The 130,381-nt window shown below is 40.6% G+C and overlaps 4 protein-coding genes across 8 annotated transcripts in view; 1 reads left to right on the top strand and 3 right to left on the bottom strand.

Annotated features, from left to right (window-relative positions):
- pex1 (peroxisomal biogenesis factor 1) overlaps positions 1 to 23,501 on the bottom strand; it is an 84,688-nt gene extending 61,187 nt beyond the window's left edge. The window contains exons 1-4 of the mRNA XM_048606415.1: positions 23,249 to 23,501; positions 17,093 to 17,239; positions 12,058 to 12,141; positions 11,437 to 11,551 (exon numbers count right to left, since the gene is read on the bottom strand). Coding sequence (XP_048462372.1) covers positions 11,437 to 11,551; positions 12,058 to 12,141; positions 17,093 to 17,239; positions 23,249 to 23,353 — 451 coding nt within the window. The 5' untranslated portion in view covers positions 23,354 to 23,501. The remainder of the gene's footprint in view (positions 1 to 11,436; positions 11,552 to 12,057; positions 12,142 to 17,092; positions 17,240 to 23,248) is intronic.
- A 41-nt stretch (positions 23,502 to 23,542) lies between these two features.
- Positions 23,543 to 34,499, top strand: rbm48 (RNA binding motif protein 48). The gene is made up of 5 exons (XM_020520745.2): positions 23,543 to 23,721; positions 26,001 to 26,191; positions 27,369 to 27,514; positions 32,226 to 32,830; positions 33,553 to 34,499. The coding sequence occupies exons 1-5, from the start codon at positions 23,620 to 23,622 to the stop codon at positions 33,622 to 33,624; spliced, it is 1,116 nt and encodes a 371-aa protein (XP_020376334.1). The 5' UTR covers positions 23,543 to 23,619; the 3' UTR covers positions 33,625 to 34,499.
- Positions 34,500 to 35,730: 1,231 nt separating this feature from the next.
- Positions 35,731 to 65,552, bottom strand: efcab1 (EF-hand calcium binding domain 1). Of its 4 annotated transcripts, none has more exons than XM_020520743.2 (6): positions 65,338 to 65,548; positions 48,421 to 48,576; positions 43,245 to 43,349; positions 42,994 to 43,145; positions 40,481 to 40,585; positions 35,731 to 37,226 (listed from the first exon to the last, which is right to left on the bottom strand). In XM_020520743.2, the coding sequence occupies exons 1-6, from the start codon at positions 65,417 to 65,419 to the stop codon at positions 37,176 to 37,178; spliced, it is 651 nt and encodes a 216-aa protein (XP_020376332.1). In that variant the 5' UTR covers positions 65,420 to 65,548; the 3' UTR covers positions 35,731 to 37,175. The 4 variants fall into 4 exon arrangements, with proteins under 4 accessions (XP_020376332.1, XP_048462365.1, XP_048462357.1 ...); XM_048606408.1 differs by lacking the exon at positions 65,338 to 65,548 and adding an exon at positions 60,631 to 60,993; XM_048606400.1 differs by lacking the exon at positions 40,481 to 40,585 and having other exon boundaries at positions 65,338 to 65,552.
- Positions 65,553 to 71,437: 5,885 nt separating this feature from the next.
- On the bottom strand, positions 71,438 to 114,666 carry LOC109920689 (progranulin-like). 2 transcript variants are annotated; one of them, XM_048606368.1, is made up of 6 exons: positions 114,332 to 114,666; positions 100,136 to 100,276; positions 85,277 to 85,528; positions 82,110 to 82,349; positions 78,761 to 79,018; positions 71,438 to 71,955 (listed from the first exon to the last, which is right to left on the bottom strand). In XM_048606368.1, exons 2-6 carry the CDS (start codon positions 100,274 to 100,276, stop codon positions 71,809 to 71,811), a joined length of 1,038 nt encoding a protein of 345 aa, XP_048462325.1. In that variant the 5' UTR covers positions 114,332 to 114,666; the 3' UTR covers positions 71,438 to 71,808. The 2 variants fall into 2 exon arrangements, with proteins under 2 accessions (XP_048462325.1, XP_048462331.1); XM_048606374.1 differs by lacking the exon at positions 114,332 to 114,666 and adding an exon at positions 108,341 to 109,432.
- Between the last annotated feature and the right edge of the window lie 15,715 nt (positions 114,667 to 130,381).

The following is a 130,381-nucleotide window of genomic DNA, read 5'->3' as shown; positions in this document are numbered from 1 at the left end:
CTGATGCTGCTTGGCCTGCTATGTTCATCCAGCTCTACACCTTGTTATCTCAGATTATCCAGCATCTGCAGTTCCTACTATCTCAGGTCTATATCTTATTGTTCTGTTGTACAGCTCTTTGTAACATTCTTTACGTAGGTCCACCAGCTCTTGACCATGTCTTCTTTCTGTGCAATTGTGCCCTATTCCAAGACATTTATGTACTCCTGCCCATTCCTAAGCCCCCAGCTCCTGGAAAAATAACTGCTGTCTCCGATTTTAAGCCCAAGACTTACTTCTAATTCACTCCCAGAAATCAACGCATGAATAAAAGCACAGACACAAACACAGAGAAACACATACCAGCATACGAATTAAGAACAAGAATAGGTTATTCAGGCCCTCGAGCCTGCTTCACCATTTAATAAAACAATGGCTGATTGGGCAGTAACTTGGAATCTGCATTCCTGTTGAACATTTTACCCCCTCGATTAACAAGAATTTACCTACTCCTGCCTTAAAAACATTCAAGGACTCTGCTTCAGGAAGAGAGTTCCAAAGACTCAATCTTCAGAAAAAAAAATTCACTTTATCTGTGATAAATGGATAACCCCTGATTTATAAACTGTGACACCTAGTTCTAGAATATCCCACAAAAGAATACATTCACACCACATCAACCCTACCAAGACCCCCTCAGGATCTAATGCGTTTCCATCAAGTCACCTCATTCTCTTCTAAACTAAGCAGATAATAGCCGACTGTGCAAACTTCCTCTCATTCCTAGTATTAATCTGGTAAACCTTCTCTAAATTGCCTCCAAAGTATTTACATCCTTCCTTAAACAGGATGCATGGTACTCCAGGTGCAAGCTCACTAATGTCCTGTATAACCGATGCATAACTATCCTGCTGTTGTATTCAAGCACCATCATGATAAGTGATAACCTTATCATAACACCGTAAGACATAGCAGCAGATGTAGGTCATTTGGCCCATTGAGTCTGCTCTGCTATTTAATGAAATCATAGTTGGTTTGATAATCCTCAAATCAGTTTACTGCCGTTTCCCCCATAGTTCTCAATTCCCTTCCTGATTTAAAAAAAATCTGTCATCCCAGTCTTGAATATGTTAAATGACTCAGCTTCTACAGCATACTTTTGTGAATAATTCCACAAATTCACTACCCTCAAAGACGACATTCCTTATTAGTGTCTTAAATGGGTGACACATCACTGAGATTATGCCCTCTGGTGCTGCAATGGTAAATAACCCCTCAATATCTACCTTGTCAAGCTTCCCAAAAATCTATGTTTCAACAGGTCACCTCATATTTTCATTGCAGTTTAGAAAAGTAAGATTCATAAAAACTCTACCTCTAGTCAAAAAAAAAATCCCTCCATACCCAGGGTCAACCTAGTGATTTTTCTTCTGAACAGTAAGTATATCTTGCCTCAGATGAAGGACCCAAATTGTTCATAGCACTTAGCGATCTGACTAGTGCCTGGTAAAGTTTTTGCAAGACTTCCATTTTTATCTCCACTCCCTTTTAAACAACATTATATTTGTCTGCACTATTTCCGGAACTTGGATGCTAGCATTTTGTGATTCATGCATAAGGACTCGGGTCTCACTAGGCTGCGTATTTCTGCAGTCTTTCTTCACTTAAATAATATTAGTTTTCTCTATTCTTCGTTCTCAAATGCGCAACCTCTCCTTTACCCACATTCTACTCAACTTGCAAGTTTCTGCCCCCACATTTACATCACGCTGTAGACTATGTCATGCTCACCACTTGTTTTCCTCCTTTTTGTCATTTGCAAACTTGGCTATAATACATTCACTTCTATCATCCGATTAATATTTATTGTAAATAATTGCAGCCCTAACACTGATATTTGTGTCACTCCACCAGGTGCAGGTTATTATCGTGAAAAATGGCCCCTTTTCACAATTTACTTTCCTACCTATCTTTGTGTCATCAACAAGTTTGGCAACTATACCTTGATCAAAATCATTTATATAAATTAACAAGTTAAAATCACAGTACCAATTTTGAATCATAGGGTTAGCTACTTAGATGATATAGCTTCTAGCAATTTGCAGTCAGACTCTTATTATACCAAATGATTATAACTACATCAGTTTTAAACATGCAAAATTCTAAGCTGCTCATTAACTTTTCCAAACTGAACAGTACAAGGTGACTAAAAGATTTCTAAAGTGAACTGTGTGCATATTTCTAAGAATATTTAGTAAAGTTCGGATGCCAAATATTTCATTGGACTGAGAACTAGCATACAGGACAAATTTTGCAGATAATTGCATTTCCCATGCATCAGACTCCCTCCCTCTGCTGACTTCTGATTTTCCAGCTTAATTTAATCTTTACTGGATAAGTGAACCTACAGATTTGTTAACATTTCCTTGTAGATCATTTTAAAAGTATTGTCTAAATTTATATATTCCTTCTTTTTCACTTTGAAGGCAATGTAGTAATTAGCTGCAAATGCATTGCAGTAAATCCCGTTTACAATTGACTCAGTTAACACTATTGTGTTTTAACATTTAAAAGAGTTATCACCAATTTTATTAATAATGCTGAGAGTTTCAGTTTAATAATGTTTGCTACAGACTTGCATCACCTGCCTGCTCTCAATACATTGTCCCCATGCTACCGCTTCTGTGCTCAGTCACCCCGGCTTTCTTCTGGGTCCTATCTCTGCCATTGGTCCTCCTTCCCCATTCTGTTTGCTCCCATTTCTACCTCCATTCTGAATTTTAAAGTCTCCAGTGAATGTTTTCTCCTGGCTGTCATTGTATACTTGAGCTAAAGTACTGGGCTCCACCTTGTGGCAGAAATTAATCAATTTAGGGAGTCCTGCTTGCACTGACCAACATCTGCTACTAGATGGAGTCTGGTCACATACAATTTCATGAGAGTTAAATTTTAACACGTATTTATAGTAATTACATCTGTATTGCAATTTTTCTATGTTTCAAACTTATTTTATTTGTAATTAGCTTATTTTTGATTGTAGGTATTTTGGAATGCACACTATTTCAATGTCATTTATTAAAGTTTTTTCTATTGAGAATGATCCTCAAGTACCTAATTGTACAGTATTTATTTTATGTTTGGTGATGTTCTTTACTTTGTAAGTTACTGAGCTAGGAGTATACAGCACTAAAATACTTACGGTACAGTATTTTAACCTGTACAGTTTTTTTTAAGCAAAAACTGTCTGCAGGAACCTAACATTGGCTTTAAAAATCACTTCCTCTGCTCCTCAAAGTTGTTTCATCTAAACCTACAATTCTCAAGAACAGGGCCACAACCTTAAGTGAAAACATACTGTATTAAACAAGATTAAAAAGGCCAAATTCTCCTTTTTGATAAATATCTATCCACCTTCTAAGTTCTTTACCACATGCCATACTGGATTATATTTGAAACAAAACATGCAATTTTGTAGAATTATATAATGGCTACAGCACAGGAGATCATTTGGCTATCATATCCAGGCAATGTCATTCTTTCAATTTTTCCCCATAGTCATGCAATTATTTTTCAGACTAATGTATTTTTCAGATGGTGGAAAGCCACCAATAAATACGCCTCAACCTCATTACAACTACTAACCAAATTCAGTATGAAAAGCATGTTCCAGTCGAGGCAGAACCATTGCTTTATAAAGGTTCACAAAAACCCGTTTGCTTTTGTACTTTATATATAAAGTCCAGAATCCTTGTTATTAACCACTTTCTCAACAGTACTGTCAGATTCAACAATTTGTGCATTTGTCTCTCTATTGCTGAACCTTCCTTATAATTATATCTTCCCTCTCCAGCACTGTTATATTCTCTGAAATCAATGCTTTTAACTTTCATCCTTTCTCTCCTTCACTAGAACATAGAACATAGAACATAGAACATAGAACATAGAACATAGAACATAGAACATAGAACATAGAACATAGAACATAGAACATAGAACATAGAACATAACAGCGCAGTACAGGCCCTTCGGCCCTCGATGTTGCGCCGACCTGTGAAACCAATCTGAAGCCCATCTAACCTAAACTATTCCATTATCATCCATATGTTTATCCAATGACCATTTAAATGCCCTTAAAGTGGGCGAGTCTACTATTTTTGCAGGCAGGGCATTCCACGCCCTTACTACTCTCCGAGTAAAGAACCTACCTCTGACATCTGTCCTATATCTATCACCCCTCAATTTAAAGCTATGTCCCCTCGTGCTAGCCATCACCATCTGAGGAAAAAGGCTCCCACTGTCCACCCTATCTAATCCTCTGATGATCTTGTATGTCTCTATCAAGTCACCTCTTAACCTTCTTCTCTCTAACGAAAACAGCCTCAAAACCCTCAGCCTTTCCTCATAAGACCTTCCCTCCATACCAGGCAACATCCTGGTAAATCTCCTCTGCACCCTTTCCAATGCTTCCACATCCTTGCTATAATGCGGTGACCAGAACTGTACGCAATACTCCAAGTGCGGCCGCACCAGAGTTTTGTACAGCTGCAACATGACCTCATGGCTCCGAAACTCAATCCCTCTACCAATAAAACCTAACATACTGTACGCCTTCTTAACAACGCTATCAACCTGGGTGGCAACTTTCAGTGATCTATGCACATGGACACCGAGATCTTTCTGCTCATCCACACTACCAAGAATCTTACCATTAGCCCAGTACTCTGTATTCCTGTTACTCCTTCCAAAGTGAATCACCTCACACTTTTCCGCATTAAACGCCATTTGCCACCTCTCAGCCCAGCTCTGCAGCTTATCTATGTCCCTCTGTAACCTACAACATCCTTCTGCACTATCCACAACTCCACAGACTTTGGTGTCATCCGCAAATTTACTATCCCATCCTTCTACGCCCTCATCCAGGTCATTTATAAAAATGACAAACAGCAGTGGCCCCAAAACAGATCCTTGAGGTACACCACTAGTAACTGAACTCCAGGATGAACATTTCCCATCAACCACCACCCTCTGTCTTCTTACAGCTAGCCAATTTCTGATCCAAACCGCTAAATCACCCTCAATCCCATGCCTCCGTATTTTCTGCAATAGCCTACCATGGGGAACCTTATCAAACGCTTTACTGAAATCCAAATACACCACATCAACCGCTTTACCCTCATCCACCTGTTTGGTCACCTTCTCAAAGAACTCAATAAGGTTTGTGAGGCACAATTCACCCTTCACAAAACCGTGTTGACTATCCCTAATCAAATTATTCCTTTCCAGATGATTATAAATCCTATCTCTTATAATCCTTTCCAACACTTTACCCACAACCGAAGTAAGGCTCACTGGTCTATAATTACCAGGGTTGTCTCTACTCCCCTTCTTGAACAAGGGGACAACATTTGCTAGTCTCCAGTCTTCTGGCACTATTCCTGAAGACAATGACGACAAAGATCAAAGCCAAAGGCTCTGCAATCTCCTCTCTAGCTTCCCAGAGAATCCTAAGATAAATCCCATCCGGCCCAGGGGACTTATCTATTTTCACACCTTCCAGAATTGCTAACACCTCCTCCTTATGAACCTCAATCCCGTCTAGTTTAATAGACTGTATCTCAGTATTCTCCTCGACTACATTGTCTTTTTCCTGCGTGAATACTGACGAAAAATATTCATTTAGCACCTCTCCTATCTCTTCGGACTCCACGCACAACTTCCCACTACTGTCCTTGACCGGCCCCAATCTTACTCTAGTCATTCTTTTATTCCTGACATACCTATAGAAAGCTTTAGGGTTTTCCTTGATCCTACCTGCTAAAGACTTCTCATGTCCCCTCCTGGCTCTTCTTAGCTCTCTATTTAGGTCCTTCCTGGCTAACTTGTAACTCTCAAGCACCCTCACTGAGCCTTCACGCCTCATCTCTACATAAGCCTCCTTCTTCCTCTTGACAAGAAATTCAACTTCTTTAGCAAACCACGGTTCCCTCGCTCGACCACTTCCTCCCTGCCTGACAGGTACATACTTCTCAAGGACACGCAGTAGCTGTTCCTTGAACAAGCTCCACATTTCAATTGTGCCCAGCCCCTGCAGTTTCCTTCTCCATCCTATGCATCCTAAATCTTGCCTCATAGTTGCCTTTCCCCCAGCTATAACTCTTGCCCTGCTTTATATACCGATCCCTTTCCATCGCTAAAGTAAACGTAACCAAATTGTGGTCACTATCACCAAAGTGCTCTCCTACCTCCAAATCTAACACCTGGCCTGGTTCATTACCCAGTACCAAATCCAATGTGGCCTCGCCTCTTGTTGGCCTATCTACATACTGTGTCCTGAAACCCTCCTGCACACATTGGACAAAAACTGACCCATCTGAAGTACTCGATGTACTATCGTACTTGAACACTTTGTATCCACGAGTATTTAATATCCAATCCTACTCTTTTCACACTACATCCCACACTTTCACATAAATGCACAGCAAACCTAATTTAGGCATAATTGTATATCCACTTACATTGTACCATGCAGTACCTTGCTATTACTTACTCCAGTGGTATCTGTCACTGCTAATAGTTTTGAGAGAAAAAAACAAGATGTACATAGTTACCTTATAGTTCCCATCTCCCTCCTTGCCAAGTTGGTTTCAATTCTTCCCAAGTAATCAATTACAGAAAGACATTAGTGCTTGGTAAAAAGAGTTTCAAAGTAGTCATTTAATATTTCAGCCATGCCCTCTGCCTTCATCTAATACTCCAAACATGCCCTCTGCTTTCATGCATAAATCTCCTTCTTGGTTCCCAATCAACTTCACAAGTTGCTTAGGTCTGGGAAAGACTCACTGGATCTGAAACATTAACTCTGATTTCTCTCCATAGATGCTGCCAGACCTGCTGAGCTTTTCCAGAAATTTGTGTTTTTGGTTCTCAACTTCACTACTATTGTTTACCACATTTTGCTATTTATAAATAATTTAAATCAACCTGTTCAGGAATGTTATGACATATGTCTGGGGCAGGTGAGACTTCTTTATCCTCTATTCATCTGTGAGATGTGGGCATCGCTGGTTGGCCGGCATTTCTTGCCCAACCTTAGTTGCCCTTGAGAAGGTGGTGGGGAGCTGCCTTCTTAAACTACTGCAGTCCACCTTCTGTGGGTTGACCCACAATGCTCTTAGGGAGGGAATTTCAGGATTTTGACACCGCGACAGTGAAGGAACGTTGATATATTTCCAAGTCAGGGTGGTGAGTGACTTGGAGGTTCCCATATGTCTGATGCCCTTGTGCTTCTAGATGGAAGTGGTCGTGGGTTTGGAAGGTGCTGTCTAAGGATCTTTGGTGAATTTCTGCAGTGCATCTTGTAGGTAGTACACACTGATGCTACTGAGCATCGGTGGTGGAGGGAGTGGATGCTTGTGGACATAGTGTCAATCAAGCGGGTTGCTTTGTCCTGGACGGTGTCAAGCTTCTTGAGTGTTGTTGGGGCTGCACTCATCCAGGCAAGTGGGGAGTATTCCATCACACTCCTGACTTGTGCCTTGTAGATGGTGGACAGGCTTTGAGGAGTCAGGAGGTGAGTTACTTGTCACAGTGTTCCTAGCTTCTGGCCTGCTGTTTTAGCCACTGTGTTTATGTGGGGAGTCCAGTTGAGTTTCTGGTCAATGGTAACCCCCAGGATGTTGATTGTCAGGGGATTCAGTGATGGTAACACCATTGAATGTCGAGGGCTGGTGGTTAGATTGTCTCTGAAAGGTGATGGTCATAGCCTGGCGTTTGTGTGGCGCAAATGTCACTTGCCACTTGTCAGCCCAAGCCTGGATATTGTCCAGATCTTCCTGCACGTGAACACGGACTGCTTCAGTGTTTGAGGAGTCACGAATGGTGCTGAATATTGTGCAATCATTGGCGGGAAGGTCACTGATGAAGAAGCTGAAGATTGTTGCGTCTAGGATACTACTCTGAGGAACTCCTGCAGAGATGTCCTGGAGCTGAGATGATTGACCTCCAACAACCACGACCATCTTCCCATGTGTCAGGTATGACTCCAACCACTGGAGAGTTTGCTCCCTGATACCCACTGATTCTAGTTTTGTTCGGGCTCCTTGATGCCACACTCGGTCAATGCAGCCTTGATATTAAGGGCTGTCACTCTCACCTCACCTCTGGAATTCATCTCTTTTGTCCATGTTTGAACCAAGGCTGTAATGAAATCAGGAACTGAGTGGCCCTGGCGGAACCCAAACTGGGCATCACTGAGCAGGTTATTGCTGAGCAGGTGCTGCCTGATAGCACTGTTGATGACACCTTCCGTCACTTTACTGATGATCGAAAGTAGACTGATGGGGCGGTAATCGACCAGATTGGATTTGTCCTGCTTTGTGTCTTCAGGACATACTTGGGCAATTTTCCACATTATCATCAGGTAGATACCAGTGTTGTAACCGTACTGGAACAGCTTGGCTGGGGGTGCAGCAAGTTCTGGAGCATAGGTCATTAGTACTATTGCCGGAATGTTGTCAGGGCCCGTAGCCTTTGCAGTATCCAGTGTCTCCAACTGTTTCTTAATATCACGTGGAGTAAATCGAATTGGCTGAAGACTGGTATCTGTAATGCTGGGGACCACTGGAGGAGGCTAACACGGATCATCCACTCAGTACTTCTGGCTGAAGATTGCTGCAAATGCTTCAGCCTTATCTTTTGCACTGGCGTGCTGGGCTCTTCCATCACTGAGAATGGCGATATTTGTGGAGCCTCCTCCTCCAGTGAGCTGTTTAATTGTCTACCACCATTCACAACTGGATGTGGCAGGATTGTAGAGCTTAGATCTGGTGTGTTGGTGGTGAGATCACTTAGCTCCGTCTATCACTTGCTGCTTTCACTGTTTGGCGTGCAAGTAGTCCTGTTTGGTGGCTTCACCAGGTTGATACCTCATCTTCAGATATGCCTGGTGCTGCTCCTGGCATGCCCTCCTGCACTCTCCATTGAGCCAGGGTTGATCCCCCGGCTTGATGGTAATGGTTGACTGGGGGATATGCCAGGCCATGACGTTACAGATTACGCTGGAGTGCAATTCTGCTGCCGCTGATGGGCCCACAGCGCCTCATGGATGCCCACTCGAGTTGCCAGATCTGTGCGAAGTCTGTACCATTTAGCACGGTGATAGTGCCACACAACACAATGGAGGTTATTCTCAATGTGAAGGCAGGACTTCATCTCCACAAGGACTGTGCAATGGTCACTCTTACCAATACTGTCATGGACAATGCAACTGCAGCTGGCAGATTAGTAAGGATGAGGTCAAGTATGTTTTTCCCTCACCACTTGCCGCAGACCAGCTCAATCAGTAGTACTGCTGCTGAGCCACTCTTGGTGGTGGACATTGAAATCTCCTACCCAGGAGTACATTTTGTGCCCTTGCTATCCTCAGTGCTTCCTCTAAGTGTTGTTCAACATTGAGGAGTACTGATTCATCAGCTCAGGGAGGACAGTATGTGGTAATCAGCAGGAGGTTTCCTTGCCCATGTTTAACTTGAAGCCATGAGACTTCATGGGGTCCAGAGTCAATGTTGAGGACTCCTAGAGCAACACCCTCCCGACTGTATACCACTGTGTCGCCACTTCTGCTGGGCCTGATCTGCCAGTGGGACAGGATGTATCGAGGGATGGTGATGGTGGCGTCTGGGACATTGTCTGTATGATTCTCAGCGTATGACTATGTCAGGCTATTGCTTAACTAGCCTGTGAGACCATAAGACATAGAAGCAGAAATAAGGCCATTCAGCCCATCGGGACTGCTCCGCGATTCAATCATGGCTGATAAGTTCCTCAACCCCATTCTCTCGTTTTCTCCCCGTATCCCTTGATCCTCTTGGTAATCAAGAACCTATCTATGTCAGTCTTAAATGTACTCAAATGACCTGGCCTCCACAGCCTTCTGGTGGCAGTGAATTCCATAGATTCACCATTCTCCTTATCTCCATTCAAAAAGGTATTCCCTTTAACCTAAGGCTGTGCCCTCGGGTCCCAGTCTCTCCTACCAATGGAAGCTTCTTACCAACATCCACTCCGTCCAGGCCATTCAGTATTCTGTAAGTTTCAATTAGATTCCCCCTCATCCTTCTAAACTCCAATGAGTATAGTCCCAGAGTCCTCAAATGCTCCTACATTAAGCTTCTCATTCCTGGGACCATTCTCGTGAATCTCCTCTGAAACCGCTCCAGGGCCAGTACATCCGTCCTGAGATACGGGGCCCAAAACTGCACATAATACTCTAAATATGGCCTGATGAGGGCCTTACAAAGCCTCAGTAGTACATCCCTGCTTTTATATTCAAGTCGTCTCAAAATAAATGCCAACATTGCATGTGCCTTCCTGACTACTAACTCAACCTGCAAGTTTACCTTGAGAGAATCCTGGACTAGAATACCCAAATCTCTTTGCACTTCAGAGAACTCCCAAGTCTCTCCCATTGGGAGACAGCTCTCCCAATTTTGGCACTAATCCCCAGATGTTAGTGAGGAGGACTTTGCAGGTTCGACAGAGCTGTTTCTGCCATTGTCTTTTACAGTCACTAGGTCGATGCCAGGTGATCCGTCCAGTTTCATTTCTTTGACTTCAGCCCAGACTTTCTGACCAAGAGGCATGAACTTTACCACTGAACCCCAAATCCTATTTATATACCTACAGAAAACTTCTAGTTTCTTATTATGTTGTTTTTTTTATTTGTTCATGGGATGCAAGTTGCACTGGTTAGGCCAGCAGTTATTGCCCATTCCTAATTGCCCAGAGGGAGGCAAGAGTCAAGCACATTGTTGGGAGTCTGGAGTCACTTGTAGGTGGCTAGATGAGGCAAGAGTGGCAGATTTACAACAACTGACGATAATTATGCAGTCGCCATTAGCCTAACGTTTTCTTCCAAAATTTTCTTTTCATTACAATTTCACCATCTGCCACGGTGGGATTTAAACTCATGTCCTCAGGATGAACATTAGATTGGGGCTCTTGTTTACTAGTTCAGTCACATTACCACAATGCCGCCGCTACCACCACAAAATCTGCCCACAGGATCTCATCCTTCTACCAACCTATTTTGTCAGTATCAACGGACTCTGGTTGTTCACTATTTCTCCCCTCAGTGATTCACAGCCAGTGACATCTTGGGCTAAGCACCAGGGAAGCAATATGCCATAAAAACAGAAAGAACTGCAGATGCTTTAAATCAGAAACTAAAACCGAAATTGCTCAGCAGGTCTGGCAGCATCTATGAAGAGAAATCAGAGTTAACATTTCAGGTCCAGAACTGGAAATATGCCATCCTTGATTCACAGCAGTGGACTGATCTCTTGGTTTTGAAATTGTGGTATTGGGACTGCTGTCAAAATAATGACTACTTAATTGTTTGCATTAATACAAATATTGAAGCAACACCATTATTCATTGATTCACATTCAACTTACTTACCAACTTCAACATATATCACAGTACGTTTCTCGATCCATATTGGAAATATTCCTCCAGGATAAACTATTCTGATCTGATCCATAATATATCTTTCAAGTGATGTACTATGAAGCTCCTACAAAAATTACACAAGATTTGTCCAGGATTATCATCTGTATTGTACTTGACTGTTATCAGCCAGCATAAAAGTTCAAAAAAAACATTCTATTTTGTAAACAGTACCAATGCCAATATGAAGGTAAAGTGAAGGTCATCAGCAAACTAAAAGTAATAAAAGTGAAACGTTAACTCAGTTTTCACTCTAGACTCAGTAAAGAATAAAGTTGGGCATCTGAATTTTCATAATGCATTCATTTGAACAAACAGAAGTACTAGCATTACAATGAAACACCCGTCCTTCCAGTGATGGCTATTTACATCTGAATATTGAGTACATTCATATCAAAGATCGATACTAAAATATCTGAAATTTTAATAATCTCAACTGGAGAAAATGATTATGTATCTCAAGTTTATTCCCCATATTTCAAATGAAAGATGTAATATTTCATACTTATCTTTAAAAACTACACATTATTGGATTATACTTAGTTAATAGCAGTAAAGAAAATAATAAATTACCAGTATTTCCCAGTCGCCAGGTGAAAGAGGTTCCACAACAGCTTGTTGACAGGATGAGACTTGTGCACAGGGCCTGAGAAATACCTGATTCACATAAATCAAAAATGAATTAATTGTTTCACCACAAAACTAAAAGCACAATGTTTTTATGAAGAATTCCATGTACAGACCAGCAAACATCACAGAATGTTAAACAAGAAATGAGAAAACAAGATCAGCAGCTTGAAGGCAACTTTTAACGACCAGGAAGGAAATCAACAAAGCTTTGGTTAGTATGAGGGAGAACACATGAAAGTGGGAGCATACTGGCTGAAGCAACTAATGACAATCATGATTTGAAGGGAGCAAACAATAATTAGATGAATGTTACAGAAACAAAGAGTGTCTGTACTTAATGGCTAAAATAGATGCCAAAATTGGGAAGAGGAGTGGAGAAGAGGTCATGAAAGATCTAAGCATTTCAGTGAATTTTTTTTAAACCATTCACGGGATGACGGCATTGTTGGCTAGGCAGTATTTATTGCCCATCCCTAATTGCCCAGAGGGCAGTTCGACACGGTGGGTCTGGAGTTACATGTAGGCCAGACCAGGTAAGGATGGCAGTGTCCTTCCCTAGAGGACATTTGTGAACATGGGTTTTTCCTAACAGTTGGCAATGGATTCACAGTCATCATTAGACTCTTAATTCCAGATGTTTATTGAATTCAAATTTCACCATCTACTGTGGCGGGATCCGAACCCGGTCCACAGAACATTATCTGGGTAACTGGATTAACAGTCTAGCGATAATACAACTAGACCGTCGCCTCCATTTAACTTCAGCGAAGTTAACAAAGACAAGGAGTCAGGATGGGCTACAATGTCCTTGTATCATTTTTTTAACCTGTGGGATTTAATTATAATATTCTGAGACAAGAGCATAGCTTAGGGTTTTGGTAGCAATCATAAAAACTAGCGGTGAAAGCAAGGAGTCTAATGATAGATTGAATGTAGGAATGAAGTTCAGCAAATCAATGTAACAATGCCATAGAAAAGAATTCATGGAGTGTGTGCAAGGTGGTTTTCTGGATCAATATGTTGAGGAACCACCTAGAGAACAAACTATCCTGAAATGGGTACTGTATAATCAGAAAGGAATAATTGGCAATCTAGTCGTGTGAGGCTACATGACTAGGAGTGCAAGCATAGACCATGATGATAGAATTCTTTAGATGGGGCATCACATAGTTCACTCTGAGAGAAAGGCCCCGAATCTAAATAAAGGAAACTTCAATGGTATGAGGTGTGAGCTGGCTACGATCAATTCAGGAATGTTACTTAAAGGGATGGTGGTGGATAGACAATGGCAAAAAGTGCATAAAGAAACTGCAACAATTGCTCATTCCTACCTGGCACAAAAACAAAACTGTAAAGATGGCCTGACCATGGCTAACAAGGAAAGTTACAGATTGTAATAGAACCAAAGAACAGGCATATAAACTGGCCAGAAATAAAAAAGCTGCAAACCTGAGGATTGGTATCAGTTACATTTCAACAAAGGAGACAAAGTGATTAAGAGGCAAAAACAAGAGTACGAGAATAAGCTTGCCCAGAACTGCTCGTAACAGCTTCTACAGGATCATGAAGTGAAAAAAATTAATGAAGACAAATGTAGCTCCCTTATGATCGGTAAAAAGGGAAGTCATAAAAGGGAACAAAGATGGCAGATGAACTAAATACATATTTTGGTCTGCCTTCACAAAGGAAGGCACAAATAACATCCTAAAAATGTTGGGGACCACATGGTCTAGACAGTGAGGAACTGAAGGAAATCAGTAGGGAAACATTGAGAAATTGATGGGATTAAAGACCAATAAATCCTTAGGGCTCACCAGCCAACATAATCCTCATTATTTAAAAAACGAGGTAGAGACACAACAGGAAATTATAGACCGGTTAGACTGACATTAGTTACAGGGAAAACACTGGAGTCCATTATAAAAGATTTAATAGCAGAGTACTTGGAAAACATTGACGGAATTTACGAAAGGGAAATCATGCTCGACAATCCTACTAGAATCTTTTTTGAGGAAGTAACCAGTCAAATTGATAAGGGTGACCCAGTGCATGTGGTTTACTTGGAATTTCAGAAGGCTTTCTATAAGAGATTAGGACGTAAAATTACAGCGCATTGAACACAGAACAGTCCGGCATGGGGACAGGTCCTTTGACCCACCATGTCTGTGACAACCATGATGCCTTTCTAAACTAATACCATTTGCCATGTCCCTCTATTCCCCGCCTGTCTAAATGTCTCTTAAACATTAGTATCATATCTGCTTCTACCACCGTCCCTGTTAATGTATTCCAGGCATTTGCCACCTTCTGTGTAAATAAACTTGCCTCGCACATCTCCTTCAAACTTTTGCTTTCTCCTTAAACCTACGCCCCCTGGTATTTGGCATTTTCACCTTAGGAAACTGACTCCAACTATCCACACGATACTTGTCTCTCGTAATTTTATATAGTTTATCAGATCAACCGTCAGCCTCTGAACTCTAGTGAAAACAATCTAAGTTTGTTGGACCTCTCCTTACAGCTAATACAGTCCAATCCAGGCAACATCCTTGCATGGGATTGGGACAGAGTATCAACATGGATAGAGAACCAGTTAGCAAACAGGAAATAGAGAGTAGGAAAAAGTGTCATTTTCCGAGTGGCAGCCAGTGACCACTGGGGTACCCCAGGGATCAGAGCTTGGACCTCAGCAGTTCACAGCATGCATTATGATTTAGTTGAAGTAAAAGTAACATCTCCAGGGGTGCAGACAATACAAAGCTAGGTAGGAGCATGAACTGTGAAGATGGTTCAGTGTGATTTGGCAAGCTGATCGGACAAATGAAGTACAACATGGATAAACGTAAGGTTAGCCACTTTGACAGCAAAGACAGGAAGGTAGATTATCTGAATTCCAATAGATTGGAAAGGGGAGATGCAACAAGATCTGGATGTTCCTGTACAACAGTCATTGTAAGTAAGCATGCAGGTGATGAAGGAGGCAAATGCTATGTTGGCTTTCAAAGCAAGAGAATTCCAGAAAGAGCAAAGATGTCTTGTGGCAAATGTTCCTGGCCTTGGCGAGACCATACCTGGAGTACTGTGTGCAGTTTTGGTCTCCTTATTTGAGGATGGATGTTCTGGCTATGGAGGGAGTGCAACAAAAATTTACCAGACTGATTTTGAGAGAACCTTGATCAGTTAGAACCATATCCAGTTTAGAAGAATGAGGGGGGATCTCATAGAAAAAAAAAAATTCTAACAGGACTAGACAGGGTAAACAAAGGAAGGACATTCCCAATGACTGGGGAGTTCAGAATCAGGGACCACAGTCTAAGAATACACAGTAGGCCATTTCGAACTAGGATGAGAAATTTCTTCACCCAGGGGCTAATGAGCATGTGGAAATCTCTAACACAGAAAGCAGTTCAGGCAAAAACATTGAAAATTTTCAAGAAGGAATTAGATCTAGTTCTTAGGGCTAAAGAGATCAAACAGACCAGAGAAAACGGAACAAGGTGCTGAGTTGCTTAATCATATTGACTGACAGAACAGGCCTGTAGGGCTGAATGGTCTAACCCTGCTCCTATTTTCTATGTTTCTATGATACAGATATTGCTCAGCCTCTAGCTTAACAGGAGATGGCAGTGATGTTGATTGCTGAAACCCAATACATTGAGACGATAGCATGGGTCACAAGATTGCTGACAAAGAAAACAAAAGCTATCTGAATGAAACAAACATTGATCCAGAACATAACTTTAGACAAACAAAACAATCAGAAATGGTGTCAAAAACATCCAAATTGAAATTGAAAGCTGATTGCATGTTTATGAGTATCAGTGAGATACAGCATGCAGATGACAAAGATAATCAACATGCAGATTTGAGTATGTCAGTAATAATGCATAGAAGAAACACTAGAAGTGACACAGAAATTTAATGGTGACAAATGAACTAGCAGTACCATGGAAGAAAGTTATAAGATAAAGTAGTTGATTTTGTCAATGGCATAAAATGTGTCCTAATATGAGCAAGTGACCCATAGAAGGTACCATTTATGACTCTGACCAATGCAATTTTGCTGATAATAGGCACAGCAGAAACCAAATTGGAGTGCTGTGAGGGAAAGATGAACTGCAGAAGTTTGGAAAATGGAAGTAATAATTGAAAACGGGCTGTTGAGAAACTGGAGGTGGCAAGAGTAGGTTTTTTGAGTAGCAGGAGGATAACAAAAGGATAGTTAGGCAGTGTCAGAGGGCAGGGATGGACTAATAGGCAAATGAGCCAAGAGAAATTGAATAATCAGATGGTGATAAAAGGACGAGTCAGTTGCACACATGATTAGGTAATAATTTTGGGAAGCACAGCAAAAGAGAAACATTGCAATTTGTTTCTGTAGCTTCAAAGTGTGAAGATGATGGGTGTATATTGGCTAATGCAGCTATGCACATTGGTCAGGATTTATTCAAAGTAAGGAAGAAAAGGATGTAAAAGAAAAATAATTTCAAAACAATTTCTACCCTCATTGATAATCGTGGAGGCTTACGCAGATTCTACCTTATAGCGTTTTACCGTGAAAAAATAATACAATTAAAGTTGGTCCTGGTAGTGGACAGTTGTACTAATTGATCACAAGGTACATTCAAATTCATGGTCCACAGGAATGAGTGCCTGGTGTATCAGTAGAATTTTGCAGGTCAGAAAACAGTCTAAAATCTGGGAGGAATAAGCACAAAATATGGAGACAAGTAAACTAATTGGGAAAATAATTAAGTCACTGTGTGGAAAATCATGGGTTGGAAGAGCGAGAGGTTAGGCATGAGGGAGCTTTAAAAAAAAAATTGATTCAGAGTGATTACAACCAGAATTAATAAGGTAAAATATTGCAAGCAAAGTGAAGGAGATATATAGTCCAAGAATTCCCAGACCTGTCTTTAACAAAGTAATTACTAAGCAGGTTTGAAAAAATGAAGTTGGAAAGTTACTGTTCACAGACCTGTTCGCCATCTTTGAGTCCAAGTTTAATTCCTAATTGTCTGTTAATCTCTACAATGTTTTCTTCTTCAAAACCAGTATATCTTCGTCCAACCCAACTTAAGAATGCTGTCTGCTGAAGACCCCAGGACAACTCAATGGCTTGGCACTGTACATAAGGAAAATATGAACAAAGCATTATAGAAGCACTGCTTTGACAGAAAACTAAACAGTACAGATGATCAATAGTTCAATCACCACAGGAGAGAAGATACAGTTGTGCAGTGCCAGAATCCCACTGAGCATGTCTTAGCATAAGTCAAACATGTTTACATCCATAAAGAATTAATCAACATCAACAACAGCCATTGTGATGAGATGGCAAAATCAAGTAATCCTTGGTACACATCCACTTTTAACAGCAGGACAGGAATACTCTCTGTAGATACAAAGGTGGCAAATAGACATTCCAAATTTTGTGGTAGCAATGATGCAGAAACAGTCCACATTTGCCTTCAATCTACTCAAATGCAAATGTTGGGAGTTCACACATATGCAGATTCATGAGAAAATCCACCAATTCTAGTCACTGTTTCTATGCTTCTCCAGTGAGTGTGCTGTTGAGACGGTTTTACAAATAAGGAGGAGGAAAAGCCATTCAGCCCCTCAAACCAGCTGTACCATTTAATGAGATCACTGCTTCTCTGATTGGAACTTAAACCCACATTTCTGCCTATGCCTGAAAACGTTTCATTCTTTGCTTAACATAAATTTATCTCAGCCTTAAGAATATTCTAAAAGTCTCTTCTTGAAAAGGTTGTGGAAGCAGTTTCAAAGACTCGCAACCCCTGAGAAAAACATTTAAACTCATGTTTAAAAGGCAACCTTTCTAAACAGTAACCCTTTATTTTAAATTCTCCAAAGGAATCATCCTATCGACATCTAACCTGTCAAAACCCCTCAAAATCTTACATGTTTAAATCACACAGCCTTTTACTCTTCTAAACTCCAGCAGACAGAAAGCTTAGTATGTACGACTTTCATGCATAAGAAAATGCACCCATTCCAGGTATTACTATGGTAAATATTCTGGAACTTCTTACAACATATTACATTCTTCCTTAAGTAAGGTGATCAATTCTGTACACATTACTCCAGATGTGGTCTCATCAGGGCCCTGTAATAACTGAAGCATAACTTCCCTACTTTTGTATTCAATTTCCTTCACAATAAATGATAAACATTCTATTAGCCTTCCTAATTACTTGATGTATCTGCAGACCAGTCTTTTGGCAATTCATGCACTAGGATACCTAGATCTCTCTGCATTTCAGAGCTTTCCAAACTTTCATTATTTAAATAACATGCTTCTTTGATATTCTTTCTGCCAAAATGAACAATTTCACATTTCCCCACATTATACTCCATATGCCATATCTTTAGCCACACACAATCAATTTGTATTTTTCCATAGAGTCATGTCCTCTTCACAACTTATTTTCCTACCTGTCTTTGCATCATCAGTGAATCTGGCAACAATTCTTTCCGCTCTTCATTTAAATAAATTATGTAAACTGTTGGGGTCTCAACACCGATCCCTGTGTCACCCGACTCATTTCCTCTTGCCAACCTGAAAAAGCTTGCTGTGTTCAATGTGAAAAAGACCCACTTAGGACTACCAGTAGACAGCTGTACACCTATCTTTCAACATGGTTTGCCAACTTTCTTCAAACTCTGCAGCAAGAGCAGTTGCTTTATCATTAAGTGGAAGATTCGAGCGCAAGGACTATAAAAGGAAATGCAACAACTACAGCAGCCCATATTTCCAACTGTTGTTGGTAAAAAAAAATTGTCCTAAGGCATTTACATTTTAAAAAGTGAAACTGCATTCAAATTGGAGACCTGGGTAAAATTTCTGTGGAAGATCTCTCAATCTTTGCCATAATTTCAGCACCATTTCTGAGATTCCTACTGAAGGTATTGCAGTGGAAGACTGAAAGGACTCCAAAAATATCCAAGCAGTGCCAATTACTGCTCTCAAGATATTTTTTAAAAACTCTTTTCAACACTAACACACCTTGGACATAGTTCTGAAAGTGTATGCCTAGATTTAAATAATTTATTTTTGACATTGTTAATTAAAACCCAAATCACCAAATAATGCAGAGTAAAGTGGATCAATTATCTTTAAGTCATTTTTATTTGCTTTTGTTTATCAATATTGTTTAAAACATCTAATTCATTTTGACATGCTCCTGAAAATACCTAATACCAATTTAAAAAGAAAGCACGTTTTTAATCAAAATTTGGTGCAAAGTGCATTTTCTAGTAACCTGTTCTTAAGAGACAAGGCTATATAATTATACAATAATATTACTTCAAAAATGCTTAACAACATATTGTTGGATTTTTCAAACTTTGATTCCTGTAACCCAAATGGTCTGTGAGGAAATCACAAGAGGCTGTGAGATCAACAACTTTTTACATTTGCAAAACTGTGTCTGTTCTCTAACCATATATCGATAGGCAAACATTTTCTGAACATCTATTACCGTTTTCTCATGTTAGCTGTCATGATTATTTGAAAGCTCAGACAAGAATTCTCCAGACAGGATCATTAAAACCACTGATATGTATGTAATGCAGCAGTAATAAATCCCAGTAACACTACTATAATGGTGTTTGATGTAACATAAATACTGAAAATGCTGGAGAAACTCAGGTCCGACAGCATCTGTGGAGACAGAAACAGAGTTAAGGTTTCAAATTCAGTACGACTCTTTCAGAACTGAAGTTCCTGAGTTGACCGAGTTAATTTCATTGACTAATTATTGATTCATCAATTTTCCAGCAGACTAAGATTATGAAATTCTGATGACCTTACAGTTTTGGACTTGTTTCAGAACAATTTAAACTTTAACAGGCGGTTTAGTATTTTACCAAAGAAGAAAGGCAACTGAATAGCCTTGCAGCAACTTCAAGGTTTTATCTCTTTCTTTTTCACTCCCAGCTTGTTCCCCACAGCCCCAAAAATTCTCTTCAGGTGCTTATCCAATTCCCTTTTGAAATTCACAACTGAGTGTGCCCCTACCACAGCCCAGCAGTGCATTCCACATTCTATGCATTTGCAGTACAAGAAATATTTATTCATTTTACCTCTGGTGCTTCTGCCAATCACCCTAAATCTGCCCCTTTGGTTTTCCACTCTTCTACCAAATGGGGACAATTTCTGTTTACTCAGTCTGGATATTTCTTGATTTTGAACACTTTCATCAAGTGTCTTCTCAACCTTCTCTTTTCCAACTTCACCAATCCATGTAAAAGGAGCCACATCTTTACCTATTCGACCAACCGGTCATAAATCTCTACACAGTTCACAATGCTTCCTATTTTTGTTGTCTACAAATTTTGAAATACAAACAAGTTTTGGTAATTAATATAGATCAAAAAAGCAGTACTGACAACTGGGGTATCCCAATATAATCCTCCTCCAGTCCATTTACCACAACTGGTTCTTGTCACTGAGCCAACTTTGTATTCAATGTTGCCAGCGTGTTTTTTATTCCAAGGGTTTCAGCTTCACTGGCACTTTGACAAAATCCTCTAGGAAGTCCATGTACGTCACATCAATCAAATTACTCTCAATAATTCTCTATGCTAACTCAAAAAAATGCAAGTTAATTTTTCTTTCATTCACAAAATGTGGGCATCACTGGGTAGATCAGCATTTACTGCCATCCTTCATGTCCTTGAAAAGGCAGTGGTGGGCTGCCTTCTCTAACCACTGAATTCCATGAAATGCAGGTAAATCTATAGTGATGAAGGGGAGGTTGTTGCACAACTTTGACCAATGACAATGAAGGAACAATGATATAGTTTCAAGTCAAGATGGTTCGTGGCTTGGAGAGAAACTTGAAGGAGCCTTGGTGAGTTACTGCAGTGCATCAGTGCCACTGTATTTCAATGTTGGAGGGAATGAATGTTGTAGATGGAGTGCCAATCAAGTGGGCTGTTATGTCTTGGATGATGTTGAGCTACACTCATGAGTATTCAACCACACTCCCAACTTGTGCCTCATACCTGGTACCAGTTTTGATGAATCAGAAGGTAAGTTCTTGCTGCAGAATTCCCTGCCTCTAACCTGCATTTGTAACCGCAGTATTTATATGGCTGGTCCTGTTGAGATTCTGGTCAAAGGTATCCTTCAATGTATTGATAGTAAAGGATTCAACTAGGGTAATGGCACTGAATGCCAAGGGGTGATGGCAGGATTCTCTCGTTGGAGATTGGCTGTTCTTCAACATTTCTGTGGCTTGCACATTACTAAACAGCCCAGCCTGAATGCTGTCCAGATCTTGCTGCATTTAGACAACGACTGGTCCAGTATGAGGCAGTTATGAATGGTGCTGACCATTGTGCAATCATCAGCAAACGTCCTCACCTCTGACCTTATGATGAAGTGAATGTCAATGATGAAGTAGCTGAAGATGTTTGGGCATAGGACAAGATCCAGAGGAACTTGGGAAGGGCTCTTGAGGCACAATGGTAGAGCCCCAACCTCTGAGCCAGTAGGCCTGGATTCAAGACCCACCAGCTCCAGAGGTTCCTCACGTACCACCCCACCAACCTCCGGATCCAACGCATCATCCTCCTGCCATCTGCAATCCGACCCCACCACCAAAGATATTTTTCCCTCCCCACCCTTATCTGCTTTCCGGAGGGACCACTCTCTCCGTGACTCCCTTGTCCGCTCCACACTCCCCTCCAGCCCCACCACACCCGGCACTTTTCCCTGCAACCGCAGGAAGTGCTACACCTGCCCCTACACCTCCCCCCCTCACTCCCATCCCAGGCCCCAAGACAACTTTCCACATCAAGCAGATGTTCACCTGCACATCTGCTAACGTGCTATACTGCATCCGCTGTTCCCGTTGTGACCTCCTCTACATCGGGGAAACCAAGCGGAAGCTTGGGGACCGCTTTGCAGAACACCTACGCTCGGTTCGCAATAAACAACTGCACCTCCCAGTCGCAAACCATTTCAACTCCCCCTCCCATTCCTCAGACGACATGTCCATCCTGGGCCTCCTGCAGTGCCACAACGATGCCACCCGAAGGTTGCAGGAACAGCAACTCATATTGCGCTTGGGAACCCTGCAGCCCAATGGTATCAATGTGGACTTCACAAGCTTCAAAATCTCCCCTCCCCCTACCACATCCCAAAACCAGCCCAGCTTGTCCCCGCCTCCCTAACCTGTCCTTCCTCCCACCTATCCCCTCCTCAAACCTCAAGCCCCACCCCCAGCTCCTACCTACTAACCTCATCCCGCCCCCTTGACCTGTCCGTCCTCCCTGGACTGACCTTTCTCCTCCCGAACTCCCCACCTACACTCACCTTTACTGGCTCCATCCCCGCCTCTTTGTCCTGTCTGTCTCCTCTCCACCTATCTTCTCCTCTATCCATCTTCTATCCGCCTCCCCCTCTCTCCCTATTTATTTCAGAACCCCCTTCCCCTCCCCCATTTCTGAAGAAGGGTCTAGGCCCGAAACGTCAGCCTCTCTGCTCCTCTGATGCTGCTTGGCCTGTTGTGTTCATCCAGCTCTACCCCTTGTTATCTCAAGCATTATTTAAACGCTGCTTTGTCGACAGTAAATGAAAGGTAAACGCAAGAAAAGCCCATTACTAAAGACTAAATATAACATAAAATATAATACAATGAGGAAGGGTCCCGACCCGAAACGTCGACTTTCCGATTGCTCTGATGCTGTGTTCCTCCAGCTCCACACTGTTGTGTCTAATACAATGTTAATACACAATATGTCACAAGTCACTGCGCATGGCGACACTAAATACAACGTTTTTAAGAGAAAAGATATGAAAGACCAGTAGCAATAGAATCCATTAAATTGTCGGCCTACTATACATATCCAAACCGTTCAATAATTGCTTTTGTTTTCCCAGAGAAGGAAATCTGCCGCCCTCACACAGCAGCCTGTATGTGGTGCCAGTCCCTCACCAACGTAGCTGACCTCTGAAATGAACATCACACTTGGACCCATCCCCGACGCCACTCTCCCAAGATAACCGGGGATGGGTAATAAATGCAGGCGTGAAATCAAAAAGACAGGGGTAGCGGGGAGAGAATAAAGGGAAGACGCCGTTGGCGACGGCCATCACCTCCTCCAGATGAAGTTGCGATGCTCGCTGGGAGGCCAGGTGCAGGAAGCAGTCCTTGATGTTGCTGAGTCTGAGTTGCACGCACACAGCACCGACAGCCAACATCCTGCCTCGCGCCGCTTACACCGTTAGCCGCAGGATTCCACAGATTCGAATTCAGACCGCATTCTCCAGTTCGAGCACCCGTCAATTTCCGTTTCCGAAAATGATCTACCGGCGCAAGGTCCTTCGATTGACGTCTGACCGGCCTATCACATCCCGAGCTCAACTGGGGGCCCAGAGGAGGCGGGACTCCATCCGAGGCCAGTGCCGAACGATCTAGTCATCGAGCGATCGGTGCTCGATTGCGATCGTCTTTTCTTCGGTTAAAGATGGCTGCTCAGGTTCCTGAGGTGTTCAAACACCATCGGCAGGAAAACGTCTGCTTCACACGACCCAAATACCGAGAGGGTCGGAGGCTGAGGGCTGTCAAAGTAAGTGCTGCTTCGGATGTAGTTTAAGGTTTGTAGAACAACCCGATCCTGTCCTGTAGCTCATTGATTGGGAGGAATGCATAAGTCTATCGTTGAATGCAATGTTATTCTCAATGAGGATACAACATGGCTGTCTGTCGGAAAGATGCGGATATTTTGGGGTTTTCTTGGATCTTGAGAAAACGTTTATCGTTTTCTTGTCGACATTGAGCGTGATCCAGATTTCCACTTTATGGTGGAAAATATTTAATAACTTACTGCTAAATTACCTAATTTCAATGGCAAAATATTGCGCTGGATTACCTCACCAGAAAGAATTCTGTCCTTCCTCAATTCTTTTCTTTATAATTATAAACAGTTCGGTTATCATCTAAACGTTAGCGGGTATAAACAGGTTATTTAATTTAACCCTGTAAACTCTAGAATATTTATGATTCTTGGCTAGAGATTCACTCTGTCGAACTGAAGTATAATTATTCTCGCAGTTCGCTTGAACGGCATTCTAATTTAAACATTGACTCCCTCCACCACAGTGACAGTATTACATACAAGATACATTACAGATGCATTCAGGTAACTTCACCCAGGTTATTTCAATAACACCTTACAAACCCATGAGTTCTACCACCTAGAAGGACAAGAGCAGCAGTTACGTGGGAAACCACCATCTATAACTTCTCCAAGCCGCACATTATGCTGACTGGGGTCCGTATGTTGGTTCCTTTACTGTTGCTATCAAAATCCTAGAACTGATTTCCTAACACTACTGCTGAAATAATTAAACCACGAGGACTGCAGCAATTTGAGAAGATAGTTCAGCATCAGTTTTTTTTCAAGGGCAGTTAGGAACGGGCAACAAATTCCTAGCCAGCAATGTTCACATGTAATGGCATATTTTAAAATTCTGCATTTTAGAATCGAATGATGGCTTCCAATTTCACCACCATTTTTCTGCCATACAGCTGATTTTGCAGACCTCCTATATTTTTCTTTGTCTTGGAAATACCGCAGTCAGTATGGCTATACATTGGATGACAATGTCATCCCTTCAAAGACCTTTAGGACTTCACTCACCCAACAGACCTGTCTCTGAACCTGAACAACAATTTGTCAATGCTGTACAGTAACATAACATTCAAGAGCAGGAGAAGTCTATCTGGCCCTTCAAAGCTGTTGTGTAATTAGTAAAATCATGGCTGATCTGATTATGGTCTCAACTTTATTATTCTGTTTGCAAACCATAACCCTTGATTCCCTTGTTTGTCAATATTCTATTCAACTCAGCCTTGGATAAGTTCAGTGAGCCATCCTCCACTGCTTTGTGGAGAAGATAATTCGTGATCTCCTTATGTTAGGAATAGAGCATAATGATGAACACGCAGAATTAAAAACAATTTATTGAATCCATATAACAATTGTAAAATAGTTGAATTAAATGCACAAATTGAGGTAAACGGATTTAAATACCATTACGGAGGTGTGGTTACAGAGTGACCAAGATTGGAAATTGAACATTTGGGATTTAAGAGGGATAGGCAAAAAGGACAAGGAGATGAGATAGCACTCTTAATAAAAGACAGGATCAGTAGACTAGTGAGAGGGAATCTTGGATAAAAGGATGAAGATGTAGAATCAGTTTGGGTAGGGTAAAAAACAGTAAGGGGCAGCACACTTTTTTTCAAGTTGTTTATAGATCACTAAACTGTACAGGTAATATTGGGCACAGTACAAATCAGGACATTACAGTTGCGTGTAATTGTGGGTAATAAAGTAATAATGGATAATTTCAGTTAACACAGAAGCTGTGTTAATCAAATCAGTACTAATGCTATGGAGGATTCCTGGAGTGTGAATGAGATGGATTTCTGGAGCAGTTATATTGAGGAGCCAACTAGAGAGCAGCCCTTGGTGTTTGTTTCCCAAACAAGGGTCTTGGGAAGTCAGAAATTAAAATAAATTTAGTATTGATAGTATTTAAAAAGTTAACTTGATTTAAGATTGATGAATTTATGAGCTTCATCCCAAAGTATTGAAGGATCATTAAACATCAGAGCAGAATTCGGCCTTTTGGCCCATCGAGTCCGCTCCAACATTCAGTCATGGCTGATGTGTTTCTCAACCCCATTCTTCTGCCTTCTCCCTGTAACCCTTGATCCCCTTAGTGGGATCACTGTGAGGAAAAACTATGGGATCTACCACTCTAAAGCAATAATATAGCGTTGATGATTTTGAAATCACTGGCTTTGTTTCCCTCACATTAATGTTTGACAATGACCTAGGTGTACACAATAAATCTGGAATCGAAGCACCTGCTAATACAGGGAGTGCCAGCTGTGGGAGTCATGAAGGAGTTGATTGAACTCTTTGCATTATATGGAACCATTGAAGAATATTCTGTATTGCATGAGTATCCAGCCGAGGAATTCACAGAAGTTTATCACATCAAATACCAAAGATTACAGAGTGCAAGGTAATGAACTAGGAATGAACTAGGATAACTTTCTCAGTTTATCTTTCATTCTTTCTTTGTACAGTAAACCTTTTACTAACTGGTGCCCTATGGGACCAGTAGTGTGCCGGTTGATCAAGAGGTCCACATAATCAGTATAAAAACACACACTAAGTAATAGAAATGTAATGGAAGAAAAAAAACACATTGCTGCTGCACTTTACATCATAAATCACTTGAATAATAATCCACTTAGCCTTAAATAAAACTTACAAGCAGAGAGCCTTCCCACGTGCACTCTCAAATGACTACTTGGGCATTGTGGAGATCCCAATAATACAATAAAATCTCAGTATTTTAGGTATATAATTTTTGCCGGTTTATCGAAAGTGCCGATTCTTAAGGTGCCAACTAAAACAAAGTTTGCTATATCTTTTTATTGGAGTTAATGAATTTTTGAAATTAACTCACGTTGGCTAGCCTCTTTATAAAGTAACAAGTTATCCGTTTTATTCTTACCACAGGGTCTGAGTCGTACAAAGTGAATTATGTTTAATATACTGTACAGTATGCTTTTTGGTTCAAAATATAAGTTGATGGTAAAGTTTGTGCGATCTTAGTCCGTGGTTCAATTTTGGATATAGTCTAAAATTCCATACACTTGAAAATTTTACAGATAAAAGTAATGGTATCGGTAAATGTCTATCAAATTTGTATAATTTTTAAAGAAATGTAGCTAGTATTCAATCTTAACAAACATAAACATAATATCTGCTAAGTAAAACCAATATCCATTTATCAGATAATTTGGAGTTACTCCTTTTCTCTGCTACTTGGTATGAATTAAGGTACAAGAGACTCAAATTTTAAAAGCTGTAGTTATTTTAACTGTATCTTTAGTTTCACTAGCAGTCTTCTCATAAGAGAGGAGTTGTAAAAGTGTGCTACTATATTATGATGTTTATTAGATTCTGCACTTCTAAAAATTCTATACCTTCAGTGGTTCCTGGCATTTCAAGAATGTTTTATTGATGTAGAAATGTTACTTCACATAATTTGGTGAAATGAATGTCACTATTTCTATGTTTTTGTCAAAGTAAAATTTAATGTAATTTTATTTTCTATAAATTTGATGTTTATTAAGTATGCTGCACTGCCCAACAACTGGATTTAACCATATATTTTCATCATTTCTCAGAATAGCAAAACGTAAACAAGATGAGCGAAGTTTTTTTGGTCGTTTGCTTCATGTGTGTTATGCCCCAGAGTTTGAATCAGTGGAGGATACCAGAGAAAAATTAAAAGAGAGGAGAAGGTACATAATGAGGTCAACAAGCAACAAAGGTTTGTTCATGGACTACCTTTTTCGTTTATGTAGCTTCCCTTCTGTCACCAAGAATAAAGCCAAAAATTGTTTGTTTCTAAATGTGAAAATGTAATTAGTCTTTTCATTTTTTTTGAACACACACGTTAATGCTTTGCTGAAGGAAGGTTAAGGTTTACACGCTTCAGGTACTCAGAACACAATTTTAACTTGTACTCAAAATAATTAAGTTTGTATCTATTTGTTTGGAAATTTTGAAGTATAATACAGCAGATGCAAAGTCTGTACACCACTCCTATACAGTAGGTTCAAATACTATATTCATGAAATAGCATTAACTGAAGAGTTAGCAGTGAAAACTAACATTTTCTGCTAGTTTCCTTTGGGGAGCAGCCAGATTTTGAAGTTCAAAGATACCAGCTATTGGTGTACAAACATCCTGCAGCAACAAGAAGTATTGAATTCAATGTTTCTTTTCACAGCATTTACAACAATGGCATTCAAGAGAGCACCCTAATAGCAGAATAATAAATTACTGTATATTTTGTACTCTAATACATTCTCTGACTTATCAAGAGCAGTACAACAGATCCAGAAGTGCATAGATGTTCTTTGGGAAGCATATGGCAAATGCATATGGTCATACCTAGAGAGGTGGAGCAGCTTTTTCCAATCATCTGACCCTGCAAAGTTTAAGAAACTGAAACCAACTGGGGAAAATATATGTGCATAAGTATAAAAAACACATAATATGAAACTTTGCATGCTCTAAAATGGATATTTGCTGTTCATATCTTGGACATCCTTGCATTGGTGTATATGTGTTAACCCCCTTCATGTCTCTTTTCTTGAGTGTTTGAATTCTTGCTGAGATACAGAACCACAGAAAACATAACACCAATGAATAGTAGAAAAACAGCTGTTTTTTTTCCAAATTGAGGAAGTTGATCATAGTTTTTAACTACCCCCTCAACATCTCCAGCTCTAATCAATGAACCTGAAATCTACCTGGTCTGCATAGTTCATCCATTATCTTAACCATCAGGAAGCTTGTACTCCAGGGGTATTCAAAACAATTATCTTACTGGGCTAGACAATAAATGTAGTGGAGACCCATGACCTGTATATAAACAGTTACGTACAAAGCACTGAAATCTGGGATTACTTCACTTTAGAATATAAAAACATTTAAGAAAGTTGATTTAAAAAGAACTGAACGAATACTTTATTAAAAAAACCGAAAGAACTGCAGATGCTGGAAATCTGAAACAAAAACAGAAATTGCTAGAAAATTTCAGCAGGACTGGCAGCATCTGTGAAGAGAAATCAGGTTTAACGATTCGGGTCCAATGACCCTTCTTGAGAATTTTACTATAATGCTTTCTGTATCCTCATATCACAACCACCTCTCCGTAATTAATTCTAACATTTGTATATTGGCATCTGAAATAAAATGCTACATCATTTTAAGTTTTACCTACTACAAAGTTCATGGCATATTAATCAGCATGCATTAAAATATTTTAGTGTTTCAAGTAATTAGTTAGTTTTGGGCTGAATTTGAAGCTTGAAGGTTATTTTTAATCATTTAGTAAAATGTTAGATTTCTTTGGTTTCTGATATATTTTCCGAATGCAATCTACTTGAGAATGTAGATAGTGAGGATGATACCAACAGGCATCAGCAGGACTTGGGCAGACACATAAACAAAATCTAAATACAGTGTGAAGTGGTTCACTTTGATACAAAGAATGAGATGAGGCAATATAAAAATAATACCATTTTAAAAGTGTTGCAGAAGCAGAGAGATGTGTGATTGGAACATATGTACATAAGGTAAGAGGACAAGTTGTTCCAATCCTAACAAATTGGATCCCAGAATGAAATCAGGCTTGATAGATTTTTTTAATTAATATGGTAATCATTCACAAATATAATCACATGAGGCTGCAGAGCTTCACTAACAACAGAGCGAATATTTATTACACAAAATCAAAAAAGAAACTATGTGGGTATACAACAGGTTGAAAAATCTTAATAGCCAGCAAAACAAAGTTTCAAACTAGTTCCAACGTGAACACCTTATTCAAATCCTGACAAATTGCACCTCTATTTTAAATATTTAGTTCATCGTGCCGTTTTGCTGCTAGCTGATGTTCATGTATTCTGATGGCTAGTTTCCTTCCTGTCTGTCCGATGTAATGTTTGTGGCAGTCATTGCATGGTATTTTGTAAACCACGTTTGTTCTGCATGTTGTGGGAATGGGGTCTTTAATCCTTGTAAGTGTTTGTTGTAGACTGGCTGTGGGCTTGTGGGCCACTATGATTCCTAGTGGTCTTAGGAGTCTTGTTAAAACCGAAAAAACTGCGGTTGCTGTAAATCAGGAACAAAAACAAGGTCTGGCAGCATCTGTGAAGGAAAAAAACAGAGTTAACGTTTCAGGTCCGGTGACCCTTCGTCAGTTCTGAGGAAGGGTCACCGGACCCGAAACGTTAACTCTGTTCTTTCCTTCACAGATGCTGTTAGACCTGATGCGCTTTTCCAGCAACTTTGTTTTTGTTAGGAGTCTTGTTGTCAGTTCCGATATGTTCCTCATGTTGGGAAGTGTGGTAAGTGTGTTAGGTCGAACTGTATCCTCCAGTTGTTGTCTGTTATGTGGGCATCTGTGGATGAAGTTGTGGGGATATCTGTTTAAAGTGACGGTCTTGTATAAGTGTTCTTTTTCTTCGCGGCATAATTCTGGAGTGTTTGCAGTGTGTTCTGGCCCGTTTAAATAGTGTCCTAATGCAGCTTTGTTTCTGGACATTAAGGTGGTTGCTGTGGAAATTGAGAATTTGATCTGTCTGGGTTGCTTTTCTGTACACTGAGGTTTGGAACTCCCAGTTTGTGAGTCATTCTGCCTTAACATCCAGAAATGGAAGTTGATTGTTAGTTTCTTCTTCCCTTGTGAATTTAATTCTTGTGAATATGCTGAGGAACATTTCGGAACTGACAACAAGACTCCTAAGACCACTAGGAATCATGGTGGCCCACAAGCCCACAGCCACTCAACAACAAACACTTACAAGGATTAAAGGCCCCATTCCCACAACATGCAGAACGAACGTGGTTTACAAAATACCATGCAACAACTGCCACAAACATTACATCGGACAGACAGGAAGGAAACTAGCCATCAGAATACATGAACACCAACTAGCAGCAAATATCTGTACATTCAGACAATGAAGGTCATCAGTTTAACTGGGACAAAGTAACCATAGTAGCCCAAGCCAAACATACACACACATAGCAATTCCTGGAGGCATGGTTCTCCACCCATACTTCAATCAACAAACATATAGAATTGGATCCCATATTTAAGCCCATACAGATCAAAACCGGAAATGACAGTACTCACCACTACGGACTGGACAGTATAAATCCCAAGCAGAGTAGAATAACATTGCTTCAGCGGAGGCTCCACTGATGATGTCACCTAGCATGGTGACAAAACGTCTGAACAAAAACAAGCCAGCTTGGCGAGCAACTCAGCAACCTCATCCACAACCCAAGCTACATATCTTTGCCAATACTTTAAATGTAAACCAACTTTGGATAGTTTGACTAAACCATTTCACATTTGTGATAACTCTGGGAATAGTGGGGCTTGATTTCCAGTGCACTACACCAATGAGTTGTCACCGTATTTATTTCTCATCTCATCACAAAGTTGAAAAGGCTATTTAAAGAGAGCTTACATAATCATTGCTTTTATAAATGGATGCATAAAATACAACAGCAAGAAATTCTGCACTGATTTTATAGAACACCGATTATGTCGCAGCTGGAATATTGGCCCCACACCTTCAAGAGGCTGCAGAGTGTATTTATTAGAGTGATACATGGGATTAAAGCCTTGACTAAAGTCAACTTACTTGGTTTAAAATTTCAACCAAAATTTGGGAGACATCTGTTCCTTAGTACATTCTCCATTGCAACACCCAACCAATCAGCATATGCATGCCAACAAATCAGCACTTTCTTTTCATGCAGTATAAATTGTTCCTTTTGAAATTTGGTATTGATGTGATTCTGTCTTGATCAGTGCAAAACAAAATAGCTTCAACGGTATGTCTCTCTTAACATCAATATATAATATATTGTTTCGAGAGTAATTAGGGGAATTGCAGACATAGGGGGATTAGTGGAGAAACTTAAGGAGGTTAATCAATGTGTAATATCATGAAGAATTTTGATAGACTAAATAAGGACAAACTGCTTCTAGTGGCAGCAAATTTGACCAGTGTAAACAGATTTAAGATATTTGGTCAGAAAATCAGAGGCATAAAAGAAAAACACAGTTCTGGTCTGAAACACATTGGCGTAAGGATCATGGAAGCAGATTCAATACAAGTTTCAAAAAGTAAAACACTTGTATAGGAAATTTTGCAAGCACTAATTACTGGGACTAATTGTACTTCGTATGTTAGGCCAAATGGTTGCCTTTTATGCCATATTACTTTATTACTTGTATATGGATAACACCATTGATCTGTGACATTAACATGCTTTAAATTAGCTGTAAGCAAGCAATTGTATTTGTGTGCCACCTTAAATCATCTCAAAGCACTTTACAGCCAATGAAGTACTTTTTGAATTGTAGACATTGTGTACTATTTGAAACAACAGCTGTATTATACTTCAAACTAAAACTTACAATTATGCTTTTTTCACATTTGTCCTTTTAGATACAGATCTATACAAAGCGGGAAAGAAAGTCATAAAACCAGTTACCTTATCAAATACTGCAAAGGAAGCATTTTCTGAAAAACCTGAGCATTGTGCAAGTTTGGAATCCAAGCAGATGAAGTGGAATACAGATTCCATATATAGTTACCCAATGCCGTTGCCACCACTTCAACCAGATAATCCAGCCGCTTCATCGACATCAAGGGTCAGACAAGAATGTCCTCAAATGTCTTCTTTTTGTGGAACATTACCGAAAGACATTGCTGTTAGTACAGAAAACCAATCATATTTTGAATCTAAATTACCTTGTTTTCACAACCAGTGTTTGGACAAATCTGGTGATTCTAAGGATTCCTGGAGTTCGGAAAGAAAAACTTGGACCCCTAATATTGGGACTTGTGTCTCCAGATTTGTTCCCAGGACTACTCTGCTGCAAGGCAGGAAGAAAATAAATCAAGAAATGAACATTCACATATGTGATGGATTTGATACTGACAGTACTACAGTGGTATTAGGACCAAAGCTTCCAGAAATGCCAAAGATGGACTTAGGGGATACTTCCTTAAATATGTCTGCTACTTTGATCAGGAATAAACTTACAGAGGTATGCATTATACAGCATTACGTCCACAATAGAATACTGGAACAAGGTAGCCAAAGATGATGAGAGACATGACATGGAATCTTCTGTTTGTGTGCACTGTGAAAACTAAATATCAAAAATGTACCCAGTCAACATATAGTACTGAGTTATGTGCAAATCTAAAATTACATTTTGTTAGTCACATTTAATTTGATTACACCTAGATTGCTCACACGTATACGCATATACAGAAAATTTCAGGCTTATTTGAACACTGAGGGTAATTATCCACATGGACTGATTGGGTTGAATAGTCTGTTTCAGTGTTATAACTTCTATATGTTTCTATATTTTAGAAACTAAATAAAAACCTTACTTTATTTTGGTTTGAAAAATTTAGTTTTCCCACCAATTCTTCAATTTTTCACAGGAAAGCAAGCATCTGGTGGCATGTAGGATTTTCATATGGGCAGATGAAGAGGAAGCTAGTGTTATCACATAGCTTTTAGGAGCTGCTGCTCCATATATCTTGGTAGATAGTTCATGACTAGAGTAGACAGGCCTGGGAACAAACTACTTGACTTTTTTTTCAAGCATGGAATTGATGCATGGTTGTATAAACCTGCAAAGGAAATTTAAAAAGAATAATTAAAAGATGTTATCTCTCAAGAGTTGTTTTTGTGACATGTTGAAAAAGGTTGATAGCTGTGTTTATAGTTAAAAGTTTTTCTTGTTTTCACTAGGTTTTGTCTTCTTCTACAAAAGAAGCTGAAGTATTACAAATAAAACCTCCAAAACAACGTCGAAGAATCTAAAGATGAGCTCCCTGAAAGATGGAAGAAAAATAATTGCTTCGCTATTATGTGCTATTTCACATAAGTACTTCACATAAAATGTATTGGTTTGATTATTGGTAGCTCTTGCTACCTAAGCAAATGTACCAATCTACTTTATGCATAAGGTGATTCCAGAAAGACAACAGCGTTAATCTGGAAGATTGCTAGTTATAATATTTAAGAGAGGAAGGTTACCCACAGACACTGGGAGATCGTTTTTCAAATAGTGCTGTGTGATCTTTAATGTCCACTAGAACAGTCAGAAGCAACCTCAATTTAATGTCACTTCAGAAGAACGGTGTCTTCCATAGAAATCCTTCAATAATGCACTAAAGTGTTGCCTTGGCTCATATATTCAAGTCTTCACACAATACTTCATTCCACCAATTGTAGTGGGAGGCCAAGCCTAGGAAATTTAGAAAGAGTAAGTTAATATGGAAAATCAAATTTGCCAGAATAGAAGTTAAATATAGATTTAGAATGATGACTATAATGAAGGACAAAGAAAAAAGGTGAAAACACACAAACATAAGACAGGTACAGAAAAGAGAGAGATGTGATTAACAATAAATAAAATTGTTCAACAATGCAAAAGCAAGTGTTGCACTTACACCGAGTGATAGACCCCTAAGAAGAGATTGCTTTCGTGAAGATGAGCACACTTTAATTTTGCATATGAATAACAATGAGCAATCAGCTGAAATTCACAGGAAAAGGCTTTTTTGATACTTTTCACCCCCTTAATATTAAATAACTTCAGAAATAAATGTACTCACCAACTTTGCTTGTTTTTACTAATTGTGTAATTTCCATAACCATTTCTGAAATAAAGATGGAACGATGACATGGTTAAATTGCTGATGGAAGAAAGGAAATTATTTAATGTCTTCAAAAATATATTATGATTTGCTTGTTCTGGGATATGATTGAGTTGGAATGATGCATTTATTCCCAATCCCTAGTTGACTTGCAAATATAGTGGTGCGCATTATTGAATGGCTGCAAACGTAGTGATACTGTTGACGTTAGATAGGGGAGTGTAGGATATCAACATGGCGCAAAAGGAGGAGTTAGGATATGTGCCTGGTTTAGGCTTATATTTGGTGGTAGCAATCACAGAAGATTTTTTTTAATGATATGTTAGCACAGTTATGTTATTTACACAGTTGTAAATATTTCATGGATTTGCAATGGCTTCGGTTATATTAGCCACACATTCTATTATTCACTATCAGCCACGAGAATGAAACAGGTATATGTCTGTTACATCGTCTGATGCTTTTTACATTGTTTTTGTTGCTTGTGGTTTTTTTAATCCTGTCTGTTTTTCTTTGAATTCTTTTGGGTGGGAAGGTATGTAGAAAACATTTGGGGTACTAATGCAAAGGACATAAAAGATAACATCACTAAATCCGTCCTTGTGTATTCCTACAATTTTTTCCTTTTTTTGAATTTATTTGAAGTTATTCCTACTTACTGTGGAGAGATTATTAACAGCAACTAATGCTGCAAAGCCAGCTGAAACATACGTAAGTCTAGATACGAGTGTTCACAGGCACCCAAAAGAGCACTAAATTTCTGTCCATCCAGTGCGATGTGATTTAGTGCAAATGATTATTAATGTTTTCAATGTATTAGTTGCTTAATCACTAGAACAACATCCACTCTGCAAATTGCTTTTCAATAAGTAATTAAAAATAAGCATAAAATAAATCATGTTCGAATTTGAGTTTTGCTTTTAGGTCGATTCCATTCCAAGTAATTTCATAGATCAATTATTTAGTACTGCTTTAAAATATGATACTGAAACTTTTTAAATAATACATTTGTTTCTAACTTAAAGGTACATTTCTTCCATTGCAGTTATTAAGATATTTCATTTACATTACAGTTAGGAACAGAAACAGTGCCTTTGTCAGTTCACCCGAGTTTTCTTTTATAGCGAATAAACTAGAAGCCTTCTTCTGGGAGCTGAGGCTTCAGACATTCCTAAGAAGTACTGTAGGTAACTGTGCACGTAGAAATTTCAATTCACAGTTATATTACCTAAAGCAGATTAACAATTAACAGATTAGACATTTAAGATATTGTGAATTTTCCTTAACTTTATTAGTTAAGTCTACAAAGAAAAGAAAATTTCACACATGCTTCCACAATAATGTAACAGACATTATAGAAAGTCAAGATATTCCCATTCTGTTGTGGATATTAGGCAGATTTAATATGGTGGGGGGTGGGTTGTGTGTATGGGAAAGCTGTATGACTGCAACTGCATCATGCACAATAATCAATGTTGTACCTTTTCAAGTACAAAAGTGAAGTACCCAAGATTCGTTATTTGGTTGTCACTTCGACAGATGCTTTAGAATGCAAAGTAGGAGAGGCATGAATACTTGTTCCCATCTCATTACATTGGGCCTGCATCTATTTGAGGTGTTGGCTGCCAATCCAATTGCAGCTTTCTGCAAGAATACTGAAGTTTTACGTTAGATGTGAAGTCTTGCCTTTACAAGTTCCCATCCTTTCTCATTAGTCCTTGGAACTGAGCATTCTCCAAGCAAAACAAAGCCAAAAATAGCTACTTTCCTCTCTATTCCTCCATTATTTCTTCCTTTTGAATCTTGTTGAACAAAATTTCAACTAAATAACTTGTGGAAACCATGATCACATATCTAAAAATTGCAGTTCCATCCAGTCAGCTACCACAAGTGTAGTAGAAACAGCAGGTGTTGTAACATAGTCTAGGTTGGATGGAGATAAAAATGATGAAATTGATCATGAGCAATAGCGGTGGCTGTCCATTTAACATTTAGTCCGATATTATTTTCCATTCATGTTAATTTCACACCCAAAATCTTTTTCACAATATACAGATCCTTGAAAACAAATTGCTAACATTCAAAATGTGTTCATTTAATATAATTGGTTTCTGCAATTACTTAATTGTACAGACAATATAGGCAAAATTGGCATTGGCAAAAGTTTACAATATTGAGGTGCATTGTCATAATCAAATTTATACATCTTTTATACATAAAATGTACATTGAGTTTTGTTAAACATATAAAAACATGAATCTTTCTATCCTCTTTAAAACTAAGACAATTTTTGAACAATCAGGAATATCCTGTGAGAATTCTACAAAATGTCTTATCAAAGGCTTTTCAAAGAGTGGTCACACCCAATGCAATTTTTCATATTTCTCCAATTTTTAAAGAAAAATTGAGATAACTGGAAATATATGTTTATTTTGCAATGTTAAATACTTATTTACTCATTGACATGTCAATGTTATATAAAAATAACAATTTGCATTTCAGAATTGTACCACTCATATTCCATGTATTTAATGCAAAGATTTGAGCTGGTGCAACAGGAAGACTTATTTTATACAGTTAATAAGCAAGAAATATACTTAGCCAAGTGCACAATGCTCGATTTAACAAATTCCTTGGTGCATGACCTATTAGTAATTAAGTTAACTAAAATGAATACAATGACAGTGGAGTCTTACAAAGTGTCAACAAAAATTAATCGTCCTTGTTTTTCTTGAAGGCCTGTTCTTCAAATGCAAGTGCACTCTACAAATAATGATAAAAAACATAATTCAAAAAGATCATTTTATCAGTTATCCCGTACCGCCATTACTGTTCATAATTGTGGCTTTCAACTTTGCACGATGCCAAGTTGTTTATGTCAGATGTAATACTGTATTCCTCAGTTAAAAGCTTCAGTTTATATTAAATGGAGTGATATATTGAACAAATCAGGAATAGGACAACACTAACAACCTTTAATACTCTTTGTGCGTTTCAGTGATTTCATTAAGCAAAAAAAATGAAACTCAACTTGTTGCCAGATTATACTATCATTCAAGCTTTATATATAATTTATTTTGTGCCAGTCACTTCAGTCTATTAACCATGTCTTTACTCATGAGGATCTGAATTATCTTGCAACTTTGTCATTGGTCCAGGACAACATTTTGTACCACTGTTTTCAATCATTAGCACCCCATACACCACCTTAAGCATTCACTTTCTCCATCAATGAGATACAATGGCAGCTTAGTGTACCATTTAAAAGATGCACTGCAGCAGCTCGCTATGCCTCCTTTGACAGCACCTTCTAAACCCATGAACTCTGCAATTCAAACATGATTAAGGTTCTTGCCAAGATTTGTAGCTCAGGTTGTGGGTGAGGTTGTTGGCTTGCTCACTGAGCCGGCTAGTCATTGTACAGACGTTTTGTCACCATGCTAGGTAACATCATCAGTGCGGCTTCTGATGAAGTGAAGTTGTTCCACTTCGATTGGAATTTATATGATCCGGTCCGTTAAGTTGGGTTGTGTCATTTCCGTTTTTTTTTTTGCGTGGGTTTGTATATGGGTCTAATTCCAAATGTTTGTTGATTGCATTACGAGTTGAAAACCAGGCCTCTAGGATTTCCCGTGCATGTCTGTGGTTGCCTTGAGCTAGGATGATCATGTCCTAGTTAAATTGATGGCCTTCATTGTCAGAATGATACGACGAACTTCCCCTCATCTCAGTGCACTCGGACAATGAAGACCATCAATTTAATTGGGACGTGACCATCCTAGATCAAGCCAACCCCAGACATGCACGGGAACTCCTAGAGGCCTGGTTTACAACCCGTAATGCAATCAACAAATATCTGGAATTGGACCCCATACACAAACCCACGCAAAAAAGAACCAGAAACGACACAACCCAACTCAACAGATCTGATCAGATCAGATAACTTCCAACCGGAGTAGAACAACATCACTTCATCGGAGGCTGCACTGATGATGTTACTTAACATAGTGACGAAAAGTCTGTACAATAACCAGCCAGCTCGACATGCAAGCCAACAACCTCATCTCAAACATGAGCTGGCAACCTGTGGAGGATGGATACTTATACAACTCTGAAACTTGATTGGTCAAATCCATTTTTCTCATTATCAATTTTTAGAATATAGTTATCAAAATCAGTTTCTAATTTTAAACAAAAGGCACATATGGGAAAAAAAATTACTTGGCAATGGATATTTTGACAGCTAGAACTTGTGAAATGTTCAGTCACAGAAATTTGAAATTGTATCAAAAACTTGCTTGGATCAAGGTCATATGTTGCAGTGTTTTGCCAAGCAAATGATGTTATGAACTAGCATGTTAATGGCTTATATATTGCTCACTAGAAATAAGGTAGGTCATTTTCAGACAGATGTGTATATCTTTAAAGAAACTAGCTGCCCATTGTGAGAATGTTTTGCTACAAAAAGAATTCATTTCAGAAAACAAAAGGATTACTGGGAATTAAATGGCTTGTATTCTCCAACTTTTAATAATATTCTATTTTTGAGAAAGGATATAACTTGAAAATATTATAATCAAATACCGTCTTTAACTGCTATTGAAACATGCACCTCTACTGCATCAGTAAAAAGTACTGCATAGAAATCCTTGAGTATGTCACTGCCATTTTGTTTCCATTTTTATTAGTATTTGAGTAACAGCATTACAGCCATTAAGATTTTGCATTTTTGACATTTTTAAAAATAACTTCCTGTCACTGAAGTTACTGCAATTCATAAGGACATCACACTACCTGCAAGTTCCTTACCAACCAACACATCATCCTGATATGGAACTATATTACCATTCCTTCACTTGTCATTTGGCAAAAATCTAGAAACTCTCTTCCAACAGGACTGTGGGTATGCCTACATAAGAACTCAGAGCAGGATTAGGCAATTCAGCCCCTTCAGCCTGCTCTGCCATTTAATACAATCGTGGCTGATCTCATCTTGGCTTCAAATCCACTTTCCTGCCTGCTCTCCATAATCCTTTAACCAGTTACTAATTAAAAATTGGTCTTTCTCCTCCTTAAATTTATTCAGCGTACTGACATTCACTGCATTCTGGGGTATGAATTCTGTAGATCATGATCTTTTTGAGAGAAATAATTTCTCCTCATCACTTTTAAATCTGCCACGCCTTAGCCTAAAACTTTGACCTGCATGCACTGCAGCTGTTGAAAAGGTAGCTCACATCACTACTTTCTCAAGAGTAATTGGAGATGGACAACCAATGTTGGCCTTGCCAGCACTGCTCATATCCCATGAATGATTAAAAAAAAGTAATATTGTAATTTTCCAAGAATCTAAAGTTTAGCATCACAATCTTGAACTTCTAGAAATAAGGTTAAATGAAGTAAGTCCACTGACTAGTTTAAATTTATTAATAAGAGTTTGCTATCTTTTAAGCTCCCTTCTATAGAAACATCACTAAAAGGGTCCAATGAACAGAGCTCCATACATGCTTTAAATAAAATTATGCAAACCTCTAAATTCCCCAACTTGGAAATTATAACAGCTACCTAACGTTATGTGGTTCATCACCAAGTGAAGGTAACCAAGAAGTAAATTGAGTCTGAGTTCTGCAAAAGCAAACTTCACAAAGTATGACAAAAGTACTCTTGATAACCCGGCAAGGAAGAAGAAGGATATATTACTGGCACAGCACAGTTCTTTACTAAGCATAATATTTATACTGGCAAAGGAAAGTTAGAATAATCCCAAAATCTGATTTTCATTTAACACTATGAACAACTATACATTCTGAAATATAATACCAAATTAGAGTTTACATTTCATTAAGTTTATACTGGCAAATGGTTATGAATGGTTGACTTATTTCTGCTGATAATCATAATCTCCATTGAATATTTTGGATATCATCTGTGACTATACCCCAAAATAAAGTTGGAAATCAAATGATTTATATTGCAACTAAATAGCATGATTTAAGTTGGACCATTAAGCAATGTACCTTTGAATCTGGTAGGCAGGATCCAAAAGCTTCCAACAAGAGATTATCAACCTTTACTGCTTTCTCAAAGTCTGCATATGAAACTTTGTTATCATGGTCATAGTCCTAGTAAAGAAAAGGACAGATTTTGCAACAATAATTAATATAGAAGTAGACCACATAGAGCAATTAGGTGGTATAATAAATTACCACACTGTCCATTCACCTTTAGCACTTGAAGCTCTCTTCCAATATGTTTCCACAATATTGGTCCTATGAAAGATTTATCTAGGTATTTAAAAGCTAGATTTAAGGTCAGCATGGACTCAAACTTTGGCACAAATGCTCTCTAAGTGAGGTTGATATAAGGATAGTTGCTGTGGAAACTGGTTATTTCAACTAGAGGACTAGGTGGTTGAAGAAAAATAATGGATGTTTCACCAGTTAACTTGCTTTGCTATTTATAGGATCTAGGAGCCATTTAGTCCATTGGGCCTGCTTCAAATGTGCTGATCGAACACTTCAATGCCCTTTTCCCATACTATCCCCAAACCCCTTTGCACCACTGGTAAGAAGAAACCCCAGCATGGAAAATTTGGGCCAAAGGGTTGGGTGTTTCCGTGCTGTATGTCTCGGACTCTACCTTAAACATATTCAAAGACTGAGCTTCCACAGCCGTCTGATAGAGAATTCCAAAGGTTCACAATCCTCTCAGTAAAAAAAAATTCTCATCTCTGTTCTAAGTGGCTTCCTCTTTATTTTTACATATGCCCTGTTCTAGCTTCCTCAACTGGGAACAGTGCCTACTAAGATGGGGCCAGAACAGGGTACAATAGATGCCTCAGGAGTGGAGTAGGTAGTTGAGGCAAATTTGATAAGACATAGCAAGAAACTCACTAAGACTTGCAGCAAAAAGCCATCCAAAAACCTGACCCAAGTTAGCAAAAAAGACATAAGATTCAGCCCGCTGTCTTTCAAACTAAATATTAAATTGAACCTCTGTCTGCTTTTTTAAGTGAATACAAAAAAATCCCAAAGAACATCCCGGACAAGCCCTGATTTCTTCCAAAACTAGAGGGCATTCGCTTAAGGTGAGAGGGGAAAGATTTAAAAGGAACCAAAGGGACAACATTTTCACGCAGAGGGTGGTGTGTGTATGGAATGAATTGCTACAGGAAGTGGTAGTCTGGTACAATTACAACATTTAAAGGCATCTGGATAGGCATATGAATAGAAGGATTTAGAGTGATATGGGCCAAATGCTGACAATTGGACTGGATTAATGTAGAATATCTAGACAGCACGGACGAATTGGACCAAAGGGTCTGCTTCCTTGCTGTACATCTCTATGACTATTTTTTTGGAAAGAGTAGGGCAGTTATTCCATGTCCTGGCCAACATTCACATCTCAATCAACTTAAATTCAGATTAACTGGTACTGTCACATTGTTGTTTTTGGGGGATCGCTGTGTGAAAATTAGTTGACCCACTTTCTACATTACAAAGTAATTGCACCTCAAAAGTACCACATTGGCTAAAAGAAATTATAAGACATCATGTAAATACTAGCCATTTTCACTTCATGCTCTCCACTGAAAGCATGGTTGGCACATCTGCATACAATGTAACATTCCCAGTATAATCTGATAGAAAAAACTACATTAGCTGCCTTTGTCCCATTATCAAAGGTCACATGGACACATCCTAATGCTTGAACAGGTGGAATAGTAATGAAAATAATTGTGCAAGTGCTTTCAGATTTTTTTTCCTTTATTCATTCATGGGATGAGGGGTGTCGCTGGCTAGGCCAGCATTTGTTGCCCATCCCTAATTGCCCAGAGGATAGTTAAGAGTCAATCACATCGTGTGGGTCAGCAGTCACATGTAGGCCAGATCAGGTAAGGATGGCAGTTTCCTTCCCTAAAGGACATTAGTGAACCAGATGAGTTTTTCTTGACAATCAACAACACATTCACAGTCATCGTTAAGATTCTTAATTCCAGATATTTATTGAATTCAAATTCGATCACCTGCCATGGTAATATTGAACCCAGGTCCCCTGCACATTATCTGGGTCTCTGAATAAACAGTCTAGCAATAATACCACTAGGCCATCGCCTCCTCCCATAATAAAGCCATAAAAAAAGGTTTTTGAAAGAACAAAATCACAATGATTCCTCTTCCTTTTCCACTTTGAGTGAAGCAAGTATTTTATCTATTTCGTGAGGTGTTCATCTTCCTCATGAGTGTTCCCTTCACGTTTTTAAAGCATATTTATAGAAAATCATTGAAGAATTGTCTCTTTAAAATGTTATATAAAATCATGAAAAGACAACACGCTTCACTGTTATCACTTTCTCATTTCTGGTTATTTTCATTCTTGTCCTAAGACTTGAGAAGGGAATGTCCCTTATTTGTGTTTCCTGACCTTAGAGAACAGCTGATAGTATATATTTTTCATCTAAAGAGTAACCTCCATGCAATATGGTTCTTTCTAAGAAAGACACGTCAGATTATTTAAGAGGTTTTCTCACCATCTTTTTCAGTGCTATCTCTACCAAGTCTTTAACTCCCTCATCAGGATCTTCTTCTGTTGGTTGTTTGATTAGGCTGCTTTTGAGCATGTGAAACATCTCCTCGCGTGAAATGAACCCATCTCCATTCAGATCAAAAACTTCAAAACAGACTGGATCAAAATAAATCAAATAACTTTAGACTGTATTAATTACCATCCAAACATGTACATGCATTTTATACAATTCAATAAATGTATATATAATCCTACATTTAATTTTTTCATCCAAAGTCCCACGGAGAATTATTGATAATCCTTCAATCCATTCCTTTAAGTTGACATAGCTATCATTGTCTTTGTCAAATACACGAAAAACTGAGGACAAAAAAAGAAAACCAAACTCACGTCAAGTATTTAATGTTTACTTAAAATTATTGAGTTTACATTGCAGGCCTGAAATGGAGAAATTTGAATTAAATAAGATCTGGAATTTAAAAATGAGCCTAAATAACAACCACGTAACTATTGTCAGTTGTCATAAAACTCTACTGCTTAACTAATGTCCTTTAGGGAAGGAAATCTATCATCCTGACCTGAAATGACGAGTATATGACTCCAGACCCACAATGTGATTGACTCTTAACTGCCCTCTGAAATGGCTTAACAAATATCTCAGTTTTTTAAAATCCCTACAAAGTCTAAACAAAGAAATAAAACCAAATGGAACACTCAGCATCAATCCAGCACCAGGAAAAGCAAGACAAATCCAACCCAACCCATTACTGCCCCATCAGTCTATTCTCAATCATTGGTAAAATGGTGGAAGGTGTCATAAACAGTGCTATCAAGCAGCACCTGCTCAGCAATAACCTCCTCGCTGATGTACAGATTGTGTCTGCCAGGGCCATTCAGCTCCTGACCTCATTACAACCTTGGTTCAAATATGGAAAAAAGAACTGAATTCCAGAGGTGAGATGAGAGTGACAGACTTTGACATTAAGATCCCATTCAACCATGTGGGGTATCAAGGAGCCCTAGCAAAACCAGAAACAATGGGAATCAGGGGGCAAACTCTTTAGTGTTTGGAGTATTATGCCACACATAGGAAGATGGTTGTGGTTGTTGGAGATCAGTCATCTCAGCTCCAGGATATCACTGCAGGAGTTCTTCAGGGAGATGTCCTCGGCCTAACCATCCTCAGCTACTTCATCAATGACTTTCCCTCCATTATAAGGACAGAAGTGGGGATGTTCGCCGATGATTGTACAATGTTTAGCACCATTCACAAGTCCTCAGATACCGAACCAGTCCATGTTCAAATGTAACAAGATCTGGACAATACCCAGGCTAGGGCTGACAAATGGCAAAGAACATTTGCGTCACACAAATGCCAGGCAATGACCATCTCCAGTAACAGACAATAATCTAACCACTGCCCCTTGACATTCAATGATGTTACCGTTACTGAATCCCCCACTAACATTCTCGGGATTACCATCAACCAGAAACTCAAGTGAACTCGCCACAGTGACTACAAGAGGCTAGGAATACTGTGGCAAGTAACTCACTTCCTGCTTCCCCAAAACCTGTGCACCCATCTACAAGGCATAAGTCATGAGTGCGATGGAATACTCCCCACTTGCCTAGATTGGTGTAGCTCCAAAAAACTCAAGAAGCTTGACACCATCAAGGACAAAGCAGCCCGTTTGACTGGAATGACATCCATAAGCATCCATTCCCTCCACCACCAACAGTAGCAGCAGTGTGAACTATCTACAAGGTGCACTGAAGAAATTCACTAAAGATCATTAGGCAGCACCTTCCAAACCCACAACCATTTCCATCTAGAAGGACAAGGGCAGCAGATACACAAGAATGGCACCATCTGCAAGTTCCGCTCAAAGCTACTCACCACCTAGACTTGGAAATATATCGCTATTCCTTCATTGTCACCAGGTCAAAATCCTGGAATTCCCTCCCTAAGTGCATTGTCAGTCAACCTACAGCACATGGACTGCAGCAATTGAAGAAGGCAGCTCACTGCCACCTTCTCAAGAGCAACTTGGGAAGGCAATAAATACTGGTCAGCCAACAGTGCCCATGTCCCACTAGTGAGTTAAAAAAACACCCAATAATGACAAATACAACCCTGTTGACCCTGAAAAGTGCTCCTAATGAATACTTGGGGATTGTACCAAAATTGGAAGAACTGTCCCGCATACTAGTCAACAACAGCCTGCCTTAGCCACATTCACAGAATTATAAATCGCAGGCCTTATCCCAGACATCATCAACACCATCCCTAGATGTCCCCTGTCCAACTGGGCAGGGCAGGACTACAAGAGGTGGTAACACAATGGTATAGAGTTGGCAAGGAATTGCCTGGGGGTTCTAAACACTAGCTCCAGACCCAATGAAATCTAATGTTATCAAGTCAAACATGGGCAAGTAAACCACCTGTTTACTTCTACCTTCGCCCTCCCCACACCCACTCTCCTTTTCCCTTTCTCAGCTTTTAAATCAGTACTCTTCTATATTGAACACTACCTGGAGGAAGCACTAAGGGTGGAAGGGGCTACCTGGTGGGGGTCTTCAATGTCCTTCACCAAGAATAGTTCAATTGTACCTCCACTGACTGAAATAGCTGAGTCTTTAAGACATCACTGCAGGACTGCGTCTGTGAGAAATGGCAAGCAAACCAACAAGAGGGGAAAATCTGCTTGACAATGTGGTTCACGAAACTACCTGCCACAAATGTGTCCATCCATGACAGCATCAGTAGAAGTGACAACTGCAGAGTCATTGTGGAGAGCAAATCCTGTCTTCACATTGGGGACACCCTCCATATTTTGTGTGACACTATCTTGAGTGAAAAATGGGACAGACTTCAAACATATCTAGTAACTCAAAATTGGGTCTCCATGAGGCACTGTGGGTTGTCAGCAGCAGCAATAGAATTATATTCAATCACAATCTGCAACCTCACGAACCAGGATATCCTTGACTCCACCATGATCTTCAAGCCAGCAGATGAACGCTGGTTCAATGAAAAGTGCAGGAGCATATGACAAGAACAGCACTGGGTAAAAATGAGGTGTCAATCTGATGAAGCTATGACACAGGATCTACTTATAAAGAAACTGCATACAATGGACAGGTCTAGGTGTTCCCATAACCAATGAATCAGATCTAACTTCTGCAGTTCTGGCACATCCAGTTGAGAATGGTGATGGGCAATTAAACAATAAACAGGAGGTTGATGCTTCACAAGCATCCACATCTTCAATGTGGGAAAGCTCAGCAAATCAGTACAAAAAACAAGGGTGGGGTATTTCTTCCACCTCCAGTCAAAGTGCCAAGTGGATAATCCATCTTGGCCTACTCTCAAGGTTCCCACTGTCACAGATGTCAGTCTTAAGATTCACTCCACGTGATATCAAGAGGCCGAATGCACTGGTAACTGCAAAGACTGTGGATTGTGAAATCATTCAAGCTATTGTCGAAAGATTTGTGCTCTAGAAATAGCCATAACCCTGTTCCAATACAGCTGCAACATTTGCATCTACCCAGCAATGTGGAAACCAGGCAAATCTTATGACAAAATGAGGGGCGAATCTAACCTGGTTAATTACCACCCTATCAGTATATTTTCGATTATCAGCAAAATGATAAAAGGACTCATCAACAGTGTTATCAAGTGGCTGCAAAGGAAGAGTGAAGTGAAAGTCGCAAATGGGATTCCTACACTTGTCAGGAGCATCTGATCTAAGAAGTGCTGAGAATTATTTGTTAAAACAAATGGACTGTTTATTGATGTGTGCATGCATATTAAGCGCTGGCTGGTCTCTGCCTCCAAATAATTATGTACCAACATTGCTCTGCTGTTTCTGGTCCCCCTCCTGACATTCACTCAAGGGGGAGATGCCAAGGGGGCTTAACTGATTCTTTTCAACTGTTATTCTTAGACTGTTGAGATAGTTATATGACTTCTGTTCAAGTTTGCTGGTATGAACCTTTAAAAATTTTTATGGCCTAAGCCTCTTTTCAGTTCTGACAACTCGAAAACTTGCCTTCCCTCTTTACTTGGATTTAATAGCAGCTACAAGCCACCCTAGGATGGGTGCACCCCACACTAAAGGTCATTTTTTGGTAGGTCACTTTTTTGTTTTAACTTTGAAGTTGGAGAGAAGCTGCTTCTATTTAAGTAGACATTCCCTTAACTTGCCTGCCAGAGCATCCTGATGTTTTCATGCTGAAATGCCTCCCATGGCCTACCCTCAGCTTCAAGACCCTATCAATCTTTCCTAATTGTATGGCCAGTCTACTCTCTGGCCATTAATTAGCCAAAATATAAAAATCACCACTGGAAATCGCCTTACACAGTTTGAGCTTTTGAGCCCCAATTCACTTGGCAGTGGACCAAAGGAAAATCTTACGCCATATCTCATTTATGAGCATATTTTTCAACTTCAGTTCATACATTTAGCCAAAAATGCAGCAAAATCTCTTTTTATCATTGGAATAGCGATGGAACTGTGAACAATATTAAAGGCAAGCTAAATGAAGATGCCTCCTCTGCCAGATAACCATGGTATGATATAAAATAATGAGTATAAAAATTCACGAACAATTCTTTAAATTTGTGTTGAAATCTTTCAAATTTAACTTCCAATGCTGCAATGTAAGTTAAGAACTATTGTAGCCACTGGCTTGTATTGAACATTTTAAAAATGTACCTAGCTTAATGCCTTTCAGCTCAAATGCTAAGAACATGCAATGTGCCTTATTGACTACCACCCAATGGCTCCAACCTCAATAATCATGAAATGCTTCGAGAGGCTGGTCATGGCCCACATCAACTCCAATCTCAGTCCAGGTGCATAACGGCCTGGTATGGCAACTGCTCTGCCCAGGGCCGTAAGAAACTACAGAAGCATAGCGCAGACCATCATGGAAGCCAACCTTCCATCCATGGACTTTATTTACACAACTCACTGCCACAGAAAGGCTGCCAACAAACATCATCAAAGACCCATTGCACCCAAGTAATGATCTGCTACAATCTCTTCCATCAGGCAGAAGATACAGAAGCCTGAACACACACACCAGCCAGTTCAGGAACAGCTTCTTCTCGGCTGTTATTAGACTGATGAATAGACTCTCTAGCCTCAAATAATGCTGATCTTACTAACGTTGATCTCGCCTAGTGCATGCGCTATGCACTGTAACCTTTATGCCTCTAAGTCCTTTTGATCTGTACATCCTTGCTTACTATGATCTGCCTGTACTGCTTGTAAACAAAGCTTTTCACTGTCCTTCGGTACACGTGACAATAAATCCATCAATCACATGCACAATTATACAAAGGCTCCACATTGCGTTGCTCAATGCATAGATTTACATTTCACGAAAAGTTATCACATCTGCAACATATTATAACTCTAACCTCTATCTGTAATCATATCATCAGTCATTCCAAATGTAGTGTGCAGAACATTTCTGAACTTGTTTCGATCCAGTCCGACTGCAATCCGCTGCTCAGGGAAAGTGGCAACAAGCGTACTGAAGACTTTCATTAAACACTGCACCTCATGTCTGTTGACTGCAATATATGGACAGAAAAAAATGCTTTTCAATTAAGATAAGAAATAGTACGTATTCATCTTATTAAAAGTACTACTGATCTTTAGCAGTAAGATTATTTAGATTTCTATGTAACTTAATTTACTAAACTGAGATTAAAAGGAAATTGCTACCTGCACCTCTTTTATTTCAAATACGTACCATTACCAGTACTTTTTGCTTCAGAATTATTGGTGAGGGATAGCCTAAAAGCAGATCTTATTGTGAAGTCTCTCTCATAAAATTTCACAAGTTCACCTTCACTGATATTACAAATGGAAGTGCACCTCATAGTCGTCCATCTCCAGTGAAAATGTCAATGGAAAGATTTTATGATGTTACACATAGAAAGTTTGTGTCAGCTATGTGATGAAGAATATTTAAGTTATTATCATTTGGGAACATGGAATTTTAAAACTGAGGCAGATGTGTGGTTTCAGTTCTGTGGAGCTAACAGATTTTTTAAGAAGTCACAAAGTCTTTTAGAATAAAGAACTAATGACACCTTCCAAGAAGGCATGTGATACAATCAAGTGACATCTGTGGTATCAGTTAATGAACCACTTAAACAGCTGAATTTACAGCAGACAGGAAAAAAGTTGATCAGAGGCTATTAGATTAGTTTCAACTTCAGTTCAGAAGAATCAAGTTTTCAGTTTAGAAGGTAATTTCACCCTAGTAGTTTTAGTTTGTAAATCCTCCATGCTGTGACAGTTTGTATGCAAGTTTTCAAGTCGTCAGAATTGAGAAGAGGTTTAGGTCATCAGAATTTTAAAAGGTTCATACCAGCAGACATGGACATCAGCAGTCTAAGAAGAACAATTGAAAACAGTTAAGTAAGAAATCAACGAGTTGAGATAAACGACATTTCTCTGGATTGAATATTTGATATTGCTGGAGAATGCACTGAAACTTTGTTTTGCTATTTACATACACCGTGTTTTTTCATTAGAGTAGTAAACTTGTTCTTTTGTTAAAGAACCTTTGCAGCCTTGTGTGAACATGTTCAGTTGTCAACCACGATAGCAACAACTGCACAAAAATACTTATGATCCATCAAACTAGGTTTCATTTTGAAATCTGACTTGTCCAGTTTTACCATTAACTAGGATGAGAACAAAGTAGGGCCTCTTCCGGCATAAGTTTTATTGAATCTATGAGAAATTTGTGTTTAAAAAACAGGTATGTGGAGGTAGTAGACATTTTAAAAAGCATTGAGTACAGTTTATTGTGATGATTAGCTTTAAAATGGCTTTGAATGTTGCTAAGGATTTTCTGTGAGTAGAAGACCTAACAGTGGATTATTTGAAATCTTTGACTGAAGCTAAACTGAAGGAGTTAGCAGATATAATGAAGGTAGAAATAAAAGCAGGATCTCATAAGAATGACACATTTAAAATGATTACTCAAATTCTGGAATAAAAAGGAGAAAAACCTGAACATATAACAGAACAGCACAGGAACAGGCCTTATGACCCACCACGTCTATGCCAACCAGGATGCCATTTTAAACTAATCCCATATGCATGCACAGGGTCCGTATCAATATATTCCCTGCCTATTCATAAGTCTAAATGCCTCTTAAACTATCGTCTTTGCTTCTACCACCTTGCCTGGCAGCTACCACCCTCTTTGTAGAAAAACTTTCCTCACACATCTCCTTTACACTTTTCCACTCTCACCTTAAATGTATGTTTCTAGTATTCCAACCTGGGAAAAAGACTCCAACTATGCACTTTATCAGTGCCTCTCATAATTTTATACACTTCTATCAGGTCGAAGCTCTAGTAATAATAAAACAAGATTGTTCAACCTCCCCTTATAGCTACAAAATCAGAAATTGCTGGAAAAACTCAGCAGGTCTGGCAGCATTTGTGAACAGAAACCATTGTTAACATTTCAGGTCCAGTGACCTTTCTTTAGAGCTGATTGTAGCTAGGAAAAGGTGGGTATATATGCGAGGGAAGGGATGGTGGAGGGGCAAAGACTAAACGATAGGAGATGGCTACAGTGCTCCAGCAAAGCTCAGCTCAACCTGAAAGAGCAACATTCATTTTCCACTTGGGAACCCTGCAACCTTCTGGAATTGATATCAAGTTCAATAATTTTAGAGCCTGAGCACCCACACACAACAGGCCTTGTCATCTCATGGGCTGCTACCACAAACAACTCATTGTCAGCTACTGTGGTCCCCATTGCTATTCATTCGTCCAGGCTGACATTTACCCATTCCTCTGTCTGCCCAATTGTTTTTCTCTCTCCAAGCTCCACATGCACCTATCGTTTATTCTTTCCCCCTCTCCCACCCCTTCCCCAGTAATAGGTACCAACCTTTTCCTAGCTACAATCAGATCTAATGAAGGGTCACTGAAGCCAAATGTTAATCTGATTTCTCTCCACAGATGCTGAGTTTTTCCAGCAAGTTCTGATTTTGTTTCGAATTTCCAGCATTCACATTCTTTGGATTTTATTTTCTCTCCTTATGGCTAATAGATTCCAATCCAAACAACATCCTGGCAAAACTTCATTTGCACCCTCTCCAAAGCCTCCACATTTGTCCTATAATGTGACCAGAACTGCACACGATACTCCAAAATTGAGATGTCACCTCTAGAAATGGCTGAGATTCCGTTAGAAATTTAAAAACTTCAGTTTGAGGAAAAAGACGAGAAACAGCAATGGAAAGAGAAAACAATGAAAAGAAAGGAGTGATGGATATTGAACTTTAAATAAAAAGCTTGAACTTCAGAGAGGGACTGAAATTAAACAGCATGACTTGAAGAGATTGAAAGCTTAGAATAAACGAAGAAAGAGGAAATAGTAGCTCAGAGGGTGATTCTGATTTCAATGAGTAGTTTGATTTAGCTAAAATTCAACATATAGTGCTTAAATATTCAGAGGACAGAGTCAAAAAATAGTTCATGTCATTGGAAAAGGCAGCTGGGAAGATGAGGTGTCTTTAATGTTAGAGATAGTAGGAACTGCAGATGCTGGAGAATCCGAGACAACAAGGTGCAGGGCTGGATGAACACAGCAGGCCAAGCAGCATCATAGGAGCAGAGAGGCTGACGTTTCGGGCCTAGACCCTTCATCAGACTGTTTTAACATGTACAGCTGGAATGTGTATACCAATTTGTCAGAAGAACAATCTGCAGACTACGTAACCTCTAAAAAATAAATTCTCAATGCTTATGAACTTGTGCCTGAACTTTATCAACTGAAGACTATAAGAAAAAAAACAGATGTTTGTGGAATTTGCAAGCATTTGCAAGAGAAACTAAGTGGTGTGAGATCAGTGGTTTTTCTCCCTTCTTAATAGATTCTAAAGGCGGATACTACCTTTGCATTACAGTTGCAGTTTTAACACCCATTTCCTTTTCCAATGCATCCTTTTCCCAGGAGTCCATTAGCATTCCTACCACTGCAATTGGTCTGATATTTAACTGGGTTTAATACGTATGGTCTCATTATCAATAAAATTTTCTTGATAACAATTTTAGGTTCTAGCCTTTCACTTTTATTATTTTATCATCCTTCTGTTGCTTCCTAAAACTAATCTTTTCCCTCTGCAGATTTTATATTCCTCCAATACCCTTGTGGATTTCCAGTGTGACCTTTTCCTGACATGTAACTTTCTGTTTGAAATATCTTGGGTATTTTCCAGAATTGCTTCCCTCAGATCTTTATACTTGCTCATCTAAATAACTTTTAATGTTTACAAGAAAACTATTTTGAAATTCTTCCATAATAATGATTTCTCTCACATTTCCCAGCACTTTTTTCTCTCAGTTAAGTGATCAAAACCACTGATCTCAGCTCCAGGAATTCTCTGCAGGAGTTCCTCAGAGTAGTGTCCTCAGCCCAAACATCTTCAGCTGCTTCATCAGTGGCCATCCCTCAATCATAAGGTCAGAAGTGGGGATGTTCGCCAATGTTTGCACAATGTTCAGCACCATTCGTGACTCCTCAGATACTGAAGCAGTCCGTGTTCAAATGCAACAAAATCTGGACAATATCTAGGCTTGGGCTGACAAGTGGTAAGTGACATTTGGGCCACATAAATGCCAGGTTATGACCATCAGCAATAAGAGACAATCTAACCACCACCCCTTGACATTCAATGGTGTTACCATCACTGAAACCCCCACTAAGGACATCCTTGGGGTTATCATTGACCGGAAACTCAACAGGACTCACCACATAAACACAGTGGCTAAAAGAGCAGGCCAGAAGCTAGGAATAATGTGGCAAGTAACTCACCTCCTGACTACTCAAAGCCTGTCCACTATCTACAAGGCACAAGTCAGGAGTGTGATGGAATACTCCCCATTTGCCTGGATGAGTGCAGCCCCAACAACACTCAAGAATCTTGACACCATACAGGACAAAGCAGCCCACTTGACTGGCATTATATCCACACGCATGCACTCCCTCCACCACCGATGCTCAGTAGCACCAGTGTGTACTATCTACAAGATGCACTGCATAAATTCACCAAAGATCCTCAGACAACACCTTCCAAACCCATGACCACTTCCATCTAGAAGGGCAAGGGCATCAGACATATGGGAACACCATCAACTCCATTTCCCCTCCAAGCCACTCACCATCCTGACTTGGAAATATCTCGCCATTCCTTCACTGTCACTGGGTCAAAATCCTGGAATTCCCTCCCTAATTGCATTGTGGGTCAACCCACAGCAGGTGGACTGCAGCAGTTCAAGGTACCAGCTCACCACCACCTTCTCAATGGCAACTAGGGATGGGCAAGAAATGCTGGCCAGACAGCGACACCCACATTCCATAAATGAATAGAAAAAACCTGATAAACGGAATCAAGGGGAGAGGATTACTTAACTAAATTGAAGAGAAATTTATAAATCAAAGCTCAGAAACTACACTTCTAAGTTTCAAGTTTCAGTAAGAAACTAATTAAAGCATGTGCGTTGGCCAAAAAGCACTTGACAAGTGCTCAAAGAACATAAAATCTAGATCAGATTAAAGATAAAAATCAAGACTCAAAATAGCGATGTTGAAGGCAAGGTATTAGTATTGTTACCTGTTTCTGGGAACCATTAAAAGTGAGGTTCACTGGAACTTATTAATGAGGATTTTATTTAAATTGATAGTTTCCCACAACCAGAAAGAAAATCAGCAAATATATCATGTTCATGTGTTAAAGTCATCCTATGACAAGAAAGGTGTATTTACAGTTCTGAAAGACAAGTGAGCAAAATTAGAATATTAGAACAATTGGAAGATGGATCAGAAATTGAAAATTCAATGTTTGTCTCACCAGTAATTAAAATAGATAATATGAAGTTGCTTTAAAAATTAGATGGAATATTATGCTATTTTCCAGAAAACAATCAACATGACTTATAAAAGTGATAGCAGACTCAGATTGATTTGTGTGAATCGGCCAGGGCAAACATTTTTAGCTCTACACCATGTTAATGTAAGGAATGTGTTACCCATAAAACAACATCCTTACAGACTCATTCCATTGATAATAATCAAGTGAGGGAAGAGATTAAGTTTGTGATGGACAATGACATTATTGAACCAAGTCATTGTAGCTGGAATTCACCTGTGTTGATGGTCCCAAAAGCAGATGGTTTGCAAGACAGTGTACCAATTATCACAAAGTCGATGTGTTAACAGGCAGATTTGTGGCCTAGTCCAAGACAGGAAGACCATATTGGGAGAATTTAATAAGCATAATTTGTCTCAAAAGTTGAATTGCTCAAAGGATATTGGAAAGTTCCAATGATTGATAGAACTAGAGAAATATCAAGCTTTGTAACAATGGATGTTACATTATCAATGTAAAGTCATGCTGCTTGGAATGAAAAATGTACCAGCAATATTGCACCGATTAATCAAAATTATTGAAAGATTATTTAAGCAATCTGGTTGTGTTCAGCCAAACCCAGGAAGAACAAGAACATTAGTTCAGCAAACTGTGTTATTGGCTACATAGAAACAATTTGGTCATATGTCTTACTGAAAGTAAATTTACTGAAACAAATGTGACTTGGGTCACACTGTGGCACAAGGCCAAGTAGCATCTAGAGAAGGAAAAATAAAGCCATCATGGATTTTCCTTATTTCCAAAACAAAACACAAAATTCTATGACATATTGGATTGAATGGATTTTATCAGATGTTTCCTTTGACAATGGTTCCTTTGACAAGTTTGTTGAAGAGACAGAAGAAATTTGAATGAACAAAAGAATGTCAGGGTGCCTTTGATAATCTAAATGTTGTGCTGTCAACCGCTCTGGTTGACAATCTCAAAAAGAAATTTTCCTCAATTCTCCTCTTAGCTTACTACCTCTTACATTAAATCTATGCCAACTGGTTATTGAAACCACTAGAACTGGAAAAAAATACCTTTCTATCCATCGTATCTATGCCCATCATAGTCTTATATGTTTGTATTATGTCCCCTTTCAATCTTCACTGCTCCAAAGAAACGAATCTCAGCCTATCCAATCTTTCCTTGTAGCTCTGACCCTGCAGCCCAGGCTGCATCCTAGTAAATCTCCTCTACATCCTCACTAATACCACACACCTTTCCTATTATGTGGTGGCTAGAACTGCACACAGTACTTCAGTTGTGACCTAACAGTGCTTTATACAGTTCCAGCATAACTTCCATACTCTAGTATTCCATGCCTCAGCTAATAAAAACAAGTGAGCATAACCTCCCTAACTCTTAAACCCTATGCCTTGGCTGTAAAAGAAAAGTATCCCATATGCTACCTTAATCACTTTATCCACCTGTCTTGCTACCAAAAGTGACTCGTGCACATGCACACCAATGTCCCTCTGATACTTAGTGCTTCCCAGGGTCCCACCATTCATCATGTATTTCCTTGCCTTGTTTGTCCTGCCCAAATGCATCACGTCACATTTATCCAGATTGAATTCAATTTACCACTGATTAGCCCATCTGAACAGCCCATCTATATCCTCCTGAAATCTAAGGCTATCCTCCTCACTACTTACCACCCCACCAATTTTTGTATTTTTTATTTTGTTGATCAATCCTCCTACATTCAAGTCTAAATTGTTTATACAAACCACAATCAGCAAAGGCCTCAACACCAACCCCTGTGGAACTGCACTGAACACAGACTTCCAGTCACAAAACACCCCTCATCTTGTGAATCCCTAGATGAGTATAAGGCCAGTAGGAGTATACTTAAGAGAAAAATCAGGAGGACAGAAAGGGGACATAAGATAGCTTTGGTAAATAGAGGTAAGGAAAATCCAAAGAGATTCCATTAGTACATTAGGGGCAAAAGAGTAACTAGGGAGAGAATAGGGCCCCTTATAGATCAACATGGCTGTCTATGTGTGGATCCACAGGAGATGGGTGAGATACTAAACGAATATTTCGCATCAGTATTTACTGTGAAGAAGGACATGGAAGCTAGGGAACTTGGAAAATAGGGTGATATCTTGAAAAGAGTGCATTTTACAGAAGAAGAGGTGCTGGAAGTATTAAAACTCAAAGATAGATAAATCCCCAATACCTGATCAGGTGTTTCCCAGGTTTTTGTGGGAAACTAGGGAAGAAATTCCTGGACCCCTTGTTGACATATTTGTATCATCAACAGAAACAGATGAGATGCCAGAAGATTGGAGGTTGGCTAATGTGTTGCCAATACTTAAGAAAGGCTGTAAGGAAAAGCCAGGGATCTATATACCAGTGAGCCTTATGTCAATGGTGGGTATGTTGTTCGAGGGGATTTTGAGGGAAAGGATTTACATGTATTTGGAAAGGCAAGGACCGATTGTGGAGAGTCAACATGGCTCTGTGTGTGGGAAATCATGTCTCATTAACTTGATTGAGTTTTTCGAAGAGATGACAAAGAAGAGTGATGAGGGCAGAGTAGTAAACGTTGTCTATGTAGACTTCAGCAAAGCATTCAACAAGGTTCTACATGGTAGACTAGTTAGTAAGGCCAGATCATGAGATCCAAGTGGACTTAGTCATTTGGATAAAAAGTTGGCTTTAACGTAGGAGACAGGAGGCGGTGGTAGAGCATTGCTTTTTGGACTGGAGGCTTGGAAACCAGCTGTGTGCCACAAGAATCAGTACTGGGTCCACTGCTTTTCATAATTTATATAAATGATTTGCATGTATATAGGAGTGAATATAGGAGGCATGGTTAGTAAGTTTGCAGAAGATACGAAAGCAGGCGGTGTAGTGGATAGCCAAAAAGGTTATCTCAGAGTATGACAGGAGTGTTGTGGAACAGACAGACCTAGGAGTACAAACATATAGTTCATTGAAAGTGGTGTCACAGGTAGACAGGGTGGTGAAGAAGGCATTTAGCGTAGGGGCGTAGATAGGGTCAGTGGCCAAGGATATTTTCCTGGGATGCAGAGTCAAAAACTAGAAGGCATAAGGTGAGAGGGGAAAGATTTAAAAAGGACCTCAGAGGTAACCTTTTCATGCAAAGGGTGGTGTGTGTATGGAACAAGCTGCCAGAGGAAGTGGTGGAGGCAGGTATAATTACAACATTTAAAAGACATCTGGATTGGTATATGAATAGGAAGGGTTTACAGGGAAATGAGCCAAATGCTGGCAAATGGGACTAGATTAATTTAGGAAATCTGGTCAGCCTGGACAAGTTGGACCAAGGGGTCTGTTTCCATATCGTACAGCTCTATGACTCTATAGCTGTTATGAAAATCATTGGATGTTTAATATAAATATATTATTACTGACAATGTGAAGTAAAAATAGCGATAAGAAATTTTGACAGAAAATAATTCAAGCACACTTTTCATTTTTTCTTTGTGGGAAAAGCTGGAATAAAAATTTCATGGCAAATCTGGAATTTTAAAATAGAGGGAGATGGATGGCTTCAGTTATGTGAAGGTAACTGAATTTTTTAATGAGGTCCAAAGGTCATTTGGGATAATGTATTTACAGTAGTCAGATTGGATAATATGACGTTACTTTAAAAATCAGAAAGGATTATTATGCTGTCTTCCAGAAAACAATCAAAACAACTTACAAAAGCTGTATAACATACTCAAATCAAACAAAACTGAACTAAAGACATAATTTCAAAGAAGACATGCATCTAGCCAAGTTCTTGGTGCTAATGTGTGAAATTTATATTGCTGAGTTTATGACATACACGTGATAAAAAGAACATATCAGCGTACATAGATTAGTTTGACTTCAGTTCAGAAAAGAATTTCAGCCTATCAGAAAGATTTTAGTTTATGACTCCTACAACCTTTGACCACTTGTGTAGAAGTTTTGAAATTATCAGAACTGAAAAGAGATTTAGACCATTAGAATTTGAAACGGCTTGTACTAGCAGAATTAGGAACAAGTCATTTAACTCTCAGCATTTCTGAGAACTGAAAAGTGTCAGTTAAGTAACAAATTAAACAGTTGCAATAGGAGTGTGTTTTTTATATATAGAATTGAGTGGCTATAAAAATAATGATAGAGAATAGTTGAAACTTGTTCTGCTGTTAATGTTAAGATCTTTCTAAACTGTCTTATAAATGTAGCTTTGTTTTTCTCCTTGTATTTTGCATAAGAAACTTGTTAAATAACCTTTACAATCTCACATGTAAATATTCAGCAACAATCCACCACGGTAACCAACTCCAAAACTCAAACCTGTAATCTATCAGGCCAGGTTTCATTCTAGTATCATTTGCCCAGTATTAACTCATCAGGGATGCTGTTACATTGTCTCTAACCAGTAACGCTCAAGTAAGATAACAATTGAGGTTCCCAAATCTCCCTCATTTCAGCGATCAAAGGCTGTGGGTAGAAAGCAGGAGTACTGAGTTGGGTGATCTGCCATGATCATTTGATCACTGTGATCACTCACTTTTCCATCTTAAAATCACAATCTAATACCATCATGTGCTGTAATTCCAGGCATCATGCAGCTTATTGTTTTATAATTAAAAATTTTATATTTTTAGTATATGGTTTTATCTTGTCTTTTGGATGTATGAAGAGCCTCACTCTACAGCATTCTCTTATTTTCCAGCAAAAATACCAGCAGAGCTTACAGACTGGGGAGGGGAAGCTGAAAGTTAAAGGAACAGAGTAAAGCAGAAACAAAAAGAATGAAAGATGAAAGGTCTTAATAATATACATTACTGTCACTAAACTGCCCTCTGTAGCCCATGTTATAATGCAACTTCTGCCATATTTTTTAAGGCAATCACTGATGGTATAGTTTGGAACTGCATATCCAACACCAATGATGCAATTATTGTCCACTCCTTTAGAACCAGTGTTCCTCAGCCAATTAAATGCAAAGGCATCTTCCTTTCTAATATTTGGTATTTCTGTGACAATACAGTTGAATACCACTTTAAATTCATACAGCTTATTAAACAAGACTAACACTTGAATTATTAACGAAAACAGTGGATGCTAGAAAACTGACATCAAAGCAGAAAATTCTATAAATGTGCAGCTGGTCTAGCAATAACTGCAGAGCGATGAATAGAATTTACAAAGTGAAGGAGTGAAGAGGTTTTAGTGAAGCATAAATACCAGATAGATTGTCTAGGCCAAACAGCCTGTTTCTATATTCTTTTCTGTGTAATAAATCATTTGTAATCTCTGTAATGGCCAATGGATGCTAGAGGAACATTTGTAGTCGGACCCCTAGAGGTCAGGGTTGGGACCCTTGTTTTTATTGGTCTATATTAATGATTTAGACTTTAGTAGTACAGAGCACAATTTCAATTGTGGATGGTCCAAAACTTGAAAGCATTGTGAGTTACAATAAGTCAGGGAGAACTGTAGAATTTACAGGGAAAATTGGTGAATTGATAGAGTGGGCAGACAAGTGGTTAAAAAAATTTCAGAGAAGATATATGAAATGTTTAATTTGGGAAGAAAGTAAATGGAGAGACAATATAAAAAAATTATATAACTCTAAAGGGGATGCAGGAGTGGGGAGTTCTGGATACATATATGCATCAGTCATTGAAGAGGGCAGGACTGATTGAAAAAGCATTTAATACAGCATACACTATCCCAGGCTTTAATAATAGGAGCACAGCATGCAACAGCAAGAAAGTATGATTAATTTGTATCAGATACTAGCTTGAGCCCAGATACACTATTACGTCCAATTATGAGCACCGCAAATTTGGGAAAAATGTGAAGGCACTGGCGAGATTGGACAGAGAATTCAGAATAGTTCCATTCATGAGAAATTTTAGTTATGAAGATAGATTGGATAGGTTGGGACTGTTTTCCTTGGAGAAAAGAAGGTTGAGGAGATTTGATCAAGATATTCAAAACTATGAGGAGTCTGGGCAGAGTAGATAAGGAGAAACTGTTCTCACTTATGAAAGGTTTAAGAACAAGTGGGCCCAGATTTAAACTAATCAACAAAAGTGATATGAGAAAAAAAAACATTGCCCTGCAATGAGTGATTAAGGTCAGGATTGCACTTCCTCAGGTGTGATGGGAGGCAAGTTCAATCAAGGCATTCAGAAGAGAATTAGGCCTACTTGAAAGGAAGTTTGAGTCATGTGGAGAAGGCAGGAAAATGGCACTAAATAAATTGGCATTTGAAGAGTCAGAAAAGAGATGAAGTGCTGAATGGCCTTCCTCTGCATTGTGACAATGCTATGATTTCGTTATCAGGGTCTTCAGGGCTCTAATGTCAGGACCAAATGAGTAACTAAGCCAGCACATGCCTGCAGCAAGCTGAGGGATTTTACTGTAGTCAGCTTCCTGAATTACTGCATCTGGGCTCACCTTCCAATTCAAGTCAGTTGGTGAGCTTCCAATGCTCCTAGCTCAATCAGAGGAACCAGCAGCTCTTCTGTCAATGAAACAAACATAGAAAATAGGAACAAGAGTAGGCCATTCAGCAAATCGAGCCTGCTCCACCATTAAATATGATCATAGCAGATCACAATAGAGTAGGACTCCTGTGCTGGAGCTCATCCACACCGACTGCTTTTCTTTTTCTATTTTTTCCCCTCTCTTGTTTTTTCTTTTCTTACTTACCTTGTCCTGAGCTTGGACGGCATCAGCAGCAGTGACAACTAGCATGTGGATCTCAAGTGTTCTTCGGGCCCAGGGCGCGGACTTCAGGCAGTCTCGAGCCAGAACAGGGGGTCTAACACGGACCTTGAGCAGGCCCAATGCGGAGGAGGAGAGTGGGCTCAGTGTGGACCTTCAGTGAGCCCCTTTTTACTTTTCTGGAGCAAGCACAGGACCTGAAATCAGTGGCTGCTACATCAGCAGAGGCGACATCAGCAAGGTAGGCCCAGTGGCAAAAGATGGTGCATGAGGATCAGCGACTTCGTTGATGGTTGGGTCTGGTGCTGGTAGCAGCAAAGCCGTGGTGGAAGGGCATCATGGTACCATTAATGAGGTGGGACCAGCAGTGACAGAAGCAACTCTGACGTCGGTTGGTGCAGTGCAAGTGGCAGCGAGGCAGTGGCAGAGGATTATCAGCCCAGCAACATAGATGGCACCTGAGGATTGGCGATTTCGGCATTGGTTGGGTCCGGTGTAGATGGTGGCAAAGCAGTGGTGGAGGGGTGATGAGCTGGGCACTCTTCAAACAAAGTCTTTTTTTTCCCCTTCTTCTTAAATTATTCAAAATGGCACCAAGCTTTTCACTGTATTTTATTGTATTCTTATGTAAAATATACAAGACAATGAAATCAAAATCAAAATCAAATCAACTCAGTACCCTGCTCCTGCTTTCTCTCCACAGCCTTTGATCCCTTTAGCCCTACAAATTATATCTCCTCGCAAATACATTTAATGTTTTGGCCTCAACTGTTTTACATAACAAAGAATTCCACAGGCTCACCACTCACTAGGTGAAGAAATTTCTTATCTCATTCCTAAATGGCCTACCCTGTATCCTTAGACTGTGACCCCTGGTTCTGGACTCCTCACTCAGTGGGAACATCTTTCCTGTGTTTACCTTGTTTAATCCTGATAGAATTTTATAGGCTTCTATGAGATACCCCCATCCTCATTCTTCTAAATTCCAATGAATATTGTCCTAACCAATCAAGTCTCTCTCTCTGTGTTAGTCCTGCCTGCCACCAATCAGTCTGGTAAATCATTGTTGCGCTCTTTCCATAGCTCGAATGTCCTTCCTCAGATAAGGACACCAAAACTGCACACAATACTCCAGGTGTAGTCTCACCAAGCCCCTATACATTGGCAACAAGACATTCCTGTTCCTGTACCCGAAACCTCTAGCAATGAAAGCCAACACATTATTTGTGTTCTTCACTGCTTGTTGCATCTGCATACTTACTTTCAGCAACTGGTCATTCGGAATTTGTTGCAGCACTCTCTTTCCCAATCAATTGCCATTTAGATACTAATTTGCCTATCAAGTGGGTCACCTCACATTATACTTCATTTGCCATGCATTTACTGACTCACTCAACTTGTCCAAAGCACAAATCACTCTGCATCCTCCTCACAGCTCACCCTACCATCTAGCTTTGTATTTTTGCAAATTTGGAGATATTGCATTTAGTTCCCTCACCTCATCTAAATCATTAATATATAATGTGAATGGGTGGAGTCCAACCACAGATACCAAATGTACCCTATTCATCATTAGATGCCTTGTTTTTCCTACTCTTTGTTTTCTGTTTGCCATCTCTATTCAGGTCAGTATACAGCCCCAATCCCATGCACTTTAATTTTACATTCTAATCTTTTATGTGGGATCCTATTGAAAACTCAAGTAAACCATATCCACTGGCTCTCTCTTAACAGCTCTACTAGCTAAATCCTTGAAAAATTCCAGTAGATTGTCAAGCATAATTTCCCCTTCATAAATCTATGTCAAGTCTGCTCATCCTATCACTGTTTTCCAATGTCTCTTTCATTAAAACTTTTACAATAGACATTAGCATCTTTCCCCACTGTCGATGTCAGGCTATAATTCCCTGTTTTCTCACTACCTCACTTTTTTAAACTGTACGGTTACATTAGCTACCCACCAAGGCAAACAGTTCTAGAGTCTATAGACTCTTGAAAGATGACCATCAATACATCCATTATTTCTCAGACCACTTTCTCAAGTATTCTGGGATGTAGATTATTAGGCCCTGGAATTTACTGACCTTTAATGCCATCAATTTCCCCACTATCATTTCCCTACTATTACTGATTTCCTTCCGTTCCTCTCACTAGATGTTCCCCAACATTTTTGGGACATTATATATTCCTTTCTGTAGATATCACTAAAATATGTATTCAATTAGTCTGCTAGCCCTTTGCTTCCCATTATAACTTACACATTTTCGTTGTAAGGGACCTACATTTGTCTTCACTAAATTTTTTTTCACAGTTCGTTTGTCTAGGGGTATGATTCTCACTTAGGATTCCGTACAGCATTGACATGCTAGAGGTCCCGGGTTCAACTCCCAGGCAAGCACAGGTTTCAAAGGGCAGCATGGTGGTTTAGTGGTTAGCACTGTTGCCTCACAGCTCCAGGGACCTAGGTTCAATTCCACCCTCAGGTGATTGTCTGTCTGGAGTTTGCACATTGTCCCTATGTCTGTGTGGGTTTCCACTGGCTGCTCTGGGTTCTTCCCAGAGTCCAAAGATATGCAGATTAGGTGGATTGGCTATGCTAAATTACCTGTGGTGACCAGGGGTATGTGGATTAGGCATAGGAAATGTGGGGTTACAGGGAAGGGGTTGTCTGGGTGGGATGCTCTTTGGAGGGAGTAGTGTGGACTTGTTGGGCCAAAAGTCCTGTTTCCACACTGTAGGGATTCTCTGAAAAGCTTTAACAATTAGTTTGAATGCTTGCATAAGCTTACTCTAATGCTCTATTTTCCCCGTTTTAATCAATCCCTTTGTCCTCCTTTGCTGAAATCTAAATTTTTCCTTTTCTTAGGTCTGCTGCTTTTTTAACCAAGTTGTGTGCCCCTTCCTTGGATCTAATACTGTCTCTAATTTCACCTTGTTAGCCACGGTCATGCTACCTTTTTTTTAATTTTTGTGCCAGACAGGAATGAACAATCATTGTAGTTTCTTCATGTACTCTTTAAATATTGCTATTGCCTATCCACCATTATCCCATTATTTAACAGCATTCCCCAATTTATCATAGCCCAACTTGTGGCTTGCACCATCGCAGTTTCCTTTATTTAGATTCAGGACCTTAATTGATGCTGATACTATGTCCATAGAATCCCTACAGTGTGGAAAGAGGCCATTCGGCCCAACAAGTCAACACCGACCCTCTGAAGAGCATCCCACCCCAAGACCCACCCACCCCCCACCCTAACCCTGCATTTCCCATGGCTAACACATCCAACCTACACATCCCTGAATACTATGGGTAATTTAGCATGACCAATCCAACTAACTTGCACATCTTTAGACTGTCAGAGAAAACCCAAGCACCTGGCGGAAACCCATGCAGACACAGGGAGAACATGTAAACTCCACACAATCACCCGTGGCTGGAATCAAACCCAAGTCCCTGGCACTGTGAGGCAGCAATGCTAACTACCGAGCCACCACACCACCCATGTCCTTCTACATCTTCATGAAAAATTCTATCATATTGTGGTTATGCTTCCCAAGGGGCCTCACACGGATAGACTGCCAATTATTCATTTCTCATTACACAATACCCAGTCTAGGATGGCCTGTTCTCTAGCTGGTTCCTCAATGTATTGATCCACAAAAGCAGCTCATATACACTTTATGAATTCCTCCTCTATGGCATTATTGTTGATTTGATTTGTCTAATCTATAAAATAGCTGCAAAGATAAGAGCACCTGGTGCAGGAAGTAATATATTTGCAGCATAAAGGGTTGGCTATCTAACAGGAAACAGAGTAGTAATAACTGGAACTTTCTTGGATTGGCAACCTGCGACTTAGCTGGGTTCTCAACCATTTACAATCTACATCAGCAATAAGGATGACGGAACTGAATGTTTGGTAGCTAAATTTACTTGTGACACCAAAATAGATAAGAAAGTAAACTGTCACAAGGAGGCAGAATGTGCACAGGGATGTACACAGGCCAAGTTCATGGGCAAAACTTTGGCAGAAAGAGTATAATGTCAATAAATGTGAATTTGTCCACTTTGGCACAGAAAAGTGGTATTATATCAAAAAGAAGAGATGCTGAAGACTTGAGTATCCTGGTATATGAATCACACAAAGTTAGGATGCAGGTGCAGCAAGGGATTTATTCAAGACCAAGTTAGAAAGATTTTTGATCGAGAAAGAAGTCCAGGAGCTATGCGTATGCAGACAAGACAAGGAGATGATCACAAACACATCAACCATGATCTTGAATAGTGGAACAGTTCGAAGAACCAAATTGTCTACTGTTCCTAATTCACTCCTAAGAGAGTGAACACTGTTACAGCAGGAATCGACAGAGCAATCTCCACAAAGAGCCCCCCAAACTTGGACAAGTAGGTCGAATTTAAAATTCGTGCTGGAAGATCCCGTTGACCGATAGAGAAAAGCTCTCTCTCGTTGGGATGGCATAGGCAGCCTCCATGGGGCAGAGGACCACACTGGCCCTTTTGAATAGCCCCGAACAGGTTGAGTCCAACAATCTCGCTGGCCTCCTCCTTGGAGCAGGAGCTCCGTCCCCCACAGCCCGGGCGCTGGGAACCCGGCCGACCTGGGGAGGAAGCCGGCTGTTTCAGCCCCTTCCGTCCAGCTCTGCATCCGCGCTTCTTTCTTCACTTACAACGCTTGGTAAGTTTGCAGAGAGTGTCAGCCAGCTGTTGGTACTGCTTCCTGCTCATGTCTAATGGCCGTATCCTAGACATTGTTGCTCCTGTTCGGCCGCCAGACCCTTACTGACTCCACCACCTTCCCGTCTCTGTCCCTCTGTCACCAACGCCACAGTTTCCTTGGTAACGCCGAGAGACGCGGCCCAATAGAAACCCGCGAAGGTGGCGGTTGCGTGCGCACCTACTGGTGACGTCAGGCAATAGCTCCCCCGCAGAGACGAGTAGGCTGTAGTCGTGCTGTGTTCACACTGGCAGAGTTTTTTCTTCTTCATTCGTGGGATGAGGGCACTTCTAGCTGGGCCAGCATTTATTGTCCATCCATAGTTGAAAGATGTTGGTGAGCTGCCTTCTTTAAACTAGTGTAAGTCATTTGGTGGATAGGACTGGGGTGTTGGCAAGTTCCAAGAGCCACACTGAACGAATGGCTATATATTTCCAAGTCAGGATGGTGAGTGGTGGAGGAGATCTTTAAGGTGGTGGCGGTGGTGTTCTCATGTATTGGTTGCCCTTGGCCTTCTAGTAATCATGGTTTGGAAAACACTGTCAAGGAGCCTTTGTGAATTTCTGCAGTGTGTCTTTAAGTAGTATACATCACTGTTCCTGAGTGTTGTTGGTGGAGGGGATTAATGTTTGTGAATATGGTGCCAAACAAGTGGGCTGCTTTGTTTTGGATGGTGTCAAGCTTCTCAAGTCTTGTTGGAACTGCATTCATCCAGGCAAGTAGAGAATATGCTGTCACACTCCCTAACTTTTGCCTTGTCAGTGGGCTTTGGGGAGTCAGGAGGTGAGTTTCTTGCTGCAGGAACCTAGCCTCAGACCTGTTCTTAAGGACACAGTAATTATATGCCGAGTCCAGTTTTGTTTCTGGTCAGTGCTAACCTCAGGATGCTGATTCAGGTATGGATTCAGCAATGGTCATGCTATTGAATGCCAAGTGGGGGTGGGGGGCGCTGACGGTTAGATTCTCTGTTGGAGATGATCAGTGGTTGGCAGTTGTGTGGTGAAAATGTCTTCTCATAACCAGTGGATCCAATGGCGATGGACATTAAAAAAATTGACAGGAGATGCAGGGTCCACAAATATTCCCATCTTCGCTGATGGGAGAGCATAGCACATCAGGGCAAAAGATAAAGCTGAAATGTTTGCATCTATCGTCATCAAAGTGGAGGATCTATCTTGGCCTCCTGAGATTTCCACCAACACAAATACCAGTCTTCACCAGTTCACTTCACTCCATTCCAATCAGGAAACTTCTAAAGGTAACAATACTCTGGCAACTGTACCAAAGACTTAAGCTCCAGAACTAGTCATGGCCCTAGTTGTGCCAGTGTAGTGACTGGCATCTACACGACAATGTGGAAATTTGCCCAGGCATGTACCAAAGCAGGAAAACCCAATCTGACCAATTACCACCCCATCAGTCTAGTCTTGATCATTAAAGTGATGGGAGCAGTCATGAACAATGCTATCAAGCAGCACTTGCAAGGGAATAGGTGCTTACTGGCATCCAGGTAGGGTTCTGCCAGGGCCTCCCAGCTCCTGGCCTTGGTACAGCGTTTCTGCAAACACTGACAAAGAGGTGAATTCCAGAGATGTGGCAAGCGTGATTGTCCTTGACATCAAGGCTGCATTTGAACAAGTGTGGCATCGAGAAACCCTAGCAAAACCGCAAATTAATAGAAATCAAGGTTGGGGTGGGGACGTGGTGGTTGAAGTGATGAGATTCTCTACTGGTTGAAGTCATACAAAGCACTAAGAAAGATGATTGTTGGAAGTTAATTTCCTCAGTCCAAGGACATCACTGTAGGTGTTCTTCAGGGTAGGGCCTCAGACTCAGCTATCTTCACCTTTTCATCAATAAGGTTCCCTCTGTCATAATGTCAGAAGTGAGGATGGTCACTGATGATAGCACAGCGTTCAGTGTCATTCACAACACCTCAGATGCTGCAGCAGTCTGTGGCCATTTGTAGCAAGACCTGGACAACATCGAGGCTGAGAATTAATAAGTGGCAAGTAATAATCACATCTTGCAAGTGCCAGGCAACAATCACTTCCAGCAAGAGAGAATCTAACCGTCAGCCATGATATTTAATGGCATTACCATCACTGAATCCCCTACTATCAACATTCTGGAGGTTACCATTGACCAGCCATAGAAATACCATGGTTGTAAGAGCAAGACAGCAGCTTGGAATCCTGGGACAAGTGACTAACTTTGTGACTTTTCAATGCTGATCCACCATCTACAAGGCCACAATTCATGAATGTGATAAAACATTCTCCATTTGCCTGGATGAATGTAGCTCCAACGACACTGAAGCAGCTTATTTGGCCCCCCAACTTAACATCCAACATTCGCTACCATCAATACTAAAGTTCAGTAGAGGCAGTGTATACCATGCACAAGATGCATTGCAGTAACTCACTATTGTTTCTCTGACAATACCTTCCAAATCCATGAACTCTACCACCTAGAGGGTCAAGTGCAGCATATAGATTCCTGGTAACACCACCGCTTGTAAGTTCTCCTACAAGGCACACACCATGCTGACTTGAAACCACGTCACAGATCTTTCACCATCACTGGGTCAAAATCCTGGAGCGCCCTTCCTGACAGCACTGTGGTGGTTCCTGCGCCTCAAAGACTGTAGTGATTCAAGATTGCCACTTTTTCCAGGGTAATTAGGGAGTGCAATAAATGTTGCCTGAGCCAGTGACCCCACATCTCATGAATGAATTAAACTGAAAGGCTTCCTGTGCTCCTTGGCCAACCTAATCCTTGCATTTCAGCAGTTTTGTTTGTCGAAGTATCACGAGGAGGGAATTTTCCTAAAGGGAAAAAAAAACTTGCTGCTATTGACTGTGTCAAATTGTTACATTTTGAAGCTCTAACATAGAAAGCAGAATGCCCAGTTTTAATGCTGCGCTGGAAAGATTGGCACAGGAATAGGCCAAACAGCTCTTTGATCACCAGTTAAATTTAATCTTGGCTGTTTCATATTTTTATTCCATCTACGCACTTTGGTTCAGTAATGTTTAATACCTTTTTACCTAAGATAGACTCAACAGCTTTTTAGGGAAAGATAGTTGCAGTCTTCCACTACTCTGCATAAAGAATCGCTTCTGATATCACTGCTGCACAGCTTAATTCGAAGGTTTTGTCAATTTTTCCTCAATTCTTTTGCCAGAAGAAATACTTTATCCACTTAATCTAATTAATAATAATCTTAAATACCTCAGTTAGATTACTTCCTAGTAATCAATAGAATGCAGGCCTAGTAACTTTAACCTTTCCTCATAATGTAATCATTTGCTAGCACATGACAGTAAAGAAATTGATAGACTGCCTAGCAACACTGGATGACAGTTTCATGTTGAAATTCCGGTATTAGAAAATTAAATGTTCGACGTGTATTTCACTATTTAAATATGTCTGATTGTCTAATTATATTTGAACAGGTGTTCCTTCCTGCACCATTACTTTGAATGAAAAACTTGCAAATGATTTCGTGGACAGGAAACTGTGTAATGTCATTGCAAACATGTATGCTCTTGGCCATTTTGAAGTAATCAAAATTGGGTGTAAACTCCATTCCAATTCCTGTAAAATCTACGTCATAGAATACGAATTTAAGAAAGCCATGTTGATTTTCAGCAACACCTTAGGCTACAGCAGAGGAATTGCTGTTATTTTTAGCACATCATTACATGAAGAAACTAATTGCAGTATAAATATACTCCATACAACCAAGATTACTTAAATGAAGAAGGATTTGAGAAAGATTTTTCAGTTAAGCTGAGAATTTAGGAAGATAATAATGTGACCTGATAACCTCTTTTAATTTTCAAAGATTGTTATGTTAAGATAAATTGTGCTAGTTTGCTTTTGCCAACTGACATGAGGGCAACAAATTTAAGATAAGCGGAAATGGAATCAGAGTTCTTTTTTTAAAATCTCAAAGAAACTTTACTACATGGAAATCTCAGTCACAAATCATTGTTTAGCAGAATTCACAGGTGGAAAATTCCTCAGAGCTGCTCCTGCTATAACTTATTGTAGTATTGGAGGTTGTGGTCAATGACAAAGCAAGAGTTCTCACAGCTGACCTTGAAACAAGTTTAGGTAAGAATTGTAGTGATCCCTCTGATAAGATTTTCACCTCTGTACTTCTGCAGTTGTACTGCAACTGATTGCGACATTCTTAATTGGGCATATTCAGTATGGAGCAGCAGTTATTAGGCTGTAAAAGTAAATAACCCAATTTAAAAGACATTCACAGCTTCTCAAGTTGGAAAGAAAGAAACTCTCAAATAAAACAACTTTTAAAGTTCCTTCCAGAGATCATATTAAAGATTGGAACATTCTGGGTGAAGATGGAAGCTAAAATATTCAGAACTATTGAAGATTAGCTTCTTAAAGTATGTTAATCATTTTGCAGTACTCATCGATTCTGCATTTCTCTGCAATGCTGTTGCCCGTCACATTAGAGCCATAGGGCTGTACAGCATGGAAACAGACCCTTCAGTCCAACTCGTCCATGCTGACCAGATATCTTAAATTAGTCCAGTCCCATTTGGCCCATATCCCTCCAAACCCTTCCAATTCATATACCCATCCAGATGCTTTTTAAATGTTGTCACTGTACCAGCCTCCACCACTTCCTCTGGCAACTCATTCCATACACCGATCACCCTCTGCGTGAAAAAGTTGCCCCTTAGGTCTGTTTTAAATCCTTTCCCCTCTCACCTTAAACCTATGCCCTCCAGTTTTGGACACACCCCAGGGAAAAGACCTTGCCTATTCACCCTATCCATGCCCCTCATGATTTTATAAACTACTATAAGGTCACCCCTCAGCCTCCAACTCTCCAGGGAAAATAGCCCCATAGTATTCAGCCTCTCCATATAGCCCAAGGTCAAGCCCTCCAATCCAGGCAACATCCTTGTAAATCTTTTTCTGAACCCTTTCAAGTTTCACTACATCCTTCCTATAGCAGGGAGACCAGAACTGCACGCAGTATTCCAAAAGTGGCCTAACCAATATCCTGCACAGCTGCAACATGACCTCCCAATTCCTATACTCAATGCACTGACCAATAAAGGCAAGTATACCAAATGCCTTCTTCACTATCCTTTCTACCTGCAACTCCACTTTCAAGGAATTATGCACCTGCACGACAAGGTCTCTTTATTCAGCAACATTCCCCAGGACCCATTAAGTGTATAAGTCCTGCCCTAATTTGCCTTTCCAAAATGCAGCACTTCATGTTTATTTAAATTAAATTCCACCTGCTCCTCAGCCCATTGGCCCATCTGATCAAGGTCCCATTGTACGCTAAGGTAACCTTCTTTGCTGTGTCACTGCACTTCCAATTTTGGTGTCATCTGCAAACCTACTAAACATACCTTCTATGTTCATTTCCAAATCACACCGGAAGTATTATTACAAATTCAGTTACACTTGTTTAAATAAGATCTTAAGTTTTTTTTATGGGATTTCAAATAGCAGCACAGGAGTGGAATGTTGAAATTTGTACTGAATTAACCTCTGCCAGCTCTAGGGGCAAAAAGGTTTGCTGTGATAACAATACAGCCTACGTCAGAACATTAAGTGACAGACAGCAACTTCAGGATTTCCATAATAATCTCGTTCTGCTCCCCAGCTCCAAAAAGAATCCTGATATTACAGTCAATTTCAGAATGTTAATGACAGGAGTGAGTACTGATACTTCATTATCAACTCTCACTCCTACAAAAAAGGTTCTGCTGCACAAAGTTACAATCTGGGAGTAGAATCAGCTCCAAGGTAACTTTTTGGTCCATGTTTCTTTAATAGTTGATTTTAAAATGCTGGGACATTAGAGGGATAGTGAGAAAACATGAGTTTAAATGGACCAATGAAGAAAAACAGTGGTGGAGATGATGGTAAGTACTTTGTGTGCTGGTACCTTGATTCTATGTCATCTCTTTCAATGGTTTTAATCTCACTTTGGTGACTTCATAATGTCATAATTTATGTACAGTATGAACATGAGTAAGAATAGATCCAGGACGTTCAAATCTCAATTTTTTTTTACTATCAACACAGTTAAATCTTCTTGCCATATTTTTGACACTTGTTTAATAGCAATTAATTAAAATACATGTGTTTGCTACTAAAACTCTATGATGATTTACTGGAGAATAAAAGCAATCATATTTGACAATATTCTCTGATACAAATTCTGGTAAAGGGACAAATCAGGTAATTTTTCAAAAGTAGCCAAGTAAAGAATGATTTCTGTAATGTGATTATTGAAAATATCAACCAAATAGAAACCAAGATACCAAAATTGGTGCTATTTCTACGCATAGCAGCAAAGCAGAATTGAAGCATGCCTTCTTTGTAATGTTAAACTTGGCGCTTTGATAGGTGCAGGACGGATTTAAAGATTTTCAGATTTTTCAGATGTTTTGCTCGAGGAGAGCTGCATCCACTTGTAAAGAGGAAAGATCTTCCTGCAGCTTCGATGTCTTATATCACAAAAGTGATATTTGGGACAGCAGTGTTGTCCATCAAAGCAGCAGTGAGCCTGAAAAGGAAATGCAGCAAACATCAATGGAACAAAATTACATTTGAGTGAAAATGTTCAAGAAAACTTATAAATTTACCAATTCTCCAATGAGTTACGTTTACAATAAATACACTCTCATGTAGTTTTGGGAATAGAAACAAAGTGATGGACAAAACTAGCAGGTCGAGCAGCAAACGTGAAGAGAAAACAGTTAACTGGCTGAATTTTTTTGGCTAAGTCTGAGTTGCGTCAAGTTTTTTTTGGAGGGTTGGTTGCCGCAAGGCCTTGTGGGTTTTCTTGTTCTATCTTACCAAACCCACCTCCTTAATTGCCTACTTATGGCATCTGTCAATTCCGATTTCTGCCCCATCCTAGCCTGCCGTTTCCAGAACAACTTGCCACTTAGCAGATATCCTGGAATTCACCAGTATCCCTTTTGCTCAGACCATCTTTAAAAGACTGTTGCATACCGGGACAAGCACCATGACTCCTGCGCATTTCTTGACATTTGCCCTGAACGTGGCAGACAGAGCGGAAATCAGTGCCATGCTTTGCAGACAGGGTCCCTAAGGTCTTGTTGGATAGGGGTGGTGCCATTGCAGAACTTCCGTTTCCTTCAGGGCCTGCCGTAGAGATCCTGCCAACTTGGTCCAAGGTTGACTCAGGTCAGTGCAGTCTCAGCTGTCTTGATAAACGCACAAAACTGCAGGAAGAAGATCAATGTGCTTCTCTCCTCCATCAGGCTAAGTGCCACCATTTTCTCTCTGATACCTCATACTCACTCTCTTCTATTGTACCCATTCCCTACTACTCTCAAAATGCCTGTGACATTTCTCCTGCTCACTCTCACCCAACACAATCCCCAACAAGACTATCTTTGTGTTGCCTACTCGCTTGCTCAGAATACTTCTCCACCTTCACCAAAAGTCAGAAATCATTGGTTATAATCCAATAGGTTTATTTGAAAACGCAAGCGTTCGGAGCCTTAGTCCTTTTTCAGGTGTTAGTGAGAGAGGTAGTATCAGATACAGAATTTATAAGCTGTTAAATCTTAAATCAGTTAGAAGGTTTTAACCGATTAATATGTATATGTAAATCCCTGAATTCCTTTCAGTCACAGTCCTGAGTGAACTAAAGGTTTTCAGTGTAAAGAAGAGGTGACATTTTAGGCCAGACAATGCATGTTAGGTGTGAGACCTTGCTTAGAGTCTGTTTGTGTTTTAGTTTGGAGTCAGACTAGTTTTATTTCGAAAGTAAGGTTTTATAAAACACCGTATTGACTGACTGTCTATACATTGTGTGTTTTTTGAACAAAATAAAATGTATCTGCAAATATAAATTCATCCCATAGATTCACGTGTGTATGCACACACAGTGAGGGGGGAAGAGAGAGTGTGCATTTGTGAGGGGGGGAGACAGTGCATGCATGGGAGGGGGGATTGTGTCTATGTGAGTGTGTAGGAGGGAGTGAGACTGTCTGCTTGCATGAGGGAGAGAGCGAGTGTGTGGCCCTCACGCGCGTACACTCTCTCTCCCCATCTCCCTCACATTCCCTCTCCCTCTCCCTCACACACACACACACGTAAATCTATGGGGTGAATTTATTTTTGCAGATACATTTTATTTTGATCAAAAAGCACACAATTTATAGACAGTCAGTCAATATGGTGTTTTATAAATTCCTACTTTAGAAATAAAACCAGTCTGACTCCAAACTAAAACACAAACAGACTCTAAACAAGGCCTCACACCTAACAAGCATTCTCTGACCTAAAATGTCATCTCTTCTTTACCCTGATAAAACCTTTAGTTCTCTCAGGAATGTGACTTGAAAGGAATTCATGGATTTACATACACATATTAATCAATCAAAACCTTCTAACTGATTAAAGATTTAACAGCATCTTAGGTTTCTTTAGTACATCCTCATCCATGGTGTGAACCTTTGATCTTTTACTTATAAATTCTGTGTTAGATACTACCTGTTTCACTAACACCTGAAGAAGGACTGAGGCTGAAAGTTTGCATTTTCAAATAAACCTGTTGGACTATAACCTGGTGTCGTGAGAGTTCTGGCCTTGTCCACCCCAGTCCAATACCGGCACCTCCACATATGACTTTCACTGAAAGTAGCTGAGCCATTGACTTTCATCTCCTGTAATACTTGCCTTGCTCTCATTTCCAGGAGGAGAATAGCCCACAATAGTGCATAAAGAGTCAAGATGGGTGGTGTGACACCCATTATTCAGCTCCTCATCCTTTCTGACTGCCCAGCACAGGGCCTGGACTAGTATCAGAGGTGGACCTTGACTTACTGTATTGAGACCTTATGAATGAATATTATCCTCTTATCTTGACTGATAACTATGACAAGCTTCTAGGCTTTGTGTCTACACTAAACAGTAATATGGTCTGGTACCACTGGCTGATGGGTAAAGAGCAAAATGCCAAGGCAAGGCAATACAAAGCAGAAATGCTGTGAACACCAGGTATGCTGAGAGAAAGTGAGCAAAATGTCGTTGCTTCAGCATTACAATGATAGTTGCCACAGACTTACATTGGTATTGAAAGACTCATTTATTGGGAATTCTAAAACCTGTATGATCGTTAATATTTCACCTAGTCACGTAGCCACAGAACACACACTGAGCAATTATCGTGTTAGGCCCCTCATGAATTTTATATGCCTCAGTGAGATTGCCACCATTCATTGTTCTAAACTCTTGGGAAAATGGACCTAGTCTAGCCATGTCAGGAACCTACATTATATTCCTTCTGAGACAATTATACCCTTCTTTTAGGTAAGACATTCAACACTGTACAGAGTACTCCACATATAATATCACCAACAACCTGTATAATTACAGCATGCCTTTTTTAAGCTAACATACAATTTGTTTCCTTATTGTTTATTGTAGTTCTATGTTAACTTCCAGTGCTTTGTGGACAAGGACACTCACATCTAACCTACCCCTTAAATATATTTTAGTGCATGGGCAAATTGTTTATGTAGGTGGGCCTTTTTCTCTTGTGTAGTGAGGCACATGTAATTTAAAGGGACTGACTTATGTGTGACCTGTGCAGGCATTACTGGGTTGCTCTGTGGCCACATAGTTCCCTAGGAACATTTTTGATTATTGATATTTCCCGGTCTTTCATCATTTAAATTTGTATTGCTTTTTTATTTTACCTACTGAAGTGGATTTTCACACTTCAAATTATTTCTACAATTATTGCTCAATCGTTTAACCTTTGTCTGTCACTTCGTAGTCTCTGTGCATTCTCACCACTTACTTTCCCACTTGACTTTATATCATCAGCAAACCTCTGTTTCTGCATCGGTGATTGATATTGATTTTAAACAACTAAGTCTTGAGCACTGATCCTTGTGAGATTTGATAGTTAAACTTTCTAATCATGAAAATGACTAATTTGTTCCTACCCTTTATTTTCTATCCATTAACCAATCCTCATCCATTCCAATATATTATCCTAATCCAAAGAGCCCTCATTTTATGCAATAACCTCTTGTGTGATTACTTGTGAATGCTTTTTGAAAATCCACATATGCAGCATCCACTGGTGGTTCTTATCTAGCTGCTGGTTATAGCCTGTAAAGGCTCTAACAGTTTTGCCAAAACAGGAGTTTCCTTCCAGAAATCTGTGTTGATTCTGCCCAATCTGAAGTGAATTGGAATATTAGGCTAGGAGGCATGTCATTAGAGATGCATCTGCAGACATTTAAAAGGATCTTTCAGTATAATCATATTAACTTCATTCCTACTATAAAGAAAAGTTCCAAGTGGAGGTCCCACTAAATGTGGTTAACGAAAGAAAGCATCAAACTTAAGGAAAAAGCATATAACTGGGCAAAGGTCCGTGGCAAGTCAGATGACTGGTCAGAATGTAAAGAAAGGCAGAGAATAATTAAAAGGTTAATTGGAGGAAGAATTTTGAGCACGAGAGGAAGCTAGCTAGAAATGGGGGAAAAAAAAATTCTATAGGTTTCCAGAAAAGAAGATTAAATTCAATACTCCTGATCCTAAAGCAGGTGACAATTGGGGGAGTTAATAGTAGATAATAAAGAAATGGTGCATGCAATAAATAAATATTTTATGTCTGTCTTGATAATAGAGAATACAAAGATACCTATAAATCAGAAGGTTGAAGGAAGAGATTAACTTGGTAAAATTTATAATCACTAGGAAAGTGGTACTGACCAAACTGATGGAGCTGTGGGTTGATAAGTCTTTGAGTACAGGTGGATTTCATCCTAGGGTCTTAAGGGTTTGACTAAGAAGTAGGAGATGCATTAGTGTTGATTTTCCAAAATTCAATTTGTTTGGTTCTGGAAACATTAGACTGGAAAGCAGCAAATATAACTCCTCTATTCCAAAAGGACAGAAGGTAGTAAACAGGAAATTTGTAGCCAGCTAAGATGATTTATGTCATGGAGAAGATGTTTGAATTGATCATAAAGATTTATAACTTGCAATAGCACTTGGAAAAACTTGAGATAACTGGGAAGAGTCAGCATGGTTTTGTAAAAGGAAAATCATATTTAACCAATTTATTGGCATTCTTTGAAGAAATATCATGTGCTGTGGACAAAAGGGAGACTATAAATGTACTGTACTTGGATTTCCAGAAGGCATTTGACAAGGTTATGCATAAAAGAATATTACATAACGTAGGCACTGACAAGTAAGAGTGACATACTAACATCGGTGCATTGATATAGGAGTTGGGAAGTCATGTTGCAGCTGTACAGGGCATTGGTTAGGCCACTTTTAGAATACCGCATTCAATTCTGGTCTCCACGCTATAGGAAGGGTGTTGTGAAATTTGAAAGGGTTCAGAAAAGAGTTACAAGCATGTTGCCAGGGTTGGGAGAAGCTGAATAGGCTGGGGCTGTTTTCCCTGGAGCGTCGGAGGCTGAGGGATGACCTTATAGAGGTTTCTAAAATCATGAGGGGCATGGATAGGGTGAATAGTCAAGGTCTTTTCCCCAGGGTAGGGCAGTCCAAAACTAGAAGGCATAGGTTTAAGGTGAGAGGGGGAAGAATTAAAAAGGACCTAAGGGGCATCTTTTTCACGCAGAGGGTGGTGTGTGTATGGAATGAGCTGCCAGATTAAGTGGTGTAGGCTGGTACAATTCCGACATTTAAAAAGCATCTCGATGAATAGGAAGGGTTAAGGGTTTGGAGGGATATGGGCTAAATGCTCGCAGGTGGAACTAGATTAATTTAGGATATCTGGTTAACATGGACAAGTTGGACCGAAGGGTCTATTTCCATGCTGTACATCTCAATGACTCTATGACTCTAAGTGCAGAAGCACCCTGTAAGTGAATCGGAGGTGTGCCATGAGGGGTTTGTAGAAGCTGGCATATATTGGATGCAGATATGGGGCGCTTGTGACTGTGCCCATGGAGTATGTCCTGAAATATTGGTGCCTAGTTTCCAACACTGAAGCTGTTCAGAGCAAACAGTGTGCTGAATTTGCCAGGTACTTGTTCTGATTTCTTTGTTGGGTTTCTCAAGATCTAGCTTGTTTGACAAGTTTAAGATGAGAGCCTGAATATTAATGAGATGAGTATTATATAGTTGTACTTTTACCACCTCATATGTTATAATTCTAGGAAGGATGTGAATGCATTGGAGAAAGTGCAGAAGCAATTTACAATTATGGTTTTGAAACTAAAGTGCTTCAGTTAGGAGGATACACTGAAGAAGTTGAGACTGTCCACCCTCAAGTGAAGAAGTCTATTTCAGTACAGATTCCAGCATCTGCAGTAATGTGCCCCTACATTATGTCTAAGAGGAGGCCTGCTGAGGTTTTCAAAATCATGAGTTGGCCTGGAAAGAACAGATAGGGGGAAAATATTCACACTTATATAAAGAACAAGAATGACAGGGTCTATGGTCAAAGTGATTTGCAGAAGAGGCAAAGGTGATATGCCAAAATCCTTTTTCACTCAGCAAGTAGTTAGGATATGGAATGCAATGCCAATGGTGGTTCAATTGAGGCATTCAAGAGGGCATTGGACGATTATTTGGATAAAAATAATGTGCAAGGCTATGGGGAAAAGCAAAAGATTGGCATTAGGTAATTATGCTTATTTGAAGAGCTAGTGCAGACGTCACGGGCCAAATGGCCGCCTTCTGCACTATAAGACCATTAAGGCATTTAAGAAGCAATAATAACGATTAAATGGTATTTTGTCACTACTTAACAAGTAACTTGCCATGCCACTTGTGAAATCTGTAAAAGATGGAATGAAATGATCTCATTGTCGACGTGGGCCTTGCTGCATTTGTTGCCCAATTCTGCCACACATAGGCCACATTGCTCAGAATCTTATAAGATTCCGTGCAATGTTTCAAGTCCAATATGATACTTCTTCAGAATTCCTGTTCCGAAGCTGCCAGATCTGCTGAGTTTCTCCAGAACTTTTAAAGATATATATATTTCATATCTCCAGTGTCCACATATTCTGTTTCTATTTGAGAAAACTGTTTTTACATTTGTGACAAGGGGGAAGATTGGTCTGCAACACATCCAAATCATTGAAAACATTTTCATGACAACAAATTGGAATTCATCTTAGACTCCTTGTATTAAGTATTTGTGACAATCATATACATGTAATACATTGATTCATAATAAGTCAGAATTTTGTATACTTTTACAAAGCAATAGCAGTTTTCTTTTGAACTGCTTTTAATCTTGTGGACACAGTCATTTGAATCTGAGGATTCATTCAAAGATAAACAAGTACTGTTTTAACAAATACACAGTCCGTGCATCAATTGTGACTTACATTATGATATGGACAGCATCCCCATTTTTTGTTCCACAACCTACAGCATGTACTTCCAGCTTTACAAACATGTGTGTCATCACAATAAACGACCGAGCCATCACTACTGAGGCTGCTTTGCAGAGCTTCTGACCAAATCATTGCAGGTTCCTTGATGAGCCATGGTATACTGGCACTATCCCGTACACAACTTAACCTCTGAAGGTCACATCTGGTGCCATAAGGACAGCAGTGGATACCATCGTTACAACAAACGGCCTATTGACAATAAAGACATAAGTAATTATTTTATTATTACAGCAGGTAACTTACACTTCCCTTTGATTACTCTTTGGAAAAACATTATGGAAAGGGAAAGGGAAAGTAAGGAAACAAGGGAAAGTAAGGAAACAAAAGAAAGCCATTTAACCCATGCTAATTCTCTGTGCATTGTAGTTTCACAACTTTATCCCATAGCCCTGCAAGTTTATTTCCTTCAAGTGTCCATCCAATTTCTGTTTGAAATTATTGATCGTATGATCATATATCATAGCCTAGTGGTATTACCACTGGACTGTTAATCCAGAGACCCAGGTAATGTTCTGGGAACCCAGGTTCGAATCCTGTCATGGTAGATGGTGGAATTTGAATTCAATAAATATGTGGAATTTAGAGTCTAATGATGGCTACAAATCCATTGTCGATTGTCGGAAAACCCATCTGATTCACTAATGTCCTTCAGGGAAGGAAACTGCCATCCTTACCTGGTCTGGCCAACACGTGACTCCAGACCCACAGTGATGTGGTTGACTCTTAATTGCCCTCTGGTCAATTAGGGCAATAAATGCTGGCTTAGCCAGTGATGCCCTCATCCCATGAACGAATAAAAAGCTTCCACAACCATTGTAGGTGGTCAGTACCATGCATTAAATAATTATAGTGCAATGGCTTGCTATCTTTGAACTGCAAAGAAATCCATTCAGATTGAATGTAGCTTGAAAGGACTCATACTAATGGCCTGGATGAGATCACCATTCTGTATCAGAATAAACCTTTGCAAATACTAGGTAAATCAGTAGTTTTCTATTTTCGTCTATCTCCAATCTCCTGCTTTTGAACCAGGAAAATTGTAAGATCTCGTTAAGAGGGAGAAGATAATGGAAAGCTAATTCCTTTCCACTGAGATTATGCACAACAGAATATAAATGTATCAACATCATTTGGATTTCAGTTTTACAGGTTGTAACCTATCCCAGGAGGAGGACAACACTGCATGACCTACAGCAGATTAAATCCGTTTGATATCTTTAGACTACCGAGTTGTCCCTTGAAACACTGGTACTCAAAACTGTCCTCAGTTCAAACATCTTCCTTTAAACTGGAACATTGGAATACTTCAATGCCATGAGTGACAAATGGAAGCCATCTGTGTAGTCATACAGACAGCACATCGCTCCACTCTAAAAATGGACAGTTTTAATTGGTTTTTCTATTCACTAATGGGATGTGGGTATCGCTGGATAAGCCAGCAATTACTTTCCGTACCTAAATTGCCGAGATAGTGGAAGTGAGCCGTCATCTCAAGCCACGACTGTCCTCCTCCTGCTGTTAAGAAGGGAATTCTCGAACTCTGTCCTAATGACAGTGAAGGAACGGCAATACAGTTTCAATTCAGGATGATGTCTGGCTTGGAGTGGAACTTGAGAGTGATGATGTTGCCATACATCCGCTGTCCTTGTCCTTCCAGTTGGTGGACGTCATGGAAGGATTAAAGGAGCCTCATTGAGTATAGCAGTGCACCTTGCAGATATACACCGCTGCCAGTGTGCCCCTGGTGGAGGAGTGAATGTTGAAGGTGGTAAATGGGGTGCCAATTAAGCAATCTATGTCCTATTAGGTGTTCAACTTCTTGAATGTTGTTGGAGCTGCACCATCCAGGCAAGTGGAGAGTATTCAATTATATTCCTGATGTGCCTTGCAGAAGAAGGTAGACATTCAGAAGTCAGGAGGGCAGTTACACACACAGATTACCCAACCTCTGGCTGCTCTTTTAGCTACAATAATTTCATGGCTGTCCTTGTTCAATTTCTCATCAATGGTAACTCTTTATATGTTAATTGTGTGTGTGTTTGGAGGTGGGGGGGAGGTGTTGGAGGATAGATTCATTAAATATGGGACCATGGAGACATTCTATCTTGTCACAGATAGCCATTGTCTTACACCTAAATAGCGAGTAAAATTCACACCACACATCAGCCCAAGTCTGAATGTTATTCAGGGCATGCTCCACATGGGCATGGACTGCTTCAATATCTGAAGAGGCATGAATGATACTGAACATCATGTAATTATCAGTGAACATCCCCACTTCTGGCCTTATGATGCAGGCATGCTCATTCATAAAGCAGCTGAAAGTGTTTCGGGGTAGGACACCAGCCTGATGATCTCCTGCAGTGATGTTTTTGGGTAGAGATGCCTGGCCTCCAACAACCACAACAATTTTTTTGTGCCAAGTATCCCTCTGACTTCCACGATGAGAAATTTTGGTGTCTAGTTTGTTCGGTGCAGTTGGCAGGATAGGAAACTGCATATTAACGAGGCAAGGTGTGCTGTTAATAACATCCCAACAAGCAATAATCATCTTTAACAGGCAACTCGCCACACCCTCCAGGAACCTCCCCTAACAGCTGGAACTTAGTTAAAAGATGCAACATGTTGCTCCCAATATCAAATAGACCTTGCTGGATGTTGTGCAATTCTGCTTCATTTCTGGCCACAGCCCATGTCATTCAAGACCCTATAAAATTCCATTGGTTAATTATTTTCTTTCCTCACAGCTTAGGTTAGTGAGTACTTGCTGCATTTTCTGTTTTTATTTCCAATTTCTAGCATCTGCAGTATTTTGCTTTTATGCAAATGCTCTTTCTTGATTTCAAAATTATACATCAGCCCAAGAGACAAAGAATCAATTAACATTCATCAAGCGTATCACAAAATTCTACCTGTGGACATTTCCTGGCAGTCTCGTAATCTGGAACTCTGTGGAACCAGGTAGAAATTATAATGCTGAAGAGGAATGTAGGGGATAAGAAAGATGTAGGGGTGTGTATTAGGGGAAATCTTCAACTAGATCACTGGCTGACTCCATAAAATTCCTCACATTGTTTATATCCTCTCAGCAAGTAATTTGTGTAACTTTAAATAAACTTCATCTACATTTAGTTAGGTACCAAGAAGGAATTTAAAGTATTTTAATACTTTACAAATATGTGTACATGTCATGTTGAATGCTCACAAGAAAGTATTGTGGAGGTGATTTAAATTTAAAGGGCAGCATTTACATTTCAGTGATACAGTTTATAACCCCCACCTGAAGTAGTGGGCAGCAACTCCAACTTCCGGTCCGTGTTTTACAACAAGTATTTCCATTCGGACAGTAATGCGTTTGATCACAACGGACTGAGCTATCACTGTTGACACTGGTGCTCAGAGCAGTTTCCATTTCAAGTGTGTTGCCTTCCATTGGAATACTGGGATATTTTACTGCTGAGGATGATGGATCTGTGTCGTCTTGTGGGCAGCACATTGACCCACCGTAACAACAGACAGTCTAAATATAAACCAAGAAATAACACTATGAACATTTTGTAAATTCAATTCAGTAGATGCATATAAGAACCATTAATTAGTGCTTAAAAATATATTTAAAACACAGAAATCGTCCTGTGATATTGCCATGTAACTACTGAAAGGGCCAGTTAATTTATAACTGAGTTGCTTATGTTGCTATGATAGTTTTTGTGCTGCCAAATTATTCCACTGCAACCCAACTCAGTTCCCTGGCTTGGAGGTCATTAAATCCACATGGGCTTCCATCAGAATTGATGGCAGCTAGAGGGGCCTCCCAGTGGAGCACAGGAAGCTTTAGTGCCGTTGTGGCAGCAGTGTCATCCAAAGAGACAGTAGGAACCTTACACAGCCAGCTGCGACCCAAAACAGAATAGTTATCACATTCTGATGAATCAGCTAACACAAAATAATTTAATGCTGTGCATTTGAGTAAAAAGATCCAATAAATATTTCTCCAAAGGCAAAATGTTCAATTTTAATCATGGTGTCATAAACCAAAACTGGGAAAAACTACAAGGTTTGTTTTCAATAGCATTGGATATAGCTGTCTCGTGCCAGTAGGAAGTTCAAAATCTATCTTATATGGTGCTTGAGTATCACATTTACAATCTTTTATACACCTGTTTTGAAATCAAGAATTTTATTTGCAAGGGTCAAAGAAAGAACCAATGACCTACAAATTTAATCAGATCCATTGAAACTGAATTAACCCAAAAGGAAACAACAATAAAATGAGCAGTGAATTAGCATAAAAATCACATAATTCCATATTGCCAATTGATTGCTCTTAATCTGTAATCCCAGAAAAGAGTAATTCATCTGATTTAGCTTTGAACAGTAGCTGTTATTCAAATGTTGTCTTTCCACTGCAGGCACATACAAAGTCTTCAATTCAGCTAAAATCTGGAATTAGAAGTGTAATGCTGACCATGAAATCATTGTCAATTTTCATTAAAACACAGCTGGTTCACTGATGTCCTTTACAGAAGTCAACCTGCCGTCTTTACCTGGTTGGTGCTAAATAGGAGCTCAGATCCACAACAACACAGCAATGTGGTTGTTATCTCATGTTGGTGAGGCCCTGACCTTCCAGATTCCCTTCTTGACAGACTTGCCACAAACCCAATTGGCTTCACACCTCCCTAGGTCCCCATCCAATCTGTCTACATGATCCTGCACCTGACCATCTTTCTCACTCCAGCCCTTGACATATGGAGGTGACCATGCCTGGTGTCAGTATGATACACTGTATCTGCCATGAAGGCAAGCTCCTGACCACAGGCAAACTTTCACTCCTGCATTACTCCATTCTCACCACATATCCCCACTTTACTGTATCCTCTCTTACAACTACAGTTGCCCCCCTCACCCCCTGTCACAACTGTAATTCTCCCAACCTGCAGTCCCCAAACCCCATGAATACATTCCCGAGTCTCTTTTCCATGATAGTGGTACCGCTTGGAACAGTATTGGAGGCTGCCTTGACTTACTATGTTGTGAACCACTTACTGATGGGAGCCTGCATGAACTTTGGTGAAGACTACATCCCAAGACTTAAGACATGGCTGCTTGTTTTCTGCACAGGTGTTTCCCACAGAAGCTGCTGGTACATGATGCAGAGGTGAGATTGATATCGTACCCTGCTGTACAGCAAGATGTATGTCCCCTTGAGTGAGGTTTCCTGACCAGCAGGGCGAACTGCCTGGTCATGTGACATGTTAGTTGGCACAACAATGCAAGGTGAGTCAAGAATGCTACGAGACTGTGGTTAGTCACTAAGTGAATGGGTACAAAGAGAAATAGCTAGATGTCCTGCGATGCAGCCTGGTCTAATTTGTAAGCTGGGTACCTTTCCTTGAACAGAAAATGTCCAAGTAATAGTCTTTCATTGCCAGTTGTTGGTGTGCTCTGCAATATAGGTCTGTCCTTCCTAAATGACCTGCAAATGGATTGGATGGATGCCAAGAGGATTCTGGTTTGTTGGCAAAGATTTGATGCAATGGTCTGTGTTCGAGGGGTGCATGCAGCTAGTGTCCATGGACTGTGTCCCAAGATGCTGTTCCCTGGTGATCAAATGGAGGCTCCTAGCAACCAGTGGCCAGCAGAAGTCACCAGCTACCCCTCTGACTTCCATGGCGAGAAATATCAGAAATTAAAAAGATCACAAACAATCAATAATCCTCTTTAACAGGCAACTTTCCACTCCCCTGCAGCAATATCTGTCAACAACCAGGACATAGTTAAAAGATGCAACAAGTTGATCCCGACTTCAAAAAGACCTCTCTGATGTCATGCAATTCTGCTACATTTCCAGTCATAGCCCATGTCATTTGGGATCCTATAAAATTCCATTGGTTATTTGTTTTCTCTCCCCTCAGCTGCCATCTGAGGTTTGGCGAGTACCTACTACATTTTCTGTTTTTATTTCCAATTTCTAGCATCTGCAGTATTTTGCTTTTATGCAACAGCTCCTTCTTGATTTCAACATTATACATCAGCCCAAGAGACAAAGAATCAATTAACATTCATCAAGCATATCACAAAATTCTACCTGTGGACATTTCCTGGCAGTCTCATAATCTGGAACTCTGTGGAACCAGGTAGAAATTATAATGCTGAAGAGGAATGTGTGGGTATGTATTAGGGGAAATCTTCAACTAGATCACTGGCTGACTCCATAAAATTCCTCACATTGTTTATATCCTCTCAGCAAGTAATTTGTGTAACTTTAAATAAACTTCATCTACATTTAGTTAGGTACCAAGAAGGAATTTAAAGTATTTTAATACTTTACAAATATGTGTACATGCCGTGTTGAGTGCTCGCAAGGTAGTATTTCTGTATTGTGGAGGTGATTTGAATTTAAAGGGCGGCATTTACATTTCAGTGATAGTCTGTAACCCCTACCAGAAATTGTGGGCAGCAACTCCAATCTCCGGTCGCTGTTCTACAACAGGTGTATCCATCCAGACAGTAATGTGTATGATCACAATAGACTACTGAGCTATCACTGTTGACATTGGTGCTCAGAGCAGTTTCCATTTCAAGTGTCTTGCTCTCCACTGAAATACTGGGATATTTCAGTGCTGAAGATGATGGATCCGTGTCATCTGTGTGATGTCTCCCACAGTGCTTGGTCCCATTAAAACACTGGACATTCTATGTATAAAATTAGGAAACCATCATTGTTAATATTTTGTAAAGCCAATTCATTAACTTATATACATTATATATATATTAGAACACAAGCTAGAGCTTATCAATCAAAACCCTAAAGTTGTCTTGTGTGACATTGCTATACTACTATTACTGTAATGAATGTCAGTCATCTTTTTTTATGGAGTAATGCCGCTGTTAAAACAGTTGACAAAAAATTTCACACTCATGCATTACACATTGCTATGATAGTTTTGTTCTGCCAAATTGCCCCACTGTCACCACTGCAACCCAACACAGTTTCCTAGATCAGGGACCAAAGCAAATTCACAAGGGTTCACAATATGAACTAAATGGAGCCTCTCAGTGTGACGGGAGATAATGGTCCTGAAGCAGGGATGTCACCTAAAGAGGTAGCAGGAGACCATAAAAGGGCAAATACATCCCAGAGTATGAAAGGGTGAAAGAATTCAATAAATATTCCACCAATCTTGATCAAATGGGTCAATGGGCTGAAAAATGGCATATGGAGTTCAATCTGGATAAATGTGAGGTATTGCATTTTGGTACAATAAACAAGGGTAGGGCTTATACAATTAATGGTAGGGCCTTGGCTAGTGTTGTAGAACAGAGGGACCTAAAGGTTCAGGTCATAATTCTTTGAAGTTTGCATCACATATAGACAGGCACTTGGCATGCTTGCCTTTATTGTTCAGTCCTTTGAGTATAGGAGTTGGTGTGTCATATTGAGGTTGTACAGGTCACTTCTGGAATATAGTGTCCAGTTCTGGTTGCCTAGTTATAGTAAGGATATTATTAAGCTGGAGAGGGTTCAGAAGTGATTTACCAGGATGTTGCCGGGTATGGAAGGTTTGAATTATAAAGAAAGGCTGGATAGGCTGGGACTTTTTTGATAGGAATGTAGGAAGTTGAGAGGTGACCTTAAAGAAGGTTATAATGAGGGGTATTGATAGAGTTAATGGTAGTTGTCTTTTTGCTAGGATGGGGGATTTCAAGACTAGGGGGCATATTTTTCAGCTGAGAATAGAGAGATTTAAAAAGACATTTGGGGCAAATTTTTTTTACACAGGTGATTCATGTGTGAAACGAACTTCCTGGTGAACTGGTGAATGTGGGTACAAAGTTTAAAAGACAACTGGATAAGTACATGAATAGAAAAGGTTTCGAAGTATATGAGGCCATGAGCAGGCAGGTGGGACTAGTTTAGTTTGGGATTATGTTCGGCATGGACTGGTTGGACCGAAGGGTCTGTTTCCGTGCTCTATGACACAATACCAAGAATGGTGAATGATTGTAACAGTACAATTAATCTAAAGATTGGAAAAAAATCTATGTGCAGTTTTCTTTTTAAACTGATATTGCTCCTCTGCCTTCCATCAGGAGTTGAAAATCTGTTGCAATGAGCCAAAAAAAACAGACCATATGTGGTATTTCAGAATATAAAACACTAAATCAAGCAACCACATATTCACAGTCTCTTATAATCCTGTTTTGAAATAAAGACATGCTGTAGCTTTGGTAAATAATCCATAAATTATGAGTAGCTGACAAAAAAAACACAATGAAAATGTTTGGATGGTGTTTCTTCAAAGGTATAGTTCTCAAAGATATGAAGTATTTTGTGGATTACGTATGTGGTTCAATATGGTTGCTGATCTAAATGGCCACTGAAAGTGTGTCTTTGTTGCAATGGGAGCTTCCAGGCCTCAGTGTTTAATCCAGGTATTTATATTTGATTTCATTATTGTATTGGTTTTAATCAGATAACAGTTTAGAAAGGATTAATACTGAAGACTGCATCAAGATCCATGCAATTTGATGATGTCCTAAGGACCTGGGTGGGGAAAGGCATCTTGAAGAAGTCAGACTTGCCCTGTCTAGATCTCTACAGTTTTTGTAACAATGTTTTATATTACCAAAGTTATTTGCACTCAATCGCTAGCATGCAATAAACTGGAAGTAACTGCACAGAGGCCGGTATCCCGTCACCAAGTCGCCCTTTATTTACATGTGCGCTGTACATGTGCAGTGACCAGCCAGTTCAAACCCAGTCCCCCTAGACAGAAGAGACTTTCTGAATTTCCTGTTTATATCTGCCAGCCAGGACTCCCTGATTGGCCCAGGTCAACAACCCTAATCAAAAATCTCAGTCAATGAGATCCACCTGGCCATGGTTCTAATCACTACAAACTTACATCTTGTTAAGACAAGAGCCTCATCTATTGGATTATGAAGACATTTAAATGTTACCACTCTAGTCACTAGAAGAAGCAGCTTGTCCAAAAAGGATGGAAACAAATTTAACTTACAGTGGCCAAGAATCTAGCTAGCTCATACAACATGGTGTCAGCAGTGGTCATTTGAAGATTGAATTTAGCTACACGTTTACAACATACTTCACTTAAAGGACAATGAATACAGTACCATCAAGCTTACTCACAAATTCTACCTATGGAAGTTTCATAGATAGTATATGCTGGAACCAGGCAGAAATTAAAATGTTGAAGCATAGATAAAGTTGTTTGCATTAGGCTGTGAGAAACCAAATTTGATCACTGTCCAACTCTACAAAATTCCTCTTCTTTTTTCTATCATCTCAGCTAATAAATTGTGAGAAAGATACCATAAATCCTGGAGTACACATTTACCTCAGTCTACTGGGCAATTCCATTTCTCCAGCCCCCAAAATCATGCTTTTTCACATACTGGGCATATAAATCAATGTTCCCTTTTAGCTGCAACATGCCAGATTTGTATTAGTAATGAGCCTCAAATTTTCATTCCACAGATGCTTTACTTACTGGTACCTAATCATCAGATGCAAGGGATTAGCCTGGTAAAATAAGCTATACTGAGAAGATTACTGGGAGTTTAAGACACAGCCATATTTTGTATTATATGTCAATGAAACTTAAAAATGTTGAACGCCGCACCCCCCAACCGCCCACCTCCCCATACCCTAACAGGCAGTTTATTTGTATACTAGGAGTTTAACTAACCTTTTCTGAAGGGGTTTTTAAGCTTCAAAGGGTATATTGAATGGCAGGTGGGCCATATGACCTACTTCTGCTCCAATTTTTTTTTGTCGTTCATATCTTGACTTCTGTGGTATGGTTACAGGAAAAGGGTCTTGAATGGGCTCACGGGGAAAGGGTCAACACCTTGGACAGGGGCTGTAGTTCTCATAGGCCTCCCCCATTCCAGATGCTTACGTCAGTGGTGGGCACATTATTGGAAAGGGCTCTGAGAGACAGGATTTATGATCACTTGGAAAGGCACAGTTTGATTCGTGATAGTCAGCATGGATTTGTGAGGGGTAGATCATGCCTCACAAACCTTATTGAATTCTTTGAAGAGGTGACCAAACACGTGGATGAAGGTGGAGCAGTGGATGTGGTATACATGGATTTAAGTAAGGCGTTTGATAAGGCTCCCCATGGTAGGCTCATGCAGAAGGTAAGGAGGCATGGGATAGGGGGAAATGTGGCAGATTGGATTCAGAATTGGCTGACCCTTAGAAGACAAAGGGTGGTAGTGGACGGAAAATATTCAACATGGTGCTCAGTTACGAGTGGTGTACCACAAGGATCTGTTCTGGGTCCTCTTCTATTTGTGATTTTTGTAACTGATTTGGATGAAGGAGTGGAAGGGTGGATTAGAAAGTTCGCGGACAATATGAAGGTGGGTCACGTTGTGGACAGTGCGGAGGGCTGTTCTAGGTTACAAAGGGACATTGATAGAATGCAGAGCTGGGCTGAGAAGTGGCAGATGGAGTTTAACCCTGAAAAGTGTGAGGTGATTCATTTTGGAAGGACAAACTTGAAAGCAGAATACAGGGTTAACGGAAAGATTCTTGGCAGTGTGGAGGAGCAGACGGATCTTGGGGCTCATGTTCACAGTTCCCTGAGAGCTGCCACCCAGGTGGATAGAGTTGTTAAGAAGGCGTATGGTGTGTTAGCTTTCATTAATAGAGGGATTGAGTTCAAGAGCCGTGAAGTTATGCTCCATCTATACAAAAGCCTGGTCGGCCACATCTGGAGTATTGTGTCCAGTTCTGGTCACCTCATTACAGGAAAGATGTGGAAGCATTAGAACAGGTGCAGAGGAGATTTACCAGGATGTTGCCTGGAATGGAGGGAAGGTCTTACGAGGAAAGGTTGAGAGAGTTACAGCTTTTCTCTTTAGAACGACGAAGGATGAGAGGTGACTTGATAGAGGCGTACAAAATGATCAGAGGTATAGATAGAGTAGACAGCCAGAGACTTTTTCCTACGGTGGAGGTAGCTTTTACGAGGGGACACAGTTTTAAAGTGAAAGGAGGTAGATATCAGGGAGGTGTCAGAGGTAGGTTCTTTACTCAGAGAGTGGTAGGGGCGTGGAATGCATTGCTGGAGAGGGTAGTGGAGTCAGCCTCATTAGGGGCATTTAAGCGGCTATTAGATAGGCATATGGATGATAGTATAAGGTAGCGGTGGAGGTTAGATAGACCTTAGGTTTAGGGTAAAAGTTTGGCACAATATCGTGGGCCGAAGGGCCTGTACAGTGCTGTACTGTTCTATGTTCTATGCTTTACAAATGAATCCCCCGAAGCCCACACGTAACACCAAGTGCGTTTGTTTGTTGTGCTCACTACACAGTGAGCACTTGCCATTGGATTAATACCAGTGGCAGTAGGGCAAGGCTTTTAAATTCTGCCCAGTGAAACCGTGTTTAAGCTACCATAAGATATGGGTACCCACTTCTGTTCTGCATACCAAACCATGTACATATATCGAGATGGCAATTACAGTAAATTCTTGAGCTGTCAGTAATGGTTCTCATTAGATGTTCAATCTCCATTTTAAAGTTTCTCAGCGCTTCTAGACATAATTTACTACGGTTCCCCATGGAGAATTCGATTGCCGGCGGAGCAGTTAATTGTGGGAAGGGACTGGTGGGTCCCAACTCCACCCCTATTAAGTTCATGGTACAAAAGCCCAATGATAGCCTTCTCATCCCATCACCAACTGAGTCTATTAAATAGGCAATTAATGGCAAGGAAGGGTTGTCATCCAACCATTGCTAGTATTAACAGGCTTGACATTTGAGAGACTCTTGTCAACAGCATAGCAAGATTTGATTGGTTGGCAGCTGTTGGTGGGTGCAATCTCTGCCCTTGGGATTTTTGATCACAGGAAGGCCCAATGCTGCATTAGTATAGCGTGTAAGAGACATGAAGTGGGACCCAAAGTGACTACACGGTTCCATATTTTAAGAGACTTCCCTCTTATTTTGACTATTTATCCTTAAGTGACACATTTAGTCACTTATTTCTAGGACAGCTTATGTAAGGCCAAGCGTAGAGCCTCACTCAAGTGATTCGATCAGGACTGCAAGTTCGAATTGGCCACGGGAGAGATGATAATGTTCTGACTCCATAAGAAAAACTGTTAAGGTTTTGGTTGCTTAAACCAGCCGTAGCAACTCCACTCCTCCTCCTCTTATGGCCATCAGCAAACCCCACACACTGCATACACACATTTAAATGTCCACTGAGTTGGTCATATTGGCCATGCCCACACTGGTTGTTTAGGTGGCTACAGGGAGACCCCTGTCATCTCCATACCACTTCTCATCTCTGAATTAAATGTCATGTTTTCCAGCTGTAGGGAGAAACTGAATAGGTTGGGGCTATTTTCCCTGGAGCATGGAGGCTGAGGGGTGACCTTGTGGATGGTTTATAAAATCATGAGGGGCATGGATAGGGTGAATAGCTGGGGTGGGGGAGTCCAAAATAAGAGGGCATAGGTTTAAGGTGAGAGAGAAAAGATTTAAAAGGGACCTAAGGGGCAACATTTTCATGCAAAGGGTGATGCATGTACGGAATGATCTGCCAGAGGAAGTGGTGGAGGCTGGTACAATTACAGCATTAAAAAGGCATCTGGATGGGTATGTGACGGGTTTAAGAGGGATATGGGCCAAATGCTGACAAATGGCACTAGATTTATCTTGGATACCTTGTCGGCATGGATGAGTTGGACCAAAGGGTCTGTTTCCATGCTGTACAGCTGTACAACTCTATAAAACACTGAAAGATTCCTCTGTGCAGGAAGAAGTAGAAAGATTCATGGTGATACAACTTGAAAAGCAAACAGAACGGGCATGCTGAATGTGAGAAATGGAAGACAATTCATTACTTTTGCATTTGAACTGTACAATGGGTTTGCTTGGGGCAATTCTGTAAATACACTGTCGTTCTACGATTAAATTTTAACGTTATATCAAGGCTGAAGCCTAATTATTGGTAATACCTTCCAAAAGTAGAATTAAAAAAAGGAAAAGAATTTAAAATCTGGAAATGTGAGATAAAACCAAATAATTATGTTTCATGTTTGTTGTTTTACAGATTGAAACATGTAGGAAAATGCTATGTTAAACTGTATATTCATTTATTTTATGTAAATAAAGCAATGTATTGCTTCAACAGATGTGTTTTAAATTAAGAAGAGTTTATTCGGACTGATAAGATGATATGCAAGATAAATGAATTCAAAGAACAGCTCAGTTCATTTCAGAATCTGATAAATGCTTGCCAAGGTTACCTGGTAAAGATAACAAAGATCACCGATACAGCGGGTAAAGGTAGGAGGAGAATATTTATTTAGGTAAAATATACTGTTAAATTTATATTCTTCATGAAAATAAGGGTATTTCTGGAACTAACTGATATTGTTCAATCTGTCAAATCAGTAGAATTCCAAAAAAAAGGTTTGAGTACAACATGTTAATAATAACATAGGGCTGAATGCTCCCAGCCCCCAAACAATGGCAAGTCAGTTGGAAAAACATGACAAGATTGGTAGTCAAGATTTTGGGATAGCTAGGAATTTTTCCAAACAAGATTTTAACCGTGAGACGAAGATCTCATGAGTGAGTGGTGAGAAGTCTGCATCAACATTTCATTATTACCTATACTTGCCTCACTTGTACACAATTTGCTATTCTCACACATGGCAGAGAAAACTAAATGGCAACAACTCCCAACAAAAATCAATGAGTAATAGCCTGGAAATGGATTTTTCAAAAGGAAGATGGAACTGTGAAAATGCGTTACAGATATAAAAGCTAATTAAACCCCTAAGTAGAAAAATAAGTGAAATATGAAGTAGAGGAACAGGAAAGCGGTGAAATCAATGTCAAAATAAAACTTCTGAAAGTCCTTAGTCTCCTGAAATCTTCTCAAAGTCTAAAATAAGCCATGTATTAGAGTCTATAATCTTTGCCTTTTTGGAACAAAAACATCATTCAAGGGCAATTAGAACAATTTGAACAGATGGTAAGACTGTGTCCATTGTATCAATATTTGAATATATTATAAAGCATACAGTGCACAGGTATAGTAGCTGACTTCACTGTTTGAGCTGCTAGTCATGAAGGATGCTGCTAACATCTTCCTTAAACGTAGGAAACTACAGTGTCAGCTTGATATGGTAGAGGAAAAACCACTTGCTGGTCTAGCTAGAAGAGTCCCATAGTCAATAAGATATATATCTCTTTTTGGCTGGATGGCTGGTGTACATCAGATTGTGCCAACAGCACAGGGTCCAATCCCCGTTCCAGCTGGAATGGATACAGGACCTATCTCATTGACCTAACTGTGATCGAGGTTACAGTGCTATAAGAATTGCGTTCAGATACAGAACTCAACACTACTCTTCTATGCATAAAGTGGAATTTAGACTTGTAATAAGGGAATTAAAAATAGCAAGTGATATTGACCTTTACAGGTTCATTTCTATTTAGAGTAACGTTCATTGTCCTGGCTAACATATTAGTGGAAGGACATCAGGTGTTGGAAGAAGTGGAACAGTAGCCTTCCTCTCTGCAAATTGACATCAGACATCTACGCTGCTGGGACAGACCACAGTTGCTTGTACAAGAGATTATGAACAGATCAATGTGATCAAGATAACTGACAAGTTAATTCCACAGAAATTGGTTGCCATAGTCCCAAGAATGACAACAATGGAGAAGTGAATGGAAATAAGAAGTGAATTAGCCAGATCTACACTGTTATTTCACATGGAGCCATGAATGTTTGGAACAGACTTTCCATGGAGTCAATCTGGGCTCTTTGCAATAATTTTATCAAAACATTGTTCAGGCACCTGTCATGAGAATCAATTAAGGGCCTTAGGCAGCGAATTAGATATTCTGTTTCTGAACTTATGGCTGGCCGTACAGCTCAAAATACATTTTCTGATATTCAATATTCTGGTTATGATTCTATGTTCTTATTTTTCTAACCATTTACAATTACAGGAACCCAAAGACGCCTGCTGGTACCTTCACAATGAAGGAACATTGTGCAATATGTTAATTATTAAGAAAGAGCTGTGACAATAATGAAAGATCTCTTTGTTAAACATAGAATAGTATTGCTTTCTTAATCCTGTCACAGGGCACAGAAGGTTAAAAGCCAGCTTGATCAACAGAAAAAATGTTGTCATTGCTTATTCGAATTAGTCCACATTCATGGTTTACTCACAACTAAAAGGGCTTTAAAAGACTGCTATTTAACTTTGGATGGTATTGGTTATTTTCTGCGAAGTATTTTAGTCTAAGATAATCAGGGTGGAGGGTGGTGGTGGGAGGGGTTGGACTTTGGCAGTCTGCACAGCAAACCACTGATCTACAATATCATGGGGATCTTCAACTTATTTTTAAGTATTGCAGCTATTGTATGCTTAATGTCAATATTACTTGCTTCCTGCATCATGATTTTTAACGTGAACAGATTTTATAGCACCAGCTATAACATGAATTTCCATGTGGGGGGTGGGTTTTTCTACTGATTGATGCTAATTTCAGAGGAACAACAATGGAAAAAATAAAATAAAATTGCTTTTACACATTTTTTCTCTATGGTTTACACAAATGTTGTGGTGCACAAAGGAGAGAAATCTCAAAATTATTGATTCTCCCTATAGTAAGTTCCTATGTCAGCACCAAACATTGCATCTTCCTGTCCCACTATTCAAACTAAATTATGCTGGACACAGAAGTTTCTGGACCCAACTGGCAGTGTACAATTCCCAGTGTATCATTCCAATTATTATCATTTCATTACAATTCGCCCACCCTTCTTAATTCACTCTGGATTGCTGTCATGGTGCTCCAACTGCTTTTAGGCTTTATTTCAATTTCTTCCTTGATTCCTGGTCCTACCCCTAATATTCCATCCCCTTTCGGCACATCTTTTCTTCCACTTCTTGCTAGTTGTTTCTTGTCAGCTGCGTTTAGGGACTTTAGGTCTGTCTGTTTCAGCGGCATGCTCTCTTCAAACCCCACTTCAGTTTCCTCTCTCTCACTCTCATTTCCCAGCTTCATTCCCATTGCTCTCACTTTGCACTCCCTGCCTTCAAGATTTGTCCTAAGGCACGCAGAACAAACAAGAATGGAAAGCTATGAAGGAAAATATAAAAGGGTAAATAGTGGACAGAAAGCAGTCTAAATGCATTTTGACCGTTTTGTGTTTGAAACTATGCAAATAAGCACAGCCATACAGGTAGACTTTACTGGATATTTACACAATTTACCACTGAATCATATAAGCTCACTTTCTATAAACCTGGAAGGAATACTTCAGATTTCTATCAATAAATATTCGTTGTTTTAATATTTCACTCTGGCTCATTGTCTCAAGTTAAAATCATATTTCACGTGGATTCTATGGAATCAGAAATACTACGTACATCTTGTTATAAAAGAAACTGGGTTAAGATTCCTATCTGGCCACAAATTTTCTTGGTCCTGTTCCCACTTTGCAACTTTGCCAGAAGCTCGTCAGAAACCCCTTAATTTCTGCAGATGGGGTTTTGGCCTCACTTTCAGTGAAGCAAGCTCACAGAACAGCAGTAGTTCCAAAGACATTCCGGACTATTGAGCTGCCATATCTTGGGCCTAAATGTGTTCATGCAGCTACGTCTCTGCAAGTGTAAAATTCTATCTTCAAATATCAAACTATCTGCTTATTCACTGGCTTAAGTGAAAGCTTTTTCTGCAAAAAAAAATGTGGGCTATTTGAAAGTGAGAACCCAAAGGTTATAAAAACAATTATTCACATCCACTGTAATCCAGAGAGATAGACTGTCAGAAAATGCTTCCTTGTCCAATTCAACTTTGTCCCTTGACCCACTGAATGTGATAACATTTCAGTGTACATTTACAGAAGAAGTTTCACTGAGTGGCCACTTTTCTGACTGTAACCGTGCCAATGATCCACAAAGCTATTTAACCATGGCAAGGGAACGTTTATAATAATTTTAACTATTCTAGTCTGATGAAAGGTAATCTGTCTGAAACATTAACACTGGTTTCTCTTCACACATGTACCTTACCTGCTGAGTATTTCCAATGTTTGTTTTTCATTTCATAACAATTGAACTTGATTGTGGCCTTATGAAGAATTCACAAGCAGATACATAAGGGGCAGCATGATGGCTCAATGGTTAGCACTGCTGCCTCACAGCTCCAGGGACCTGGGTTCGATCTCAGCCTCGGACTGTCTGTATGGAGTTTGCACATTCTCCCCATGTCTGCGTGGGTTTCCTATGGGTGCTCCGGTTTCCTCCCACAGTCCAAACATGTGCAGGTTAGGTGGATTGGGCGTTATAAATTGCCCATAGTGTTTAGGGATGTGTAGATTAGGCGGGTTACAGGGGGATGGGTCTGGGTGGGGTGCTCCGAGGGTCGGTGTGGACTTGTTGGGCCAAAGGGCCTGATTCCACACAGTAAGGATTCTGTGATACTTGCTGGTAACTGGCCTTCATCAGAGGTAAGGGAGTGAGGTTTATACTTCTTTGAACCGCAAAGAATTAGGGACAACAGTAGTGTATAAGGGACCCAAACTGTGTTTGCCCTGCACATTTCAGGGCATCTGCATGATGTCACTGAGATGCTCCCTCAATGGACAGCAATCTAGTTGACAGTCTTCTTGTCCAGTCAGGTAGAGAGAGGAGAGCAAGAGAGACAGCGAGTGCAAAAGAGCGAGTGAGAGAGCAAGAAAGAAGGGTGTCAGTGTGGGGAAAGGGAGAGGTCATCATGAGCTCCAGGTTATTGGAATGAAGGAGGAAGTGGTCCAATCTTGGGCCATTCTCCCAGCCAGAGAATTAGGCTGGGAATGTAGTTCAGGGCCTCGTGGGGAGATTGGAAGCCTTGGCAACATGAAGATCAAAGACCAAAAGAACTGCGGATGCTGTAAATCAGGGACAAAAACAAAGTTGCTGGAAAAGCACAGCAGGTCTGGCAGCATCTGTGGAGGAGAAAACAGAGTTAACATTTCGGGTCCAGTGACCTTTCCTCAGAACTGATGGTGGCTGGGAAAACTTCAGTCTATATGCAGAAAATAGGGAGGTGGGTGGGGTAGGGAGTAAACGATAGGATAGAGCCCAAAGAGAGAGAAAGACAGTTGGACAGACAAAGGAGTTGCTAATGATCAGGCTGGGAGGGTGAATAGTTGTTAATGGGGACTGTTAGTGACTAACAACAGGGGGTGTGTAGTGGCAGGCTATGTGGTAACAAGGCCTGGTGTGTGGGGTGGGGGGCTGGGACATGGGAGAGTTTTAGGCCCTAAAATTATTGAACTCAATATGGAGTCTGGAGGGCTGTAGGGTCCCCAAGCGGAAAATGAGGTGTTGTTCCTCCAGCTTGCGCTGGGCTTCACTGGAACACTGAGCAAAGACCTTGTGCAGGAAGGACAGGGAGGCAGATTCAAAGGCCTTGGATGGGGGAAGAAGGCATAACTGGAGATTTGGGAGGGAGGAGAGGATGTTTGAAATCTGGGAAAGTGAGGTCAGCAGGCTGGTGTGGAAGATTGAGGAGAGATTGGAAGGGTTATGAGGTTGAGAGGAGAATTCACTCATAGGTTTTGGATCAGCAAGGCACCCAGGATCAAGCAGGTAATTCGAAGACACATTGCTCTATACCTAGAGATAGTAGGAACTGCAGATGCTGGAGAATCTGAGATAACAAGGTGTAGAGCTGGATGAACACAGCTGACATTTCAGATTTTCTGAAGAAGGGTCTAGGCCCGAAACGTCAGCCTTCCTGCTCCTCTGATGCTGCTTGGCCGGCTGTGTTCATCCAGCTCTATACTTTGCTCTATACCTAGCAGGTTTTGCTTCAGTTTAGCTGACAAGTTTTCATAGAATCCCCATAGGGAAGAGAGGGGTCATTCGACCCATTTAGTCTGTACCAACTCTCCAAAGAGCATTCTACCCAGACCCACCATCCCATCCTATCCCCATAATCATGCATTATCCACACCTAATTCTAGACTACCCCACAGGGTAATTTAGCATGGCCAATCTACCTAACCTGCACATCTTTGGGCTGTGGGAGGAAACCAGAGCACCAGGAGGAAACCCACAGGTAGAACGTGCAAACTCCACACAGACAGTCGCCCGAGGGTGGAATCAAACCCAGGTTCCTGGTGCTGAGGCAGCAGTGCTAACCACTAAGCCACCATGCCACACAATAGATGATTTTGCTTCTCTAAATCCAACAACACTGAGGCCAACTGCATGATTACAATTAAAATTACTAATCCAACTGACACTGAAACTGAACCTAGAATCTTCCTGCTCTCTGCAAACACCAGGAGCAGGATTTTCCAGATGGCAGGTTATCCCATATTGCCACTTTTACAAAAAGCAGAATATCACCCAACAGCCAGATGCAAATAGGACTTGGTCCCACAGCAAAGAGCAAGAGGTCAATTGAACTTGTCAGTGGTTCTGTAGTCTCAGCAGCACTAGTGGCCAAGACCGGGACTACAAACAGTCCTCAGCTTCTAAAGTCCCAAAGTCCAGATGAGGAAAGTGTAGGGACATCTTATGGTTTGAAAAGAGAAGTGCATCCAAAGTGGGTAGGGTCTGAAAAGGCTACCACCCTCGACACCTCACATCAGAGACCCAAGCAGGATGATTTGTCAGGTCACTTGCCAGCCTTAAAACTGAACTTTCCACAGGAAGAGGCTGTTATGGTCAATTAAGAATCTCATTGGGTTGAGGGTAACTGAGCTGTCCTAGGCCTCATTCATTCCACATAAAATTGCACACAGATCAAAGGCAGGCGAAGGGAGCAGCAGAAATCCACCGAGGAATTTTACATGCTCTCCCAACCCATGAAGCTATTGGCAAAGATTTGTAACATTCTGCCCCAAGTTATGTGTTTATCTGTCTTTTTCCATCTAGAGATCTCAATCTATTTGGAAGTGTTGGAAATGCTTATATTTTACTAAATGGATAAAAGGTAATATGGACAATTCTGAGCATAAAACAAACTTTCTGATTCAGGAGCCAGTTTTAGAACTCATCTGATCTTCTCTTCTAATGGATCTTTATAGGGCAGTCTACTCCAGGTGAAGCTGATAAAAGGCAGAATAAAGTGATCATTTTATCAAGCACTTTTGAGTTTAAGTGTGTCCTAAATTCTATGGCTCTCATCATTCTGACTATCTTTTCCATTCCCAGTCTGAGCTCTTACACCTACCTGGCACATTAATCTGCTGTTTTAAAGGTCGTTGTAAAGTTCAGGAATTTTATCTTCTACTTCTCCTGGGTAGTCTGCAATTCCATAATTTAAGTATTATCTTTAGCAATCTCAGTCTTGACCCAATTCTCATGATTTTGTTCAAGAAAGTTTCTGATGGTGAGAAAAACAAACTGACCACTTAAATCAGAAGCAGGCAGTCAGGAAGCAAACAAAAGTGAAAACCATAAATTTGAGATTGTTTGATCACTAAATGCAATCAAAAGGTGACTGAAATTGAGACAGTTGAACTTTGCATATTGACATTTGAGTGGAAATTTGACATGTGTTTTCTTATAGTGACTTCCTCACTCTGTGAAATCATAAATTGCTGAACTGGTACATTGATTCGCTCATGACAGTATTGATGTGATACTGGTATAATTGATAAAGGGGCTGGATTCTACACTGTTCCATGGGCATTCTGAAGATGCAAAAAGCACACAAAAATCTAACCAGGGATGCCCATCACCTACCAACCTGATTCTGCCCCCACTGCAATTAAATGGGGAACAGGGAAGCCATCTAACATCCCATCTGTCCTTAGGCTTATTAGTAAGGGTCTCGTGTTTCAGTCACCACTCAGTACAATACCTGCAGTGGGAGCAGGGTCACTGTTGACAAGAAGCTTAAACTGTAAAACTGGCATCTGGCTAAAGAAGGACAACTCTCTAAGTCCCCTGGGACACTGGAGGCATCCCTCACTCCAAGTTCATTTCCCCTTAACCATCCACACCCAACTTTTTGAAACTGAATGCCCCCTGCACCCACCAACCTGTCCTCAAAAACACTTAACCCAATAGCACTGCTGAGGCTACAGAGTCACTGGTCATTCAATTAGTTGGTAGTGGTCTAAGATGCGCTTTCTGGCCAGACAGAGAGACACATTCCAGCATAAAATAGCTGCAGAACAATCATCGGTAGGCTCACCCCTATTTTTAAGCATTGGGTTCAGAGATTCATGCCCAAGCCATGCATGATTAAATTATGTTTTTCTAGCTAACATTTATTCCACACCTTTTCCACTGGGCAACAGTCATAACTACCAGATTCAAGTTTACAACACGTTGATTCATCTGGGCAAGGTCTTCCATCCGGGCACTGCACTTCAGTTGAGGCCAAGTTTGCCAGCAACAGAATTATGATTGGTGGCCACATCTGAAAGAAAAGACCATAAAGTAGTGAAGCAACATCAGGAAATTTGTTCTAGAGTTGTACTGTTAATGGAATTGAGATGTTTCTATCACAAAGTAAGTATGAATTAACCATACAATACATGTATTTCAGACTATGTTGGGATACAGATTATTTGAGCAACCTTCCCATGAGAACAGTTTTAATAAAAAGACAGATTTGCCACAAATAGATATGGAAGTATGTTACCTCTGCTAAACTGTTCATTCTCCAATTTTGGAACGTGTTAAACACTGTCAGAGGAAGTTGCACACTAAGCAGCATTATACAAGGCTGTTCTGGGATCAGTTAGCTCATTCTGCTGGACTACTGGTTTGGGAAGCTGACTGATGTTAACAGTGTAGTTTCAAATCCCACACCAGCTAAGGTTACCATACAGATCCTACCTTCCCAACCTCAGCCCTCGTCTGAGGTATGGTGACCCTCTGATCACACTCACCAACAGTCGACCATAAAATACAGGAGCAGAATTAGGCCATTCAGCCCACTGAGTCTGGTCCGCCATTTAATCACAATTGATATGTTTCTCAAACACATTCTCTTGCCTTCTCCCTGTAACGCTTGACCCCCTTTCTAATCAAGAACCTATCTATTTCTGTCTCAAATACACTCAATGATTTTGCCTCCACAGTCCTCTGTAGCAATGAGTTCCACAGATTCATCACTCTCTAGCTGAACAAATGCCTCACCTTAATTCTAAAGTCTCATCCCTTCATACTGAGGCTGTGCCTTTGAGTCCTAGTTTCTCTTACTTGTGGAAACATCTTCTCCATGTTCACTCTATCCAGGCCTCTCAGTATTCTCCAAGTTTCAATGAGATACCCCCTCATCCTTCTAAACTCCATCACATACAGACCCAGAGTCCTCAACCCTCCTCATATGACAACCCCTTCATTCCCAATATCATTCTTGTAAATCTCCTCTGGATCCCTTTCGGTATTAGCGCATCCTTCCTTAGACACAGGGCCTAAAACTGCTCACGATATTCCAAATGCAGTCTGACAGAGCCTTATACAGCCTCAGCAGTACATCTCTGCTCTTGTTTCTAGCTCTCTTAAAATTAATCCTAACATTGCATTTGCCTTCCTAAGTACCAACTGAACCTGTACGTTGACTTTAGGAGAATCCTGAACTAGGACTCGCAAGTCCCTTTGTGCTTCAGATTTCTGAAGCCTTTCACCACTTAGAAAATAGTCTAGTACTCTATTCTTCCTACCAAAGTGCACAACCTCACATTTCGCCACATTGTACTACATCTGCCACTTCTTTTCCCGCTCTTTAGGCCTGACCAAGACCATCTACAGCCTCCCTGCTTGTTCAATACTACCTGCCCGTCTACAGATCTTTGTGACGTCTGCAAACTTAGCAACAACTCCGTCAGTTCCTTTGTGCACATTGTCAATGTATAACATGAATAGTTGTGGTACCTACACTGACCCCTGAGGAACTCCACTTGTCATCTGCTGCCATCCTTTAAAATACTCCTTCTCTCCACTCTCTGCCTTCTGCCAGTCAGCCAATGCTCTATCAATGCCACTGCCTTGCCACTAACAGCATTGGCTCTTTTCGTATTTAGCAGCCTCCTGTGTGGCACCTTGTCAAAGGCCTTCTGGAAATTCAAATAGATCACATCCAGTAGCTCTCCTTTGTCTAACTGGCTCATTATCTCCTCAAATAATTCTAACAGATTTGTCAACCTCCCCTTGACAAAGCTGTGCTGACTCAAAACTATTTTACCATGGACTTCCAAGTACTCCACAATCTCATCCTAATAATGGACTCTAACATCTTACCAATGACCAAGGTCAGGCTAACCAGCCTATAGTTTCCTGTCTTTTGCCTCCCTTCCTTCTTAAACAAGGGTGTTAGATTAGCCATTCTCTAGTCTTCCGGGACCCACCCTGATTCCAGTGATTCCTGAAAGGTCATTGCCAATAGTCCTACAATCTCCTCAGCTATCTTCTTCAGAATTCTGGGGTATAGTCCATCCGATCCAGGCTATTTATCCACCTTCAGACCTTTCAACTTCCCAGTGCCTTCTCCTTAGTGATGGCCACAATATTCATCTCTGCAACCTGATTTGCTTGAAGTTCTGGATTTCTGCTGGTGTCTTCCACTTTGCATCAGTTTTCAAAGTACCTATTCAGTTCCTTCTGCCATTTCTTCATTTCCCATTACTACTTCTCCAGCACCATTTTCTAGTGGTGCAATGTCTACTCTTGTGTCTCTTACCTTTTACATATCTGAAAAAAAAAACTCTTGCAATCTTCTTTTACATTATTAACTAGCTTACCCTCACATATCATCTTCTCCCACCTATTTTTTTAAAGTTTTCCTCTGTAGGTTTTTAAAGGTTTCCCAATCTTTTTTGCTTCTCACTAATCTACACCATATTGTACGCTTTTCCTTTTGCCTTTATGCTGTCCCTGATTTCCCTTATCTGCCATGGTTGCCTCGTCCTCCCCTTAGTATGGTTCTTCTTCCTTGGGATGAATTTCTGCTGTGCCTCCTGATTTATCCTCAGAAATTCCTGTCATTGCTGCTCCACCATCTTCCCTGCAAGGCTCTCTTTCCAATCAACTCTGGCCAGCTCGTCCCTCATATATTTGGAGTTACCTTTACTCATTTGTAATACCATTACGTCTGATTCCAGCTTCTCCCTCTCAAACAGCAGGGTGAATATTATGGTCACTGACCCCTAGGGGTTCCTTTACCTTAAGCTTCCTAAACAAGTCTGCCCTTTGATCCTCCAGGACTATAGTGACTTTTCCTTTACATAGGCTGGTTTATACATGTGCATAGACTTGGGATGTATGGTAGCTGCTATTAGTAAGTATATTTGCAATGTATGTAGGATTCTTCACGAGAAAGTCCATAGGAATGTTCAGCTTCCATTAGTTGCAGAAAGGCAAGATATCAGAGAATTTATCATAAAATCAAACTAGCTTAAAGATAGTGTTTTAGCATTGAATTTCAGCAGGCAAGATACCAATTATTCTCCATAACATCACAGTCGCCATGTAATTTGTTTGGGATTCTTTTCCTAAAGTTCAAGAAATGACTGAAAGTCCCCAGTGGAAATGCAAATCCTTTGTTCTTGAATTCTGCAGTACGTAGAAAAGAGTTTAACCACTGTTCATGTCCGCAAGCAAACTCACATATTCCAGTTGCCTACTACAACATTTTTCAAACATCAGCACATCTTAGTATAGCACAACAAATGTAAAAGTCTACACTGAAATGGAACCAATTAGGATGAACCACATAGCGTGGGTGAGGAATAACCAAATTTACTACATGCACTATTCCTGCTTCTACTGCAGTTAAGGATTCAAACTTCACAAAGCTTACTTAAATGCAAGTCACCAATGTTTTCTGTTTATGCAAGAACTAGGGAGTGCAGATTTTGCTGTGTTAAATGCCACTTTTATGACAACTACTTTGAAGGCTTCAGGCTATCCTTATGCGGCAGACAGCCAACTGGCAAGCAGCTAGCACTCAATCTGAAAGCACACTCCTCAAGAGTAGCTGTACCAGAAAGCTGACTCGGGTGCAAGATTCTCATTTGCACGTTACATGGAGATCTCTCGGTCAGGCTCCTTACAGAATCAACTATTTTAACTCGCAATCAACGTAATGCTTCACTGTGTTGCTTTTCTGTTTCAGCTCTGTATCAACTATTTCACAATGCTGTTACCTTTACTGACAATTGGCAACAGCAATTTAGAAGGTGAGAGCTACAATATTTCTAATAATTCCCTTGGCATTGAATTCTTTTGGCTAATTTCAGAGAAGGAGAAGAGGAGTCAGAGGTGGCACATGAGGCAGCCTGCATTTACATTTTAGGAGCTTAAGACATAAATTCCCTATTCCTACCAGCCACGCAGGTTAGCTCGGAGGTCTATTTCAATATATTTGGAAAGATTAGCATACCGTGGCTAGGTATTTCTTAAACAATCACCGAAGGCATGGCAGTAGATCAGGCGAATCCTTGCAAAAACTCAACACAATAAATTCACAAAGGTAGCTACGCAATCTCCTGGAAACAAATCATGAAGATATTTGGAGGCCAGTGACAGTGGTTGCTAGCTTGAAATTTTAAAAATCGAGTAATTTCCAAACAACAACGATGATTCCAATCTCATAGCCAGCACCTCATAGCTGACACTTGCTTGGGTCCTCAACCTATTGCGATCTGTAAATTTTTGAATAGAGTTGGCAGCCCCTCTAAAGGCTACATGTGGAGAGCAGAGAGTTTAGAATGCATCTGGAAGGACAGAAATGTGGCAGTCCTTTACCCAATGTCAGGGAATTAAACAAAATTTTCACAGGCAAATGATTCAGATCACTAACTCCTTTTTATTAGGTGGAAATCTGGACCTGTATTTTTGAATAACATCAATACTCTCTATTTCAAATAGTTTAACTAAGTTGCCCTTGCTTTAAAATGTTTGCATTTATACTCCAATGTACAATAAATCTGGCAACATGGAGCTCAGTCTGTATTTTCAGCCCTGAAATGTTTGTCCTTTAGGATACAGGTGTTTCCTATAAATGAGTTAATATCTCACCTGCAACAAGGAAGTAATAACTTTCATCTTTTGATCAAATGACTTTAATGGATTTACAATGAATGAAATACTTTTAGAATGTAATCACTATGGTAATGTAGGAAACACAGAAGCCAATTTATACACAGCAAAGTCACATAAAAAGCAATGTGACAGTGACCAGACATACCATGTTTAGTGGTGTTGGTTAAAAGATAGTGGGAAACCTGGAGCTGGAGATCTAATGTTTTTCGTCACAAAACATGCCATGACATCTTTCGCCTCCACCTGACAGGGCGGATGCGCGTCATTAACATCACATCTGAAAAGTGATGACCACTATTTAAAGTGCCTCCACATGGCAGAAACAGGGAACATAAGAACATAAGAAATAGGAGCAGGAGTAGGCCATCCGGCCATTTCAGCCTGCTCTGCCATTCATAGAACATAGAACAGTACAGCACAGTACAGGCCCTTTGGCCCACAATGTTGTGTCAACCTATTATCCTACTCTAAGATCAAACTACCCTGCATACCCTACATTTTACTATCATCCATGTGCCTATCCAAGAGTTGCCTGAATGTCTCTAATGTATCTGACTCCACTACCACCGCCACCATGCACCCACCACTCTTTGTGTAAAGAACCTACCGCTGACATCCCCCCTATACCTTCCTCCAATCACCTTAAAATTACACCCCTTCGTAATAGTCATTTCCACCCTGGGAAAAAGTCTCTGACTATCCACTCTATCTATGCCTCCCATCATCTTGTACACCTCTCCCAAGTCACCTCTCATCCTTCTTCGCTCCAACAAGAAAAGTTCTAGCTCCCTCAACCTTTCCTCATAAGACCTGCCCTCCAGTCCAGGCACATCCTGGTAAATCTCCTCTGCACCCTCTCTAAAGCTTCCACATCCTTCCTATAATGCGGCAACCAGAACTGAACACAATATTCCAAGTGTGGTCTAACCAGGGTTTTATAGAGCTGCAGCATAACCTCGCAGCTCTTAAAGTCAATTCCCCTGCCGATGAAAGCCAACACACCATACGCCTTCTTAACAACCCTATCAACTTGGGTAGCAACTTTGAGGGATCTATGGACGTGGACTCCAAGATCTGTTCTTCCTCCACTCCAAGAATCCTGCCAATAACCCTGTATTCTGCATTCAAATTTGACCTTCCAAAATGAATCACTATAAGATCAATAAGATCATGGCTGATCTTCTTCATGGACTCAGCCCCACTTACCCGCCCACTCACCATAACCCTTAATTCCTTCACTATTCAAAGATCTATCTATCTTTGCTTTAAAAATATTCGTCAAGGTAGCCTCAACTGCTTCACTGGGCAGGGAATTCCACAGATTCACAACCCCTTGGGAGATGAGTTTTCTCCTTAGCTCGGTCCTAAATCTGCTTCCCCTTATTTTGAGGCTATGCCCCCTAGTTCAAGTTTCACCCACCAGTGGAAACATCCTCCCTGCTTCTATCTGATACATTCCCTTCATAATTTTTATACGTTCGTATAAGATCCCCCCTCATTCTTCTAAATTCCAATAAGGACAGACCCAGTCTACTCAATCACTCCTCATAGGCTAACCCTCTCAAGTCTGGAATCAACCTAGTGAAGCTCCTCTGCACCTCCTCCAGTGCCAGTACAGCCTTTCTCAAGTGGGGAGGTCAAAACTGTACACAGTACTCTATGTGTGGACTCACCAGCACCCTATCAGCTGCAGCATGACATTCCTATTTTTAAACTCCATCCCTCTAGTAATGAAGGACAGTATTCCATTTGCTTCTTAATTACCTGCTACACCTGCAGACCAACTTTTTGTGATTCATGCACAAGGACACGCAGGTCCCTCTGCACAGCAGCATGCTGCAATTTTTAACCATTTAAATAATAATCCATTTTGCTGTTATTCCTACCAAAATGGATGACCTCACATTTACCAACACTGTACTCCATCTGCCATACCCTTGCCCACTCACTTAACCTATCTATATCCCTCTGCAGATTTTCAGTGTCCTCTGCACACTTTGCTCTACCACTCATCCCAGTGTCATCTGTGAACTCTGACACACTACACCTGGTCCCCAACTCTAAATTATCTATGTAAATTGCAAACAATTTCAGTCCCTACACTGATCCCTGAGTCACACCACTAGCCACTGGTCTCCAACCAAATAAACATCCATTTATCCTCACTCTTTGCTTTCTGTTAGTTAACCAATCCTCTATCCATGCTAATACAATACTCATAAAGGCTTGCATTTTTATCTTACGCAGCAGCCTTTTTGGGTGGCACTTTGTCGAATGCCCTCTGGAAACCCAAATGCATCACATCCAACAGTTGCCTGTTGTCCACTGCACACAATGTCCTCAAAGAATTCCAGTAAATTATTTAAACATGACCTGCTTTTCATGAACCTATGCTGCGTTCGCTCAATGGGACTATTTCTATCCAGCTATATCGCTATTTCTTCTTTAATGGTAGATTCAAGCACTTTCCCACAATAGAAGTTAAGCTAATGGGCCCATAGTTACCCATCTTTTGTCTACCTCCTTTTTTAAACAGTGGCGTCACATTTGCTGTTTTCCAATCTGCCAGATCTGCCCCAGAGTCCAGTGAATTTCGGTAAATTACCATAAGCACATTTGCTATTCCCCCACCATCTCTTTTAGTACCCTGAGATGCATTCTATCAAGGCCAGGAAACTTGTCTACCTTTAGCCCCATTAGCTTGCTCAATACTAACTCTTTAGTGATAATGATCATTTCTAGGTCATTACCTACGACTAGCCTCCTTGCCATCAATTACTGGCACGTTATTTGTGTCGGCCACTGTGAAGACCGGCAAAAAATATCTGTTCAATGCCCCGGCCATTTCCACATTTTCCATTATTAAAAGAGAAGTAAAACTAAAACAACAGAATCCTGTTTCCTTCCTGCCAAGCCCTCTAAAAGTGCAGTGCTACATCTAAATTATAGCTTCAAAACTCTGCAGAATATTTCACTTTACAACATACTGGCGCAGAGTTGTGAAAACGGCTCCTGAATCAAGAATGAAATTGGACAAAATAAAGCCGGCGTAATGCCTTACCAATATAATAAATGTTCACCTGATAATATTAATAACAATGATTCCAAGTTTAAAAAATGCTAAATTGTTGATTTATGTATGAATGTTTAATTGTTCATAAATAAAGGCCAAAAAGAACTATTTCTTTCCAGATGTGTCATTATTTCAAATGCCCAGCTTTCAAAGTTTTTCTTGTTGCCTATTTAAATTTATCACCATAATTATTTTTTTAAAAAATCTGAGTAAATACATAAGCTAATGTGGATCTAATAGTATAAAATTTAAATAACTTAGGATAACCACCATTATTACTGCTTACGCTTAATGTAAACTGATCCTCAGCATGCAATTCATTTTTCAGTCAAGGTGAAATTTAAAGCATTTAATACTTACTGTGTTAGTTGTTCTCCGCTGAGGCACTGGAGTAACTAACAATTGTTCTTATGACATGCCCCTTTAGTGGATGATGGTAATATGCCAGTGATTGATTTATGAGATTGTCAGCCAATAGGATTTAAAGTTAACTCATATCAAGAGGAAGTATAATAAAATTCATGGAATTGCTTGTGTGAAAGTTTCTAAGAAGCTGTTTGATAGAGTGATGTGTATAATTAAAACAAAAACAGAACCTCAGCAGATCTGGCAGCTTCCATAGAAAGATTAACAGATAATGTTTTGAATTCAGTGACTGAATTGAGAAAAGGTGTATTTATGCTGACGACAGGGTGGGGGTGAAAGAAGTGAGACAACTAGATAGAGAAAGTATCCAGAGAGAGGGGGAGAGAGATAGAGAGTGAGAGAGCGAGACAGTGAGAAAAAGAACAGGAAACAAACAAAGAGATTGCTAAAAGTAAGCCAGGAAGAAGTGACTGCTGGATACGTGATAACAGGAACCGTGAATATTGGAAATGGATTGGCTGTTCTGGGAGCAACCCATACAGAGCAAGACCTTGAGGGAGGTGTTCACACTCTGAAATTGTTAATGTTGAGTCCTGAAGCTTGTAAGGTACTTTGGTGGTAGATGTGTTTGTTCTTCTAGCTGGTGTTAAGCTTCGCTAGAGTACTGCTGCAGGCCCAAGACAGAAAACTCATCATGGGAACATGGTGATGTGTTTAAATGTCAGGGAACTGGAAGCTCAGAAGCCCCAGATACAACTTTCAGGTTAAATAGCCTAGAATAACTGAAGTGCAAGTAAATCACTATTATATTCAATGCTTGCAATGCAGTCTCCTTTACTTTTGGGATTTAAGAAAACAACACAGACTGTGTGATTGCTTTGCCAACACCTTCTCTGCATCTGTAAAAATGATCCACAAGTTTCCAGTTGCCTACCACTTCAACACACCATGTTCTAATGACAACATTTCTTTCTCAGGCCTGCTACAGTGCTCCAGCAAAACTCAACACAAGCTGGAAAAACAAACACATCTGGTGCCTAAGGACCTTACAACCCTCAAGGCTCAGCATTGATTTTAACAATTTCAGAGTGTGAACACCTGCCATATTCGTTACTCACTTTCACACTCCAAGATCTTGCACTGTATGGGTTGCTCCCAGAACAACGAATCCATTTCCCATTATTTCATCCATTCAACAGTCACTTCTTCCCCAGCTTACAATTTCTGTGTTGCTTCCTTCTTTTAACCTTTCTGCATGCACCATCTCCATCTATTCATCTCACTGCTTCCTTCCATGCCCTGCCCCTGTCATCAGGATAAATACCACCATTTAGCAGTTGCCTCCAGATCTAGGGGTCAATCAACTCAAAACAGTAACTGTGTTTTGTCTCCACAAATGAATTATAAAGTTTAGAATAGGAAAAAGAAAGATGTGGTACCTCCAAATCAATTTGCTCATTTGTGCAGGTGAGCAACAAGTGAGTGGGTTCTCATTTCTGAACAGGTTGAGAAAAAAATATTTCCACAACAAAATATCGATTTCTGCAATTCAAGTCTGAGACCTGAATGGGGAAACTGTGCCAGCTGCCTTCTCATTACAAACTGCTGAGACCCAAAAGATAACTTTTAAATTTATTTTTTCAGATTTCCTTGTGGGCCAGGAGCCAAACCCGGGCCCTCAAAAAAGATTTAAAATGCTCCTTTCTTTCTGCCCACTACAACTGCTCTCCAAACCTTACTCCTGACATATCCAAAGTCTTGCCAACACTGGTTCAAAGTATTCCTAAAGTAATCTGATTTTCTGCCCACACTGCTGCCACTGATCACCTGACACTCTCATATTGGTCGCTAATTATTTTCCGCACAAGTGGAAGTCTAATTTCGACTGGATTGTCGCTCCCAAATACAAATTTACAGGAACACCCCAGAAAGAAAATGAACGTCACTGGTGGGGCAGGACTTCCGCCCCGCAGGCATGCGCCGTCACTGGTGGGGTAGGACTTCCGCCCCGCAGGCACAACGCGCCACGAGCAGGTCACAGAGAGACTTCCGCCTCACAGAGACTTGATGTCGCTCCCATTATATCAATTGGATTGTGCGCCAGCGCCAGAACCCCGAAGTGGCTACCGCCGGGACTGCAGGCAGGTCCATGGAAATGAGCAGGATTGCTGGCAGAAGTGAAAGGGTTGAAGGAAGAAAGGTGGGATAGACTACAGGATGGGTTTTGAAGTCACAGAGTTAAACCGCACTGATACAGACCCTTTGGTCCAACCCATCCATGCTCCTTCCTAATCATATACCCATACCCTTTTAAATGATGTAATTCTACTTGCCCCCATCACCTCCTGAGGAAGCTCATTCCATGGACGCACCATCCTCTGTGTGAAAAATTTGCTCCTCAGGTCCATTTAAAATCTCTCCCTCTCACCTTAAACCTATGCCCTCTAGTGTTGAACTCCCCTATCCTGGGGAAAAGACCTTGGCTTTTCACCTGATCCATGCCCTCATTATTTTATAAGGTCACACCTCAGCCTCTGACTCTCCAGGAAAGAAAGGCCCAGCCTATTCAGCCTCTCCCTACAACTCAAACTCTCCAAACCTGGCAACATTCTTGTAAATCTTTTCTGAACCATTTCTAGTTTCATTGCATCTTTCCCATAGCAGTGAGACCAGAAGAAAACACAATCACAAGAAACTACAGAGTCGTGAACACAGCCCAGTCTCTCAGAAACCAGCCTTCCATCCATTGACGCCATCTATACTTCCTGCTGCCTTGGAAAAGCAATCAACAAAGTCAAAGACCCCTTCCGTCCCAGTTATACTCTCTTCCACCCCCTTTCGTTAGGCAGAAGATATAGAAGTTTGAATACACGTATGAATATATTCAAGAACAGCCTCTTTCTTCCTTACGGTTATCAGACTTTTGAACAGACATCTCAAATGTTAATTATGATCTCTCTCTCTCTGCACCTTCTCTGCAGCCATAACACTGTATTCTGCAACCTGTTCTGCTACCCTGATACACTTTGTATGGCATAATATGCCTGTACAGCACAAAAAGCCACATTTTTCACTGTATCTCAATACAGGTGACAATAATAAATCAATCAATCAGAATGGAACGCAGTATTCCAAAAGCGGCCTAACCAATGTCCTGTACAGCCGCAACATGACATTCCAGCTCTTATAGTCAATGCACTGGCCAATGAAGGCAAGTGTGCCAAATGCCTTCTTCACCACTCTGTCTGCCTGCAACTCCACTTTCAAGGAACTATGCGCATGCACCCATAGGGCCCTTTGTTAGGCAACACTCGCCAGGGCCTTACCATTAACTGTATAAGTCCTGTCCTGATTTGTCTTAGTAAAATGCAACAATCTTTATTAAATTAAACTCCATCTGCCACTCCTGGGCCCATTGGCCTATCTGGTCAAGGTCCCATTGTAAGATAACCTTCTTCACTGTCCACAACACCACCAATTTTGGTTATCTGCAAACTTACTAACGATATCTCCTATATTCACATCCAAAACATTTATATAAATGATGAAAAGCAGCGGACCCAGCAATGATCCTTGCGGCAAACCGCTGGTCACAGTCTCCAGTCCAAAAAGCAACCCAGAACACCTACACTCGGTTCGCAATAAACAACTGCACCTCCCAGTCGCGAACCATTTCAACTCCCCCTCCCATTCCTCAGACGACATGTCCATCCTGGGCCTCCTGCAGTGCCACAACGATGCCACCCGAAGGTTGCAGGAACAGCAACTCATATTCCGCTTGGGAACCCTGCAGCCCAATGGTATCAATGTGGATTCCACAAGCTTCAAAATCCTCCCTCCCCCTACCGCATCCCAAAACCAGCCCAGCTCATCCCCGCCTCCCTAACCTGTTCTTCCTCCCACCTATCCCCTCCTCCCACCGCAAGCCGCACTCCCATCTCCTACCTACTAAACTCATCCCGCCCCCTTGACCTGTCCGTCCTCCCTGGACTGACCTATCTCCTCCCTACCTCCCCACCTACACTCACCTTTACTGGCTCCATCCCCACCTCTTTGACCTGTCTGTTTCCTCTCCACCTATCTTCTCCTCTATCCATCTCCTATCCGCCTCCCCCTCTCTCCCTATTTATTTCAGAATCCCCTTCCCCTCCCCCATTTCTGATGAAGGGTCTAGGCCCGAAACGTCAGCCTTCCTGCTCCTCTGTTGCTGCTTGGCCTGCTGTGTTCATCCAGCTCTACACCTTGTTATCTCCAACACCATCCTCTGTCTCCTACCTTCAAGCCAATTTTGCATCCAATTGGCTAGCTCCCCCATGATTCCATTGATCTAACCATGCTAAGCAGTCTACCATGTGGAACCTTGTCGAATACCTTACTGAGTTCATGTAGACAATGCTTACTGCTCTGCCTTCATCAATCTTCTTTGGTACTTCTTCAAAACCACTCAATAAAGTTAGTGAGACACAATTTCTTGCGCACAAAACCAAGTTGACTATCCCTAATCAGACCTTGCTTTTCCAAATGCATGTAAATCCTGTCCCTCAGAGTCCCCTCCAATAAATTAGCTACCACTGATGTCAGCCTCACCAGTCTATAATTCCCTGGCTTTCACTTACCACTTTTCTTAAGCAAAGGCACCGCATTAGCAACCTCTGGTCTTCTGGCACCTCACCCGTGGCTATCGATGATATAAAAATCTTAGCGAGGGACCCAACAATCTCTTCCCTAGCTTCCCAAAATGTTCTGGGATACACCTGATCCACCTAATGAATTTTAAGACATCCATCACCTCATATTCTGTAATTTGGATACTATTGAAGTTATTACTATTTATTTCCCCAAGTTCTTAAGCTTCCATAACCTTTTCCACAGTAAATACTGCCTCGAAATGCTTTTTTAGTATCTCATCAATCACCTGGGGTTACACATGTTGATTTTTAAAGGGCCCTATTTTATCCCTGGTTACTCTTTTGCCTTTAATGCATTTGTAGATTCTGTTTTGGATTCTCCTGGACTCTATTTGTCAAAGATTTCCCATGTCCCCTTTTTGCCCTCCTGACTTCCTTCTTAATTATACTGATACTGCCCTTATATTCCTCTAGGGATTCACTCAGTCCCAGCTATCTATACCCGACATATGCCTTCTTCTTCTTCTTGACCAGAGCCTCAATTTCTCTAGTCATCCAGCATTATCTACACCTACCAGTCTTGCCTTTCACAATAACAGGAACATACTATCTCTGAACTCTCGTTATCTCATTAAAGGCTTCCCGTTTTCCAACCATCCCTTTACCTGCAAATAGCCTCTCCCAATCAACTTTTGAAAGTTCTTGCCTAATGCCATCAAAATTGGCCTTCCTCCAAATTAGAACTTTAATTTTTAGATCAGTTCTATACTTTTCCATCACTATTTTAAAAGTATTAGAATGATGATCACTGGCCCCAAAGTGCTCCCTCATTGATACCTCAGTCATTTCCCCTGCCTTATTTCCAAAGAGAAGGTCAAGTATTTCTACTGTAGGTACATCCTCATACTGAATAAGAAAATTTTCTTGTACATGCTTAACAAATTCCTCTCCATCCAAGTGCTTAACACTATGACAGTCCCGGCCTATATTTGGATAGGTAAAATCCCCTACCGTTATAACCCAATTATTCTTCCAGATATCTGAAATCTCCTTACATATTTGCTTCTCAATTTCCTGCTGACCGTTGGGGGCCTTTAGTACAATCCCAAAAAGGTGATCATTCTATTTTTTCTGAGTTCCACCCAAATAACTTCCCTGATGTTTTCCCAGGAATATCCTTCCTAAGTATAGTTGTAATGTTATTGTTAACCAAAACGCCACTCCCCTCCTCTCTTGCCCCCCTTTCTATCCTTCCAATAGCATTTATGCCCTGCAAGATTAAACTACCATGTTTCTGTAATAGCTGTGATATCCCAATCCCATGTTTCCAACCATGCCCTGAGTTCATCTGCCTTACCTGTCAGGCCTCTTGCATTGAAATAAATGTAGTTTAATTTTTGAATTCTGAAGAATGGTCCCGACCCGAAACGTCAGCTTTTCTGTTGCTCTGTTACTGCCAGGCCTGCTGTGTTCCTCCAGCTCCACACTTTGTTATCTCTGACTCCAGCATCTGCAGTTCTTGCTATCTTTCTGCAGTTTAATTTATCAATCTTACCTCATTCTCTGCCTTGCTTTTGCCTGCCTTGAGTATTTAACTTGCTTCCCTTCTGCACTGTACCAGCCTCAGACTTCTAATTTCTTTTGATCTCTTTGGATCTCCTACCCCAGCTCTTCACTATGATCTATACTAGATCTCAATGATCCAAAAATGTGATTCCTGCCCTCTGCACCAGCTCCTCAGCCATGCATTCACCTGCCCTGTCCTCCTATTTCTACTCTCACTGGCACATGGCACCTGGAGTAATCCAGATATTACTACCATCAAGGACATACTTTTTAACCTCCTGCCTAATTTGCTATTTTCTTTCTGCAGAACCTCATCTCTTTCTCTTCCAATGTCATTGGTATCAATGTATACAACGATCTTTTGCTGGTCGCTCTCCCCTTTGAGAATATTCTGCATCCTTTCCAAGACACGGGACAGCACGGTGGCTCAGTGGTCAGCACTGCTGCCTCACAGCACCAGGGACCTGGGTTTGATTCCAGCCTCGGGCGACTGTCTGTGTGGTGTTTGCACATTCTCCCCGTGCCTGCGTGGGTTTCCTCTGGGTGCTCCGGTTTCCTCCCACATTCCAAAGATGTGCAGGTTAGGTGGATTGCCATGCTAAATTGCTTGCAGTGTTCAGGGATGTGTAGCTTAGGTGGGTTATAGGGGGATGGGAGATAACAAGGTGTAAAGCCAGATGAACACAGCAGGCCAAGCAGAATCAGAGGAGCAGGAAGGCTGACGTGGGGTGGGACGCTCCGAGGGTCGGTGTGGACTTATTGGGCCGAAAGGCCTGTTTCCACACTGTAGGGATTCTATGATCTTCTACATCCTTGAACCTGGCAAAAGGGAGGCAACACACCATTCTGATGTCTTGCCGTTGGCCGTAGAAACATCTGTCTGTGCCTCTGACTAGAGGGTCTCCTTTCACAATTGATCGTTTGGAACCTGACATACTCCTCATTATGGTACAGCTAGTCACGGTACTATCAGTGCTATATTTCCCGAGAGACCGTCACCCTTACATTTTCCAAAACAGTATACTTATTTGAGATGGGGATTGCCCCAAGAGACACCTGCACCACCTGACTACCTCACCTACCTTTCCTGGTGGTAACCAATCTAGCTGTCTATATCTGCGGTTTTTTTACCTTCCTGAAACTGCCATCCATCACACCCCTAGGTCCTGTAAATTCCTCATTGCCTCTAACTGCCATGCCAACTGATCCATGCAATCTGATAGGATTTGCAACCAAACACAATTCCTGCATAATCTCCAGGAACATTCAAATTGTCCCCAATCTCCAAATCTGCAGAAAGAACACTCTACAGAAAGCACCTTAAACAGTCTATAGATCCAGCATGTACCCAAAAAACAAACACAACACGCCTTCTCGAAAACTCAGCATTAGCACAATATAGATGGCTTGGATGGGAAGGTGCAGAGGGAGGGAGGAGTTACATCTGATGGACAAAGGGTACCGTCCAAAGACTTCCTTGCTATTTACAGTTTTCAAAAACACTTTTTATTTGCTAGGTTAACACGCCAACTGCATTATGGTGTGGGCTGGGTAATATTAAGATCAATTGAACTTTTGACGAACCACATATATATTTAAAAACAAAAATACCAAAGAACGGCAGATGCTGGAAATCATAAACAAAAGCAGAAATTGCTGGAGAAACTCAGCAGGTCTAGCAGCACCTGTGGAGAGAAAGCAGAGTTAAAGTTTAGGGTCCAGTGACCTTTCTTCAGAACGGATTTATTTAAACAGATTGGGTGGGATGCAGATTTTGGCATCTGCTCAGCCTCCATATTAAACTGGGAAATGACAGCAGGGGGGCGAAGAAGAACTGACAAATGGATGGTAGCCTAAAACTGCATGACCTTCCCCTGTCACTGCTGAAATTGCACCCTCCAAGGCCATATAATACCCAGCACCTTCAGCCAGTTACACAAAGACATAAAATCTCCCAGCTGGCCAACACCCACCTCAGGAAAAGCTGCCTTGACGGCTCAACTTTCAGGCCAGACCAGGAATGTGGGATGGACGATTGACCTCAGAAGCAGTAAATCTGTGAAGCGAAGCCCTATGTGGACAGTAGAATGGGAAAAACAGCTTGTAAGGTGTTCATGCTATGATAAAAGAGCTGCTACCCACCATCAGATAGGAGTCGGGTGAGAACCACCTGGATTCTTGTCCAACTGATGGATGATATTGAAAGAGATCATTCATAGTTTGCTTTCCATAGGCAAATGTGAAGATTGATGCTGCCCAAAAGTGCAGTATTCAACATTAATGCAGGGAAAGACTCTTGTGATGCAGTGGGAATGACCCTACCTTTGGGCCAGGAGTCCTGGTTTCAAGCCCCACTTGCTCCCACTCTGCATTGACTCAGATTTGCATAATGTCTCAGGGGATGAGTAATATAGAACCTCTGACTTTCACCTTTTATCATCTGCCAGGGGTGACTGAGATCAAATGAAACTAGATGAAAGATGATAATTACATGTCAATTAAAGGGCAACTGGGTGAACATTTGACCAGGTGTTTATGTATGGAGAATGTTGACGGCTAGTGAGGTGCAGTGGTAATGTCCCTACCTCTGACCCAGGAAGTCAAGTGTCAAGTCCCACCTGCTCTGGAATTTGTTATAATGTCTCTGAGTGGGTTGATTTAGAGAATATATATGGAGAATGTTGTGGTGTGACTTGACAAGCCACCAGAAGACTCAAGTACAGGTTGTGATAATTTATTAAAGCGTATGCATGAAGATCCAGCCTTAGCCAGTCTAAGACTGTACTTTGAAAAGTGTCCATCCTCTATGCACCTGCAATCATGCACAAACCTTCACTCAAGTTTACAACATAAAATCACATTCTAAACAGATGTCCTTGGTTTCAGTTCCTTGTTTCTGTGTATGCATAAACTAAGCATTGTTGTCATCCATGGAAGCTTCCCTTATTTCACTGATTGTGCACCCTAGGCTGTTGCCCTGTTTCTGTCATCCACTCTTTTCACTTCCTGGCTTCGTCTTTTGCCTTAGTAGCTTGATTGTGTCATTCCTTATTCTGTGTAAAGTACAACTTCTAACTTTCTGTTCTGCTTACATCTTAGTTTACTAAAAGACACTAACTGAAACTGTTTAACTCTTTCAGGGAGCAAGTAATCAGTGCTGTTGGAGTTTTGTGATGTGTGGCAACACAAGTGGATAAAGTCATAAAGAAGGCATATGGCATGCTTGCCTTCATTGGTTGAGGCATTGAGTATAAAACTTGGCAAGACATGTTGCAGCTGAACAAGACTTTGGTCAGGCCACCTTTGAAGTACTGTGCACAGCTCTGGTTGCCACACTATATGAAGTATGTGGAGACTTTGGAGAGGGTTCAGAAGAAGTTTACCTGGGTGTTGCCTGGATTGGAGCGTATTGGCTATAAGGAGAAGTTGGACAAACTTGGGTTGCTTTCACTAGAGTTTTGGAGCTGAGGGCGACATGACAGAAGTAAATAAAATTATGAAAGGCATGGATAGGGTGAGTAGTTGGAACCTCTTTCCCAGGGTGGAAAAGTCGAATACAAGGTCACATAAGTTTAAGGTAAGAGGGGGATAATTTAAAAGAGATGTGGGAGGAAAGCTTTTTATACAGAGACTAGGAGGTGCCTGGAACACTCTGCCAGGGGAGACGATAGAAGTAGATATGATAGCAAAGTTTAAGAGGTATTTAGACAGACACATGAACAGGCAGAGAATAGAGGGATATGGAGTATTTGCAGGTAGATGGGATTACTTTAGAATAGCATCGTTGTTGGTACAGACATGGTGGTCGAAAGGCTGTGTTCCTGTACTGTGCTATTCAGTGTTTCAAATATAAAAGATTACGCCTACACCATAATCCTTGTAACCACACTGTTGTGACAGGCCACTATACACTAAGGGAGAAGCTAGGGTAGCATGCGCTTGGAGCTCTACATGTTATCTAGGAGTGACAGGAATAGAGTCCAGGCCATGTTGCATTCATGCAGATACAACACAGTGTGAAGCTGGAGGAAATCAGCAGGCCAGGCAGCATCAGAGAAGCAGGAAAGTTGATGTTTCCAGTCGGGACCCTTCTTCAGAAATGGGGGAGGAGGAAGGGAGCTCAGAAAACCTTCCCGCTACCCCATTTCTGAAGTACGTTCCCGATATGAAACGTTAACTTCCCTACACCTCTGATGCTGCCTGGCGTGCTGTGTTCCCACAGCTCCACACTGTGTTATCTGTGTCTCCAGCATCAGCAGTTCTTATTATCGCTTGCATTCATGCAGCCCCTTTTTCTCACTTCACCCCACCCTGCCAACACTGGTTAGAGACCATAGTTTCTGCATGCAGACAAATAGAAGCCTTATAGGCCTTTTTAAAAAAAATTATCATACCAGAATGGCACACAGGAGGCCTATCGGTAGTGTGGTTGGATCAACAGCACCAGATCCTTATCAAAGAGGTTCATAAATTCAGGCAAATAATTTATTGAGTAGCTGGCACAACATGACAGAAGATAGTCTTTCCATGAGTATGATAGAGAATCATAGGTGCCGTGCTGGAAGAGGTTCCTCGAGCTACACTCCAGCAAAGTTTATCAGAGGAGCACAGAGGTTACTGTAGTGGTTGGCATCTGAATTCTGCCTCTGCAGTGGGACTCTTAGGCAGCATGGTAGCTCAGTGGTTAGGACTGCTGCCTCACAGCGCCAGGGACCTGGATTCAATTCCACCCTTGGGCGACTGTGTGTGGAGTTTGCACATTCTCCCCGTGTCTGCGTGGTTTTCCTCCAGGTGCTCTGGTTTCCTCCAAAGATATGCAGGTTAGGTGGATTGGCCATACTAAATTGCCCATAGTGTTCAGGGATGTGATGGCTAGGTGGGTTAAAATGGGAGATGCAGGGTTACGGGGATACAGTAGGGGTTGGGTCTGTGTGGGATGTTCTTCAGAAGGTTTGTGTGAACTTGATGAACCAAATGGCATACTTCCACACTGTAGATATTCTATAAATATAATCCTCCATACTATAGGATGTGTGTCCAGGCCACTTTTGTAGTTGTACACAGTGCTAGATTGAAATGCGAATGGCCACTGTGATGCACTGCCATGGTGGCTTTATGTAATAGGCTAACATTATTTGCAGGACAAGAGGGCCCACAGTGTCAGAAGGTGGCCGAGACTCAGGTGGGTCCAATGAGCAATTCGAAATATTATGGATGCAGCTCTGAGGGTTTTCAGGTTGTTCATCAGCTCATTGTTGGCATAGTGAATCTTACATGGCAAATGCTAAGGGCTGTGGCAAAGGCACTGGGGAACATTGTGCCAAAATAGAAGGTGATTCTGTTGGTTCACTGAACACAAAAGGGATGGTGGTACGAAGGAACATGAAAGTATTGGGGGTTGTGTTGTAAGGTCACTATAATTGTGGTTAAAGACAATGATGTGTACCTGAACATGCTTTCAGAATATCAAGGGTTAACTATATTTACCTCAGTGTCTCACATCATTCCAGCGGCTCTCACTCAATCCCTCCCATCCCTGTTCACCTTGTCTTTTGGCTTCAGAAGGAAAAAGAGATGTTTGAGGGTGCATTAATTACATCTGACCAATTGACATTCTACCAATAGACATCGTCAGAGGAGGGAGGACAGTCCAGCCAGATTTCCAACAAAACCTCACACTAACTGATGGTAGTGACTCTGACAAGTCTCACAGCTACCTGATGGCACTCCTACCCTCCCACGCAGTAGATTACAGCAGATTATTTTAATGAGACCCCAATGTTAAATTCTGCATTGGTTCCGCATTCTCATTGGGTTTTCTCTGTGGTTTTCGACATCCTCTGGTTGGCTCACAACTAACCAGTGTTGGTACCTCTGATAGTGCAGCACTCCATCACTGAAATATTGGCCAAAATAATATCCTCAAGCCCCTAGAATGGAGCTTGAATCTAATTTGATTGGTTTTATTTTGTTGTCACATGTACCAAAATACAGTAAAAAGCTTTGTTTCTGAGTGATACAGGCAGATCACAGCAAGCAAAGGATGTAGAGATCAAAAAGACTTAGAGCCATACAGGTTACATTGCAGGTTACATTATTTGAGGCTAAAGTCCATTCAACAGTCTGATAATGGCCGGAAAGAAGCCGTTCCTGATCCTGCTTGTGAGTGTGTTCAGGCTTCTGTATCTTCTTCCTGATGGAAGAGGTTGTAGGAGGTCATTACCAGGGTGCGACGGGTCTTTGAAGATGTTGGCCACCTTTCTGCCGCAGTGAGCCGTGTAAATAGTCCATGGATGGATGGTTGTCTTCCGTGATGGTCTGGGCTGTGCACACCACCTTCTGTAGTTTCTTACGGTCCTGTGCAGAGTAGTTGCCATACCAGGCTGTTATGCACCCAGACAGAATGTTTTCAATGGTGCATCTGTAGAAGTTGGTGAGGGGCCTTATGGACATGCCAAATTTCCTGAGCCACCTGAGGAAGAAGAGGCGTTGTTGTGCCTTCTTGACTGTCGCATCTATGTGGGAAGTCCAGGACAGGTCATCGGTTATCGTCACTCCAAGGAACTTGATGCTCGTCACTCTCTCAACCTCAGACCCGTTGATGTAGACAGGGACATGTTCTCTTCCTGTCTTGCTGAAGTCAATGATCAGTTCTTTAGTTTTGCCGACATTGAGAGACAGATTGTTTTCATTGCACCATGTCTCCAAGCCCTCTATCTCCCTTCTGTATTTTGACTTGTCGTTGTTAGATATCCACCCCACTATGGTGGTGTCGTCAGCGAACTTGTAGATGGTGTTCATTCAGAATTTGGCAACACAGTTGAGGGTGTACAGGGAGTACAGTAGGGGGCTGAGGATGCATCCCTGGGGGGCTCCAGTCTTGAGTGTTATGGTGGAGGAGGTGCAATTACCTATTCTCCCTGATTGCGGTCTGTGGGTCAGAAAGCTGAGGATCCATTTGCAGAGGGTGGAGCCGAGACCAAGGTCACGCAGTTTTGAGATCTACAACTACAACTGTTTACAACAATCTACAACAGTCTGGCTGAGTTAAACATGCTATCATTAAGCCAAATAGTTAACAAAGACCAGGGAAAAACCCTATGAATATTTACTCTTATCAGGAACATGAATTTCTTGGCTAAGTTCGGAAATTTTTAAAACTTCCTCTTCATTTGATTGTTTAATTGTTCTGAAAGTAGACGTTCAAGCATTAGTTTCAATCCAAAGTTCCAAAGTTTATTCACCTATTTTATTATCATTGATAGAAACTATTAATATTTTTATCTGATTAAATATTTTAATTGATGTGGCTGTAGATGTGTTAAATCAGTTCTGAAAAAGTCATATTTGACTCAAGATTTAATCTACTTCTCCGTCCACAGATGCTGCTAGACCTAGTGACTGTTTCCAACATTCTGTTTTTATTTTAGTATACAATTCAGGCTATTTGCTAAAACACTTCAGCATTAAATTTACATTTCCTGTGAGCTGACCTTCAGCACAGGATTCACTTAAATATGCAGAATTTCTTTGCTTGTTTCTTTGAATTTCAGCTTAACCAATGCGTTGTGTTACTGAATCTCTTGAGATGCTGGACTAAGTGCAAATGTATTTATACTGTGTTCCCCTCAGTTAATAGGGACACAATGCAGGTGATTGATTAATGAAGTAAAATTGTTAGCTAATAGGATTTAGGGTGATTCCATGTCAAAGAATTAGCTTACAAAATTGATGTAAGGGCTCTTGTGGCATAGTGAAAATGTCCCTTCCTCTGAGCTAGGAGGCCTGAGATGAAGTCTCATGTGCTTGAGACATTTGTAATAACAACTTGAAACAGGATGATTACAAAATATCTACAAAATTGGTGTAATTGGCAGTTTTGAAAAGAGTGCATCAAGGGCCTAATTTATAAAGGTCTGTAGAAGAGTCATGATAGATTTAACATTAACTGTCTGTCTCTCTCTCTCTCCACAGATGCTGCCAGACTTGCTGAGTTTCTCCTGCATTCTCTGTTTTTGTTTCAGATTTCCAGCATTTGCGTGTTTTGCTTTAGTTGACAAAGTGTTGTTTGTAACCAAAATTATTTGTTGTAGAGAGAAGGGGGAAGTGGATTGGCCAACAGTTCAGCATATTTTAAGGAGTTAACCCAACTAGTTGCAGAATGTGAAGTGCTAAAGGAATTAACCCAATTAATATAAAATTTTAAGTATTAAATTAATGCACAATATAAAGTGTTAAGAATTTAAAACGACTAATGTAGAATTTGAATATTTGTCAAAAACAAAATGATAAACAATTGCGTGAATATCTTGAGGAAAGCCTTGCAGTTGTTTAACAGGACCCTTCAGGCAAGCTCCAAGAAAACACACTAACACAGACCATGATTTGATCTAAAAGAATTCTTAAAAGAACAATGAACAGTGATAGTTTTTCCAAAGCAGCAGATTCTCCTTAAAGCTATCAACTAGGGAAGCATCAGATAAGACATACTACTTTTAACGCAAAACAGAGTCGCTGTCTTAAAGGAGATATCTTGAGCTGAGACAAGACAAAATAATTTTTGATTTATAATTTGTAAATTTAATCTTACGTGTATTATTTGTTTGAATATACTGCACTCGTTATTAAGTGGATTTGAATACTTCGTACTTATTTTCAAGTGGATTTATTACTGAACATTTACCACAAAGTAGAATTGTTATTATATTTTTTCTTAATGCTTAGATGTATCATTCCAACATTTATTAGGTGATTTGACTATTTGGATTATTCTATACTCCATAATATTGCAACCATTACTATAATGTAATTCAGTATCGATTCTTACAATAAAATATTATTGAGTAATAATTATAAAAGTTAGCCTCACATTTTTAATTTGGGTCCAAAAAAAAATTCTCTAGAATTCTTAAATAAGGATTCTAGATATTGACGTTGGGTCACTTCGTGCCTTCTCTGTTGTAATATACCTAGTAACATTTTTTTGAGATACCTTTAGTTGTCTGGGAATGAAGACATTTTATTTTAGCACCAGTTCTATACCTAGTAATGTTGACCAGTTCCTTTAGCAATTTAGAGATACAACTAGTTGAGAATTGAGGTTAACAATAAGATTGATGAAATAAGTTTATTTTGACAGGAGTAAAGTTAAAAGGACCAAAGTTGGTCAACAGGGTAGAAGGCGGGTTTTGTTGAAAATGTGCTCCGAGATGGACATGAAGCAGGTCTTGGCAAACAGAATTACTTTTTTTTTAATTAATCTGTGTCCCACTTCACTCTCCAGTGAGTCTATTGAAATGAGAGTCAGTGTCAACCATGTTCTCCATTCTCCTGGGCAATAGATAGGACTGGTGTTTGGTGCATGCAATGATGAACATTGGCAGTTGCTCTTCCTGGCAGAGAGCTCAGCTTCTGTCTGTGCAAACTGACCTCTAAAGGTGCAATGACCTATGAGGCTGAGGTTCAGGGGCCATTTCAAAATAGGGAGTTTCATGTCAGTGGCCTTTTAAGGGATGGACTGAGGCTCCACTTCATACAAGGTCAAGTGAGAACTCTCAGGTTAGACCTGAAAGCAGACTAAGTAGGTCCAACCTGTTACTTGGGCCTTATGTCACAAGTCTACCAAAGTACCAAGGAATTTGGCATTGCTTTATTTACTGTGCAAACCTGATCAGTTATTGTGGTTAACATTTTGAATCACTTTTCCTTTGAGATAGGATTTTTTTTCTAAATCATACCATGAAGTGAATTTTTATGAAATTATACATTAAGCATTGCAAATTAATTTAAATACACAGAAAACCATGCAGTGTAGGCCTGCAAATTCCTGAGCAATGCTCCCTGGATGTGTTAAAACATAGAACATAAAACAGTACAGCACAGTACAGGCCCTTTGGCCCCCAGTGTTGTGCCGACCTAGTATCCTACTCTAAGATCAAACTAACCTGCATACCCTTCATTTTGCTGTCACCCAAGAGTCTATCCAAGAGTTGCTTGAATGTCCCTAATGTATCTGATTCCACTACCACCGCTGGCAGTGCATTCCACACACCCACCACTCTCTGTGTAAAGAACCTACCTCTGACATCTCCCCTATACCTTCCTCCAATCACCTTAAAATTATGCCCCCTTGTGATAGACTTTTACACTCTGGGAAAAAGTCGCTGGCTATCCACTCTGTCTATGCATCTCTTCATTTTGTACACCTCTATCAAGTCACCTCTCATCCTTCTTCGCTCCAATGAGAAAGGCGCTAGCCCCCTCAACCTTTCCTCATAAGACTTGCCCTCCATTCCAGGCAAATCTCCTCTGCACCCTCTCTAAAGCTCCCACATCTTTCCTATAATGAGGTGACCAGTACTGAACATAATATTCCAAGTGTAGTCTAACCAGGGTTTTATAGAGCTGCAGCATAACCTTGCGGCTCTTAAACTCAATCCCCCTGCCAATGAAAGCCAACACATCATATGCCTTCTTAACAACCCTATCAACTTGGGTAGCAACTTTGAGGGATCTATGGACATGGACCCCAAGATCCCTCTGTTCCTCCACACTGCCAAGAATCCTGCTATTAACCCTGTATTCTGCATTCAAATTCAACCTTCCAAAATGAATCACTTCACACTTTTCTGGGTTGAATTCCATCTGCCACTTCTTTGCCCAGCTCTGCATCCTGTCAATGTCCTGTTGCAACTTACAACAGCCCTCCACACTATCCACAACTCCAACAACCTTCGTGTCATCGGCAGATTTACTAACCCACCCTTCCACTTTCTCATCCAAGTTATTTATAAAGATCACAAAGAACAGAGGTCCCAGAACAGATCCCTGCGGAACACCACTGGTCACCGAGCTCCAGGCTGAATACTTTCCATCTGCTACCACTCTCTGTCTTCTATTGGACAGCCAATTCTGTATCCAGACAGCCAAATTTCCCTGAATCCCATGCCTCCTTACTTTCTGAATGAGCCTACCATGGGGAACCTTGTCAAATGCCTTGCTAAAATCCATATACACCACATCCACTGCTGTATCTTCATCAATGTGTTTTGTCACATCCTCAAAGAATTCAATAGGGCTTGTGAGGCATGACCTGCCCCACACAAAGCCATGCTGACTATTTCTAATCAAACTATGCTTTTCCAAATAATAATAAATACTATCTCTCAGAACCCTCTCCAATAATTTGCCCACCACAAAAGTAAGACTGACTGGTCTGTAATTCCCAGGATTATCCCTATTCCCATTCTTGAACAAGGGAATAACATTTGCCACTCTCCAGTCATCTGGTACTACTCCAGTGGACAGTGAGGACACAAAGATCATCGCCAAAGGTGCAGCAATCTCTTCCCTCACTTCTAGTAGTAACCTTGGGTATATCCTGTCCATTATGGCTTATCTACATAATGAGTCTTCCTGGACACACGTGACAAAATCTGTTCCATCCAAACTATTTGCACTTAGGGGGTTCCAGTTGATATTAGGGAAGTTGAAGTCACCCATGACAACAACCCTTTTACTTCTTAACCTTTCCAAAATCTGCCTCCCAATCAGTTCCTCGGTGTCTCTGTTGCTATTGGGGGTTCTAGAGAAAACTCCCAATAAAGTGACTGCTCCTTTCCTGTTTCTGACTTCCACTGCCCAAATATATTAGTTCAATTACCCAGCAGTCCCCGTGTCCACGTTTGCTCCTGCTCAGCCTTCGCTCCACCTATTCACGAGGCAAATCTTTTATACAGAAACTTACTTCCCGGCTACCCCCTGGCTCACACTCTCACGACTCCCGTCGCTGAATTAGAGGCTGCTGTCTCATGAGGAAAGTTTGCACTGGACTTAAAGAACCTTACCATTAAGCAGCCTTTTTCTGCTGCTCATTGAAGCATTCCATTTGATGAAGCACACTTTCCTGAAGTACAACTGCCTAAAATACAGAACTGATTGCAGCTAACTAGTAGCAAAGAATGCATACAGTTCTGCATGAAATGGAGCAATCTGCAAGGGAGAAACAATGCTTCAGTCTTGAGATGAGCTTGTCAGAAGAGAAATTTGCAATGGGGAATAAATGCTGGCTAACGAATGACATGCACAACCTGTTGGTGAATTTAAAAAATAAAAGTGGCAACACTGAATTAATTCTGAATGATTTTATGATGGCTTTGAATAGGCTTTCCTGTGGCTAAAGACCACGGTGAACTGCACTTTACTACTAAATAATTCTTGGGTTTTTAGAGTCATTGAATCATACAGCATGGAAACAGAGCCTTTTAATTGTTGTAATTGTGTCTGCCTCCAACACTTCCTCTGGCAGTTCATTCCATACATGCATCACCTTCTGCGTGATAAAGTTGCATCTCAAGTCTCTTTTAAATCTTTCCCCTCTCACCTTAAACATTTACCTTCTGGTTTTGAACTCCCCTACCCTAGATTAAATTCCTTGGCTATTCCGTGCCCTTCATGATTTTATAAACCTCTAATAAGGTCACCCCACAGTGTCCGATCCTCCAGGGAAAAAATCCCCAGCCTATTCAGCCTCTCCCTGTAGCTTAAACTGTCTAATCCCAGCAACATCCTCATAAAATTCTCATGGTCTGTTTCAAGATTTCCTCTGCTTTACTACATGATCAAGGTCTCATTGCTTCTCAGGTACTTTTACACCTGTTTCATAAGATAGTTCAGAGTTTAGCAAGTCTTAGGATTTTATACCAGACAGGAAGGCTATTGTTTCCTCATGCTACATAAGGACTCTAATTGCTTGAATTAAACAGGTTAACATATTTGACAATTCCAACTTGACACTCAAAACAAGGAGTATTCAATATTTTGTCATACCACAATAGTCTTGTAAAAGGAAAATTATATTAAACATGAGAAACAAATCATCATCTTCACATTACTGTGTGGGAAGAGCATCATCATGAAAGAGAGGGCTGAACTGAAACCACTGAACAAAAGTGAAACCCTTGTGAAATGGGAAAGATGTCACAAGGCATGATTGTTCCTGTTATTGAGAAAAAAGAGACCTTTGGTTATATTTCTGCAGAACATGCAGAAACCCATCACTTTGTTTAAGAGTGTCTAAACCAAATAAGCAAACCCAAGTAGAGTTTTTGATTGCCCAGCATTGGGGGAGTTGTTGACCTAGTAGTATTATCGCTGGACTATTAATCCAGAGACACAGGTAATGTATGGGGGCTGGTGTTTGAATCCTATCATGAGAAAAGGTCGAATTTGAATTCAATAAATTTAAAAACAATCTTGAATTACGAGTCTAATGTTGAAAAACCCATATGGTTCACTAAAGGCTGTTAGGGAAGGAAGATACCATTCTTACCTGCTCTGGACCACGTGTGACTCCACACCCACAGCAATGTGCTTGACTCTTAACTGTCCTCTGGATGGGCAATAAATGCTGGTCTAGCCAGTGATGCCTTCTTCGCATGAATGAATTAATAAAAATTGGGATTGCATATTTTTCCTGAAGGGGCATAGACCCCTTCCAATTCAGATACAAGTGGTAAAACTAAGGTCAGGGATCTTTCAAGTGGTTGCAATCAAAAACCGTAGTTCAGCCAGGTTAGGTTCAACTTTGTTAAGCAAGGTTTTCAAGGGATATGGGCTAAATGCAGGTATATGGAGTTAGGCCACAGATCAACCATGATCTCATTGGATGGCGGAACAGACACGAGGGGATGAATGGCCTATTCCTGCTCATATGTGCCTGTGTTTCTATGTCCATAACTTGCAGCCAACTAGGCACACTAATACAGTTCATATGCTTTGTAAGATAATGATTACCCAAAAGGGTACAGCTAATTGCAGATTTTTTGAATGAAACTGCATGGGAATAATTATAATTCCCAACTAAAAGGCTACATCTTAATTGGGTTTGAAGTTCTTGTTAGTATGCCTGCAGCTATCAAGTCTCCTCATAAGCAGCATAATTAATTTTGAGATAGTAGGAACTGCCAATGCTGGAGAATCTGAGATAACAAGGTGTAGCGCTGGATGAACACAGCGGGCCAGGCAGCATCAGAGGAACAGGAAAGCTGACGTTTTTTGGTCTGGACCCTTCTTGTGCCCTCTTTTCGGTCTCCTGATTTCTTTCGTCAGTAAACTCCTGTATCCCCTATATACCTCCAAGGATTTCCTTGATCCCAGCTGCCTCTTCCTGAGCCATGCCTCCTTCTTTTTTCTGGTCAACGCAACAGTCACCTCAGTGCAACTTCTGACACCATGTTTGAGTGTATTTGGAGTATACAACATTGGAATGTGTTCCACACAAGATCTTTTTCAGATGTCTGCCTACAGTGTGTGTGCCTCATGGGAGAGGTCATATGACTGCAGCAGACTAAGAAGAATATTTATACATTACAGCATTTCAATACAAATGCACTGCTTTACTGTGAGCTAGAGTAATTTGTTTCACTCAGTATATTGAGTTACCAACACCATAGCCCGGGAGACATCAGCAGATGTGGTGTCACAGAATTGTGGCATTGTTGTACAAGCGAGTGAGTATATTGAGGGATTGAAGATGGGGAATGGGAGATGTTGGGGGCTGGGGGTGATGCTATCCAAATACCTGGACACTGTCAGGAGGAGCTACGTTTCTTTGATGCACATAAATTAACAAAAGTCCTTTGTGTTACTACACTTTATTTAGATTTGGCTTGTTCAGGCTCTGCTGCGCCCAAGTGATTGCCAGAACTAGGATCAGGCAACAATCCTTTAGAGTAGCCTCTGCTGAATCCTCACCCCATCCCCAGTTCAAACATACAACATGTGGATTAGGAGCAGGAGATTACCTCTTGATCCTTTGAGCCTACTCTGCTGTTCAGTAAGACCATAGCTGATATGATTATTCCACATTCCTGTCTACTTGTGATGACCTTTCACTGCCTTGTTTATCAAGAACCTATCCACCCCTGCCTTAAAAACATTCAGAGACTTGGTCAAAATGATTGCAAAAGAACCAGAGGCAACAGGAAGAAGCTATATTTAACACAGCGAGCTGCTAATGATCTGAAATGCAAAACCTCAAAGGCAAATGAAAGCAGATTCAACAGTAACTTTAGAAGAAAATTGAATAAATAGTTGGAGCTTTTTTTTAATTTTAAAGAGCAAGAATTGGGGCTAATTAATATATCCTACCAAAGAACTGACCCAGACATGATGAACCAAATGGACTCTTTCTGTGCTGTATCATGAAAACCTTCATGGCTGGCCAAAGAAGATAATCATAATTTAGTCTCTATGTTTTCCAGTTCTGCTTTCTTTGTTGGCCCTCAGTATGTGGAAGTCCGATGATGCTTAGGTCATTGATTCAGAAATATTCTCGTGATGTCTGCATGCTCACTGTGTGACCTTAAGTAAGGGAAGGGTCAATTTTCAGTGGATCCAAATAGCCTCAAACAGTAGAGGCATGGGGGCTTACAACAAGAGCTGTATGGCAATTGCAAGGGAAATTAAAGATAATTGGGGAAAATAATAAACTAATTAGCAAGGAAGATGCATTGAACAGTCAGAGTTGCAGACTATATATGATAACACAAACCATCAGAAAGTTAGGTACAAAAAGCACTAATGAAATGATGGTCCCCTTTCAGGTAGGGAGTGCGACAGAAGTGGCTCAGCCACTTCAGAGTTGCAACTGGGTTTTCTGTTCCTCAAGGTAAGGATCATGTAGGGGAAGGGATCCAGCATGTTTTGGAGGAGCAGGGAACAATTGCAGTGAGGGTCAGCGATCTGGGTGGTGCTATTCCAGTTCTGCGAAGGGACATGGTTAGGTGAATGCTGGGGGATGAAGCCTGGCTCTGCCTGGCCTACAAGTAGTGCTGGAAAA

The sequence above is a fragment of the Rhincodon typus genome, chromosome 2 (genome assembly GCF_021869965.1).
Source record: "Rhincodon typus isolate 14 chromosome 2, sRhiTyp1.1, whole genome shotgun sequence".
Classification (NCBI taxonomy): domain Eukaryota; kingdom Metazoa; phylum Chordata; class Chondrichthyes; order Orectolobiformes; family Rhincodontidae; genus Rhincodon; species Rhincodon typus.
The sequence above is the reverse complement of the archived record's forward strand: the minus strand, read 5'-3'. Positions and strand labels throughout refer to the sequence as shown.

What these genes read in the sequence shown, in the direction of transcription:
- rbm48 (XM_020520745.2), top strand. Translation starts at nt 23,620, where the DNA reads ATGGCTGCTCAGGTTCCTGAGGTGTTCAAACACCATCGGCAGGAAAAC. An exon ending in GGAGGCTGAGGGCTGTCAAA is followed by an intron (nt 23,722 to 26,000) that starts GTAAGTGCTGCT and finishes ACAATGACCTAG; the next exon opens with GTGTACACAATAAATCTGGA. An exon ending in GAGGTCAACAAGCAACAAAG is followed by an intron (nt 27,515 to 32,225) that starts GTTTGTTCATGG and finishes TTGTCCTTTTAG; the next exon opens with ATACAGATCTATACAAAGCG.
- efcab1 (XM_020520743.2), bottom strand. Translation starts at nt 65,419, where the DNA reads ATGTCTAGGATACGGCCATTAGACATGAGCAGGAAGCAGTACCAACAG. An exon ending in CTGCAAACTTACCAAGCGTT is followed by an intron (nt 48,577 to 65,337) that starts GTAAGTGAAGAA and finishes CATATATTGCAG; the next exon opens with TCAACAGACATGAGGTGCAG. An exon ending in TGATATGATTACAGATAGAG is followed by an intron (nt 43,350 to 48,420) that starts GTTAGAGTTATA and finishes TTTTGTCCTCAG; the next exon opens with TTTTTCGTGTATTTGACAAA.
- LOC109920689 (XM_048606368.1), bottom strand. Translation starts at nt 100,276, where the DNA reads ATGTGGCCACCAATCATAATTCTGTTGCTGGCAAACTTGGCCTCAACT. An exon ending in GTTGCTGCCCACAATTTCTG is followed by an intron (nt 82,350 to 85,276) that starts GTAGGGGTTACA and finishes GTTTATATTTAG; the next exon opens with ACTGTCTGTTGTTACGGTGG. An exon ending in GATGCTGTCCATATCATAAT is followed by an intron (nt 71,956 to 78,760) that starts GTAAGTCACAAT and finishes TTTCCTTTTCAG; the next exon opens with GCTCACTGCTGCTTTGATGG.